This window comes from Lampris incognitus, chromosome 10, assembly GCF_029633865.1.
Source record: "Lampris incognitus isolate fLamInc1 chromosome 10, fLamInc1.hap2, whole genome shotgun sequence".
Taxonomy (NCBI): domain Eukaryota; kingdom Metazoa; phylum Chordata; class Actinopteri; order Lampriformes; family Lampridae; genus Lampris; species Lampris incognitus.
The window spans coordinates 3,638,586-3,765,986 of NC_079220.1; the positions used below are offsets into that span (position 1 = coordinate 3,638,586).

Here is a 127,401-nt window from a genome sequence, read left to right on the forward strand (position 1 = left end):
TGAACAGTGCAGAATAAAGTGGGGCATGTGCATTCAGGGCCAGTCCGTGTGTTTACATGTGTTTTAATGTCTATAATGTGGTGCGAGGAAAAACAAGGTTCACACATATGAATTGGTTTAGCATCCATTCCATATTGTTGTACACAATAAAGAAAATGTGTTTTTTTTTCTTCCTGGTTTCAGATCAAAAAGCCGTCATGCGTGCAGAGAAAGACAAGGCCAGGATGGTTGAAGCTTTCATGGAACTTGATGACAATGCAGATGGCTTGTGAGTACCAGTCGCATTTTCAAAGGGAGGCTTTAACAAGCCCTGAAGTGAAGGATGTCTACATTAGAAATGACTGGCTCGTTTTTTTTTTTTTTGGTGGGGTTTTTTCTGCTAGAGACATTCAGGACTTTTTTCAGAATGGAAATAAACAATTTGGGATCACTTAAAGGTAGAACAAGTAGGATTTGTTGGTCACGGTTTGTAAACACAACATTCAAAGTTGGCCCCTCCTCACCAGCTCAGCGACACCAGAAGAACGCACCCCCTGACCACGGTTGCCAGAACACATCCCAGTGTGCAGGGCAACTCCGTGTCACTCTTCATTACCATCCTCTCCTTCAGTGCTCGCCAGCGGCTGAAAGCCAACCCCAGATTCACTCTCGTTTTGGAACGCGCTTTGTCCGCTTGGTGTTTTGACTCACTATATTTGTGTCTTTTCGGTGCTGTGTCCGCCATGTGTGCTTACGATCTCGATCTGGCACCTGGTTGCTATGTTTTTATAGAGTCCCGCTGCCCAAAGGTTAATGCCCAGAAACGTCTCGTGCACAGCAAAATAGGAAAATACAGGCAGAGGAAAGGGTCTCTGCAGATACAGACACCACCACACGTCTAGTGGGTCATAAGTCAGGAATCAGGGACATTTATTTCTCATTTCTTTTCATGCGCTTGCATACATGAAATATCGTTTCCCCCAGCCACAGCAGTGCAACACAAAGACAAAAACACATCCAAACTACAAGAACACACACCCAAACTACAAAAAAACTGCAAAAGCACATATATCCAACATATCCGTCCATCCATCCATTATCCAAGCCGCTTATCCCAATTGGGGTCGTGGAGATGCTGGAGCCTATCCCAGCAGTCACTGGGCGGCAGGCGGGGAGATACCCTGGGCAGGCACCAGTCCATCACAGGCAAGGCTCAGCGTGTTCGGTTTTTACTGATTTTCACCGAAAAATACCCAGATTTTTAAACTGATTTTCACCCGGATTTTATGTTTCCACGGATCCAAAAGTTGTTCCTGTTCGTGTGATGTTATGTAACAGTGTCCTCTTGTGGCGAAATTCAGCATGCTTGATGGCTTTGAAAAATAAAAACTCAAAACGCTGAGCCTTGATCACAGGGCATCCAAAAATACAAAAATTGACCGTCCGAGAGAGAACGCCAGGATGACTGTTGGAACTGCCAGTCTGCATGGGCTAGCCGTTAGCTTAGCGTGCCCCTCTTCCACGTCCTATCGGACCACGCAGCTCCAAGCAGAGCCGTGGTCCCTGGGCCCACCAGACGATCCTGGCCGATCCAACGCCAGCTCTCCCAGCCAGACACCTTCGACACACCTACCCGCACGCCACACGACGACACCAAAAACACAGTCAAGCCTAGGTGAGGCCGCTTCCAGACCACACTCAGTGTTATCGGAACTGCCGGTCTGCATGGGCTAGCAGTTAGCTTAGCCTGCCCCACTTTCGCATCCTGTCAGACCGCCCTCGGTGCTTCCTCTTCGGGCGCAGCTCCAAGCAGGGCCGTGGTCCCTGGGACCACAGGACGCAGCAGACCAAGCTCTCCCAGCCAATCCAGCGCCAGCTCTCCCAGCCATCCAACGAAGTCACAAACTTGGACGCAGACGTGGACAAAGACACTGCATGGACAGTACTGGATGAGGCTGCCGCAAACATAAGTCCGTGCCGCCATGACCCACACTGGAAGTGATGAATGAGAGGGATTATTTTTGTCTGATCCTACTCGTTCTACCTTTTAATGTAACTTTCAGATTTCCGTGATAGAGGAACATATGTATTTATGCTAGTTTAACTCATTAGGTTTGTTTTGATGATGATGATGATGATGATGATGATTAGCAGGTTGACATGTAGTGAGTCCTGATGTGATCGTTTGTTGCTATGTTTCTCCTCCATGCCAGTGTCACAGTGCCAGAGCTTCTCTCCCACATTGAGCTGGACCAAGACTCAGATGGTTTTTTGACAGAAGTAGAAGTTCAGGTAACTGTGTTTTGACATGGCTGAGTCTCTTGGCTTTATTGAGGTATCCAACCTCGCTGTTCTGTGGCATAATTTTTAAATCATGAAATTAAGCACAAGTCCTCATGAATCAAATTCACAATTGAAGCATTGATTGTCCTATATGTTGTTAAGCACTTTGCTGAATCTTTTTGCTGGGATTCAACACAGTCCAACGTGGCAGTAGTTTAAGCTTTCAAAAACCATGATATATCTCCTTTTGGAAATCAGGAACTTCACAGTACTGACCGATGTATTAATGTTTCATCAAAAAAAGGGTCCAATCTGCGATGCCGGAAGTCGGCACGACCCGGTCCCCGCCTTTGCCTGCTGCCCGGCCTGCATTGCACCCTACCCCAATACTCATTCATCCCCATGTGTGGTGGGTCCACAGTGTGGAGGCTCCATGTTGTTTTTTCAGGCTGGGCCTGACCGGGCTCCATGGGCCAAGGCCCAGCCACGAGGCGCTTGCCGGCGAGCTCCCTACCCAAGTCTGGCTCCAGGAGGGGGCTGGAAGGCAAACCTCTCAATTTACCAGTCAATCTTCGGTCAAACCCTCACCTATGGTCATGAGCTTTGGGTAGTGACCAAAAGGGTGAGATCGTGGATACAAGCAGCTGAAATGAGTTTCCACCATAGGGTGTCTGGGCTCAGCCCCTAGAGATAGGGTGAGGAGCTTAGACATCCGTAGGGAGCTCAGAGTAGAGCCGCTGCGCCTTTGCGCCGAAAGGAGGCAGTTGAGGTGGTTTGGGCATCTGATTAGGATGCCTCCTGGGCACCTTCCTTAGGAAGTTTACCGGGCACGGGCAACTGGCAGGAGACCCTAGGGTAGACCCAGAACTCACTGGAGGGGACTACATGTCCAATCTGGCCTGGCAACGCCTTGGGACCCCCCAGGAGGAGCTGGAGGGCGTTGCTGGGGAGAGGGACGTCTGGAGTGCCCTACTTAGCTTGCTGCCAACCCGACCCCGGAGAAGCGGCTGAAGATGAATGAATGAAAAAAAGGTTGCAGACTAGGCTTTCCGTCAAGCTAAATTGGCTTTATTTTGCTCTTGCACAAATATGTTTTCCTTTTTACATCTTCTTATGGACATAATGCGCAAAAATATTGTGGCGAGCCGGTGTGGAAGAATGAGTCAAGCAGCAAAGATCTCTTTTTAATCGCAACTCCCGTGCCCCAAACACTGCACGACCCCGGGAGTGCTCTTTTATTTATAAAGTGGCCAGAACAGACAAAACTGTAACGATGTCTCCTCCCCCCATGATGTCACAACTGGTGATATCAGTCTTAGTCACGGTCCTAAGGTCAGTCAGTCAGTAAGAGCCCAGACACACCAAACCAACCAGCGGCGATGAAGGCCTACTGTTGCGTCGCCTGCCGTCTGGGCCAAAAAGTAGCGTTTGAACACACCGTCGACAGCCGACTAGCATGTACGTTCTGCACTGATTCACTAAGCTAAACAGTCAATCAGAGTGATCTCTCTCAACGACGGGCTCCGCCGATTCAACATGCTGAATCGGCCGAAAAGCTGCTGGCAGGGGTCCGACTGGTGCTGATGGTGCGGGACACACCGCAGAAACTAGAGTCACAGGTGCTCACCGATTGGCCGAGGGCCGATCGTTGGCCTGGTGTGTCAGGGCCCTAACAGTCCTCTACCCAGTCCAAGTCAAACCCCCAAACAACATATCCCAACATGAACACAACACCCGAAAACGCAGAAATATAACACAATCAACGCAAACATTAATAGTCCCATGAGTCCCTGCACTCCCCCAGTGCAGCTCCACCGACAATCAGAGCAACTGCCTTCCCCGGTCACTACAATGTATTTGAATGGGTTCAAACCAATGTGTGTTTTTAGAAGGAATAATCGAACATCATTTTTGGCCAATTTTGACAGCCTTCCTCTAAGTGAATATCTTGGTGTTCTCATGTTGGTTTATCCATTTGAAACTATGTTTTGGTTCTTCTCTGTTCTTTTTTGAGTGCTGTGCTCAATATGTACCACGTAATGGCTGTGAGATTTATTTAAACCTCACATCTTAAAGACTCTCTGAGTTGAACAAAGTAAGAAGTGGGTTTTGTTCTCTTTTGTGTTATCCAGGGATTGCTGGGAGGATCAGACAAAGTGGACACTGTGGGCTTTGAGACTGTTTGGAGCAACATCAAAGACAAATACATATCAGAAGTAAGACACACACACACACACACACACACACACACACACACACACACACACACACACACACACACACACACTATTGGCAGTCACTCGGGGTCAAGTTTGACTGTCCTACTTCTAGGTCCTTGTGGGTCTTCGGGTTGGCGTAGAAGTTGATCCTGGAGCCACATCTTTTGGGGCAATGTGGGCAAGGGTGTGAAGAAGTGGTTGAGGATGTGGTTTGGGCCTTTCTGGTAACTCGCTCCTTTCTGGGTCTGCACTTGTTTTCAGCAGCACAGTGGAGGTCATGGTTGTAGTGACCAGCACCCTCATGGACAGCCAGTCTCCAGGCCTCCCTGTTTTCTGCTGCTTGTTCCCAGGTGTTGAGGTTGATGCCAGACCTTTTGATGTGGCTCTTGATGTTATCTTTATATCACTTCTTTTGTCCTCCTGGGGCACGGCGTCCTGTCACGAGCTCAGAGTAAAGGACTTGTTTTGGAAGGTGAGAGTCAGACATGCGGAGTCCATCTCAGCTGATCTTGTGCGATGGTGGCAGTTATGGTCGGTGTGTTGGCCTCCTCGAGGATGCTGAAGTTGGTGCGCTTATCCTCCCAGCTGATCTTAAGAATCTTTCTGATGCATTGCTGTTGGTATGCCTCGAGTGCCTTCAGGTGCCTGCTATATGTGGTCCAGGTTTCTGACCCATACAGTAGGTTGAGCAGCACTACCGCTTTGTACACCAGGATTTATGTTCTGGCCTGAAGGTTGCAGTTTTCAAAAACCCCTTTACTCAATCTTGAGAAGGCCCGGCTGGCACAACTGAGACGATGGTGTATTTCAGTGTCACTGCTGGCTTTTGACGAGAGAAGGCTGCCAAGATATGGGAACCGTTCCACATTTTCAAGTCTGGTGTTGTCTACAGAGATGGATGGGGGCAAAGCAAGCGTATTTCTGTTGGGTGGGGGTTGGTAGAGGATATGGGTCTTTTTTATATTTATGGCCAGATGAAGCTGCTTGTATGCCTTTGCAAAGGCATCCAGTATGCTCTGTAGTTCCTCTTCTACGAGGGACACTAAGGCGTTGTCATCGGTGTACTGCAGCTCTATGATGGATGTGGTGGTGGTTCTACCTTTAGCCCTGAATCTGTTCAGAAGATTCCCATCAGTCCTGTACATGATTTTGATTCCCTCAGGCAGATTGGGACCTGTGACGTGGAGAATGGTGGCAATGAAGACAGAGAACAGGGTTGGGGAAATGACACAGCCTTGTTTAACTCCTGTGTGGACCTTGAAGGACTCTGTCTCGTCTCCATAACTGCCGAGTACTTGAGAGGACGTATTATCATGTAGTAGTCGTAGTATTCTGATATATTTGTCAGGGTAGACTATTTTTGACAGAACTAGCCAGAAGGCCTGGCAGTTTGTGGAATCAAAAGCTTTGTTTAAGTCTATGGGGGCATGTACAATGGTTGATTCTGTTCCTGGGCTTTTTCTTGGAGTTGGCGAGCACTAAAAATAATGTCCCTGGTGCCTTCTGTTAAAAGGTCCAGGTAGTGCTCTGGCTGGGACCGTGTATTGCTTTAGTTGCATCGAAGAAGCTTCTGGTATCCCCAGCATCTGCAAGGTGCTGGATCTCAAGGGCCTTCTTCATCCACCACTTCAATTCCCTGACCGGGCTTTGGACGGCTGACTTTGCTCTTGCATGGGCAGCTCTTTTATTTTGGCAGTTGATGTCATTCTTCCAGATAGTAAAGGCTTGCCTCGTGACGTTGACTAACCGTTGGTTTTCCAGGCCATTCTCATCAAACCAGTCTCGGTGGTTCATCTTCTGTCCAAGAGTGGTTTTACAGATGCCAGTGATTACAGTCCTGAGCATATCCCCGTGGCTTCCAATATTATCTGGATACTGCTTGGGCATCGATGTACTGAGCATGGCCTGGAACTGTTGATGAGAGGAGGTATTGGTAAGCCTTTCGAGGTTGAGCTTTAGGCAGCTCTGCTTTTTCTGCACCCTTCTTTTCCAGTGAAATTGGATGGGCAGGGTGAAGAGGATAAGGCAGTGGTCAGTCCAGCAGTCTTCTGCACTGATCATCACTCTGGTGGCTAGTACCTCGCGTCGGTCTCTTTGATGGACCATAATGTAGTCAATGAGGTGCAAAATGTTAGAACACACACGAACAGACACACACACACACACACACACACACACTGTTTAAGAGCCTCAACACCCAGACCTGTATCTTTGTGGGCATCAGGCCCCAGCAGACAGCCCGGCACTGGCAGAGACACCCCAGGAAGAGGTGAGGGAGCCTGTTCGTGACAATGACTCCGACCAGTACCTGGATGAGGATATCCCAGAAGAGGAGGAGGAGGAGGACGAGGAGGAAGATGAGGAGCCAGATGAGGAAGATGACAAGGTGAGCTGACTGAATGTCTTCCAGCCTGTGCTGTGACAAATCTGGTTGGTTCTGTTCTAGTGACCTCCTTTATCTATCTGGATGCTGATGTGTAGGTTCCTCCTAAATTGCGTACCCAAGAGAAGAAGGAGGATGAGGAGGTAGCCATGCCGCCATATGACGAGGAAACACAGAGCCTTATTGATGGTGTGTGTGTGTGTGTGTGTGTGTGTGTGTGTGTGTGTGAGAGAGATTATGGAAGGAAATAATGTGAATTGATGTAATTTAGTTTTATGGTTCTTTGTTGTTAATTAAGTGTTTCTGATTCAGCTGCTCAAAAAGCCAGGGATGAGTTCAACGAGGCTGAGAGAGCTCTCCGTGAAGTGGAAGATCAGATCAAGTAAGTCTCAAACATGAATATGGATGGGAACCTCTTCACCATTGACACAGCCAAAGCAGCTGTACCCACATAAATAACTGGTTGCTGCCATTACCCTCCTAATACCCTTATCACTGTTTTTAATGTGAGACCACTAAAGGAAGTGTTAATGAGGGATAGATTGTCTGCCAAACAAAGTTGATTTAATTTTGGATTTGCTTTTATCTACAGGAGCCTTGAGAAGGAGATTTCCTTTGATTTTGGGCCAGGTGCTGAGTTTGCCTACCTCTACAGCCAGTGTTATGAACTAACTACCAGCGAGTATGAGCACAGCCTACCTTTGAAAATTACATTTTCTGCTTTCCTCACCTGTATAAATTACCATTGATAAGAAGCTAATTCCCTTGCATCTTTAGGTACATCTACAGGCTCTGTCCGTTCAACCGAGTATCCCAGAAACCCAAGTATGGGGGATCGGAGACTAGCCTAGGGTAATGAATCAATTTAGTATCTGTCTGTGGTTAGTTTTTATTTTGCTTACTTTTTCTTAATTCACCGTCTGCCCTTCGCTTCCTCTTTCTCTAGAACCTGGGGTACATGGGCGGGTCCTGAGGGCAACGTGTACTCTATGATGAAGTATGAACATGGGACAGGCTGTTGGCAGGGCCCCAACAGATCCACAATAGTGAGTCTCAGATCCCGCAAACTCCCTTTCATACCAGCCATGTTTACACTCCTCATGTGATTTACGTATTTAAAGGTGCAACGTGTAATATGTCTGCTGTCCTAAACCATAATATGATTAGTAGATATCAGCAGTGGTTGTTGAGTGACAGTGATTGAAACAAAGTAAGCAACCCCTGCATGGTCTCGCGTGCGCACACACACACACACCTCCTTCAATTTCTGCATTCAATGACACATTAGACAGGCCAGGCCTGGTGGATGTGTGCATTCTTAGTGCCAGTCCCAAGCCCGGATAAATGGGGAGGGTTGCATCAGGAAGGGTATCCGGCATAAAACCTTTGCCAAATTAAATATGCGGATCATAAATCAAATCATTTTAGAAAAATTATTTTTTGGGCATACCCAAAAAACCTGTGGTAACCTGTCCCAATGACTATCGGCAGGTCGCACTCACCCCTGTCATTTCAAAATGCTTTGAACGACTGGTCCTTATCCACATCAAAGACACTGTCCCAGCTGATCTTGACCAACACCAGTTTGCCTGCAGGACAAACAGATCAACTGAGGACGCAATCTGTGTGGCTCTAAATACAGCCCCTCTCACGTGTAGAGACCCAACACCTATGTCAGGATGCTCTTTGTTGATTACAGCTCAGCGTTTAACACCATCATACCAAACAAGCTGGTTAACAAACTCCACAAACTAGGACTAACTCCCTCCATATGCAGTTGGACACCAGACTTCCCCATCAGCCTCCCCCAGACTGTAAGACTGGGCAAGCACTCATTCTCCACCTTCATCCTGAGCACCGGTGTTCCCCAGGGTTGTGTGCTGAGCCCCCTCTTTTATGCACTGTTCACACATGACAGCCACCCCATCCACAACTCAAACACTATTGTTAAGTTTCAAAACCCACATCCAAGGATGTAGGGTAGCACTCACCAATTTGAAAAGGACAGGGACAGTGCCTCATTTTCACCAGTTTATTTTGGCCGGCAAAACATGCTAACGTTTTGGCCCACGCAGCACCACAGTAAGAGTTTCTTTTTGGGAAGGCACATCCAACTCCTCCATTCCACTATTGTTAAGTTTGCGGATGATACAACAGTAATCGGGCTCATATCAGACAGTGATGAAGCAGCATACAGAGAGGAGGTTCAGAACCTGACAACGTGGTATGCTAACAACAACCTGGTCTTAAACACCAAAAAGACCAAGGAGATTATCGTGGACTTTAGGACCGCCAAGAAGACCATACACAGTCCTGTCCACATCAACACAGAGGCTGTGGAGAGAGTCCCCAGCGCCAGGTTCCTGGGAGTCACCATCACAGAGGACCTTTCCTGGGCTGACAACATCTTAGCAGTGGTAAGGCACAACAGCGCCTTTATTTTCTGAGGTGGCTAAGGAGAGCCAACCTCCCCCAAAACTGCTTGTCAACCTTTCTAGATATTCCATTGAGAGCATCCTAACAAACTGCATGACAGCCTGGTACAGCAGCTGCACCAAAGCTGACAAAAAAGTCATCCGGCGTGTTGTGGAAACGGCACAGGACATTGTTGGCATTGAACTGCCTTCACTAGAACATCTTCACAGCACTTGCTGTGTGAGGAGGGCTAAAAACATCTTAAAGGATATTACACACCCTGGATACCATCTGTCTCAGCTCCTCCCATCAGGTAGGTGCTTCAGATCAAGCCTCACACGCACAAAGAGACTGGAAAAAAAGCTTTCCAAAAGCTGTGGCACTAATGAGCGCAGACATCTCCCCAGTCCAACGAGACTGATGTGCTGCCACCATTAGGCACGTGCAGTATTTACTCACGTCACTGTAAGCCACTTCATATTTGTCCACCGCACCTTTACTGCATTTTTGCTGATGAAGTTTTTGCACCTCGTAAGTTGTATTTTCTTATTAACTGTATTGTATTTTATACCTTATACTGCTTATATTTTGCACTTATGTTGTTTAGACTCTACTTTTATTGCTGATATTTAAATTTCTTATCTCTTTTATGTATGCACCATTTTGGGTTTTGACACAAGTGCAATTTCATTGTGCTTGGCACAGTGACAATAGAGTTCTTGGTCTTTTTAAGCTTTTGAACTCATAATCCTTTTTATTTCTTTCACTTGCATCACCAACAACATGCAGCTGATGGTGTGGCAGGGTTGGTGGTAGAACAAAGCTGTGACATCTTGACGTTTTCCTCTTTCAGGTGAAGTTGACTTGTGGTAAGGAGACAGTCGTCACCTCCACCTCAGAGCCCAGTCGCTGTGAGTACCTGATGGAGTTCATCACCCCCGCTGTTTGCCAGGAGCCTCCAAACCTCAACTCCACTTTCCATGGGCACGAGGAGCTGTAGAGTCCTCTAGTTGTAAGATTGGTTTTATTTCTTTACCACTGTTTATACATACATGTTAACTGACCAGCCTGTTTTAACATTTTGTAGTTGAGGCTCACCTCGACTAACCCTGTCAGTTAGTCATTGTGTCATATTTGGATCTGCTCAGGCTTTAAATTTGTGCTGAAGAAATAGCTGCTTTTCAAGCATTATAATTTAGCATGAAGAGAAAATGTGTGTTTTGAATCTATTATTCAAACATTTCGTCATGATGTTTGTTAAGGATAATGAAAACTGCATATAAGCAAAGACTTGCTTAGTGAAGCCAAAACATAAAAGAGTCTGAGAAGAAAGTCACCATCCGTTCTGGTAGCTAATCTCCTAGTAGAAGAAAAACAGAACAGGACACAGCAAGAACAGAGCAGGAAGAGCAAGGTAATGGTAACTACATTTGACTTCATTGGGGTTGATAAGCCAGTTTTCTTGGAATTAAGTAAGATGAATCGTCCTTCCGAAGGACTAAGACCCAAAAAAGCTGTTGTTATTTATGCTTTTGTGCTCTTTTCCAGCTTTTCTTTTGATATTGGAAAGATTTACCTTGATTATAACTCCTTTCTTCATTTCATCAATGACTGATGGTGATATCGCATGTCATGAAACAACCGAGGTGTTGCTTCGATGTTAGGGGGTATAAAACGCTGGGAGAGAATCTGGGGGTCTGATCGGTGTTGAAAGCGGGTGTGGCTTTGGGTTTTGGGTTTCAGAACTCGGTTATGAAGCTCCATGGAAGTAGTACGAGCTCTTTTCAACCAGGGGTCTGTGATGGGAGTGGTTCACTTGACATGATATACCACCATCTGTTCTCTCAATACTGTCCCTAGCAACATCTAAGTTGGGTTTCTGATGCAGCACAGAAGACCACAATTGCATCATATCCTATGGAACATGCATTTTAATCACCTCGCTTTTGCTTGAGGTGACGACACCTCTCAGATGAATGTGTGTTCTCTTTCTTGTAGGTTGTTCATATGGGACCACAGCCAGCCAACTCAAATCTCTGCTACAACAAGCTTCAGCACTCGGACATCTGCCAGCAACCAGTCCTGGAGGAGAGGAAGTCCACAGTGTTGTTATCGTTGGCTCGCCACACATCCAACATCCGCTGCTTGCTGTTTTGTTTTGGGTTTTTTCCCCCTCCGATAGAATTGTGTCAGACATAGTTTCATTCCATTTTTTTCTAATAAAGTTCTTTTTAACATCCCAAACGATTGACTTGTTTTTGTGTTGCTGCCAGTGACACAGTGAACCCTACCTGGAACCAGCGTTCTTCTCTCTATCGAGCCCTGTTTCGTACAAATGGAAGACTGGTGAGGCAGTTTCTACTCTGATATCCAGTAACGGTGAATTTGCCTTGTAGTGTTCACCTGTGTGCTTGCTAAACAGCTTATGCAGTTGGTGTAACGCCCATACAGACAAGTGAATCAGAGGAAGTACGTATTTATTAGCACGAAATCCCCCAAAAAAACCCAACAAAAAACACCTCACTCAGATTTGTAACTTTTATTTTTTTTCTGGCATGTAAAGTACAAATAATTAAACAATTCCATGAAAAAGTCTTCAAGCGTCTTCAGCTGAAATCCCAGTAATAAATATCCTAGACTAGACTGAAAGGTTTATTTTTTTTCCCCTTTGTTAGATGTTGTCATTGTTCATTTGGTCGTGTTTGGAAGTGTGAGATTTCGTGTTTCCTCCGCTGACATGGGCGTCGGCGGGTTTGTTCTGATCATTTTTCACCTTTTGATTTGTTCTACCGTTTCCAGGAAAATGCAAGAAACATAGCACTAAGTTACTGTGTCCCCTCTCCTAAATAAATAGACACAAAGTACAGTCGGCTGAGGAACGGAAGGAGCACGCCGCCCCGTCCCACGCGAGTGGCTCCCGAGGAGGTGCTCGCTCCCGAGGAGGCGCTCGCCGCGGTCCTTCCGGCTGGCTTTCCCAACGCACGTGTGCACTGGCCGCCATCCTCCCCCTGGCGTCCGTGCACGCCGCTATGCAGATGACACCGGTGCGTCCGTGCGTATGCAGATGACGCCAGTGCGTCCGTGCGTATGCAGATGACGCCGGTGCGTCCGTGCACGCCGCTATGCAGATGACGCCAGTGCGTCCGTGCCTATGCAGATGACGCCAGTGCGTCCGTGCGTATGCAGATGACGCCGGTGCGTCCGTGCACGCCGCTATGCAGATGACGCCAGTGCGTCCGTGCACGCTGCTATGCAGATGACACCAGTGCGTCCGTGCGTATGCAGATGACACCGGTGCGTCCGTGCCTATGCAGATGACGCCAGTGCGTCCGTGCGTATGCAGATGACACCAGTGCGTCCGTGCATATGCAGATGACGTCAGTGCGTCCGTGCGTATGCAGATGACGCCGGTGCGTCCGTGCACGCCGCTATGCAGATGACGCCAGTGCGTCCGTGCCTATGCAGATGACGCCAGTGCGTCCGTGCACGCCGCTATGCAGATGACACCAGTGCGTCCGTGCCTATGCAGATGACGCCAGTGCGTCCGTGCCTTTGGGAAAACGCGAGCCGTGAGAGCGCATCTTAAAAAGTACCCGCGAGTCTCGGACGTCGCCGGTGTCCCTGGACTCAAACGGGCTCGTCCCGTGTGCTGAATCTGCTTTAGGGGTTCACGGTGTGGTTGAAAAAACAAGACTGTGATTAGATTAAATAATCAAAAGATATTCATTGAACAAGACAGACAGAACACAGGCAGTAAAGGCATAACATCTAGCACACAGCATGTATGTTTTTACATTTCAATTAGTTAAATATAGCAGTGCATTCTTTGACTATGGAGAACATTTCCAAATCGTACTTCTAAAGCTGTTTTTTTTTTAATCTATTTGTCCCCCTTTTAAAAAAAAACAAAAACAAAATGGTGTAACCACAATTTTGGCAAACTTAAAATCTTTTCAACTTGCAAATATAATGAAATAAACCATAAATATACACAAAACATACTTTATACGAGGCAATAATAATAATCATAATCATAATAAATAGTTTTTAAGTTAACAATAAGTTAAAACTACAAGCTTAAAGTCGCCCAAATAATACAAGTTTGTTGGCGCTATCTTGAAATTTTTTTTCTGTTTAAATTATTTTATGTTGCAACAAAAGCTACCACAGACTTTTACAAACACAATTGAACACAGTTTGATTGAAATTAAAAAATAAAATTAAAAATTAAAAAAAAAAATCTAACTAAGTCTAAAATCTGCATACACTGTAAAGAACTGCAACTAATCAAATAAAGGAAGAAAAAGAACAAAGTGTACCCAATCGAAGCAACCAAACAAAATCTTTGACCCATGTGTGTTTCTATGGCAACGTCAACAACACAAATACGCTAATCCAACATGTGAGTCTTGATATGTGAAAGAAACCAATAAGTTACAGGAGAAATGATATCTGAAACTGACATGGGCTAAACTGATGATGTATCGACAGTATTCCTTTCAAGGCGGTGTAGAATTGCTGCATGACGTCAGCCGGATGACGCGTGGGTGGTTGGTTGGCTGGCTGGCTGGCTGGCTGGCTGGCGTGAGCTCGCTCGCTCGCTCGCTTGCGGCGCGCGGCGGTGCGCCGGGCTCGGTGACGCGTCGTGGACGTCGACAGACCAGAGCTCGTTTTGTTCGGCGCTCGTTACGAATCTGTTGCTAATAACTTTTTGTTTTTGTTGTTGTTTGTTTGTTTGTTTCCTCAACCTTCGATCCTTTCGCAATTCCGCAAAACCATTTCAGTGTGACGTTTAATTTATTTTTTAAAAAATATATATCATTTGTTCTCAGTCAATATAAAAACAAAGCACATTGCACTTACTGTTCCATAGGAAAGTTTTGTTGTTTTTTTTGTTTTGTTTTTTTGTTGTTTTTTTGTATTTTAAAATGATTATTGTTGTTGCTCAAGTTCTGCTGTCTCCCGCCATGGCCCTCGGCTCTCTACTGTACGCTGGGTGTGACGTGAGGGCTCTTTCTATGGACTGTGGATGAAGGGGTCCGTCTGGGGGACTGTTGGTCTGGTTGCGGGGTTCGAATCCTACACTAAGCCGGACATGGCGGGCTCGACAGCTCCAGCTGCGCCTCAGCTTGGCCTTGTGTGAGTGGCTGCGCCGCCGCCGCCCCCGCCCGCTCGTTTCTGCTAGGCGGCCAGAACTAGTTAGTACTGGAAAGGGCTAGTTAGTACTGGACAGGACTAGTTAGTCCTGGAAAGGGCTAGTTAGTCCTGGAAAGGACTAGTTAGTACTGGGAAGGACTAGTTAGTCCTGTAAAGGGCTAGTTAGTACTGGGAAGGGCTAGTTAGTACTGGGCTTTGGTGGTCGGTGCTGGCCACCAGCGGTAATCGTTATGCTACGTTCAGACCAAAGGCGGCGAGAGAGTTGGCGCCGCTTTGTTCGCCAGAGTTTGGCCGCCAGCTCCGCCAGGTGTGTTCGAACAGACCGCGAATTCGCTGTGTTGACGTCACAACAAGCAGTCTAGTCACACCGACGCTGCTAGCAAGTTTGCTAGACCGCACACGACAAATACCGCACACCAGCAGTTCGTGTTTACTTGTGATCGTCACGGATGAGCGACAGAGATCAGTTGCGGCGGCTCTGCTTTGTATCAACTTGCGCCGCCCAAACCGGCGTCGGCGCTCTGTTTGGGTTCATAGCGTAAACCGGAGACGTGCCCAGCTTGGCGAATTTCACCGGCTCGTTCAGGAGTTGCGTTTGGACGGCGTCCGAAAAGAATTCTGGGTAGGGGGCGTGTCTTCTTTCCCAACACGAAGGCGGGTTCTAACCCTACTTGAAGGTGATTGGCTGTCGCCTGGCGAAATGTTCGCCCGAGTTGGACATTTTTGAACTCCCGCGAAGGCGCGTTCGTCGCTCGATTCGCCCAATTCGCGCCGCCCGTAAATTCGCCGCGAATTATTCCCGCCCATTGGCCTCCTCCCATTGGCTTTGCATGCATTCGCGCCGCCTTTGGTCTGAATGTAGCATTAGGATTATTAAGGAATGGCATGGTACGAGACAGACAGCGAGGAAGCCGGGGCCAGTGGCTGACGTGGTACCCTTTTAGAGGATGAGTGCGGTCTTGCTTCAGGGCAGCTGACACAAGTAGTCGGGGAAACACACTTTTTCAAGTGGATCTGACTTTTGCTTGGTGGGGAGGTGAGCCGGGTTTGTCCGCGGACGGGTTTGATATGGTTTTTGCTGCTCACCAGCTGACGCCAGTGGCTAGTTAAAACGTGTGCAGAGGGGATTGCTTGCTTCTGATTAGTTTGATTAACATCGGTCCACACGTGTGGCGTGGTCGTTTAAAGGATTCACAGAATGCAGACTGATACGCACAACTGAGATATTCTAAAGTAACAACAACAGAAGTTATAGAGGGTTCTGATTCAATAGATATAGATTTGTAGAGCATTACTTGGGGGGTGGGGGTAATGTGATTAGTCTTAATTTATCCTTCTCGGTACTGACTTGCAGTGCAATTCTTTGGCTAAAATCGAATCTTCCCAACCGTAATTAATAGCGGCTGTTCATTATGAGTCTGCGTCACCACACCAATCCGCCTCGTAACCTTCCGCTAGCTAGCGAGCCGCCGTCCGTCACGAGGCCGGGCAGCGGGCCCGTGTCTCCGCAGTTGGTCCGGGGATCTCGAGTCAGGGCGCGTCACTTCCGCCGCCGCGCGACCCCGAGCGAGACAAGCGTGAGTCCGCACGCCGACAGTCCGTCAGCCTATACACCGAACCGTCTGGCCAAGCGTGAGCTCGTCTCTCGTTTGGACATTTGTGTTTTTGTTTTTGTACATCAAATTCGTTTTTGTCAGGTCGGTTTCAGTCGTTCTCGGCATGGTTGGACAGTTTGTAAGCGGTACAACCTTCCTTTGCCCCCTTCCCCTTAAAATCCCCCACCCGTACATCGCACGCTTGTTCTCCTTCTCTCTGCAAAGATCAAGAGGGTTTAAAATAAAGCCATGCGATGTCCCAATTTTTTCCAAGCTTAAGAATCTGTAAAAATTCAGCACAAGGTCTTGTTCTTTTGTCTGTATAAAAATAGATTCATCTCTAATGTAATCCTTTCAAAGAGATCGTCGTCCTCTTTGGCTAACACAGCGTCACTTAGAAAAGCAAAAAAAAAACAAAAACGTCTTGAATATAGTCGACCTTATTTAATCTATCATCATGTGCAGAATGTCTCCATATTGAAAGACAACAGCTGTCCCCCCGTGGCGCATCTGAAGTCAGGTCTCGAACAGACAGGTTGTGGTTGGCCTTCATGTTGTCATCAAGGGGTCCGTAAATAATTTCCACGCAATTGGGTTGGGGATATTTTGAGAAATGCTATTTCTGGTGGTGGTGCCAAACGGATGTGAAGGCGGCAGAGTGAGACAGGTTGCTGAGTGTGTCTGTCGGTGGCGTGTCGGCTCGGTTTAGCGCGGTCATCGCTTGAGAGGGCTCGTCTCCAAATGTCCCGGGTAGTTTTTGATCAAAGCCGCTTTATTTTGTATTCTTACGAAGAACTTGTTCTCTGCATGGAGCCCATCCTGTTGCAGAGGAGCAGTGGGCGGCTGCAGCGCCCGGGGACCAACTCCAGTTCTTCTTTCCGTTGCCTTGCTCAGGGGCACAGGCAGGAGCATTAACCCTAACGTGCATGTCTTTCTGATGGTGGGAGGAAACCCATGCAGACACGGGGAGAACATGCAAGCTCCGCACGGAAAGGACCTGGGACGGCCTGGGGTTCGAACCCGGGACCGCCTTGCTGTGAGGCGACGGTGCTAACCACTGGGCCGCCGTGCCGCCCCAAGTGGACAGATTTCAAGTTGAAACTGAGGGGGGTTTGGCAAAGCTGGCAGAACTGATGCCAAGCCGTCTCCTCCGAGGGCCGGTTACAGTTGGAAAAGAGTCAGGTGTCCTCGCTCGCACCCCGGACTGGAGGTCAATCTCAGACGTCGAGCCGCATCGTTCTGCATCGTGAGCCCCCGTGTTCTAAAACCAGGGCTCCGTTTACCCCAGCGAGCCTCTACTTGCACAGCAATTCAAAGAAAGACGCCAGTGTTGTTGAGTTTTTGCTCATTGCCGCCATTTCTCGGAGGCTCCAGACTTGTGTGGGACGTTGTTCAGTTTCAGTCGTGTTGGCGCTGAATTGAATATTGTAACGTGCATGGATAAGAAGACACGCGGGCCGCTGGCTGGCGGGTTTGACCCTTTAGTCGAGCGGTTAGCGATGTCTCCTGCGGTGCGGGCGATACAGGTTCGCTTCCCGGCCGCGGCAGTTCCTGTGGTTGCGTTGTCCCCCGAATTCGCTACAATATTTCTCTGGCAGATGCCGGAGTCGTTCTAAATCCATAACCCATCACTTCCAAACCCCTGTTGCCAATTCCCTGCTTAGTTCCTCAGACGGCCGCGGCTCCCGGACGCGTGCCGCGGCGCGGGAAGCGGAGCGCAGCAGGAACTGGTCAGCCCGCGTCGGAACCGCGATCTAAGTTCTGGCGCTCGCGTCTTGTCCGTTTTAATCCGGTTCTTCCTGTCCTCCGCCATCACCGGCTATCGACGGCGTGGCCGTACAGGCTTCGCCGTGAACTGCACCAACAAAGCCACGCCATGCAAAACAGCCACGAGGAAATCGCAAAGGAAGGGGCGGGAAGCCCGGAAAGACGCGGGAAGCCCGGAAAGACGCGGGAAAAACCCCGGCGTCCTCCTCTGAAAGCGGGCCCCGTCGTGGCGCCAAGGGGCTCATCGCCCGCAGCCCCGCCAGGGCGGATGACGAGGGAGCGTCGCCGCGGGAACGCTCGAGGTCACAGGCGGTGAACCCGAGGAGGAAGTCGGTTCTGCGTGTTCGGTAGAAGAGCCGGTGGGACTTCCCCTCCCCTTTCAACAGGCCCCGGATACGAGCGCGTCCGTAGCTGCCGAACCGCGTCGAAGGTGCGTCGTTGCGCCGACTTGTTTTTCGGTGTTTAGCGAGGGGGAGAGGGGGGGGAGGAGGGGGCGGGTCGGACGGCCTGCAGGCTAATCGTCTCCGTGACCGGTATGCGCTAGCTAGCCTGACTCGTGTTGGGCCTCCGAGCTAACGGCGGGGGAACGGCGGCCCTTACACTGGCGCCACCTAGCGTAGAGTCAGGAAACAGTAGTCAAAGTTTCTAGAAAATGCTTACATACTCGGCTATTATAACCACCTTAAATATTGAATATATAGTTATATTTTAATATACGTATATAAGAGAACACTGTTTTTTAATTTTCTTTTTCTTTGATCTTAAAAAAATCGCTGATTCAAAATGCCCAAGTGTAAAAAAAGTGACTTCGTCCTCCCCGGCAGGCTGGCGGGGGAGGCGGCGGGGAAAGAGATTGGGTAAATTGCACATATTGGTTCGTTTAGGTTTTTTTGTTTTTTGTTTTTTTTTTTGTTTGTTTTTTGTTTTGTTTTTTTTTTTGTTGTTGATCGTTTTCGTTCGAGCAGTTGTCGTCATTATTTGCCTGAATTCAATCGAAGCGCTCGGCACAACATTCTCTGTCACATTCGTTTTGACTGTCTCCTTCGTAGATCACCTCTCCCCCCCCCCTCCCCCCCCCCCGACCAACCAGCTGGGTACCCCTGACTCATTCAATCCAGGCAAATACAGGGAAGGACAAGCATGTTGTGTAAAGAGAAAAAGAAAAAACTCTACTAGTGTGTTTGTTTGGAACTCTGACTTTGTTTATGCCCGTGTGTGTGTGTGTGTGTGTGTTCGTGTGTGTGTGTGTGTGTACTTGGGTCTGCATGTGATAGTATATTACGAATGCGTGTGAGAATGCATGTCAGAGAGAGACTCGGTCCAGGCCCATGTAGAGTGATGGCACAGGGGGCTGTAGTGCTCCCCCTGCAGGTAATCAGGAGTTGGCGCTAGCAGCCTCCCCGTCAGGCCTTGTGCTGCTTGCTGGTCTTGAAGGAGACCTGCAGCACGCGGTCGCCCAGGCGGTAGCCGTTGAGGCTGGCGATGGCCATCGCGGCCTCGTCGTAGTTGGTCATGGTGACAAAGCCGAAGCCCTTACATTTGTTGGTGGTGAAGTCGCGGATGACCTTGACGTTGGTGACCGCGCCGAAGGGCCCGAAGAGCTGCCACAGGACGCTCTCGTCCGCTTCGGGGGACAGGTTGTACACAAAGATGCACCAGCCGGCGCCGGTGGGCCCGGTGAGGTTGACCCCCGCCAGGCTGGTCATGCTGTCAATGGTGATGGGGGAGAATCTGGGGAGGAGAGAGGGAGAACTACCATGGGTGTCATTCTGAAGTTCTACGCGGCATGCAGCGCTCTATACTGTCTGCTATAGGCATGTTTTCTGTGAGAAATGATAAAGCTCTGTAGCCGGGCATGGAGCCGGGGGAGCCCATCTCCATCCCCTCTCTGCTGCACAGTAAGTAGATAAATATATGTGTGTGTGGGCACCACTGTGGCAACAAACTACTGCCTTTCATTCAACGTGACACTGACACACACACACACACACACACCCCCACGCACACTCTGCATATCTGAGTCATATTCTCTGCTGACCAGAGCCTCTGCAAGAATCAGACACAGAAATCACAATGTTCAACGCAAATCACAAATATTGAACAAAACACAGAAACCTAGAGAGGGATGAAAAGCAAATCAGAATACAAATCATACAAAAAGAACTGGAGAGCAAACAGAGGAGACGCAAACGGAATCTGGTATGTCCATGCTGGTGGAAAAAAAGGGGACATTAAAAGCAACTAAAACTAACAATGTTAGTTCATAAATAAATACATAGAAGTCTCTCCCATTAATCAAAAACAAAACAACGAAAAGGTTAAACAAAGCCATGCCGGAATACCCTGCTGTTACGAGGCTACGGGCCTACTCATCATCATTCAGATGCTCTTTTATGGCCTGGATGCTTATGCAACATGTTTGAAAGGGCACTGGGAAGCATGGATAAGGAACAACCAGGACCATTAGATCTCATTTCAACATGGAAGTCAGCAGGTGGTATTCAGGGCACTTTGTTTGAGGTTTTTTTTTGTTTGTAGCATGGATGCTTTTGAAAAGGACACCTTTTGGCATTTACCTCTTGACTCCGTAGCTGGCGTTTAGTAAATTGTCGAGTCTGCAACGCAAGAGGGAGAATGAAGGGGATGGAAAAGTTAGTTGTGAGATCTACAAGGAAAGGGGGCGGCTTTTTAGGTTAACATGCAGCTCCCTCAGCAGCTGGCCAGCAGGGGGCGCCCTTCACCTCGCCACAGCCCACAGCCACCAACTGCCCAGGAACCAAGTGATGGTGTAGAAAACCATAACAATGCTCTGAGTATGTGTCTGGTTTGGAATTTAGATTTACGGTGTAAATTCAGCTGTCTCAACTTGTGCGTACATCTATCTTAATCAAGGTGGTGCAAACATGCTAATCTGCCAATTGTGATGAAGCATTTGTGTAGTACAGTTGTTCAGACCCAGGAAGTAATTTTGAAAAAAACTTTTGACTTAAATCTCAGCCATCAAATTTGTCTTTTTAGCAGTCATGACACATTTGCAACTGGAAGCCTTTAAATCTCTTGTTTTCAACCTCAGTTTACAATTTGACGTGAACCAAGTCTGGCTATGCAAATGTGTGTGTAATTCCCCTGCCTGTGGAGGATGAGATGGAGCTAAAAGCATCAACATAATTGTTTTCAAACCAGGATTTGTGGTGCGCGAGTCTTTATTGTGCTTGGCAGAATCTGTTGTCTTACATTGGTTTTGTGCTGTTATTTGGATCTGGTCCCTTTCCAAATGGAGGGATGATGCTGCAGTTTAAAAAGAAAGTCAGAGAAAAAAGAGTGAGAGGGAAAGAGGATCAGCACCATGGAGGTCCCTCTACACCTCTGAGTAGCCCACCTCGTATAACAGTTCAGCCAACTCATCTAGCCGCGTTAACTCGGAAGTAAGAACAACTGGTAGCGGGGTTGACCAGTGGACACCAGACACACATCGAGTGAAGGGGATTTCAAACGGTTCTTTAACTGCTTGTATATTTATAGCAAAGGAAAAAGTACCAAAGCATCTGCTGCGATGTGTTATTTCTAGACAAATTTACTTGGCTCTGTGACAACAAAGAAAGCTAATCTAGACAACATCAAATGCCTTCAGATGATAGGCCTCTGCAGTGGATACTGACGGAAGTAAAAACATGTCGACACGCCCACCACCTTAACACCATCCTACAGACCACACCTGCCGTCTTTTGATCACACTTTGTGTTTTTTGAAGCAACAATGCTAGCATATACTAGCGTAGCCAGATAGCTGTGATCTTTGTTCAGAGTTTGATAAAACCTCATAAGTTAAATGTCTTGAGCATCTTAAGACCAAGCCGCTTAAATTTATACGTCGGTCGAGTAATTGGGCCCTCGGGTACGACAGAGCTAAACATGTAACTTGTTCAGAATCACTCAAATGGTGTTTTTCTTGGTCACGTGGACTGTACTTTGTTTTAGCTTTAGCTTGGATAGACTATGATAGACCATGACCACTGTTCTTGGCTAATGGAAATTCTGTAGTTATGTCAGGTGTGTTGCATGTCGTACTGTACATTTTGATTGTTTATCTGGCAAACGAATACGTGGTAAAAAGCTAGTAAACTGGTGTGCTGTTGACTTTGCAGTAGTTTGCAGATTGTTGTTTTCTGATGTATTCATGCGCAGTATGGCTGCAGTATTAGACTGCCTGCTACAACAGGGCCTTTAACAGTGGGGGTGGTGGGTGGAGCGGGTGGGGTGGCAGCAGAACTGATGTGTTGTTGAGTATGGTGGAGATTCAGTACCTGAAGCGCTGGGTCTGGTGGTGCAGGGGGCCCGTGTAGCGGCGGGCAGCAGTCTGGTACAGCTGGGTCAGTAAAGCCTGGCCCGTCTTCTGACTGGGGTTGTTGGCGAACTTGACAGTGATTGGCTCAGCAGCACCCAGAGGCTTCTGCCCGTTCAGGCCCTTGATGGCTTCCTCCGCCTCGTTTCGCTTGTCAAACCGGATGAAGCCCACTCCTCGCGATATGCCTGCTCCGGATCAGAAAACAGGCCAATGTTAGCACCTGGGGGTCAAGTGGCGTCGTCACTGGCTGACAGTGGCTGGTCTGTCTCGTGGGCATTGTCTGGGTTAGCCAGAATTCATCCAGAGAAACAGGCCTGCAGCGACAGCATATTAGTGAATTAAGGCTGTACCTGTAACTTGGTCCACTAGGATACGGGATGTGATGATGCGGCCGTACTGGGAGAATAGCTGTTCCATGTCCTTCTGGCTCATGGTTTTGGGGAGTCCACTCACGTAAAGGTTTGCATCACGAATAGAAGCTGAACTTGGCCGGGCATATGATACCTACAGCACACAAATGCATTGGAAATAAACCGACACAATAACTCAGGAAACAGAACACAGGTCGCAGAAAAGGGCTGCAGAGAAGTCGCTTGTTAAATAGTCTTTTCTTTGTGTCCCTCACCTCTTTTGAAAAAATCCTTTCTATTCCTTCAGCACTTCCAAAGCCTCACCATTTTGATTTCTCCAGGCTACCTGAAGCTGACTGTACTGCAGACTGTATCCCTTTGAACGCCCACTCTCATCCACAGACATATGAGAGATGGTGCCGCTGTGAACCACAAGGCCTTGTTAACTTTATTTTATACTGAAAACTGATTCTGCCTACGTGGATCTAGGTTCTCTCAGTGCACTTTGTTTTATTAATGCACCAGTATTTTCGGTGCTGCTGTGTTTGCATGCTGTCTGATTTATTGTGGGTTCTTGCATACTGTTAAGAAAACACTACATCTAGTATCCTTCAGGGACACAGTGTGACTCTGATTGATGGTTAGGGTCATGCATATTCATGTTTTTGTGCGTATGAGAGCCAGCGAGTGTGGCTATGATAGATAGCGAGAGTCGGCGTGTTGCGTTTCGGTGCGTCGTGTTTGTGTTTGGCGGTGGATAAGAGAATATGAGTGTTGTTTGAGATAGCCTGGTCTTCCCTCCCGCTCCGGCTCCTCTCCTTTGTCTCTGTCCTCCAGGGAAGAACGGCTCCACTGGCAACCGGCAAACAGTGTAAATTGATCGCGGAACATGCCGGATCTCTGGTGAGTCAAAATCACTCTCGCTAAGCTAACATCGCACACACACACAAGCTCAAGTACACTCCAGATTTGGTATGGGCTGTGTTAAACGCTAAATGCCCAATGTATGTAAACCACACACGTTTTGAAATTTAAATGCAGCTGAATGGTTCAGAATATATCGTCCGCCACAGAAGCTCCCCGAAGGATACCGTGATATGAATATGAACGACTGGTATATCGCTCTTTGAATGAAAACAGCGGCCATTTTCTCCACGAGAGATAAGCAGCACCGTGTGTGTGGTGTGCGCACAGAGGCTGTGCATGAGACAAAGGGTAGTGTGGTGCAGTGATTAGGGTGCGCTGGAGGAGTCAGGGGAGTTGCTGCGTTCGGGGAGCAGTGGCTGGCCTATAATTACCCCTCTCCCTGTCGCTCCCACAGTACAGATGGTGCCTGCAGTCCATATGGCCTCTAATCCTGTCATTGGCATTCTGCTCCCCTGGCTATCCCCTCCATTTTACTGCTACCCTTTTGCCTTTCATCACTCTCACACCTCTCTGGTGAGGCTTCCTGCAAAATCGGATCTTGACTTTGTCATGAAGTAATCCGTGGTGTTGCGATGGGTAAGCTTCGAGAGAACGTTTCAGAATGTCAGCGTTCATTTAACATATCGATTTAATGTAAATATTGTCTTTCATATGTTAGTTTATCAACTGGGGGACCAAATCCAGCATACTGGTCAATGGGTCTATTATTGGTCAGGACTCGGGTCCGACAGCTTCCTTATCCGTGGACAGCTGTTGCAGGATCAACTGGTCTACTCTTTCCAAGATCTGATTCCTTGACCCTGGGCTTTGTTTCGATCTTTGATCTACTTGGATCAGGTGGAGAAGGGAGGGCCATAATGTTTAATAATCCCCCCTCCCTTCCACTCATCTGATCTGGGGACAAAGGAACCCCTAATTAGCCCAGATTGGTGGCAGATGGGATAACCTGGACTGACCCTCACGCCTTGCAGTCAGGCTCCCTAATTACATTTCCATCACAATCACCTCTGCACGCTGCCCGCCCCTTTGCTTTCTGACCTCCACTCTCCTTTCCGTCCTTTCTCTCACTTCCCTTTGTTCCAGCTGCCACTCCCCCCCCCTCCGCCTCCTTCCCGCTTTGCAGCCCTCCTTCTGCCTCTTTCGACCCCCTGCTCCTTTTCAAACCTCCACTTCCTTCCCTCTCCTCTGCCTTCCCCACTGCACTGGGGCAGAGAAGGAGGCGGATGGTGGAAGAGCACTCCGCCTTCTTACCTTGATTGTTTTGGTCTGCAGTTTGAGACCATTGAGCGTGTTGATGGCCTTGTCTGCATCGTTGGGATCCACGTAGTTTACGAAGCCATAGCCCAAGCTCTGGCCTGAAACAGAAGACCCACACATTTAGTAGTATCCGTGGCTCTCAGAGCTGCAGAGAGAGGCAAATTATGAAAAACAGACGGCATGTGTTGCAGCCCTGGCCAGCACCTGTTATCTTGTCTCTGACTAGCTTGCAGGACTCAATCTCTCCAATGCTACCAAACAGACTTTTGAACTCTTCCTGGGTCATGTTCTGGGGCAGGTAGTTGACGATGAGGTTGGTCTTGCTGTCATCCGTGGCACCGTTGGTGCTGATGACTGGGCCGTTGGGCAGACTGGTTCCGCTCGGACCATTGGACACCTGGGTTTCCATGGTGCTGATTATCTGCTGAGGGAGAGGGTGGAGTTAAATCTGGCTCCATAAAGAGATACATGCAGATGAGTTTGTACCGTCCACCATTGTCATAAGGGCAGGTCTGGAGTCAGCAAGTAGGATTCGAAGTCTCATTTGCCGTGCATACAAACAACCCCCACTTCCCGTCCCTTCCTTTCCCTTCCCCCCGACCTTTCCTCCTCCCTCATTCCCTGCCTCTGGTCCTGCAGATGTCACAGTCCCTCTTCCCATCTCCTCCCCTCCCCCATCTCCTCTTCAGAGGTTGGACATCATTGCATCATGACACACGGGCCAAAGGATGATAGTGGTGGTGGTGGTGGCAGAGGCTGCTGGGTGTGTCTGTGTGTGTGTGTGTGTGGGGGGGGGGCTCTTGTTTGTGTTTCAGTTTGTTTGCATTTCAGTTTGGGAAAAAGTATGTGTGTGTGGGGGGGGGGGCTGAGGTTCCAAACAAAAGAGAAGCATTGGATATATGTTTTTTTTAATATATATATATATATATATATATATATATATATATATATATATATATATATATATATATAACTTCATTAAATGCTCAACGGTAGGGAAAGTGCATATATATATATATATACACAAACACACACACATATATATATGTATATATGTATATATATATATGTATATATATGTATATATAAATCTAGTGAGTCAAGTAAATCTTTATGAAACGGTACAATCAGGTGTCAATTGATTGATTGATTGACAGCTGATGATTGCTTATGGCATGAAACAGGCTTGTACTGTTGCATAAAGATTTTATTTGACTCACTGGATTATTTTGCTCCTTATTTGTTGAGCACTTTCCCTACTGTTGAGTATTATATATATACATATACATACATACATAAATACATACACACACACACACACACACACACACACATATACACACACACACACACACATACATACATATATATGTGTGTGTGTGTTTGTGTGTGTGTGTGTGTGTATATATGTATATATATATGTGTGTGTTTGTGTGTATGTATATATACACTCACCGGCCACTTTATTAGGCACACCTGTCCAACTGCTCGTTAACGCAAATGTCTAATCAGCCAATCACATGGCAGCAACTCAATGCATTTAGGCATGTAGACATGGTCAAGATGATCTGCTGCAGTTCAAACCGAGCATCAGAATGGGGAAGAAAGGTGATTTAAGTGACTTTGAACGTGGCATGGTTGTTGGTGCCAGGCGGGCTGGTCTGAGTATTTCAGAAACTGCTGATCTACTGGGATTTTCACGCACAACCATCTCTAGGGTTTACAGAGAATGGTCCGAAAAAGAGAAAATATCCAGTGAGCGGCAGTTCTGTGGGCGAAAATGCCTTGTTGATGCCAGAGGTCAGAGGAGAATGGCCAGACTGGTTCGAGCTGACAGAAAGGCAACAGTAACTCAAATAACCACTCATTACAACCGAGGTATGCAGAAGAGCATCTCTGAACGCACAACACGTCGAACCTTGAGGCAGATGGGCTACAGCAGCAGAAGACCACACCGGGTGCCACTCCTGTCAGCTAAGAACAGGAAACTGAAGCTACAATTCGCACAGGCTCACCAAAATTGGACAATAGAAGATTGGAAAAACGTTGCCTGGTCTGATGAGTCTCGATTTCTGCTGCGACAGTCGGATGGTAGGGTCAGAATTTGGCGTCAACAACATGAAAGCATGGATCCATCCTGCCTTGTATCAACGGTTCAGGCTGGTGGTGGTGGTGTAATGGTGTGGGGGATATTTTCTTGGCACACTTTGGGCCCCTTAGTACCAATTGAGCATCGTGTCAACGCCACAGCCTACCTGAGTATTGTTGCTGACCATGTCCATCCCTTTATGACCACAGTGTTCCCATCTTCTGATGGCTACTTCCAGCAGGATAACGCGCCATGTCATAAAGCTCGAATCATCTCAGACTGGTTTCTTGAACATGACAATGAGTTCACTGTACTCAAATGGCCTCCACAGTCACCAGATCTCAATCCAATAGAGCACCTTTGGGATGTGGTGGACCGGGAGATTCGCATCATGGATGTGCAGCCGACAAATCTGCAGCAACTGCGTGATGCTATCATGTCAATATGGACCAAACTCTCTGAGGAATGTTTCCAGTACCTTGTTGAATCTATGCCACGAAGGATTAAGGCAGTTCTGAAGGCAAAAGGGGGTCCAACCCGGTACTAGCAAGGTGTACCTAATAAAGTGGCCAGTGAGTGTCTATATGTATATGTGTGTGTGTGTGTGTGTGTGTGTGTGTGTGTGTGTGTGTGTGTGTGTGTGTGTGTGTGTGTGTGTATATGTATACATACATACATATATACATACATATATACACAGACACAGACACACACACACACAAACACACACACACACACACACACATATATATATATATAAATGGAGTTGATCTGGGTTAGTGCACGGTGACAGCGTGTTTGGTTCTCCTCTGTTGCGCCATGTTGCTTAATTTGATCCACGGGGGATTCTTAAGGAACATCTGCAGGTCAGAATCCAAACTTCCTGCTCCACTTTCCTTGTTTCAAAGCTCTCCAACACCACACCGTCCTCTGTCATGCTTCCTTTTTTTTTAATGCCACTCTGAATCTAAACTCAAAGTCTTTGCTTACATACATGTTTTTGTGAAATGTTGATGCATTTAGCGTACTTGTTTAAACTTACACATGATCTCTTTGACCGTCAGTTGTTTGAATATCCCCTTTAAGTAGAAAAACTCTTTTTGTGTGTTTAAATTCAAGTTACTTTTGAGGCTTGAACTTATAATGTTATCCTAAATATAACTGTTGACTCGATTTACAGTTTTCACTGACATAATTTGACCCTCAAAAATAGTAGCACCCAGTCCAATAAACAAACAAAACAAAATAATGATGGCAAAGAATTCCTACATACATCCTCTTTTCCGGCGTAAGGTGGACCGGTGCAGATAGACCTGCATGGTGTCAGAAGAGCCAGGGAGGGGCGTCCGGGTGGTGTGGCGGTCTATTCTGTTGCCTACCAACATGGGATCGCTGGTTCAAATCCCCATGTTATCGGGCATCCCTATAGACACAATTGGCCGTGTCTGTGGGTGGGAAGCCGGATGTGGGTATGTGTCCTGGTCGCTGCACTAGCACCTCCTCTGGTCGGTCGGGTCGCCTGTTCATGGGGGGGGGGGGGGACTGGGGAATAGTGTGATCCTCCCATGCGCTATTTCCCCCTGATGAAACCCCCCACTGTCAGGTGAAAAGAAGCGGCTAGCGACTCCACATGTATGGGAGGGGGCATGCGATAGTCTGCAGCCCTCCCCGGATTGGCAAAGGGGGTGGAGCAGTGACCAGGACGACTCGGAAGGTTGGGGTAATTGGCCAGATACAATTGGGAGAAAAAAGTAGAAAAACAAAAGAAGCGACAGCAAGGAAGAAGAGGCAGCAGCCATGTGAGCTTCTGTCACAGGGGACCAAGTAAGTCCCTCTTTTAAGTTGCCCACAGTTTTTTCTAAGTATGGTTAAACATAAAACGGGTCATTAAAGGAATAATTTAAGAAAATCTTCCAACATTGTTCACTTCCCAGGACTAGAGAAATGTATTTATTGAAAATCCGTTCAGCCTAAATTCAGGAAACCGAAAAGCGCTGCATGGGTGTTAACCAGACATATTTTGCGATGGCTTTACTCAGCAAACGCACTGCAAATAAAATCATCTCTCCGATTTTGTGTGGATTTGGAAGTCCCTTGTTGGCCCATTAAATAAGAGTGACTCATTTTGAAACATTTAATGTGCTTGTAGTCATACTGTATATTTTAGCGATCTGAAAAAGTCATTGCCCCTAAAAAAGAACTAAGATGCTTCTATAAATGTAGCGAATTCAAGGGGCAGCCAGGAATCCGCCTAAAGGGTCCGAGCCATTAGCCAACCAGCTAGCGAGTCTACATATCCATGGTCGTTACACTACCCCCCTCCTTTGGGAAGTGTGTCCCCGTGCTTCAGCATATCAGCTCATTCACGCCTCTGGGTGCATGTACTTCCGATAGCCTCACAGTCTCATCATCCCATTTCTGCCACCAATGTAGTGAATTCAGGGGGCAGCCGGGAATACGCCGCATCCCGGACGAGCCCCCAAAATGTTACCAGTCTCAAAAGGGAAGTGGTACCTGAGTAAACAAATGGAACATTCTACACATCTGCATGTGTTGGACTTCTATTTGTTTGCTCTGGTACCACTTCCCTTTTGAGGCCGGTATCATAAAAATGGCTGCATCGCATGCACAAGAGACTGTACCTACTGTAGTTAGGTGCAAATGTGAAATGTGAGTTTATAGGTCGAGGATTAGGCTCTCTAACTGGTGGGCCTTATGTATATCAATAGGACTAAATGAGTCACCACTAAAGCTCACAGGGTCTGACTAAGTAGTCCATATCATATATGGGACTTAATTAAAGCATTTTCTATGGCAGAATTGTTTCATAAGTACATCAGGGTGATGTCCTGACTTGAGGATGGCATGGGATTGATTTTGGCAGAGGCACCATTGATGGAAGCATTGCCTGACAAGCCTCACTAGCTTTCCAGGATTAGGTTCTCCATCCATGCAAAGCCGTGATTTTTTTCAGTGCAGAGTGAATAGTCAACTGTCCTCAAGTGGATTTAATTGTTTTCTAAAGTGGGAATCACCTGATGATCACAAACAGAGGGAAAATGGAAGGGACTGTGGAAAAATCCGGGTGAGGATGGGATTCTAGAGCAGTGTGGACACATGATCCCAGGGTTTGGGATTCTTCGCTGTGGCACCATATCTTTGCAGTAGACTATGTGCTCTTTTCTTTTTCCATTTTATTACCAAAACCCGCTAAAGCTTCATACTGTTTTGACCCCTTTTCTCCAAAATATCCATCATTCTCTGTCCTCCTCACCCTCCACATCCTCCACTTCTCTGCTCTTGGGTTTGTCTGTTCGGCCTTTATCGTCCTCTTCTCGCCAACCCGCTCTCTTGCTTTGAGCTGCAACTCCGTTCAGGTTGCCCAGGTAACCGTGTGGTTTCAAATGGCCGAATGGCTTTCCAAATGTAAGATGTGCTTATATATATGTGTGTGTGTGTGGGGGGGGGGATGGGTGTGGGTGGGTGTGCACACTCGATGGGGGGCGGCTTCTTTAGCCAGATGACATTTCCCCGATGTTCTTATCTTTTGTTGCAGAAGCAGCAATATCTCGAGGTGGACTTGACTCTGACACGGGGAGAAGATAGAGGATGTGGCTGAGCATGTGTGTGTTCTGCTGACCTAAAAATAAAACCTTTCAAACACACATCTAGACACAAAGGGGTCGCGGCATAGAGCAGTCATCCATCAACGCAATAATTACCCTGAAGAGATGGAATGCCTGCTGATATGTGAGTGGAGAAGGGTGCAGAGTTCTGTCGGCGTCTCTTGGCTGTAGCATCCCAATGAAAACATGTTGGGGAAGACTGTAGAGGAGAGGGTGAGCCATCCTCCTTATCCACTCTTACTACAGTCCAGTGTGTGGCAGCATGATGTGATTCCCGTGACAAAAAGAAACACGAGCCGTTCTTAGTGTGTCCCAAATATGACAAAAGCATTTTGGAGAAACGACTAAAAAGCGCTCCACTTCAGAGCTCCACTCACCAGCAGCCATGAAGCTCTGCATGGCACAGCACACATTCAGCCCGGACTCGCTGGAGCTCATGTAATTCATACACACTGGGAGAGCAGTCTGGCGACAGCAATGGCCAACACAGACCTTAACAAAAAGTGAGGCTTAGTACGGGGAGGAACGGCAGGGTTTTTGATGTTATTTAAGGAAAAGAAATATCACAAATGATGTGAACGCCATCTTTTGGGAATCACGTCGTAGCTATTATAGACAACCCTTTACCTCGTTACAGATAAATAATAAATAAATGTCTAAGTGTAACTGACTAATAACTGCTTTCTGTCTCTGTGTTGTATAGCTGAGGGAGACACCGCCACCCAAGTTGGAGATCTGTGGGGTTTATTTTTCTTCGAAGGAAAAAGAAAACAACACGGGCATCAGTCACGTATCTCATCCTCCTGCATCGCTCCATACAGCGCCGAGCAGACGTGCTCACTGGAAGCTGGGCTCAGAGGTGTCGCACCAGAACGCCGCCCCCAGGGAACAAAAGGTACGCGTTTAAAACCACTAGGTTGGAACCTATTTACAGGTAGGGGCTAATTTTTGGGAAAGTTCACAACAATTAAAAAACAGATTTCAGGGAAAATAAAGAAATAGAATAAAATCAGGGTTCCCACGCTTCCTGGAAAATAGCTGATCAATTTTCCAGTCATGGAAAACACATGGAAAATGGGAGAAAAACTAAAATATCATGGAAAATCTTGTGTTGTCCTGGAAAATTATTTCAACATTCTTCTATTTTCCTTTAGTTTAAGATTAACTACGAGGTGATCTATCGGCGCTCCCCAAAACGAATATTTCCTATATCTCGCACCTGCATTATTCTAGGATCAATTTGTCATAATTTCTAAGCATGTAAGAGATGATTTCATAGATAAGTTGTGTCTTTTACATCAGACTTCCACAGAGAGGAACGTATTAGTGTATGGCGCGATCCCTGTCTGTCATACCAGCCAGACCGTCACTGGAAATGTGCTGGAAAGTGATCTCTAGGAAAGAGTGGGAACCCTGAAAATAAGAAATTTGGCTCGGCTACATAAGCATGTGGCTTTTAACACGCTTATAAGAAGTTACAGCACACTCAAACACACACACACACACACACACACAAAGAAGATTAGAGCACAAAAATGGTCAATACAGATTCCTTGCAGACTCTGGTTGTACCCTGCTTCATTTTATTTTATTTTGTTCTATTGTTGGGGCGTTCAAGCTCTTTCTCAACATTTAATACACTACATTAGCATCTCCCCTACACTTATGCCCCTTTTCCACTGCATGGTACCGGCTCGACTCAACTCTACTCGCCTTTTTTGGTTTTCCATTGGGTAAAAGTTAGGGATAGTACCTGGTACCAGGTACTTTTTTTGGTACCACCTCCGTCGAGGTTCCAAGTGAGCTGAGCCCATACTAAAAGGTGACATGAAAATACCACATAAATAAAATAAGATATACATATAAATAAATGTATATTTATTTAAATATGAATAAAATCTTTAAAAAAAACTAGTCAGCACATCCACAGATGACCAGCGGGGCTTCGCCATGAGGGGATACTATCTGCCGCGGAAAACAACATCCCAACAAGTAAAGCGAGTACAGTCGAATAGACTTGAGTCGAGTCAAGCCAGTACCATGCAGTGGAAAAGGGGCATTGGTCCCAGACTGACATGCAGACAAGAACCATTCCCCCCACCATACACACACACACACACTTTCTGTCTCTCAAACTCACACACACACACCAAACACATCAGCCAGGCTCTCATGCATACATGAGTCCTGCCTCCTCTTGAGCACACACACACACACACACACACACACACACACACACACACCACCTACAACATACACTTTTCTTATCACAAAACACACAGGGCGTTTCACTCAATACACTCACATCTGCTGCTGCTCGTCCTCAATGCTGTGACTCCCATCTTGTGCAGTTCATTTTACCCATAATGCCGTAGCACGTGTGTGTGTGTGTGTGTGTGTGTGTGTGTGTGTGTGTGTGTGTGTGTGTGTGTGTGTGTGTGTGTGTGTGATGGGAGACAACATGTGTGATATGATGTCATACTGCACTGACAAAACAGATTTAACCACTTCCTCGTGTGATGGCACAGTGTGAAATATAAGAAAAGACAATTCGGAGGCACACAAAATAACTGTTCAGAGTCTATGACATTTGAAGGTAGGCGCATTTCAACATGTTACTAAATAAATCTAGGTGAAATGTAGCAGAATGTATTCAGATTGTTACGTTGGCTTTTTTTTTCAAACACTAATGCGTTAAATTTTAGTGGAATGCATGAAACAAAGGTGAATGCTGGGCTGCAGTGTGAATGAGCCTTCTAAATAACCCAGATTACAGGATTATCCTAAACAAAGGGCATTAGACTCTCTCCCTCTCTCTCTCTCCCTCTCCCTCTCTCCCTCTCTCTCTCTCTCTCTCTCCCTTTCTGCAGTTTAAAGGATGACGGTGGCAGCTGTAAAAAAACAAAGCATCAGGAGTCACTGCTCCCGTCCACCATGCGCCAGCGCTGCTCTTTTATTTCTAAAAGAATTCAGACCTCCGGATAAATAATCCTATCAACTGAGATGAGAGGAGAGGAGAGGAGAGGAGGTAAGACGAGAGGAGGTGAGGGAGGAGTGTGATGTGTCTGCAGGGCGCTGTCCAGTGTGCTGAACAGGGAGTGGCTTTCCAACCAACACCCCCCCCCCCCCCAGAGAAAGGCCCGTCAGTTTTTCCCAAAAGACCACCAACACGTCTTTTTTTTTAAAACACGTTTTAAAATCACATTTTGGATTTTAAAAAAAAAGAAAAAAAGGTAATGTTAAACGTTAACTGTAAGGACGGGTATTTGAATGCTGAATTTGCTCTGTCCTTGTTTATTTGGCCCCCGCACGTTGCCGGACGCACGTTTCTGCAGGCATTCATAAAGCGGAGCGGCGTTTTGCTGAATAAACGTATTGAGAGGAGCGAACAAAAGAGCCACCCGTTCCTCCTCTTCTCCGGCTCACACACTATGGCAGCACTATGAATATTAATGTCAACAGTAGCGCTTTGTGTGGTGGCCAGCGGCCGCAGGACGCTCCCAAACAATGACTGGTACAGTGGCCAGCCCTGCTTCCCCCCACAAGTCAAAAGAGCCTTGATGGGCCAAATTATAAAACACTAACACCAGAAATCACCCAGATCCTCATAATATTACACTCTGTTAGACAGAAACGATGCACTTTATTGGAGAAAAGTTGAGATGGTCTGTGACCTCTGAGGTAGACCTGCATCCTCACCTCTCTATCAGATTTGATTTCATGTCAACATTTACATGAAACGCTGTGATGGGCAACAGGAGGCCCACAAATCACTGCTTCCACAACAAGACGACAATGTGACTTCTCCCACTATTTATAGGAGTCTTGACTGGACCCCTGGAAAATGATACTGCCCTCCCCTTGATTATTACACTTCAGCTATGATGTTTATATCCTAAACGATCATCCTAAATTACGATGCTCTTATTTCATGCAATAGTCAATTTTGAACTAAATATCACACAAGGGTTGAAGCTGCTTTACAGTCCTGCTCTCTGCTGCCCTTGTCCTTGGATTGTGTAAGTGCCTCAGAAAGGTTATCTGACTCAACGGTTTTGTTTGCTTGGCACTGCGGTACAGACGTGCTCGTGGAGGACTGCGGACCATGTGGAAGCCAGTTAACGTCTATCTGGGCCTGCTGGGCCTCAGGCACTACTATCGCTAATACTATCACCAACACCACGATGGGTGAATTCGGTCATGTTCATCTACATTTAATATAAACTACTGGACTGATGCGAGATCTTTTTTCCTTTTGCAAATTTTTTTCCCTGTTGGCCGACCACCATTGCCCTGTCCTGTTCCCTTTGTATTCGTTAGCTGATTAATCAAATTAGCTTAACAGATTCTGATTCTGATTCTGAAATGTGTATTTAGCATTGATTTCAGAGGGGCCATACATACGTTTTTGCATTGCCTAAAAATCTCACTTGTGCACTTGCAAAATGGAAATAGGGATTCAACCTCTTACAAAGTGAGGAAATAAATAGATGTGTGAGGCTGAACGAGTTTCGTGGATATTCTGAGCCACATCAGAATTAAGGGGGTTTGGACTTGTAAAGGCAGCCGCACAAGGCTGAGGATGGATCTTAATAATTCCACATTGTCACATCATCTCATTTTCCTGCCATGCCCCGATCGCTGAATGCAGCCACGAGGTCTGCTCGTCTAAACTGTTCCACCTGCCGTGAAGCTACCGGAGAACCTCATCCGGACCTGAAGTCGGGAGGTCCAAACAGGAGCATGGTTTGTTCTGACGGAGGCTTCGAGGCCGACAGAGACACGCCCAATTCCCCCGCTATCTAATTTAGCACCGCTCACCTCCCTTCGTCCGACATCTTTCACATCCGTGCAACGACGATACCCGCGACAACAAACACAAGCCAACAAAAAAGTAAAGCTTTAAAATGGAGATGGACTACCTCCGTGCTAATCCGTCGTGGCCCGTGAAATTTCCAGCCCATTGACTTTGGTTGCATCGCAACGAGAAACCCTGAGGAATTTTGACTCGCTCATCTCAATCCAAACCAATGGATGCGTAATTTCTCCTCCTCCTTCCTCCCCCCACCTCCTCCCTCCCGGAGTGACTCGACCCTTTTTCTTTGCTCTCGGTAGGCCCAGGAGCCTCCGAGGCATCATGTTTTGTCTCCAGCATCCTTGCGCTGCACCAGGCACAGAAAGACAGAGCCCCCACCCCCCACCCCACCCCCCCCGCCCCACTCCCAACGCCTCTCATGCGGCCTCAACGCCCTTAATTCTGCCTTTCTGCAGAGCGCCGTCTAACCCTCGGTCCTGCCCGGCCTCTCGACACTGCGACATTTCCACGTCCGTACGGATACGGAGATGTGTGCCATGTCATCTAAAATGGCAGGAGGAAAGAAAGATTTTCTCCATCGCCGAGGGGGGAACACACGCTGTTGCGCAGCCGCATGGCGCATCTTTGAGAAAGGAGATCACTAATTGCCACTATCATCGTTAATCTCATCAAAATAACACACGACATCACGGTGGGTTAGACAAAAACGTATAATCCTTCATCCATTCAGTGCCGTCTGTGGCAAAGAGCAGCCTGGTTATCTGCCTCAGATGCGTGTGGTGCCATCCTGTAAATATGATCAGCTTCTATTAAAACAGTTTTACTGGAGTAGACGCCCATTAGAAAACAAAGGGGCTGAGATTTGGGGTTATGTATGAGGCACATGCTGCTCTAGGACCCCCCCCCCCGCCCTCGCCAACAGAAGAGAAATAGAGGCATACGTACAGTGACCATTCTTGACGTACAATGAAAGAGATCTAGGTCCTCCTTTTGCACTGATGCTGAAGCCGCAGATGGAGTCTGTACGAGCCCGGCCGCCTCTGTACGAGATGTCTTTTCTCTGCTCTGTCTGGAGTCGCCGTGTCCAAACGGAAAGGAAGAAAGAAAAAAAAAGGAAAAAAAAATACAGTCTCGGCCTTAAGGGGTCTCAGCCCGTCGAGATTGTATAGGTGGTCCTCCACAAGGTGAAAATGAGAAGAAAAGGGTGGGTTTTTTTCTTCAGGGCGGATGATGGAGGAGAGTGTTCTCTCCGCGCGGCGTGGGCGACGGCTCAGATAAAAAAAACCCGAAGCGGTGCTCCTCGGCAGGGTGTGTCCAGGGGAGGGTGTTCTGGTTCTGCTGCCGTTGTGTTTTTCCCTTTTTTCTATGTGTGTGTGTGTGTATGTATGTGTGTGTGTGAGTGAATCCCTGCTCCTCTCTCAGGCTCCTTCTGTGCCTCTGCTGCAATGTTCTTCTTTTATGCATCCTCCTGGCTGGCCGAGCGCGCCGCTGATTGGCTAATTGTGCAGGGAGGGTACTACACGGCAGCCATTGCGATGCGCTCCTCTGCCATTATCCCCTTCAGGAGAGATCAACCCCCCCCCCCCCACCATCACCACCACCACCACCCCCACCCTCACTCCCTCCCTCTCTCCCTCCTCCTTCTCCTCTTCTCCCTCCTCCATCTCTTTCCACTCCCCTCCTCCATCTCTGCTCTTCCTTTTCTTCCTGCCTCCCTCCCCCCCCCCACACACACACACACATGCAGAGCTGAGTGAATAGGGCTCCACCTGCACTCTCAGAACAGATGGGTGCAGCAGAAGACAGCAGCCTTCTCTCTCTCTCTCTCTCTCTCTCTCTCTCTCTCTCTCTCTCTCGCTCGCTCTCTCTCTCTCTCTCTCTCTCTCTCTCTCTCTCTCTCTCTCCCCTTCCCTACACACTTTCTACTTGTTTCACCTCGCCATGGCCATTTCCCTCCTTATCCCTCCTCTCCTCCTTTTTGAGAACCTCTGTCCAAGGTTTGAGTCTTTGTGTTGTAAAATCGAGTGTGTGTGTGTGTGTGTGTGTGTGTGTGTGTGTGTGTGTGTGTGTGTGTGTGTGTGTGGGAAAAGAAATGTGGACGGGAGACAACGTGGTAAATGTGTATGCTATAAACAAAGCAGGAAATCAGCAAAGCAGACTAATGAGCTGAATGAGTGGATGGACTTCCTCACCTTCCTATTGGTCGGACCACCTCGCGCGCCGGGCAGATGGCCGACCATAGGGTCAGGTGCACACACGGGAATATCAAATGAGTCGGAGTCACAATTAATTCATGTCTATTAAGCTTCCAGTGGAAGAAACACACCATTTCCCCTCCATCTCAGCTCCGGTGAGGGCAACATGAGCGATGTCTCAGTGTTTTTTCTGGGGAGGAGGCATGGCCGGCGGTGGGTTTCGTGGTACTTTATGATATCTAAGTCACCTCCTCCTCCTATAAGGAGTCGTCCTCCCCTGTTTTCCCACCTCCCAGCATCTCCCTCCCGTCTCTCGGGCTGCTTGGTTTGAGTGCTCGCTGAGACGGGCTGTTTGGTCTCATCTATAATGCATCCCCTGCCCCGGGACATCATGTGTGACAAATGACCTATTTCTGTGCAGACCCCCACAGGGCCCTGACCCGGGGGGGGCGTGCACGCAAGTGTGCCTAAATCAGTGCGTGTTTTGTTTATTTCTGTGTGTGTTTTTTGCACATGTGTGTGTGTGTGTGTGTGTGTGAGTGAGTCTATATCGGGGGGTTGCGTGAGGAAAACGAGATGGTGAAGAGCAGTTGTGCTTCGCACGGAAGGGAAGGCTTGTGTGTGGTGCGAATGTGAGAATGTGAGCTTCCACCTGACAAATCAATGGCATCCCCCTCTCTCTCTCCCCCCCATTAGCTCTCCCTGGATGACCTTCAGGAGTCCTCAGATATCGCCAGCGAGCAGGGAGGATGGCGGTGGCATCATCCGACGAGGTAGCGAGCGAGCCGCATTGTGTCCACGGTACAGAGGAATGCCGGTGTGTGTACACAAGAGGTTCTGTATGGCTCGATAACATTTCTCGGTGCCCTACCCCACCCATCCAACCTTCCTCCTCTCACTCTTCCTCCTCTTCCTCCTCCTTTTCAGTCATCCTTTTCCTGTATACGTCTCTTTCGGCTGTCTGTCATTGTCCTGCAGCTCTCTTGCAGTCAGCTTGTGAGTGGGGGTCCTGTCCGATACTTTACATAATTGCCTTACATAAGTAGCTAGCTGGGCTTCGGAGCTCGCATGATATTAGCCGAGATGAATATTGCATGAGGAAAGCACTCGTTAAGCGTTAATAAGAGGATAGAGATGGAGCCCCACTGTCAGTCTGCCTTAGCCCCGCCCCCGATGGTGATGGAGCCCCACTGTCAGTCTGCCTTAGCCCCGCCCCCGATAGAGATGGAACCCTACTGTCAGTCAGCCTTAGCCCCGCCCCCGATGGTGATGGAACCCTACTGTCAGTCTGCCTTAGCCCCGCCTCCTCTGCTCCATCAGGCGCTGACTTCACTCAGCCTGATGTGTTTGAGTCTGTTTGGAGACAGATGTGTGTATGTGTGTTGTTGCAGGTGTGTGTGTGTTTCTTGTTGCAGGTGTGTGTGTGTGTATGGGTGTCTGAAGGAGAGCGCCATTCAGTCATTAGGTGCTTGTGTTTTTTTCTGCTTTGATTGTCAAACAAAAGCGGCTCTTGTGACACAAAAGCGAGCGGGTCCATCAACTGACTGGAGCCCCACTTGCGGTTCACACTTAGTGTGAATAAATAGGCTTAATTGTGGCCCCTGATTAGAGCCGTGGTTGGTAGCTCGGCAGCTGAATCCTCCCTGTGGGTAAGAGGGCATCTGAAGCACCTACTGCACACGGCTGAATCAAAGGATCAAGCATTGCTGGTGCTTAAAAAGCCTTTTTGTTATTCTACTGATTATTTGCCCGTTGTTCGGGTTGGTTCACTCGCGGTGATTAGGAGGGATGCTGCAACAGCTATTCTGCTACTCCAGAAAGCCTGCAGCTTCCTTTTGTTTGGGCCTTCATGGGTTGGTTTCTCATGTTTCCACGGCGCATCATGGAATGCCACCCGCTGCTGGCTGGCTGCTTCCTCACTTCATGACAAACATGTGGTTCGTGACTTGTAAGTTCAGCACATGCTGAGGATGCTGGTGGTAAGGGCTGCTGACTGTCCACTTGTCATAAGAAACATTACCAGTAGAGTGAAAACGCAATGGCTGTCCAAAAAAAGGACTTTTGGTTATGTATTGCAAATTTAGTTTGTATGGAATAGGGATGACAGATGCCGAGTGGCTGTTGAGCTGAGACAAGGCTACACTGAGTATTTGTATCAGGGATTTTACCCACGACTAAAATCTGATAGCCAAAGCCATGAGAAACATGTCACGAATAAAAGCAAAATGACTTACTGTATTTTTTTAATTTTTACTTTTTACTTTTTTTATTTTTACTGTATATATATGTATGTAAAACGACTTACTGTATTTTTTATTTTTACTTTTTACTTTTTTGTATTTTTTGTATTTTTACTTTATGTATGTGTGTATGTATATACTATGTATCTATGTATGTAAAATGATTTACTGTATTTTTTATTTTTAAAGGTTTTTTTTTTTATTCTTATATTTTTTCTGTATGTATGTATATAAAATGACTTACTGTATTTTTTTTATTTTTACTTTTTTACATTTTTTTGTATTTTTATTGTATGTAAAATGACTTCCTGTATTTTTTTAATTTCACTTTTTAATTTTTGTATTTTTTTCTGTATGTACGTAAAATGACCTACTATAGTTTCTTGTTTTTACTTTTTTTATTGATTTTTCTTTTCTTTTTACATTTTTGCTGTATGTATGTATGTAAAATGAATTACTGTATTTTTTTTTATTTTTTTTACTGTATGTATATAAGATGACTTACAGTATTGTTTTTACTTTTATTAAATTTGTTATTGTTGTATGTTCACTGTATGTAAAATGGCTTACTGTATTTTCTTATTTTTACTTTTTTATTGATTTTTTTAATTTTCATATTTGTACTGTATCAGGAATCAGGAACAATTTATTTGTAATTTCATATTATCTACTATGTACACAAAGGAAACGAAATTCCATTTCCTCCAGCCCACAGCAGTGCAACACAAAAACACATATCCAAATACCTCCAAAAACAACACCACCAAAAACATACACAAACAGAGAGAACAAAACAAAAAGTATGTATGTATGTAAAATGACCTACTGTATTTTTTTACTTTTACTTTTTTACATTTTTATTTTGTATTTTTACTGTAGGTATGTATGTAAAATGATTTACTGTATTTTTGTATTTTTACCTGTTTTAACTTTTGTATTTTTACAGTATGTTATGTAAAAGGATTTACTGTATTTTTTTATTTTTACTTTAATACCTTTTTAATTTTTACAGTCGGTATGTATGTGAAATGATTTGCTGTATTTTTTATTTTTACTTTAATAACTTTAATTTTTAATTTTTACAGTAGGTATGTATGTAAAATGATTTGCTGTATTTTTTATTTTCACTTTAATAACTTTAATTTTTAATTTTTACAGTAGGTATGTATGTGAAATGATTTACTGTATTTTTTATTTTTGCCCATTGAACACAAAGTGATTGTCTAAATCTGCACTGTTCAGTAAAAGCAGTGGCTCAGATCAGTACTTGGTATTGGCCGATTTAAAAAACAAAACAAAAAACAAGGCACAAATATGAATACTGTATCACTCTACACATTAACATTGTGTAGCTTGATATATGATCAGATGCGTCCCTGTTATTTGTGAATAGTTGAACGACTAGCCGAGCAGATGAAGCTGAAGGGTAAGATGTGGACAGGGGTAGACCTCAGGTGTGACCACACAGCCCCCTACCCACCATCCCTACCAGCTCCACCCCAACATGCCACCCGGCATGAAGGACTCACAGTACTGATCTGAAGCCAGGGCCGGTGAAGGGGTTTTGTAAAAACGCTGTACTTTTTGGAATCAGGACTCAAATATTTACTTTCAACTCGGAGACCTGAAGAGATGAAACTGTTGCCCCATGTAACGAGATGAAACTGTTGCCCCGTGTAACCAGATGAAACTGTTGCCCCGTGTAACGAGATGAAACTGTTGCCCCATGTAACGAGATGAAACTGTTGCCCCGTGTAACCAGATGAAACTGTTGCCTTGTGTGAGCGCTTCACTGTCAGAGGCACCTATGACCTGTTTTAGGGTCCAGAGTCACCAGCTGATAAAGGAGATCAGGAGGAGTCTCCGTGGACTATGGTGTTTGTGGATGACATCGTAATCTGTAGTGAGAGTAGGGAGCAGGTGGAGGAGAGCCTGGAGAGGTGGAGGAGAGCCTGGAGAGGTGGAGGTATGCACTGGCGAGAAGAGGAATGACAGTCAGTCGGAGCAAGACGGAATACCTATGTGTGAATGAGAGGGAGGCCGGTGGAATGGTGAGGATGAGAGGAGTGGAGGTGACGAAGGTGGATGAGTTTAAACACTTGGGGTCAGCTGTCCACAGTGACGGGGTCGGGGGGCATGTAGTGGGTTAGATTTGGGGAGGCGGGGTTGTGAGGTTAGCCGGACAGGTTTCATATGACATTCGGGGCTTTTTTTTTTGTGTTGTATTTTGAAAACGGCATGTAATTTGGATAGTGGTTGCCATGGCTACCGGTTTATAGTATCTCCCTACGATCAAACGCTGTGTTGAGGCATTTCTGATGTCTAAGTGTGAGGACAGGAAGTGTGGGGGTTTGAAATGTGACGTGGGTCGGGACCTGATGGGCCCCCACATGCACCATGGTGACCCCGCCGTGTTGCAGAGGGCAGTGGAAGGGGCAGCGGTGCAGCCACAGAGCACATGGATGTGGTAGGATGTGTTACTGTGTGTTACATAGCAACACAACTTCACACACACACACACACACACACACACACACACACGCAGGTCTTTTGTAGAAAACCACATGTCCATCCTGTTCTGCACCACATCTCCTACACCCACCTGACTACACCTCACCACATCTCCTACACCCACCTGACTACACCTCACCACATCTCCTACACCCACCTGACTACACCTCACCACATCTCCTACACCTGACTACACCTCACCACATCTACACCTAACTACACCTCACCACATCTCCTACACCCACCTGACTACACCTCACCACATCTCCTACACCCACCTGACTACACCTCACCACATCTCCTACACCCACCTGACTATACCTCACCACATCTCCTACACCCACCTGACTACACCTCACCACATCTCCTACACCTGAATACACCTCACCACATCTCCTACACCCACCTGACTACACCTCACCACATCTCCTACACCTGAATACACCTCACCACATCTCCTACGCCCACCTCACTACACCTCACCACATCTACACCTAACTACACCTCACCACATCTCCTACACCTGACTACACCTCACCACATCTCCTACGCCCACCTCACTATCTGCAGCGCCTGTTGCCACTGCCCCGTGTGTGTGGGTGTGCGTGTGTGTGTGAGAGAGAGTGTGTGTGTGCGTGTGTGTGCGTGAGTGTGTGTTTGTGTGTGCGTGAGTGTGTGTGCGTGTGTGCGTGAGTATGTGTGTGTTTGTGAGTGAGTGTGTGCGTGAGTGTGCGTGTGTGTGCGTGAGTATGTGTGTGTTTGTGAGTGTGTGCCTGAGTGACTGTGCGTGAGTTTGCGTGAGTGTGGGTGTGTGTGTGTGCGCGTGAGTATGTGTGTGTTTGTAAGTGTGTGTGTGCGAGTGTGCGTGAGTGTGAGTGTGTGAGTGTGTGTGTGCGAGTGTGCGTGAGAGTGTGTGTGCGAGTGTGCGTGAGTGTGTGTGCGAGTGTGCGTGAGTGTGTGTGCGAGTGTGCATGCGCACGAGTATGTGTGTTTGTGAGTGTGTGTGTGAGTGTGTGTGTGAGTGTGTGTGTGAGTGTGTGTGCGAGTGTGCATGCGCACGAGTATGTGTGTTTGTGAGTGTGTGTGTGAGTGTGTGTGTGAGTGTGTGTGTGCGTGCGAGTGTGCGAGTGTGCGTGCGTGTGAGTGTGTGTGTGAATGTGCGTGCGTGCGAGAGTGTGCGTGCGTGTGTGTGAGTTGTGTGTGCGTGAGTGTGTGCCTGAGTGTGTGTGTGCGTGAGTGTGTGAGTGTGTGTGCGTCAGTGTGTGCCTGAGTGTGTGTGTGCGTGAGTGTGTGAGTGTGTGTGCGTCAGTGTGCGTGAGTGTGTGTGTGTGTGTGTGCGTGAGTGTGCGTGAGTGTGAGTGTATGTGTGAGTGAGTGACAGTATGACAGTGAGTGGGGGAGGGCAGCAGAACAGGCCTGGGGTCTGGTTGTTTAGGGGTCTCCTCGGTGGAGCCGGGCTCTTGGCAGCGACAGGGGGGCTTGTGGCAGAGACGGGGGGGCTCTTGGCAGCGACAGGGGGGCTCGTGGCAGAGACGGGGGGGCTCATGGCAGAGACGGGGGGCTCGTGGCAGAGACGGGGGGGCTCATGGCAGAGACGGGGGCAGTCATGGCTTTTAGGAGAGGATCCAAAATGAAATTAGCCTCGTTTCATAATGACATTTGTTGATCATGGCCACTGGCCTAATTCAACTCTGCATGTATTATTCTGCTTTTTTTTGGGCTCCCTCTTGGGATTTTTCCCTTCTCTCCATTTTTCCTTCTCTCTCTCTCTCTCTCTCTCTCTCTCTCTCTCTCTCTCTCTCTCTCTCTCTCTCTCTCTCTACCTCTGCCTCTCTCCAATCGTATCTCCATCTTTCTCTTCAACCCTCTCCTGTTTTCTCTATTCCTCTCTCCTCTGTTTTCTCTATTCCTCACTCTCTCTCCTCTGTTTTCTCTATTCCTCACTCTCTCTCTCTCCTATTTTCCCTATTCCTCACTCTCTCTCCTCTGTTTTCTCTATTCCTCACTCTCTCTCTCTCCTATTTTCTCTATTCCTCACTCTCTCTCTCTCCTGTTTTCTCTATTCCTCACTCTCTCTCTCCTATTTTCTCTATTCCTCACTCTCTCTCTCCTGTTTTCTCTATTCTTCTCTCTCTCTCCTGTTTTCTCTATTCCTCTCTCTCCTGTTTTCTCTATTCCTCACTCTCTCTCTCCTATTTTCTCTATTCTTCTCTCTCTCCTCTGTTTTCTCTATTCCTCACTCTCTCACTCCTGTTTTCTCTATTCTTCTCTCTCTCTCCTGTTTTCTCTATTCCTCTCTCTCCTCTGTTTTCTCTATTCCTCTCTCTCCTCTGTTTTCTCTACCCCCCCCCCCTCTCTCGCTCTCTGTTTTCTCTACCCCCCACCCCCACCCCCGTCTGTCTGGATGGCTTGTGTTTGGGCTAATATTAGAGTAGACAGGCTGGTGGGAGGAAGTCTCTGAAGTAGACACTTCTTGTCATCTTTTTACTTATTGATCATCTTCTGCTTTCCAAGCGTGTGTTTGCGTCTCGCTGTGTGCGGGTGCGTGCGGGTGTGTGCGGGTGCGTGTCGTCGGGTGTAGTTAAGTGTTCATGTGGTCTTGTGTTCATTAGTTTCCGGGTAGGATGAATCCCACATTAATTGTGAATGTGGACTCGCAGCATTTCCACGCGTCCCGCTGCGTCTGAGGCAGCATCCGGGGGGGGGGGTTGCTGCATGCCCAAAGCTCTTAAGACCGTCCCTCCTCCTTCTGTCTGACACTAACGCCCCATTCCACTACACGGTACCGACTCGGCTCGACTGGACTCGGCTCGGTTCCGTGTCGCTTTCCATTACCGTAATCCACGGCGTGGACTGTCGTCTCTCCCATTTCCCCCCCCAATTTTAAAACGTGCTTTTAAGATAACTCCGCTTCCGCAATTAAACACGCGAGAGCCCGTGCGCGCACTGATGACGCAGAGGCGCGTTTCTATGACCAGTCAGAGGTCTGCAGCGACTGATATGGTTTTTTCTTGGAACCTCGACAAAGGTGGTACCACAAGATGGGCAACGGTTTACCAAAATGCCGGTACTTCCCAGTAATGGAAAATGAAAAGAGGGCGAGCCGAGTCGAGCCAGTACCACAGGTAGTGGGAAAGGGGCCACAGCACAGGTCAGCTGGTCGTTGACGGGGTACGTCATCCAGTAAGTCGGCACTTAGCCCGGTTTATAATTTCTTCCTCCCTGCGCCGCTTCTCTACACTTGGCTTTAATGACCTCTGTAATCCCTCTGTACCCCTTTCAGGGTTGTGACTTGCCCCGTTGTTCTACTGAACCGTTCGCTCATGTTTTCTCAAAATGGCGGCGAACGTCTTATTTTTCCCGCCAAACTAAACGTCAACGGACACGAGCCCAGGGTTAAGGGTTTGCGAATTTCTAGCAGTAGCCCCTCCTATAGCCGTGACGTCACTTCCGATGTCCGGTCCAGCGATTTTTTACGGTGCCAGTTTTTGTTTTTTGTTTTGGCACCGGCACCAGTCTGTTTTCGGCGCAATAGCGCGGAACCGGCTCTAGATGAGGCACCAGGGCGGCGGAAGAGAGCCACGGAGGACGATGACGAACCTCAGGGGGCGAACTCGTCAGTCGCGGGGCAGCTCCGACTTCTAATAGATGGTAAGTTGTGTTGAACACGTGCCCTGCCTCAGCCCGGTATGCCCACGCTGCACGTTCATGTGGACTTGGTTCCGCCGCTGGAGAAGATACGACAAGTGGATCACCCAGATGGATAACACGGGGCGGTCCACACGCAATACGAGAACGCTTCCCAGAGACGCTCTGCTCCGAGCCATTCCACTCTCGTGTGGTCCCCCTCCATCTTCCTCCTCTCCGCTTTCCATCTCCGTTCACCCCCCGCCTCCCTCCATCTATCTCACACCCCCCTCCTCCTCCACCCATCTAGCTCATCCCCACCCCCCACCCCGTTTCAGTAATAGGAGACTTGAAATCAATAGCACATTAGCCTGGCCGGAAACTCCATCAGAATTAAATATGAATGACTGAGATTGGAGCTCTACCTGCCACTTGGGGTGGGTGGGGGTGGGGATGCACGACGACCCGGGGGGTGGGGGTGGGGGGTTCTTTCCGGTAAACAGTGGAGCCGTGTCGCGCCGCTCTGCCCTCGGCCCTCTGACGCCACCGGCTCGTTTTGTGCAGATCTGCGTGCGGCGTCACAGACTCTGACGGGTCGTCGCAGGCCGTCCGTCGTCTCGTGCCTCGGTGGCGCGCGCCGGCCGCTCAAGACGACGTGTGATTCGACAGAGCGAACGGGAAGGCCTACGTCACAAAGACGCGACAGCTCAGCGGGCGAGAAGAATCGCACGGCCGGCCACACCCGCCCTCCTCCCAACACGAGGCTGCCCCATTTGAATATGAAAGAGCTCGCGCTGGTTATTAGCAAATTGCATCTTGCTTTTTTTCCCCCCCGGATATTTTCCCAGAATACATTGCGTGCTCCAGATGTAACGAGGCTTTTGGGCGTCACTGTGCTGTTTATCCATGCACGGTTCTGCACTGAGCCCTCTTCCGGTTTCGCTAACTGCTTCATTATTATTTTTAACATATTTTATTTATTTGTTTTTTATCACGTACCTTTGTTTTTTACACTGTCAGAGTTTCAGTACAGGGGAGAGTCAGAACATAAAAAGTAATAATTATAATCTAAATATAATGCAATGCAAAAAAGAGAAAAATAAAGGGAATAAAATAAAATAAATAAACAAAGAAGGAAAGGTTGACACGAAAATAAACTTGTGGGGTTGATGATCATTAACTGCTTCATGAACTGCTCCACTGTGTGACGTGTAGCCATTCTGCTTGCAGTATCCCATCTTGTGGCCCTGAAGGAAAGTAGGGAAAGTGAGGCAGGACACCAACTTGGACAGTAAGACGTGGAGAGCACCGGGAGGCGGTGGAGGCTGGGGCACCAGTAAAACGTGGAGAGCACCGGGAGGCGGTGGAGGCTGGGGCACCAGTAAGACGTGGAGAGCACCGGGAGGCGGTGGAGGCTGGGGCACCAGTAAGCCGTGGAGAGCACCGGGAGGCGGTGGAGGCTGGCGCACCAGTAAGACGTGGAGAGCACCGGGAGGCGGTGGAGGCTGGAGCACTAGTAAGCCAATACACGTGGGTGATATGGAGGTAGATATATTCACCAGCTATATTTCATCCCGTCCCGGATGAAGCGGTTTGTGACAGATGGAGCGATATTGTTCCCCCCGTACAGCCCCACGAGCGCGGCACCTCCTGCTCCCCCTCCCCGACAGATGTAGGAGGAGGGCCACAATGCACTTCTCTTTCTTTCAATTGATTTGGGTGCTTGAACCCTCGGGGACTGCAGGGCGATGATGGGATGGGGGGTTGAGGGAGGTGTGGTCGGAGGTAATGTTGATGAAAGAGGGTTTAGTTACTTCCTGTAGCACAGAACATACAGCCATCGGGGGAGTGTAGAGTAATCCACTCATAAGCACGCTGCACGCATACATCTGCATACATCCATCACTAAGGCTTGTGTGCAGTGTGCTGAAGGGGGCTGACGTAGTTCTGCAGGTGTGGGTCGGTGAGTGGCAGCGGAGCATCCGTGCGTGTAACGGTGGCAAAGAGGGAAGTATGGCCGCTCCCGTCAGATCCCATCCTCTCCAGCCTTGTCAGTAGACTGAACCACCTCCACCACCCGCGAAGACATGCAAAACTTGTAGTAATCTCAAGGGTTCACGTGCAAGTATGGAAAATCATTTAAACTCCCAGGTGTGAAAAGGTGTGGAAATTACCAGAGAAAATAGTACGGAGAGAAATACTTTTTCCCAGTTTTGAGTTCAAATCAGGTTTTCTTTTTTTAAAAGCTGTTAGTGTCACCATAGAAGTGGCGATGGGTGGGTATGCGTGGCCTGGTGAGGTGGTCTTCCTTTACTCTGACATGCGTCCATATAGTCTAATGCTTTGATAGCACGTCAACATGATCCCTAACCAAGTTCCATAAACCTGGAAGTTGAATAACACGGAGAGCAAGGGCTGGAAAAGGTCTGGAATCTTAAAAGGACGCTTTGGATTTGTGCAGCGTGTCTGCAGTGGGACTCCTTGTGGTTTGCTCGTGCGTACCGTGCAAAAGAGGTGGAGATTTGTGGAGTAATTAAGCAGATCTGCAATGAATCGGCGTTGACGGCTCTCAGGCCCCGACCCTTTAGTCTGCAGGATGAACTACATCAGGAGGGCCCGGCGCTGGGCCTCGGGTCGGCCCGCGGGTGGAGGAGGTTAAAGCTGAGCCTCTCCTGGAAGACGCCAACGTGTGGATGGTCAGAGGGCCATCAGCAGGAGAGCGTCCGCCTGGAGGCCTTGTCCACGGCCCACGGCACCGCCATGAGATGGAGCCCAAGTGTGCTCGGGCGTCAGTGATCGTTGTTGTCGACGCAGCTCATCCCGCCGTCCTGGTCTGCCTGCAGCCGAGTCACAGAGAAACCGCGACTTCCCGTTGGTTTGTTACCTTCAAAACTTCGACTTCGTATTAAACCACCAACAAAACCCCCTCGAGCGCCTTTCCTTCTTAACATAGAACGACCGGGATTTCACCCCTCCCTAAAACGACCACAGGCAGTCAAAATGACCGCCACGCTTTTTAAACTCTATACTGTGTCAAGATAAATACCCAGGTGAGATATTAATGCATTACATATGTTAGTATGCCTGTTATGAAACTAACTGACACCAAAATGAACAGTTTAACAGCTATAAATCTATTTCTAAACAATCTAAACTTCAGAGACACATGGTGGAACCTGAATAGCAAAATTGAAAAGGTGAAAATATTACCTGAGAAACAAACCGGAAAACACATATTGCAAATCTAACAAACGTAACAAGGCCTATAACACGTGACATGTAAACAAAGAACTGCAAATAAATATTGAAACAGTCCCAAACAACGACCGGGAATGAAAGACTACCAGAACGACCATGGGCGGTCAAAATGACTGCCGCGCTTTTTAAACTCTATATTCTGTCAAGATAAATACCCAGTTGAGATATTAATGCATTACACATGTTAGTATGGCTGTTATTAAACTAACTGACACCAAATTAACATTTTAACAGCTTTAATACTATTTTTCAAACAATTTAAAATGGCCGCTGTCCAACGCCTGTAAACACTGCAGCGCCTCGGTGGTAGGCATGGTGCGTCTGTAACCAGACATGTGGACAATAATCAAACATCAAGTTTAGACTGTTTCTCTCCACTGGAGGGCGCTAGTGTGTTTCTAGGGCAGAGCAACGAACTTCACGAAGGAAGTGACGCGACCAACACGCGTCATAAATAGTCAGATGACGCGCACGATGACGTGCAAATTACGAGCGGTCATGCTCATGGTCGTTTTAGGTGGCTCTTATAACTTTTTTGTGTGCGATTGATCTAAAACTGATTTTAATGCAAATATATGCAATTTTAGGTGCATTCACAGAGCGGCAGGTCTGTATCTTCTTTCTTTTTTTTAAGATATTAAACTTTGAAAATCCAAAACCGTCATGGCCGCCCTCTAGAGCGAGTATCGCTTCTGGAATGTGACGACTGAAACAGGACACTAGGGGCGGGGCTAAACATGGGGTGGGCTGTGATTTGACTGGACGCTGCAACACATTTGATGATATTATTGGTTGGAATTTTGCTCACCCGCCTGCTAGCAGTCGATGATGCAGTCACACACACACACACACAAAAACTTGTCCGTTTTAGAGGAAGTAAAGCTGGTTATGTTTTGATGTAAAATAACTTTAATTGTTGGGATTTGTTTTTGGTGTAACTTGTTGAACAGCTGCATAATATGAATGGGGGGAAATGAGCTTACAAGGTTAAAAAAAAGTACATTTTCATTTCAGGTTGTCTTTAACGCCTGGTTTGTGCTTGTGCCGGACGTTTCATATGCCAAAGACACTGTGGGTTTATTTTTCCTCGAGCGTGTTCTTGATTTTTTTTCTTTCTTTTTTTTTGACCCGGTGTTTTCAAAGTCTTTCTCGCTGGCAGAGCAGAGGCCACAGAGCAGGCTGCAGTGAGAAAAGTGGCTAATGATTTTAATCGGACCCCCCGGCAGGGCAGGACAGAGGTGGGGTGTGGGGAGGTTGTGGGGGGAGGGCTTTGGGCACAGGCGCGTGGCGGACGAGCAGGTGGATGACGGGCAGCTGAGGAGTGGGCTTTTGAGGGAGGAGGACGGGGGAGGGAGAAAGGGAGGAGGAGGGCCTCCATTTTGGAGGACTCTTGGGGTCGAGAGAAACCCTGAAAAAAAAAAAAAAGAAACCCCATCTGGAAGTGAGGTGGGGGCTCTGGTGTGAAAGAGATCTAGTGGGTGGTGTCTGGCACTCTCTCTTTTGTTCTTCGGTTACACAGCAGTGATGGTCATGGTGTGTGTGTGTGTGTGTGTGTGCGCTTGTGTGTTGGGGGGTTACTCTTGCTGTGGGGGCAGGGCACTCAGACAATAGTGCTGATCTAGGAACTGAAAGCCTTCGATGAACAACGAGGCGAGGAAGAGAAGGCTTTACCGTAGCCGGCTATTTTTACAATGCGAGGTTGCAAGGACACTGCAATGTCATAGCAGACACCCACCCACTCAACCAGAACCCCTCAGAGTAAACCACACTGACGCTTATCACAAAGCTGTGATCTTCTTTTTATTTTTTCAGATGAGTCTGATAGGACTGCCTGGGATTTGTACATGCATGAAGGCTCTCGGAGAGGACAGCAGAGTAAATCAGAAACCACGGTTCTTGTCCACTGAAAAGCATTGTATTGAAATACTTCCACGTTAACCACGTCAGGCAGACTCAGTCTGTAAAACAAGATGAGGGGCATCCTCTTTGTCAGCTATAAGATGCTTTTTAGTGACTCATGTACATCTCTTTGCTGTACAGTCAGAGGCGGTAGTGTAGCAGCGGTGGAGCGATCCAGAAGAAGAGAGAGAGAAAGCAGCAGTGGCAGCTATCCAGAAGAAAAGAGAGCAGCAGCAGTGGAGCTATCCAGAAGAAGAGAGAGAGAGCAGCAGTGGCAGCTATCCAGAAGAAAAGAGAGAGAGAGCAGGATTGGAGCTATCCAGAAGACGAGAGAGAGAGCAGCAGTGGAGCCATCCAGAAGAAGAGAGAGAAAGAAAGAGAGCAGCAGTGGCGCTATACAGAAGAGGAGAGAGAGCAGCAGTGGCACTATCCAGAAGAAGAGAGAGCAACAGTGGAGCTGTACAGAAGAAGAGAGAGAGAGAGAGAGCAACCGTGGAGCTGTACAGAAGAAGAGAGAGAGAGAGAGAGCAGCAGTGGCACTATCCAGAAGAAGAGAGAGCAACAGTGGCGCTGTCCAGAAGAAGAGAGAGAGAGAGAGCAGCAGTGGCACTATCCAGAAGAAGAGAGAGAGAGAGAGAGAGAGAGAGAGAGAGAGAGAGAGAGCAGCAGTGGAGCTGTCCAGAAGAAGAGCGAGAGCTTCATCTATCTCCATATAAATTGTCTGTAGGCCAACGTGAGTTGCTCCATACATTAACATAAACACGCATCCCTTAGACGTCTGGCCTTCCTCGGCTACAGCCCCTGCCTTCGCCACATGGGTTAATCCCCCCCCCCCCCGTCTCTATTTCTCATCATTCCTTTGCGGTACTCGCCGCTGCTCAGCCATCTTTGCAGAAGCTGGCCGGCGTACCTGCACCCGTCCTGCAGGGAGCTGAGCCAAGGAGGTGGAGGGCTGGATGTGCTCCATATGGGCCTGTTTGGTTTCTGGATAGATGGAGGGCATGGGCGAGGGAGCGGTGGTGGTGGTTAGGGGGGCTGACATTATCATCAAGTGGCAGGTTTTTGTTTGTTAGGCATGGTGGGTGTAAGTGAAGGTTGCAGTACTCACGCATGGACTTGGTCTAGAGTCTGCATTTTGAAGGTTTTGTTCTTATCTTGGACTTCACAGTACAACACTTCACTTTACAGCTTTTGTTTTTAAAATGAATACCGGAATTCCCCAGATGAGATCAATAAAGCGCATCTAATTTCTTTTATTATTATTATTATTATTATTATAATTAATTCACGTCACTAAAACGATAGAAAATTGGATCTGAAACATTTTTTCCTCAGTGAAAGACAAGAAAAAAGCCTAAATAAACATCACAGTGTAATGACATTGTGACATTTACTATGCTGCTAGACTAGTACAGTTACAGTCATGGTGTTTAATTGGACTTGTACTGTTCTGGTGTCAAGTCTTTACAGAAGTTTTGGCCACATTGGTCTTGATATATCTTAAAGTCTGAGACTTTACTCAGACTCGCCGGTCTGAATTGGTCTGGACCTGGTCTCGCCCTGGGTGGTCTTGACTAGAAAGGCTAGTGTAAATCCCTCCCTCCTAATATTCAGAAAACAAGGTACAGAGTGGCACGAACCCAGAACCCTCACAGCAAAAAGGTCCTGGGTTCGAGCCCCGGGGTAGTCCAACCTTGGGGGTCGTCCCGGGTCGTCCTCTGTGTGGAGTTTGCATGTTCTCCCCGTGTCTGCGTGGGTTTCCTCCGGGGCTCCGGTTTCCTCCCACAGTCCAAAGACATGTAGGTCAGGTGACTCGGCCGTACTACATTGCTCCTAGGTATGAATGTGTGTGTGTGTGTGGGGGGGGCCTGTGATGGCCCGATGGCCTGTCCAGGGGGTCTCCCCGCCTGCCGCCCAATGACTGCTGGGATAGGCTCCAGCATCCCCGCGACCCTGAGAGCAGGGTAAGCGGTTCGGATAATGGATGGATGGATGGTACAGAGTGGTCCAGATAATTATACAGTTAATCACGAGTTCCTGTTTTTTTCTTACGTTTGAGAATAGAACCTGCAGCTGTTTGGCCTCCTGACTGCCGTCACTGCAGTGCTGATGGGGTTGTTCTTACGTAACAGGCCGATAAGCAGCGCTGCAGCTACACCGCCTCCCCTTGCCGAGGTCAAATGTGAAAGAAGGCTGCCTTTTGATTCAGTACCGAGGAGTAAAAACAAGGCTCGCTTTCCTTAACACCCGTGGTGAACAGCGGCGCCTGCTGGCTCATTACGGCACAACACGCACGTTTCACCTGCTGCAGTGTGTCGGGTCGCACCGTCAAGGCAGACCGCTGGGTGTCGCTGTTGTGCGTTTTGAAGTTAGCCATAAGGGACAACTGCATGGCGAGGAGCGTAAGTGCCGGAGTTTGCCTTATATGCAGCATATTAAATTGGCCTAGTAGCTTAAAAGTCTTAATAGTTTTTTTTTTCGTTTTTAAGATGAAAAGCAATGGTGCCCTATTGTTTAAATTCAGTAATAACGTGCAGGAAATGTGGTTTGGTTCCTGACCGTTTTCTCTTCTGAATATGAATTTTCCAAAAGCAATAACTAGTTGTATGATATGGAGCATGTTATTCCCACTCTTACCTTTACTAAAATATAGCATCACATCAAACATATCTATTTCAATACTCAGTCTAAAGTCTCCTCTTTAGAAAGTTGGCTACATCAATCCAGAACATTCTTGTGTGTACTATTCTTCCCGTGTAAAAGTGTCATCTTTTTTGTTTATTTTGTCTCCTTTTTATCTTTGTTTTCTATTGTCTATGTCTCGGTTTGTACAGTTGTGTACGAAAATGTGTTCAGTAAAGAATGGAGGAGGGGGGAGAGTGTAAGAACAAAGGAATAATCCTCCGGTTGAACTTAAAAAGAACAAAATAAATGATTTAATTTGATGTGCAGAGGTGAGTAGAGCTGACCTCCCAAGAGCCCTTACAACACATGGTATACTTGAAGTTTATTTTATTAAGTAAACTTCCAAGTAAAGTTCAAGTATATGTGCTGGTAGTATACTTGTAAGTATACTTAAGTATAATTTTGTTCAGTATTTAAGTACTTAAAAAGTAAACCGAAAGTACACTCACAGATTTTTGGATTGAAACAAGAGTACTTAGTACACAATGAGTGTGTCCGCGAGGGGAATAACGAGAGCGCGCGCTGTTTTCTCTTCCTCCATTTTCGGCTAAAAGCGAAAGTGCGTTTGTGGAAACGCGCCTCTCTTTTCTGGGAAGTCGGGTCCGTTGGCCCGAACCGGTCTGGTGGGAAGTGGACGTGAACGGGCAGCTCCGCGGTTCAGCTCCCAGCCGCTAGGAGGAACAAGCGGAGGAGGGGGAGGGGGAGGAAGAAGCGCGGTGATTGCTCTTGCTCCCGGCAGGACGGAACAGCCAGTGCGCAGCAGGAGCAGCAGGAGGAGCAGGAGGAGGAGGACTCGCTATAATAGTTGAGATCGGATTTGGGAAGACTTCTCTACATGGGGACGAGACATGACGTCCACGGCCAGTGAGAGGAGGGCGTTCGCGCACAAGATAAACCGGTGAGAGGCGCCTTCCCTTTCCACCTTTTCCTTCTTCTTCTTCTCCCTCTTCTCCTTCTTCTTCTTCGTTTGTTTGTTTTGTTTGTTGTTTTCCTTTACGCGGTCGCCCCGGTTGCGGCTCCCCGCCGGACAGACGGCGTCTCAACGCCGGCTGGATTTGAGGGACTGGGCGGCTGGAAAGCCTTCCTTCCCGATAAACACGACACCCAACCGAACAATACTACTGCTACACCCAACCGAGTAATACTACTACACCCAACCGAGTAATACTGCTACACCCAACCGAGTAATACTGCTACACCCAACCGAGTAATACTACTACTTCCATACCCGACCGAGTAATACTGCTGCTACCATACCCAACCGAACAACAATACTACTACTACGATACCCAACCGAATATTAGTACTACGACAGCCAGCCGAGTAGTACTACTACTTCGGGGGGAGAAAACAAGCTTATTCAAACCCACTTCACACGACGCGTCGACGTCCCGAGTGTTGTGAAATCCCCACCAGACGGTTGTCGAAGGGCGGTCAGCTGTCAGTGATAACTTAACTCGGGGTTTAAAGGAGGGTAATTGATCCGTGGCAATACCTTAAATATGATGTGGACTGAATCAAGTGCACATGACGACCTGTTCGTACACGCCATGTGAACTTGGTGCATCATGGCAGGCACTAATTGCCCCCCCCCCCCCCCCCGCAGAACCAGTTTGTGCTCCAGCGTCCATAACAGAAAGACTTAATCAGCACGTTAGCATGCTGCGGGTCATCTTGTAGGCTGTTGTTGATGAACGGAAGTCCAGACCAGACTGTTAGCATGCTGCAGGTCATCTTGTAGGCTGTAGCTGATGAACGGAAGTCCAGATCAGACTGTTAGCATGCTGCAGGTCATCTTGTAGGCTGTTGCTGATGAAAGGAAGTCCAGACCAGACTGTTGGCATGCTGCAGGTCATCTTGCAGGCTGTTGCTGATGAACGGAAGTCCAGACCAGACTGTTAGCATGCTGCAGGTCATCTTGTAGGCTGTTGCTGATGAAAGGAAGTCCAGACCAGACTGTTGGCATGCTGCAGGTCATCTTGCAGGCTGTTGCTGATGAACGGAAGTCCAGATCAGACTGTTAGCATGCTGCAGGTCATCTTGTAGGCTGTTGTTGATGAACGGAAGTCCAGACCAGACTGTTAGCATGCTGCAGGTCATCTTGTAGGCTGTTGCTGATGAACGGAAGTCCAGACCAGACTGTTAGCATGCTGCAGGTCATCTTGTAGGCTGTAGCTGATGAACGGAAGTCCAGACCAGACTGTTAGCATGCTGCAGGTCATCTTGTAGGCTGTTGCTGATGAACGGAAGTCCAGACCAGACTGTTGGCATGCTGCAGGTCATCTTGTAGGCTGTTGCTGATGAACGGAAGTCCAGACCAGACTGTTAGCATGCTGCAGGTCATCTTGCAGGCTGTTGCTGATGAAAGGAAGTCCAGACCAGACTGTTGGCATGCTGCAGGTCATCTTGCAGGCTGTTTCTGATGAAAGCAAGTCCAGACCAGACTGTTAGCATGCTGCAGGTCATCTTGTAGGCTGTTGCTGATGGATGGACGTTCAGATCAGACTACAGGAGACGTCGCATCTTTAAGCAGCATATTCCTGTTTGTGGTTCAGCTCACATCCATGACATGGTTCAAGTCAGTTTTATTTGTATAGCCCAATATCACAAATTAAAAATTTGCCTCAGTGGGCTTTACAGCAACACAACATCCTGTCCGTACACCCTCGCATGGGATAAGGAACTAATCTCAAAAAAAAAAAAAACCTTTAACAGGGAGAAAAAATAGGAAGAAACCTCAGGGGGAGCAACAGAGGAGGGGTCTCTCTCCCAAGATGGACAACGTGCAGTGGATGTTGTGTTTACACAATTTACACAATACGACATTGAAAGAGGATAACAGAATTATAATGGAATTATAAAATATATGAAGAATATGATGAGGAGGATGCACACACGTTTCTCTAATAGAGACAACCTGTCTCCCAGACAGCATCCGGATGTGGACCACTTCAGGCAAGGATGCAGCACTGATGGTGTTCTTCTGGCCCTGACAAAATGGATGTGAGCCTGAAGTGGCCCACATGTATAACAGCAAATATGCCAAATCAAATGTGGCCTTTTTTGTCAAAGATGCGGTGCTCTGGGCAACATGTAATCTGGATGTGACCCTGAAGTGGCCCGTGTGGTAAATGGTGAATATGGCCCAAATATCACAAAACAAATATGGCCACCTTTGGCAAGTATGTGGCACTCGTGGCATTGCTATGGCTTGGTTCTGGCCCAGATCTGGCAAACAGAGGCGGACCGCCCAAGTGCCATCATTCCACGTGGTATGTGGGCTGGATGAAGTGTCGGGTGTGGGACGGGTCCGGGCCACAGCAATTTTGCTGTCTGGGCTGTGACTACGGAACAGTCGCCACAAACCTTGCAGGCATCTGTTTGTTGTGTCTTGTTTGGTATAGAGAGTCAGGACATATCATATGAAATTCACCAATAACTGATAATTTCCGTGGTAATTTCTGCCCATACGGTATCAATGTTTTTCATTTCACTGCAACACCACCGTGTACGCTAGTTTCCAGCAGTGTAGTTGAATTCATCATGTAGTAATTGTGACGCAGACGTGTATAAAACACTGCTTTATTGCTACCTGCCCTGATTTATTACAAAACTCTACAGTTTCCAGGTGTCTGCATGCAAAACAGTTTGCTGTAAATGTCGAAAGGGCCGATGTGTCTTTCAGTCAACACCTGTCCAGTCGTCAGCACATAATTCATGTGTCGTCATGTTGGTGCAACACCAGGCATAACAGTGATATCTGTCCCAATACCAGTCACACATTTTTAATCAAATGTCAGCTGATAGTGATGAGCTGACTGCTATATCATGCACCTCTAATAGAAAGACTCTGGAAATGAACTCTGGTAAGTCTACTGCTTCATGTCAGAAGTTGTCTTGTGTCCAGGCTTGGTATTCCGTCTCTTGAAGAATGAGCTGAGCTTCTCAGCATTAAAGCCTGGGAGAAAATGTCCAAATATCCAGGATAAGAGATTGGTGTCTCCGTCATGTGAGTGAACAGGTTTCTGTCCCAGTGACGAGCTGAAGGAAGCTGCAGAAGACTGGATATGTCTGGACAGCATGTGGCTTTGTAAACAAGAGGCTGTTTTTAGTTCCAGGGCAGCACGGTGGTCTACCTCTACCACCATTGCTTTTTCAGTGCAGCGAGGTGTCTTGTGTACTGTAAACCCGCTGGCCCTCATCATCATTACAGATAACCAGATTTTAAAGTGAGATGGCCTAACTGACTACACAGTCTACCACCACCTTCCCCCGGTCCTCCTGGTCTCCTCCTCAGTGGAACTCGGTTCATTGTTCAGTCCCGGATGCAGGAAAGGGTGTGTTGGGGGGGGGGTCTGGCTAAATGCCCTTGGAGTTGAGAGCTTTCCTTTTTCCTGTTTCGAGGTGTGTATAGAGAAGTGCAAATGATTGTTTCTGCAAACTGTTGTGTGACATGAAGTTTGTGTCTTGGGGTTTGAACGTGGATGTGAGAAATGTCACTCATTTAGCTGTTTCTCATTATCAGACATGGTTTATGTCAAGAAGTTAGCCGGGCTGTCTTTGGCCGTTCCTTCGTCTCTTGGCCATGCTAGACCATAAGGACTATGACTTGAGAGAGTCTGAAGACCAACAGCTGTGTGTGTGTGTGTGTGTGTGTGTGTGTGTGTGTGTGTGTGTGTGTGTGTGTGTGTGTGTGTGTGTGCGCACACAACAGCCATTTTGAGCTTCCAGAGCAGCAGCTGCTTGCTGTCTGTGTGAGGGGATTGCGGATTGTTTTTGCTTTGTCCCTGCCTAAGCCTCCTGTCCACCGTGGGTCCATAAAAGCCGGGGACAGAGTCCTGGCGCTCTGCCTACTCACGACCCTCTGAGAGATCTGCAGGATGCACATTCATTAGCAGCTGTCAGGCCTCGGCTGTGTTACTGCTGCCGGCTGCAGAGGGACTTCAATAGAAGGATCAGCCTGAGGATAAGAAGGCCGTATAAGATATAATCTGCTGAGTGTCCAGGCATGTCTTCTGGAGGTTAAGCCAACAATGGACTGACTTGTCATCATGTGGTTCTTAAAAGCAAAGTTATAATAGCCCCAAACAGTGTGAGTGAATGAAGGCACACAGGCATTGAAGCCATAGACAAATATACATACACATGTATACATGGAGATGGCACGGTGGTGCAGTGGTTAGCGCAGTTGCCTCACAGCAAGAAGGTCCTAGGTTCGAACCCTGGGGTTGTCCAACCTTTAGGGTTGTCCCAGATTGTCCTCTGTGTGGAGTTTGCATGTTCTCCCTGTGTCTGCATGGGTTTCCTCCCACAGTCCAAAGACATGTAGGTCAGGTGAATCGGCCATACTAAATTGTCCCTGTGTGTGTGTGTGTGTGTGTGTGTGTATGTGTGTGTGTGTGTGTGTGTGTGTGTGTTTGTGTGTGTGTGGGCCCTGTGATGGACTGGCGGCCTATCCAGGGTGTCTCCCCACCTGCCGCCCAATGACTGCTGGGATGGGCTCCAGCATCCCACGACCCTGATCAGGATAAGTGGCTATGATAATGGATGGATGGATGTATACATGGACATCTATACTTAGGCATCTATACATATGCATGTATACATAGACATATGTACATAGAAATATATAAATAGACATGTTTACGTAGACATGTATACATATATAGTTATAAATATATACATAGACATATATACATATATAGTTAGAAATATATACATAGACATGTATACGTAGACATGTATACATAGACATATTTACTTAAAATATCTACATAGACATGTATACATATACGTATTTACTTAGAAATATATATATAGACATGTATAGCCTACATATCTACTTAGAAATATATACATAGACATGTATACGTAGACAGAAATATCTACATAGACATGTATAGCATACATATCTACTTAGAAATATATACATAGACATGCATACATAGACATGCATACATAGACATATATACGTAGACATGTATACATAGACACATTTACTTGGAAATATATACATAGACATGTATAAATATGCGTATTTACTTAGAAATATATACATAGACATGTATACATATAGTACATATTTACTTAGACATGTATACGTAGACATAGAAATATATACATAGACGCTGCATTGGTCACTGGATCGTACGTCAGCGTTGCCGCCCGACTGGACAGAGGCAGACCGGTCTGTAAACAAATACAAGTACACGGGGCAGCTGCCGTTTTTCTGGATAAAAGCACAATAACGTTTACATTTCTCAACCGATGTCAATCAGTCATTTTTATATTCAAGGGTTTATGATCCATGTGTACAAAAAGTATTGTGTTCAGTCACGTAGAATCTGGATAGTCAGGCTGTCATCACCGAGTGTGTCTCAACGTCCGGAATACAGGAACTGAATCACTGACATGGAGGAACAGTATTCATTGTCACAAGTATTGTAAAAACACATGTTCGTCAAGTCTGGATTTGGCTCATTTTCCTTGGGTGGTACTTGTGGAGGCGTCCCCATGTTAGATAATATAATTAAGTGTTGAGGAATTGTGCAGAAAGTTTATTGTGGACATGGTTATTTCTGCCCACGTCTCCGTCATTTTGTCTGTTCTGATGCTCCAGGTCAGAACACGGCTCATTCACTGTGAAATACTGGGGAAAAAAACCGAAATAGTGCATCTTTAAGTACTAGTAACTGACCATCACTGAGAAAAATGGAACAAATCAGCCAGTACAAATGAACTATTGAGACGCTGCATGGAGGTCAGTCTGCTTTCTGTGTGTTATAGCAGTGAAAGTACACAGATCTACTGCAGACAGACAAAAATAAAATAAGATAAAATGAGATACACCTTTATTGATCCCCAGAGGGGAAATTACAGCAGTAGAACATATTTACATGATATGGTAAAAAATAGTAAAAATATAATACAGGATGGAATCTAAATGTAGTATAGTATAAAGTAATATGTAGTAGTAGTAGTACAACAATATAAAGTAAATTACAGCAGTATATCATATTATTGTTGTTGCTGTTGTTTTTATTATTCATTTATACTACACCTTATTGTATTTATGAGTACTATATTATAGTAGTAATATAATAATATTAGATTAATAATAGTAATAGTATATGTAGTGTAATAGTTGTATAATATAGTAAATAATAGACTCTACTATATATATGTGTGTGTGTGTCTATATATAGATATATATAGTAAATGATAAAATAAAAATAGTAAAATAAAATAGTGGGTAGGGAATAGTACAATAATATATGTAGTACCATAATGTAATGGTATACATAGGTAGTATGATAATATAATAGTATAACATAATAATAATTATCGCATTATATATAACACATATAATAAATACAAATATAATAATGTGTATATTGTGCAGTTATGTTCCAAATATTACAAGAGTCAGTCGGCAACATGATATTGATTCAGAGTGGACACCCGGTGAAGACATGTTAACCAAGTGAAGGGATTTCCTGTTCCTGTCACAGAATTCTAAAATTCACCTTTTGCATACTACAGGTGACGTGCTGGAGAAGATGGTGTCTACAGTACTTCCCTCTGGGGATTTAGTGTGGCCCAGATGGTTTTGTTTTTGTTTTCATTATCTTTTTGTTCTTGGATCCAGACTTACGGAGCAGCATCCCTCAGCTGTTCCCTTACTTGCACGGCAGCATTCCCGGTGTCTGCTGCTTTAGCTTTCTGCTACCTTTACTTAACACAACATGCCCGCATGGCCATGACACCGTTATGTCACTGTCCATCTGTTTGTGACGTGAGTCTCCTGTTCACTTCCTCTTTATGATCTGACACACACTTACACTACATACACATGATTTGATATACACTCTTGGCTAAGATATAATTACTATGTAGCAAACGTACTACAATCACTACTGCTTCATACAGTACTACTACTACTCTATTAAGCAGTTTGGTAACATTTGAATCTGCTAATTGCTGACCATCTTGTAAGTCACTTAGGTAAAAGCGTGTGCTAGAAGAGTAAATGTAAAATGTAGTCACAGATTCCTGCACACACACTGACCTCCCCGCCTCATCCATCACCCGGACTGTTGTTACTGTTGTTGCTAGGATATGTTTAAACATCCTGTCTTTTTTTTCTTTCTTTGATGGTGATGATGATATAATGTATTATTATTGTAAATATGATCTAACTCACAGTAACTCTCCCATCTCCTTGTTACTCAGGACTGTGGCGTCGGAGGTCAGGAAGCAAGTCTCTAGAGAGTATGGTTCTCCTCAGCTGTCCAAGAAACGAGGAGGAGCCCATCTCCCCGTAAGTCTGTCTGGATCCACTGGCCTGTGGCCGCCTGGGCGGAGAGCAGGGGTCACAAATTGAATTGAATGTGTAGTGAAACAGGTGATTGGTATAAGTTTTGACAGACCGTGGTCAGTATGAGTTCGGCTGGTGAGCAGTTCAGCTGTAGTTGACTCTAAATGTACCACGGGTCAAATTCCAACCAATATCTGTAATGGCAGCATCGATTAGTTGGAGGAGGGTTAAGTCAGGTTCTGCGTACTAGTAAAGTGTAGATGTAGTGTCAAATATCTTTTACCGGTCACTGAGATGATGGGGGGGGATGGTGTAATGTGTTCAGCACTGTTTTCAGATTGCTTTTCAGTTTCCAATACAAACCAGTTTAAAAGTTGTAGGTTAGTGATGCTTAACATGTGCTCTGTAGTGGTTAACCCTTGTGGGACATTGTTTGTAGAGACAGATAATGCAGGCTAAACTGAGAATTAGGAGGCTACATGGCATAAATCTTGTTGAATTAATTGTTCAGGATACCAGGAGTATGTTAGAGGAATAGTGAACTAGATATTCTTGAGAAAAAAACAAGCCAGCAAAGCAAACCTCTGGAGCAAATGTGTAACGGGGTAGGTTGCACCAGGTCATGGAAATAGTGTAACGTCACAGAGGTCGAGCCAAGATGTGGTCAGTATGTGGATATAGTGTGGATCTGAGACCAGATGTGGCGTGGGATTATGGTTCTGGTAAAATGGTGATACGTATAACTTTAAAATGTTGTTATTCCCTGGTCTTAAAGGCTTCATTACAGTAAAGTAAGACCATTTTCTGAACAAAACGGACACACTCCTCACCTTGTCTGCACCTTGAGATCTTGTCCATGAATATCACAAACAGAATCGGAGACAAGGGACAACCTTGGCGGAGTCCGACACCCACCGAAAACGTGTTTGACTTTGTGCCGAGAATGCGGACACAGCTCTCACTTTTGTTATACAAGGACCGGATGGCTTGTAGCAACTGCCCCGATACCCCATACTCCCGCAGCACCCCCCACCGAGTGCCCCGGGGTACACGGTCGTACGCCTTCTCCAAGTCATGTAGACTGGCTGGTCAAACTCCCATGCCCCCCTCAGCACTTCCGCAAGGGTGAAGAGATTGTCGGTTGTTCCACGGCCAGGATGGAATCCACATTGTTCCTCCTGGATTTGATGTTCGACAATCAGTCGGAGCCTCCTTTCCAGCACCCTAGAGTAGACTTTAACTCTAAGGCCACTAAGACATTTAAGACACTAAGGCCATATGGTCAAATTTAAATAATTCAGTTAAAATGTAATTATAACAGAATAGGGTCACATGTCTGACGCTACAAACACCCCTACTGCGCTCCTTATTCTAGCCATGAATTTCTGTTGAACGCAGTGTTAAGCTCCGTTATTGGTGTGTCAACAATATTCTCTCCATGTGTTACTGGTCAAAAGTCTTTTTATTGTACAATGGAAGTAATCTGTAAATAAATACAGCAGTATTTGATTTTGTCAATATAGCCAAGCCTTTGAGTCTCATCCCCTTCCTTTGTATCCTAAATCTCCTGTCTCTCCTCTGGGGTATCTAATCAAAACCTGAGCTGCCAAAAGACAAAAAGTAGGTCATGTTTGACTCGATTTATCACTTCATCTATGACTATGCCTTTTATTTTTTATTTTTATATTTTTTGTAAAACATTGGTGGGTACGCAGATGGGAAGTGCCCTGAGGGGAGACGAGTTCGTCAGTGAAAATGTGCGATAAGCACAACAATGGCACATAATCTCTCCCTTACATCTGGCCACCTCGCTCTGCCGCCCCACCTAAATCGTTTTTATCCTTTAATTCAACAAGATGATGTGTTGACTGGCAGGTGCCCCTGTCGGAGGTGGTTGAGCCTGTGGACTTTGAGGAGTACGTGAGCAGCCACGCCCCGGGGGCGGAGCCCGGCCCTCTGCGGCAGCTGACGGAGTTCCCGCAGGATGACCTGGTGCTCTTCCAGCAGGAGAGGGAGTGCAACACACTGGATCCTCCGCTGCCTGAGGAGGAGTACGTCTGTCAGGCCTCACACACACACCCACACACACCTCAGCTTCCACATCTGTAACAACTGGGTGGACATCAATATTAAAGGGCCCACTTTCCTCAATTATTGATTGTTCTCAATGAATAGTTAATGTGTTTTTCTGTGCAGCACACTAGACCCCAGAGTGAGGGATGCCCTGGCGGTCTACACGGACCACTGGCTCATCATTCAGAGGAAGTAAGTGACAGGTTGTAGGGCTGCAGTTTCAGAACATGTGCCATGCTGATCTCCCCCCCGGTCAGCGCCGCAGGAATGGCCGTGACTCGTTGTGTCTGTGTGCATCTAGGTACCAGCGCTACAGCACCACACACACCCCCCACAGCTCGGAGCGGCAGCGGGAAAGGCAACGGGGGCTGCTCAAACAGACCTTTGAACTGGACGAGGCCGCCACCGCCGAGCGCCAAGATGACCAGGTAACCCGCCAACAACGGAAATCTTCAGACAGCTAATGGCCACTTGAATGAGTTTCGTCCTTGTTTATGTTTCGTCTTTTAAGTTCTCAAGAAAAGTGGTTCCCAATCAGGTCCTCGGGTACCAACAGTACAGTCAGCATAGTTAATTACTTTCCCCTCAGGAAGCAGGAATAATTTATTGTCATTTCTGTCATGTACTTGTGTACACAAAAGAGACAACATTTCGTTTCTCCCAGCCCACAGCAGTGCAACACAAAAGACCAAACCACATATCCAAAAGAAAACGACACCACCAAAAACATACAAAACCAGAGAGAACAAAGCGAACAAAAAAAAATCAACAACACAGTCCAAAAACACGCCAGCCAGGATGACTGTCGGAACTGCTGGTCTGCACAGGCCAGCAGTCGACCTACCCTGCCCCACTTCCGCATCCTGACAGCCCGCCCTTGGTGTTTCCTCCTCGGGCGCAGCTCCAGGCAGGGCCGTGGTCCTTGGGCCTACAGGAGGCAGCAGACCAGGCTCCCTCAGCAGATCCAACACCAGCTCTCCCAGCCAGACACCTTTGACACACCTCCCCCGCACTCCACACGACAACACAAACGCAGATGCAGACAAAAACACTGCACAGTTGATGCTAGGCGAGGCCGCCGCCAGACCGCCTCGGTGTTATCAGAACTGCTGGTCTGTTTCGGCTAGCAGTTAGCTTAGCCTGCCCCACTTCCGCATCCTGTCAGACCGCCCTTGGTGTTTCCTCTTTGGGCGCGGCTCCAGGCAGGGCTGTGGTTCCCCGGCCCACAGGAGGTAGCAGACCAAGCTCTCCCAGCCGATCCAGTGCCAGCTCTCCCAGCCGTCAAACAAAATCAACGATCACAGGCATAATTCTTCACACGATGACACAAACCAGACGCAGACGTAGACAAAGACACTGCATAGTTGGCACTGGGTGAGGCCGCCGCAAACGCGAGCTCGCGCTGCCGTCCTCCCACACCTGCTGTACCATATCTAAAACCTCCCCGATGAAGTGGCTGCAATAGCTGACGCAGCAGGTGAATGTAGTTCACCACCTGTCGGAATGGAAGACTAGCAGTATTGGGGGTCCCTGAGGACCTGTTTAAAATCCACTGACCTAGAAGATGATATTGTTGTAGGTGCAACTGGAAAAATAAATAAATAAACAAACAAACAAACAAACATTGGCCTGCCAAAATTACAAACAACCGAAAATCAATAGTAGTGCAACGGGTCCTGCTGCCTTAATAACATGACCCTATCAGAGATGACCCACAGGAAGCTGGTGACGTGTAAAGAACAAAAAAAAACAGCAACAACAAATAAAAAGAACAACAAAAAAAACACACGCACACAAAAGCCAGCTTTTTATATAGTTTTAGGCGAGCTGGTCAGTCTCAGAAGTCAGACACGATTCTCGTCTACACCAGATGAAGACAGAAGCAAACAGAAAAGCAACGGCCTTCGGGCGTCTGGGTAGCATGGCGGTCTATTCTGTTGCCTACCAGCACGGGGATCACCGGTTCGAATCCTCGTGTTGCCTCCGGCTTGGTCGGGCGTCCCTACAGACACAATTGGCCGTATCTGCAGGTGGGAAGCTGGATGTGGGTGTGTGTCCTGGTCGCTGCACTAGCGCCTCCTCTGGTCGGTCGGGGCACCTGTTTAGGGGGGAGGGGGAACTGGGGGGAATAGCGTGATCCTCCCACGCGCTACGTCCCCCTGGCGAAACTCCTCACTGTCAGGTGAAAAGAAGCGGCTGGTGACTCCACATGTATGGGACGAGGCATGTGGTAGTCTGCAGCCCTCCCCGGATCAGCAGAGGGGGTGGAGCAGAGACCGGGACGGCTTGGAGGAGTGGGGGTAATTAGCCAAGTACAATTGGGGAGAAAAAACAGGGGGGGCAAGCAACGGCCGTGTGGTGAAAGCGGTATCGGGTATGTGAAGTGCACTCTGGTCACTGAGCCGATCAGATGCAGACGAGACACTCGGATATGACAGGCAACTCGATTTGAGGCTGCAGGTAATTTGATCTGCAGCATATCTGCCCCGTCATCTTCTAAAAACCCTGTGAGTCACTGCTGCACTTAAAGGGTTGTAGCGTAGCCCCAGAGAAACAGGAAAATGACCTCAGCTTGCTGGCTCAGCTTGACTGTGTGTGTGTGTGTGTGTGTGTGTGTGTGTGTGTGTGTGTGTGTGTGTGTGTGTGTGTGTGTGTGTGTGTGTGTGTGTGTGTGTGCGTGTTTGTTAGGATGACACTAAGAGGAGGTCCGTCTCCCTTGAAGACACCCCCCGGGGCAGCTGGGCCTCCAGCATCTTCGACCTGAAGAACTCCTCCCCGGACGCCCTCCTGCCGTCCGTGCTGGAGCGCACGGCCGCGGAGGACATGGACCGCCGCAACACCGAGGCCCGCCAGCAGGGGCGCCATCCAGACCTGCTGGGCCTCTACTCTCCCCCCGATGAGGTTTGTGTCGGTGAAGCGTGGGGCTGTTGCTGTGTGTTGTACTAAAACAGGATGTATTGTTCTGATACCACCAGGGCACTGTGGGAAAGGTTGGGATCCGTAGTGAGTACTTGGTGTTTATTTAGACCGGATCGGGATTATTAAAGGTTCCCATATAGTGAATGATGGTTCTGAATGAGACCAAACCCAGTCCACTTTTGGTACTGTTTACTTTTCTCTCCTCTACCTACTACTTATACAAGCACTTTGGATTGCCTCTCTCTCCCTTGCCGACATTCTTTGCCTTGTGTGCACACCATTGTTGCCATGTTGCCATGACGCCTCTGTGTGTGTGTGTGTGTGTGTGTGTGTTCAGGATGAAGCGGTGGAGAGGTGCTCCGTCCCCGAGGTGCCCAGAGAACACTGTGGACAGAGAATCATGGTCAAGTGTCTCTCCCTCAAGTGAGTCTCATCTGAAAACGACTGACATATAACTGGGCGTCCGGGTGACGTAGCGGTCTATTCCGTTGCCCACCAACACGGGGACCGCCGGTTCGAATCCCCGTGTTACCCCTGGCTTGGTCAGGCGTCCCTACAGACACAATTGGCCGTGTCTGTGGGTGGGAAGCCGTATGTGGGTGTGTCCTGGTCGCTGCACCAGCGCCTCCTCTGGTCAGTCGGGGCGACTGTTCGGTGGGGAACTGGGGGGAATAGCGTATCCTCCCACGCGCTACCTCCCCCTGGTGGAACTCCTCACTGTCAGGTGAAAAGAAGCGGCTGGCGACTCCACGTGTATGGGAGGAGGCATGTGGTAGTCTGTAGCCCTCCCCGGATCAGCAGAGGGGGGTGGAGCAGTGACCAGGACTGCTCGGAAGAGTGGAGTAATTGGTCGGCTACAACTGGGGAGAAAAGGGGGGAAAAATGCAGATTAAAAAAAAGAACCTGACTAACATCCTCTGTAGGTTCATGACAGCATGACTCATTCATATTCCCCCTCATCTGCCCCCTACCCAGTCCACCGCTTCTAAACATGCCGTCCTTGTTTGAAAGCTGCTTTTCATCCATTTTCCAGATTCGAAATAGAAATTGAGCCGATATTTGGGACCCTCGCTCTATATGACGTCAAGGAAAAGATAAAGGTACTTTATCTGTTTTTACAGAGCATATTGTAATGTGATGTTACTTTCCCTGTTGTGAGAGTCCCCTCTGCCAAACTGCCTTAAGTAATGCTGAGCTCATCCTCGGCTAATTGAATTCTCCTGGCCTCGGAAGGCCCTGAGTGGACTTGTGGTTTTAAATCATCGAGTCAAAGTGAATTAAATACCCCATGACGCCTCCCTCCCCTCTCTCCCTATCAATCAGATTTCCGAGAACTTCCACTTTGACCTGAACTCGGATCAGATGAAAGGGCTGCTGAAGCCCCACACGCCCCACACGGCCATCTCGACCCTGGCCCGCTCCGCCATCTTCTCCATCACGTACCCCTCCGCCGACATCTTCCTGGTCATCAAGGTACGAATTGCGGTGGAGCGTCTGAATGGACAGTCCTCACCTTTCCTATTTGCTATTGATCGCGACAGCAGTACGGCTGAGAGGGAGAGAGAGAGTATGGAAAACACAAGAGAAAGAGAGAGTTCCTGCTGGGACTCGGTCCTTGGTCAGAGGTCAAGGTAAACTCGGTTGAACCTGAAGGGGAATTTATCTCACAGTCGGGTGATTCAAGCAGCTCTAGGGCTAAATAGTACAGCACACAGTACGGCACAACACCAACCATGTGTGATGCAGAAGACCAGTAAAGCACGGGGGGGGGGGCTCCGGTTCGAACGGGGATCTCCGGTTCGAATCCCGGTGTTGCCTCCAGCTTGATCGGGCGTCCCTACAGACACAATTGGCTGTATCTGTGGGTGGGAAGCCGAATTTGGGTATGTGTCCTGGTCGCTGCACTAGCGCCTCCTCTGGTCAGTCGGGACACCTGTTCGGGGGGGAGGGGGAACTGGGGGGAATAGTGTGATCCTCCCATGTGCTACGTCCCCCTGGTGAAACTCCTCACCGTCAGGTGAAAAGAAGCGGCTGGTGACTCCACACGTATGGGAGGAGGCATGTGGTAGTCTGCAGCCCTCCCCGGATCAGCAGAGGGGGTGGAGCAGCGAGCGGGACAGCTAGGAAAAGCGGGGTAATTGGCCAAGTACAACTGTAGAGAAGGAGGGAAAATAAAACATTAAAAAAAAAAAAAAAAACACCGGAGGGGATGTCTGTGATTCCAGAGGCGTTGGGAATAACCGCCACACCAACGCTATCTGCAAACACATATCTGTGTCTTTAAGAATATCGATCGTTTATATGTTGATGACGGGCATGGGCGCAAGTCCATGAATACTGGGATGGCATCCAGCGCTTCACCTGCGCCCCCGCCCATAGGGTTAGTGAAGCTTTTCATTGGGAGTGATGAAGAAGAACAGGATTAGGAACCAGTATATTAGAGGGACAGCTCAGGTTGGACGGTTTGGAGACAAAGCAAGAGAGACAAGATTGAGATGGTCTGGACATGTGTGGAGGAGAGATGCTGGGTATATTGGGAGAAGGATGCTGAATATGGAGCTGCCAGGGAAGAGGAGAAGAGGAAGGCCAAAGAGGAGGTTTATGGATGTGGTGAGGGAGGACATGCAGGTGGTTGGTGTGACAGAGGAAGATGCAGAGGACAGGAAGAGATGGAAACGGAAGATCTGCTGTGGCGCCCCCTAACGGGACCAGCCGGAAGTAGTAGTAGTAGTAGTAGTAGTAGTATGCGGACTGACAAGACCAGACCAGATCGGTTGAGGCCCGTATTAACAATGGCCAGCATTGGTGCTGTGCACTCGCAGGGTCCTGATGGAAACTGTAAAATGGCTGTGGCGACCCCTGAGAACCAGGGAACAGGCTGAAAGAAGAAGAAGATTCACATGTTGATGAAATGTAAACATCATTGCTTGTTCAGCTGTCTGAGGGAGGAAACCGGCTCTTTTCTGTTGGTTTCTGTGTTTCAAATGATGTGTGTGTGTGTGTGTGTGTGTGTGTGTGCATGCGTGCGTGCGTGCGTGTGTGTTCCAGCTTGAGAAGGTCCTTCAGCAGGGAGACATCGGGGAATGCTGTGAACCCTACATGGTCATGAAGGAATCGGATTCCTCTAAGGTAGTCAGTCCATCCCACTGTCTTGTTTGTAGTGTTAACCAGAAGCAGGTTAATACTGTGTTACTGCCTGTGCGTTACTTCATAACTGCAATATTTACAGTTGTCTTATTTTTTGTGGACAGTGCCGTTGTCCGGTACAGTCGATAAGACTGGTCTGTCTGTGATTCAGAGCGTTTGAGATAGTCTGATGGGGTTTCTTCTCGTCTCCTCGCAGCACAAGGAGAAGCTGGAGAAGCTCCGGTCGCAGGCAGAACAGTCGTGTGGCCGTCTGGGCCGGTTCCGCATGCCTTTTGCCTGGACGGCCATTCACCTCCTCAACATCGTCAGCAGCGTAGGAGGCCTGGACCGCTCCGATCCGGACTCCGACTCTGGTACTGCTCTCCCTCTCACGCACACAAACCCGCAAAAATGGCACTGAACACATTCGCACATCTTGTATGGCCAGTAAGTGTGCCCACGCCTCAGCGATAACCTCCCGGCATCTCTTCCCGCAGAGCGGAAGGGCCATGGAACGTGGAATGAGAGGAAGAAGAAAGGCTTCGAGCGCATGAGCGTGGGAGAGGAGATGTGCAACTTTGCCACCTTCCGTCCAGCCACCCTCACAGTCACCAACTTCTTCAAACAGGTTCTGACAGAATCGGGGCTCATGACCCGAGTGGTAGTCGACATCAAAGCACAGCTCAAAATAATCTTCACCTTTATGGGCTTTCAGGCATCTGTTACGCATAACTCGGCGGTCTGTGGTTGCCTTTAAACAGGCTCTGAATGGATGAATTTCAAAATGAAGAGACTGGAGATTACAGATTAACATATTAACTTCCTAACTGCTCAAACTGGGTCATATAATCTTATACTTTGTTTTGTATTTGTTAGTTAAACTGCACGCTACAAATTATATGAGCTCATTCACTGTCAGTCTCTATACGCTGTAGGGTTTTTTGGGTTTTTTAAGTTTATATAACATTGTCAATATCCCGATGCTTCTCTTCTCATCATCAGCCACTTCTCCGGGGTCGGGTCGCGGTGACAACAAGCTAAATAGGGCACTCCAGACGTCCCTCTCCCCAGCAACGCCCTCCAGCTCCTCCTCCGGGATCCCAAGGGGTTCGAAGGCCAGATTGGACATGTAGTCCCTCTAGCGAGTTCTGGGTCTACCCCAGGGTCTCCTCCCAGTTGGCCACGCCCGATAAACCTCCAAAGGAAGGTGCCTAGAAGGCATCCTAATCACATGCCCAAACCACCTCAACTGGCTCCTTTCAACGCGAAGGAGCAGCAGCTCTTCTCCGAGCTCCCTCCGGATGTCTGAGCTCCTCACCCTATCTCTAAGGCTGAGCCCAGACACCCTACGGAGGAAACTCATTTCAGCCCCTTGTATCCGCAATCTCACCCTTTCGGTTACTGCCCAAAGCTCATGACCATAGGTGAGGGTTGGAACGAAGACTGACTGGTAAATTGAGAGCTTTGCCTTCCGGCTCAGCTCTCTCTTCACCACAACGGTCCGGTACAACGTCCACATTACTGCTGATGCTGCACCAATCCACCTGTCAATCTCCTGCTCCATCCTACCCTCACTCGTGAATAAGACCCCGAGATACTTAAACTCCTTCACTTGAAGCAACAAATCATCCCCAACCTGGAGGGAGCAATCCACCATTTTCCAGTAGAGAACCATGGCCTCAGACTTGGAGGTGCTGACTCTCATCCCAGTGGCCATTTCACACTCAGCTGTAAACCGCCCCAGTGTGTGCTGGAGGTAATGTTCTGATGAAGCCAACAAAACCACATCATCTTTGAAGAGCAGGGATGCAATTCTGAGGTTCCGAAAACGGACACACACCTCACCTGCACCTTGAGATCCTGTCCATGAATATCACAAACAGAATTGGAGACAAGGGACAACCTTGGCGGAGTCCGACATCCACCGAAAATGTGTTTGACTTTTTGCTGAGAATGCGGAAACAGCTCTCACTTTGGTTATACAAGGACCGGATGGCTGCTAGCAAATCTACTAATGTGATCTAAATCTACTGTGTATACTCCGAAAACTCATCGAGATCGTCTTCAGAAATGTCTCTCAAGAATCTGTAGTTTTAGTCCCATATTATCTATCCAGGCTATCTCAAGATAATTTTTTTTTCAGTAATTTCCAAATGTTAGTTGTGATTGTTTTGGAAATTGGATTTTTGTTCTGATTGTGCTGTGATTCCCTTTCCTTTCTTTCTGTCTGTACCAAGGAGGGAGACAGACTGAGTGATGAGGACCTTTACAAGTTTTTGGCAGACATGCGCAGACCGTCCTCTGTTCTGCGCCGACTGAGGCCTGTCACAGGTTATCTCACACTCACACACTCATATATACACATTGAATATACTCAGTGAATGGTATATGTATTATGAGGGATCTGTATTTACTTGGACATGGGTGTGTTTGTTGTTTTGTTGTGGCTTTCAGCCCAGCTGAAGATCGACATCTCTCCAGCCCCAGACTTGCCTCACTACTGTCTGTCCCCTGAGCTGCTGCATGTGAAGCCCTACCCTGACCTGCGTGTTCGACCCACCAAGGAGGTGCTGGAGTTTCCCACTCGCTACGTCTACACACCCCACACAACCTACCGGTGAGCGCTCACAATTCTGCCATGCACACACACACTCACACACAAGATGAACTCGAGTCGGTCTGGTGTTACTTTGCTGTAAAACACAGATGTGCTGCAAAAAAAATTCACGAAAGCAAAAAAGGAAAATTTTGTGACACAGTTGGATGAAGAAAATCAGCACTTTTTTTTTTTTGGTTAGGGTTTGGTTTTTTTTGAGGGGGGGGATTTTTTTTCTCCCTCCCCCAGTTGTAATTGGCCAATTACCCCACTCTTCCGAGCCATCCCGGTCACAGCTCCACCCGCTCTGCTGATCCGGGGAGGGCTGCCACATGCCTCCTCCAATACATGTGGAGTCACCAGCTGCTTCTTTTCACTTGACAGGAGTTTCACCAGGAGGACGTAGTGCATGGGAGGATCAGGCTATTCCCCCCAAGTTCCCCCTCCCCCCAAACAGGCGCCCCGACCGACCAGAGCGTTAGTGCAGCAACCAGGACACATACCCACATCCGGCTTCCCACCCGCACACATGGCCAATTGTGTCTGTAGGGACGCTTGACCAAGCCGGAGGTAACATGGGAATTCGAACTGGCGATCCCTGTGTTGGTAGACAACGGAATAGACTGCCATGCCATCCGGACACCCTAAGAAAAATATTTTTGTTTCCATTCAGTGAATCAGTGAAGACCTTCTTGATGGTTTAAGGATTTGTAATGATTTTTAAAATATTAAAAGATTAAGGCAGTAATAAAATCATAAGTTTTGTACATTAGTAGATAAGATATAAAACATACCAGGGCCGCTGAAGTCAGGAAGTGTAAATAAGTTTTGGGTTTAGAGGTCCAAAATGCAACAGGGACATTGACTAGCTCTAGCACGGCTCCGCTCTTGGAAAGGAGCGAGGACATGGTTAAACCATTTGGAAGTTCATATGAAGATTTATAGTCGTATTCAAAAATGAAGTCCGGCTAGCTCATTCGGTAGAGCATGAGACTCTTAATCTCAGGGTCGTGGGTTTGAGCCCCATGCTGGGCGCAAGATATTTATGGGCGGCACGGTGGCACAGTGGTTAGTGCGGTTGCCTCAGCACGAAGGTCCTGGGTTTGAGTCCCGGGGTAGTCCAACCTTGGGGGTCGTCCCAGGTTGTCCTCTGTGTGGAGTTTGCATGTTCTCCCCGTGTCTGTGTGGGTTTCCTCCGGGTGCTCCGGTGTCCTCCCACAGTCCAAAGACATGTAGGTCAGGTGAATCAGCCGTACTAAATTGTCCCTAGATGTGTGTGTTGGCCCTGTGATGGCCTGCCCAGGGTGTCTCCCTGCCTGCTGCCCAATGACTGCTGGGATAGGCTCCAGCATCCCCATGACCCTGAGAGCAAGATAAGTGGTTTGGATAATGGATGGATGAATTTAAAGATGGTAACTTTCAAAGCAGTGTCCTGCCATTCTCTGCAGCTTGGAGAGTTGCTGGTCGTGAGCCTCAAAGCTCTGTTTTTGGTTATGGGTTAAGTACTACAAGTCTTTCAGAATGTTGGAAATCTCGTCTGCTTCATCCTGAAAAATAGTGGCCGTAGTAACAAGAGTAAGAATAATGTGAATGTTTTCTATGTGTTGCTAAATTGGTGATATGTGTGTTGGTTGTTAACTGACGTTTCTGAGGGGATTACTGAACATTGAGTCAAAATTAGCTGTTTCCTGAACTTAGCCACATCCAAGCATTGGCATCAGCTATGGCATGCTGTTGTCGCCGGTCCCAGGAGGGATTTGGCAGGTTTGACAGTGGGGCGACAGACCCACATTTTAAAGGGGATTTTGAAGTGAGGGCCGTTTTCTACTGGCTCCCGTACGTGAAGGTATGAAGAGTTGTCGGCGTCCTCTCACCTATAGCTGTTTGATCCCGGTTAGGAGCGAGTTATCGCGATAAGCCTCCAACTTCCTCACTTCAATTAGCAGTTCTGTCTCTCCCTGCTCCATGCAGGGCCAGTATGTCCTCAGTGGTCTGGGTCTGAGCCTATAGCCCGGCCATCTGGACCTGTCAAAGGAGCATCTGCCCGTTTTATCCTCACTGCTCGCAGTGCAGCTGGCAGCTGCCCACCTCACACTGTGACATCCACTGGCTTTCCAATGTCATCCTGACACTGTTCCCCTCAAAAACGAGCTCAATTCACTTACCAGACAAATGTGTTCCTATGAAGTACAGAAAACTGAGCAAGACTGAAGAAGGTCTATACCAACCAAAATATCACTATGAATACAGAAAAAATAAACTGTCAAAAGTAGTTTGTGTTTTATATTGACATTTAAGAACTTTATTTGCCAAGTACATTTTTACATTTTTACCAGTCAGTCTTCGTTCCAACTCTCAACTACAGTCATGAGCTTTGGGTAGTGACCAAAAGGGTGAGATCGTGGATACAAGCAGCTGAAATTAGTTTCCTCCGTAGGGTGTCAGGGTTCAGCCTTAGAGATAGGGTGAGGTTCTCGGACATCCGGAGGGAGCTTGGAGTAGAGCCACTGCTCCTTCGCATCAAAAGGAGCCAGCTGAGGTAGTTCGGGCATCTGATCAGGATGCCTCCTGGGGGCCTTCATTTGGATGTTTTCCAGGGACGTCCAACTGGGAGGAGACCCCGGGGTAGACCCAGAACTTGCTGGAGGGACTACATGTCCAATCTGGCCTGGGAACATCTTGGGATCCCCCAGGAGGAGCTGGAGGGTGTTGCTGGGGAGAGAGAAGTCTGGAGTGCCCTACTTAGCTTGCTGCCACCGCGATCCGACCCCGGAGAAGCGGCTGATGATGAATGAATGAATTAATTAATTAATTTTTACATATACCTGGAATTTGCCCTTTGTTTTAAATCCATCCTAAATATTAGGAGCTGTAATTTCTCTGCACCCAGCTCCAGATGTAGAGCCAGTTGCATGGTCAACCGCAAAGGCAGGAGCATTAACCTAACACGCAGGTTTTTGGTGTGGGGAGAAACCCACATAACCACGGGGAGAACATGCAAACGTCACACAGAAAGGCCTCGGCGGTCCCTGTTGAAACTGCAAGGCGACAGTGCTAGCTGCCGAGGCACCGTGCCATTAAATGTGGCATCTGTGCTGTTGTTTTGCTTTGTGATTTTGGCACACCATAAAAAATGTAAAAAAAACCTGCTTTATTATGTCTCCCCAGCTGGCTTGTGTTCCTCCAAGAGAGCCCAGAGAGACAGAAGCTTATCTGACGGGGTTTCAGATACTTGGCATACCGCCTCTTATCTTTCCTGCTATTGCATGTTGTTCTGTCAGATCTGAAGTTTGATAGGGACTCTATGTGGCTGCGTCTCCAGACCAACTAAACCACCTCACGGCTCTGATGATAAGACAGGAACCTTAGTAAACACATAGAGAGAGAGAGATTGTCTCACCTGCAGCCGACCAATTAACCCTTTGATTTGTTTCGCCATCTGGACAGCTTGTTCAGTCGCCACCCTAACCTGCAAGAGGGCATCCTCGTGGTTCATCAGAGAGCAGCCGATTTGAGTGACCTTGCATTCCGTGTTCTCCTGGACGTCGTTGAGCGGTTCGCTGAGTTGTATCACGCCAAATATCGGCACGTTGACTTTCTCCCACGTGGCGGCCTCGTCCATCATCTCGCTGGGTCTCCTCGTTGGCGCCGCCTGGATTCCTTTCAAACGCATGGCCAAACAAAGCAGGCACACAGCCCCCCCCCCCCCCCCCATCATGACAGTCTCAGCTGGTCCGAGAAAACAAGTCACAGCTTTCGCTAGATAAGCCTAGTTATGAAAGCCAAGAATCCTTCCTTATCCACACAGTCATTCAACTCACAAGAATGTTTTTCTGAATCCAAACCGAATTAGAACTCCTCTGTGGTGTCACGACCACAGCGTTGCTGGATATCTGTTGATCACAGGCCTGCAGCCATTTGCAGTATGACACACCCCAAAAGTATTTCTGGATGATGGTTAGTGTGCCTTATATTGGATGAATAGGTGTGTGTGTGTCTGTGTGTGTGTGTGTGTGTAATACTGCAGTAAAATATTAATTTAGCTGTGGTCCAGTGAGGCCCTGTGATGGACTGGCAGCCTGTCCAGAGTGTCTCCCTGCCTGCCACCCAGTTACTGCTGGGATAGGCTCCAGCATCCCCGCAACCCTGAGAGCAGGATAAGCAGTTTGGATAATGGATAGATAGATGGTCCAATGAGAGGCCTTTCCTGAGACTTTCTAAGTCTGCATGATCTTCATGATAGGCTAAACCCCTCATTAGGGAACAAACATGTGACCTACATAACAGGTCTGACACTCTTCCTCCTCTCTGTTGCATCTGTTAGTATCACCTCCTCTTCAGGGCATGTGTGATTTTGAAGAACATGTGACTGTGCCTAGCAGTCACTGGGCAGCAGGCGAGGAGACACCCTGGACAGGCCAGGCCGCCAGGGCATCACAGGGCCGAGACACACACACACATTCACACCTAGGAACAATTTAGTATGGCCGATTCACCTGACCTACATGTCTTTGGATTGTGGGAGGAAACCATAGCACCCGCAGGAAAAACAACGCAGACATGGGGAGAACATGCGAACTCCACACATAGGACGACCCGGGACGACCCCCAAGGTTGGACTACCCTGGGGCTTGAACCCAGGACCTTCTTGCTGTGAGGCGACCATGCTAACCACTGTGCCACCGTGCCGATTTAAGTGTGAAATGGATGAAATCAGCTGTTGCCAAGTATGAACCACAGTTACCTCCTGTGTTTGACTTGGTGAGGATTTAAGACCTCTCCCACCATGCAGATGCCCAACGCCAGGTTAGACTCTCCCTCGTGCGCTGTTGCGTGCATGCACAGTGTCAACATCGCTTTTCTTCCCTCAGTCTGGGGTTATTGCGTATTGTGACATTGAGGCCATGTGGCTTTTTGTTTGAATAAATCTACTACTCACTTTAAAAGGTACAGCCAGGGGCGTCTGGGAAGCGTAGCGGTCTGTTCCGTTGCCTACCAACACGGGGATCGGCGGTTCGAAACCCCGTGTTACCCCCAGCTTGATCGAGCGTCCCTACAGACACAATTGGCCGTGTCCGCGGGTGGGAAGTGGGATGTGGGTATGTGTCCTGGTCACCGAACTAGCAGCGCCTCTACTGGTCAGTCGGGGCGCCTGTTCAGGGGGGAGGGGAACTGGGGGAATAGCTTGATCCTCCCATGCGCTACGTCCCCCTGGTGAAACTCCTCACTGCCAGGTGAAAAGAAGCGGCTGGCGACTCCACATGTATGGGAGGAGGCATGTGGTGGTCTGCAGCCCTCCCCAGATCGGCAGAGGGGGTGGAGCAGCGACCAAGATGGCCCGGAAGAGTGTGGTAATTGGCCAAGTACAAATGGGGAGAAAAGGGGGGGAAATCCCCCCCCCCAAAAAAAGGAAAAGGTACAGCCATCGGTTGGATGTTTCTCTCTGTTCTAGAAACCTTTTTGATTGATGAAACCGTTAATATTAGATTCCTCCCTCGCTCTCTCTGTCTCTGTCTCTTTCTGTCTGTCTCTCTCTCAGGAACCTACTGTATGTATACCCTCAGAGTCTGAACTTCAGCAGCCGTCAGGGCTCTGTGAGGAACATCGCCGTGAAGGTTCAGTTCATGGCAGGAGAGGACGCCAGTCAGGCCATGCCGGTGAGTGGCTCCACCAATCACAAACCAGGATGCTGCTCTGCTCCTGTCTACAGAGTTTGTCTGAAAATGGCAACCCTCTCACAAAGGGGCACCTTGCGGCTGTGAATTGCAATGTCCTCTCACTGGAGTTAGCTTCAAAGCTGCGTCTTTCATCAGCAGTCGAGAGGGGAGTAAAGGGAGCCCTCCCGGAGACAGAAGTGTTATGAAAGCTACAATAAATCTGTCTGGAGGTTGAAAATGAACAGCTTCAGCTTGCTGTGCTTTTAACTTTTCATTGGGTCAGTGTCTAGTAGCATTCGCCAGCTTAGGTTTTCAGGTCAAGCTGCTGCAAGAAAAGCGTCGATGTTCCATTTGAGCTCTAATTTTTTGTTTTTATTTCATATATTGTTGCTATACGCCAAGCTACTACCGTCTTTGCAGGAAATGGTTGAAGGACTATAAGATTCTGATTTGGAAAAAAAAATAAACAAGATTAATAAGGTCCCGGGTTCGGGCCCCGGGGTAGTCCCACCTTGGGGGTTGTCCCGGGTCGTCCTCTGTGTGAAGTTTGCATGTTCTCCCCGTGTCTGCTTGGATTTCTTCTGGCGGCTCTGGTTTCCTCCCACAGTCCAAAGACATGTAGGTCAGGTGACTCAGCTGTATCAAGTTGTCCCTAGGTGTGAATGTGTGTGTGATGGACTGGTGCCCTGTCCAGGGTGTCTCCCTGCCTTCCGCCCCATGACTGCTGGGATAGGCTACAGCATCCCCATGACCCTGATGGGGATAAGCAGCTTGGATAATGGATGGATGGATGGATTTTTGTTGTAAAGTTTCACCTTTTCAAAATGTTGTAGATTGTCCACTCAAGGGTATGCTTCTGAGAGTAGGTGTGAAGCAGTCGGTCCCTGAACATTCCTGGCCAGTAGGAATTATTTCCTAACCATGCAAGTGATTCAATAAAATAAGGCCTTACAAATGTCTGATTAAACTTCCTAAAAGACTTCCATCCATCCATTATCCAAACCGCTTATCCTGCTCTCAGGGTCATGGGGATTCTGGAGGCTATCCCAGCAGTTGTTGGGCAGCAGGCGGGGAGACACCCTGGACAGGCTGCCAGGCCGTCACAAGGCCCTAAAAGACTTTTAGTGGAAAAAAAGAAATGCAGGGCATCCAGGTAGCATGGCGTTCTATTCCGTTGCCTCCCATGCACTACGTCCCCCTGGTGAAACTCCTCACTGTCAGGTGAAAAGAAGCAGCTGGTGACTCCACATGTATGGGAGGAGGCATGTGGTAGTCTGCAGCCCTCCCCAGATCAGCAGAGGGGGTGGAGCAGCGACCGGGACGGCTTGGAAGAGTGGGGTAATTGGCCGGATACAATTGGGGAGAAAAGGGGAGAATTTCTTTTAAAAAAAAAAAAAAGATACGTCTGAACCGTTCCAGTGGGTTCAAAACCGTAGGTAACTGTCAGCATTCAGAAACAATGCAGTTGAAAGTGATGCCCCCTACTGGCCAAAGAAAGACTCTAATCAATGTAAACGCTACCATTCTGACAGGTCATCTTCGGGAAGTCCAGCTGTGCTGAATTCATGAAGGAAGCGTACACACCCATTATCTACCACAACAAGTAACACCTGCACCCCTTCTAGAACATCCACTAAGATTTCTAAATCTTTCCAATCACATTTTTGAATCAAGTCAAACCTCAAACCTCAAAAGTCTCATCTTTCCCCGACTGCTGCGTGTCTCGCTCCCCTTCCGCAGGTCACCAGAGTTTTATGAGGAGATGAAGATGAAGATTCCCGCCAATCTGACGGACAATCACCACCTGCTGTTCACCTTCTACCACATCAGCTGCCAGCCCAAACAGAACACCCCCCTGGAAACCCCGGTGGGCTACACGGTCAGTAGGTCTACGCTCGGCGAACCCTCTCCCTCTACTGACCCTGCCTTCTGAAGAACGCTTTCCTAGCTCTTTGTGGGGCCTGACGGAGGTTTGACGTCGTATGTGTCTTGTTTTTTCTGCCCCTCAGTGGATCCCCCTGATGCAGCACGGCCGACTACGCACTGGGTCTTTCAGTTTGCCCGTCTCTGTGGAGAAACCCCCGGCCAGCTACTCCGTACTCACCCCCGATGTGAGTGTGTGCTTATGTGTGTAACATGGACTGGTATTTTAATAGAGATGGCAGATGACAGAGATACACAGATATGCTCACATGTGCACTGAACATGTGTTTAATGCACTCTACTGGAAAATGGTGGATTGCTCCCTCCGGGTTGGGGATGAGCTGCTGCCTCAAGTGAAGGAGTTCAAGTATCTCAGGGTCTTGTTCACGAGTGAGGGTAGGATGGAGCGGGAGATTGACAGGTGGATTGGTGCAGCATCAGCAGTAATGTGGACGTTGTACAGGACCGTTGTGGTAAAGAGGGAGCTGAGCCAGAAGGCAAAGCTCTCAATTTACCAGTCAATCTTTGTTCCAACCCTCACCTGTGGTCATGAGCTTTGGGTAGTGACCGAAAGGGTGAGGTCGCTGATACAAGCGGCTGAAATGAGTTTTCTCCGTAGGGTGTCTGGGCTCAGCCTTAGAGATAGGGTGAGGAGCTCGGACATCCGGGGGGGGGGGGGGTTAAGATTAGAGCTGCTGCTCCTTCGCGTCAAGAGGAGCCAGTTGAGGTGGTTCGGGCATCTGATCAAGATGCCTCCTGGGCCCCTTCCTTTGGCAGTTTTCCAGGCACGTCCAACTGGGAGGAGACCCCGGGGTAGACCCAGAACTCGCTGGAGGGACTACATGTCCAATCTGGTCTGGGAAAACCTTGGGATCCCCCAGGAGGGCGTTGCTGGGGGAGGGACGTCTGGAGTGCCCTACTTAGCTTGCTGCCACCGTGACCCGATCCCAGAGAACGGCTGAAGATGAATGAATGAATGAATGAATGCACAGTGCGTATGTGTGTGTGTGTGTGTGTCAGGTAAATATCTCAGGATTTTTCATGAACCTCTTATTCCCAGTCTACTGTTAACAGTGGTTGAGTGTTGAGAATGGCAGTATGTCTGTAAGAGTTGTGTGTGTGTAATATAAATATATATGCTGTGTGAGATTGTGTGGATATGTGCATTCCTGCCTACGCCTGCTGTTGACAGTGTACTGGAGTGCTGACTGTGCTGCATGTCTTGTTGCGGCAGGTTCAGCTGCCAGGCATGAAGTGGGTGGATAATCACAAAGGGGTGTTTAACGTGGAGGTGACGGCAGCCTCCTCAGTTCACACTCAGGTATAAACACACACACACACACTGTCTCCCTCTCAGCTTTTCTCTGCACCTGTTTCTATCAAATCTAAAGCATTCCTCCTCTCATCTTCTCAGTGGTGATAACGTTTGGATTGTTAATCCATTTGTGTTCAGCTTGACTTGTTGTGTTACATTGTCCATCACTCATTTCTGACTATACCTACAACGCAGAGCCCCAAACATGAACCCATGTTATTTAGTGCACATTTCTTCTTGTTATTGCAGTGCTCTGCGTCAGTGGTTCTCACTGTGGGGTCCGGGCGACCAGTAGCCAAGGGGTCCGTGAAATAATTTGCTATAAATTATAACATTGCGCTGTATCATTAAAGTGGCAATAGACAACTTTTTTGCTTTAATCAGAATCAGAAACACTTTGTCGTTTCATTTCATTCACTTGTGCACATGAAATGAAATGAAACATGGTTTCCCCCAGCCCACAGCAGTGACACACAAAGACATATATCTAAACTAAACAACAACAGCAACAACAAAAATCACTGTCCAGGAGAACGAACGCCAGCTAGGATGACTGTCGGAACTGCCGGTCTGCACAGGCTAGCAGTAAGCTCAGCCTGCCCTGCTTCCGCGTCCTGTCGGACCGCCCTCAATGTTTCCTCTTTGTGTGCAGCTCCGGTCAGGGTCGTGGTCCTTGGGCCCACAGGATGCAGCAGACCAGGCTCCCTCAGCCGATCCAACACCAGCTCTCCCAGCCAGACACCTTCGACACACCTCCCCGCGCTCCACACAATGACAATAAAAACAGTCAAGGCTAGGCGAGGCCGCCGCCACACCGCCCTCGGTGTTATCAGTTAGCTTAGCCTGCCCCGCTTCCGCGTCCTTTCAGACTGCCCTCGGTGTTTCCTCCTCAGGTGTAGCTCCAGGCAGGGCCGTGGTCCCTGGGCCCACAGCGCAGCAGACCAGGCTCTCGCAGCCGATCAAGCATCAGCTCTCCTAGCCAACAAACGAAGACAAAAACTTAGGTGCAAACATGGACAAAGACACTGCATGGACGGTACTGGGTGAGCCCACTGCAAACGTGAATTCGCACCGCCATCTTCCCACCCTATCATTATGAAGTAAATGTTCATTGCACAGTGTAATAGCTATAGAATAATAACACCATCGGCGTTTAGACTGGTTCTCTATAAGCCTTCTGTCTGCCTCCGGGTATGATCTCCCGGGAAAACGAAGGCTTAATTTACGGCATGAAGGAAGTGCATCAACCATTGCGCAACCAAAATAGGAGCGAATGCGCACGGTTGAGTCAGACCAGGAGTAACGGAGAGCAGCAGTGTTGGTCGAGCGAGCTAAAGAGTGAATGAAGAGAGGGAGCGGCGATAGCGAGAACAAACATTTTTCGAAGGTGTTGAATCCACACAACCATGAGTGGTTCTTCATCATACCTGTGCATAACTGCACAACAAATTTTTGGCTCACAGGTTCAGTAGTTTGCTAGGTTAGCCACGGACAGACAAACACACACACACACACACAAGCAAGCGATCAAAAGCCCTAGATAGCATCTGGATGTGGGCCACTTCAGGCAACAATGCGGCACTGATGGCCTTCTTCTGGCCCTGACAAAATGGATGTGAGCCTGAAGTGGCCCACATGTATTATAGCAAATATGGCCCAAACATCACAAAAAAAATATGGGCCAGCTTTGGCAAATATGTGGCACATTCGGCATTGCTTTGGCTTGGTTCTGGCCTGGATCTGGCAAACAGGAGCGGACCGCATAAGTGCCAATATTCCACGCGGTATGTGGGCCGGATGAAAGTGTCAGGTGTGGGACGGCTCCGGGGCACAGCAGTTTTGCTATCTGGGGCATACTCCCCTCCAGGATACCACCTGGCGGAGATAAAATCGTGACAATTCAGTTTACCTCTTCAGTGAACATGCTGCTTCTTCTCTCTTATTTCCAAAGCGGTGATAATCATTTCTTCACACATAACAGCTACACTCTGAGGAAAACAGAAAGCGATCCAGTTGTCTCTGCAACAGCGATACAAACACTAATACCACTTGGAAGTGCTGGGGGGGGGTTGAAAAGTTGTCTGTTTCCACTTTTAAAAGTGCATCTCTACAAATGGGGACCGTTTGCGCCAATAAAACAAGCAAATTGTGTCCATTATCCCCACCCAGTGGTAGTAAGTAGTATTACCATGATTCCACACGTTACCATGGAACCGTGATACCATGTGTTTCTGTTTATCACTATGAAACAAGTCTGAAGTATTTAAGTTGAAAAGTTTTAGAATACAAATAGTTCCCAACACGGGGCTCGCCAGTTCAAATCTGCATGTTGCCTCCGGCTTGGTCAGGCGTCCCTACAGACACAATTGGCCGTGTCTGCAGGTGGGAAGCTGGATGTGGGTATGTGTCCTGGTCACTGCACTAGCGCCTGTTCGGGGGGAGGGGGAACTGCGTGATCCTCCCACGCACTACATCCCCCTGGTGAAACTCCTCACTGTCGGGAAAAGAAGCAGCTGGTGACTCCACATGTATCGGAGGAAGCATGTGGTAGTCTGCAGCCCTCTCCGGACCGGCAGAGAGGGTGGAGCAGAGGCTGGCATGGCTCGAAAGAATGGGGTAATTGGCCAAGTACAATTGGGGAGAAAAAGGGGGAAACTTCCCAATTAAAAAAGAATACAAATACTTCCAATGGCATCTACAAACCGCTTATCCTGCTCTCAGGGTCGCGGGGATGCTGGAGCCTATCCCGGCAGTCATTGGGCAGCAGGCGGGGAGACACCCTGGACAGGCTGCCAAGCTGTCACAAGGCCCTAAAAGACTTTTAGAGTACAAATAGCAGTAAGCATATGCTTAATCGGTGTTTTATTGAATTTTGAGGAGGTCCTTGGAAATTTTCCCCCCTGTAAGGGGTCCCTGGCCCCAGAAAGTTTGAGAACCCCTGCTCTACATTATATGAGTTATACTTGGACACAGTTAATGTAAAATATGTCATCTGTAAAGTTTTTTTTACTGGTTTTATCCATACATGTAGTCATAGTTACATTATATCTGGGGTAGAATAATATCTACTGCTCTATGATGAAATATGAAGTGTGTAGTATTCCAGTTTATGATAAACAGGAGATATATTAGCATTTGAGCAGTGGTGACTGTTTGTGTCTGTGGACTGATTTTTTTTTTTTTGTTCTCCACCTTTTTGCAGTACAGGCACCTTATTATTAATTTTTGTGGATTCATCTGATGAATTGCTTTTAAGCTACAAGACTGACTCGTGTCTGACTCACTCGCTGATTGTCTGTGTGGTTTTCCTCATAGGATCCCCACCTGGACAAGTTCTTCACTCTGGTCTACGTTCTGGAGGAGTACTCCTTCCCCTTCCGGCTGAAGGACGTTATCATCACCGAGGCCAACATGGAGGGCGAGCTGAAGGCCAGCATGGCTGCCCTGAGGGGGGCTCTCCTGGATACCTGTGTCAGGTTTCTGCACCAGCTGCTGGGCAAACTCATCCTGCTCATTGTCTACCCACCCGTCATCGCCGGCCAGATAGGTGAGCAGGTTCCTCCCCAGGACTTTGGCCAGATTCGGACTCAAAGCAGGTTTTATTGAGAGTCACAGAGTTCCTTAAAGTTGAAAACTCATTTAGGTTAAAGACAAAATCAAACATCCAGAGACAGACTAGAGGGTTTCCAACACCTGCGGGTGCTGCAGTTTCCTCCCACAGTCCAAAGACATGCAGGTCAGCTGAATCGGCCACACTGAATTGTCCCTAGGTGTGAATGTGTGTGTGTATGTGTCAGTGTGGGCCCTTTGATGGCCTGGCGGCCTGTCCAGGGTGTCTCCCCACCTGCCGCCCAATGACTGCTGGGATAGACTCCAGCATCCCCACGACCCTGAGAGCAGGATAAGCGGTTTGGCTAACGGATGGATGGATGCACAACCTTTGGGGGGCTTTCACGCCTACCTTATTTGGTCTGGACTTTCGGACTCTTCAGGTTGATCTGAAACAAAATTACAAGTGTGAAACCTCCCCCAGACCATGGTCAGGACCAAACAGCCGAACCATGTTCCGAAGAAAAGAGGTGGTCTCGGTCCAGATCAAACTGAACCATGGTTCAGATCATTGCTACTGTGAAAACATTTTTTTGGATTGTTCGGACTTTTGGACCAATTACAGGATGTGCCAGCAGGCTATCATCAGAACTGGAAAAAGGAAAAATGAGCCGGTCCAATGACATAGTAAAAAGTCAACTGGAAAAAACTCATGAAAATGCTGACACTTTCCAGGTATTTTTGGAGAGGATGAGAGAGAGAGAGAATATGAGAGGACGGGAGAGTAATGCCACCTGACTATTATTATAGTAGCAACGAAATTAATCTGTCCATTCATTTTCCCCCATTAATTCAAACGGTGATAAAAGGCTACACGCCGACATCAGATGCACGCCCATCTACTAACCAATCAATGTCAAGTACAGGGTCTAGAGCCCACGCAGGTGATGACGACAGGATTTAGGTATGTCGTGTAAAGTTCTTTAGTGCGCTTACATAATTGCAATGTGAGACCAAACTAACCGGATGAATTGTATATCCATCCATCCATTATCCAAAACGCTTATCCTGCTCTCAGGGTCGTGGGGATGCTGGAGCCTATCGCAGCAGTCATTGGGCGGCAGGTGGGGAGACACCCTGGACAGACCGCCAGGCCAGCACAGGGCCGATACACACACACATTCACACCTAGGGACAATTTAGTTCGGCCGATTCACCTGACCTACATGTCTTTGGGCTGTGGGAGGAAACCGGAGCACCCGGAGGAAACCCACGCAGACATGGGGAGAACATGCAAACTACACACAGAGGACGACCCGGGACGACCCCCAAGGTTGGACTACCCCGGGGCTCGAACCCAGGACCTTCTTGTTGTGAGGCGACTGCACTAACCACTGCGCCACCGTGCCCAAAACATTATATAGTAACTCTAATTGTTCTGTTTAACTCAGAAATGGTACTTCTCCAAGGTTTGACCTCAAGAGAGGTCTTAAACAAGGTTGTCCAATCTCGCCTTATTTGTTTCTATTAGCTACTCAAATCCTTGCTGATCACGTCACTATGAATAATTTAAAAGGAATCTCTGCTGCAGGATCGTAATTAGCTAGCTAGCAGATTACACTACTGTTTTTCTGAAAGACAGCAATCAAATATGCTCTTGACCTAATTCGGTCCTCCTCCAAAGCTTCAGTTAACTCCTACTTGTCAAAGATTGTTCAGTGGTATCTATTTGTGACATTCCAGTCAAAAACATTGTGACATATTTAGGCATTATTATTGTAGAAGATCAAATAGCAAGATGTCCACTGAACTTTGACCTCATAATTGATAAAACTAAAAAACGTCTCAATCAGTGGCTCCAAAGGGACCTGAGCTTGAAGGGTAGAGTTTTGCTATCAAAGGCAGAAAGAACATCTAGACTAACATATATGAACACTGTGATGGACTGCCAGCCTGTCCAGGGTGTCTCTCCGCCTGCCGCCCAATGATTGCTGGGATAGGCTCCAGCATTCCCATGACCCAGAGAACAGGATAAGCGATTTGGATAATGGACGGATGGACATATATGAACATATATGAAATGTATACAATGTAACGAAAACATGAACCTTGGTTCGGACTTTCAGGTGTGAAAAAGCCCGTAGTCGCAAATAATCTGGCATTTTTATTTCTACAGTGTTCTGATAGCAATCCACTAGAATCTGCATATTTTCTTTTTGGGGGGAGGGGGGGACTGAAATTCACTTTCACAACTGCTCTCACCCACAATCTTTCTCCGCAGTGAACCTGGGCCGGGCAGCCTTCGAGGCCATGGCTCTGTTAGTCAACCAGATCCACAAGAACCTGGAGGGGAACCAGGACCAGCATGGCCACAACAACTTGCTGGCCTCTTACATCCACTACTGCTTCCACCTGCCCACCGCCGAGCCCACCATACCCCCCGCAAGTGAGTCAGCAACCTGGAGTGCACAGGCTGCAGCTGTGCTGCCATTGAACTGATTTTTACCCAACGTTTGAAGTTAGCGGTGAGAAAAAGGGAACAGAAAAAAAGTTTTGAGACTGCCTTGTGGATGGATAAAGAGATGAAGTGGGAAGGGGTGATAGAAATAGATTTTACCCTATAACGTCCTCCAGTGTTCCTTCAAATTTCTTCGAAATGTTTTCTTTGAATTAATCCTGCGCATGGAGAGATTGTTTAAATGCTACATACCATTTGACAGGAACACCGCATTCAGAGATATTCAACTCTTTAAAAAGTGCCAGTAAAATTCTCTTGAGATTCAGCTGCAAACATGTCTGACCATGAGAGGGAAAAGGCTTTCACTGCTCCTCAGTAAGCATTGAGATCATTAAGTTTCCCGTCTTAATGTCTCCCACGTAAAGAGTCTGTTACTTCTCTCTCTCCTGCGGAGCAGCCACCTCCATGCCCTACGAGATGCCCATCCAGTACGCCACCTTATCCCGGGCCACGGCCCGGCCCAGCAGCCTCCACCTGTCCCGCTCAAAGAGCATCAGCAACTCCAACCCAGACCTGGCGACCACCCCTGCATCCCCTGACGAGGAGGTGCAGAGGATCATAGGAAGCAAGGTGAGCTCGATGTCTCTTGGGAGATTTGTTTTCTTCTGTCTTAGGAGTGGATTTGTTCTCCGCTCCGGTCCTAAGACCTCCTGTTGCTGCCAGTATTCTGGTCTGCCTGTTAATTAATGACATTCACCTGTTGTGTCAGGTCCGAACACCACTGGATTAGATGGCTGGACCAGACAAAAACCATATCCAGCTGTGAGGGGGCGTCCGGGTAGTGTAGTGGTCTATTCCATTGCCTACCAACATGGGGATCGCCAGTTTGAATCCCCATATTACCTCTGGCTTGGCCGGGCGTCCCTACAGACACAATTAGCCGTGTCTGCGGGTGGGAAGCTGGGTGTAGGTGTATGTCCTGGTCGCTGCACTAGCATCTCCTCTGGTCGGTCAGGGTGCCTGTTTGAGGGGGAGGGGGAACTGGGGGGAACAGCGTGATCCTCCCACGCTCTACGTCCCCCTGGTGAAACTTCTCTACTGTCAGGTGAAAAGAAGCGGCTGGCGACTCCACATGTATCGGAGGAGGCATGTGGTAGTCTGCAGTCCTCCCCGGACTGGCAGAGGGGGTGGAGCAACAACCGGGACAGCTCGGAAGAGTGGGGTAATTGGCCGGGTACAATTGGGGAGAAAAGGGGGGGAAAATCCAAAAACAGAAAAAACAAAAATACAAATCCAGCTGTGCTCTGGGTCTGGAGGACCGAAGCCTAGAACCACTGTTTTAGAGCAGCTATAGAGTTTATTATTTTAAGCCGTGATCTTCAACTCTGTGTGTATATATTCACTTGTAGTGAACAACAGCAAGCAGCATCAAGTCGTATGTATGTTTAACTTTGCTCTCCTCGTAGTCATGTACCCTGTTTTTTTGTTTAGCCAGTATAAAGAAAGTGTCGTCTTGGTTTTGTTCCACTGATCTCCTCATCTTCTGCCCCCCCTACTGTTTGCAGCTAGTCTAGCAAGCTGAGCTTTTTCTTCCGTTTGGCTGGACTGGATGAATACCCGGGGCTGCAGGGAACTTGTGCCATCGGTTAATTAAACTGCTGATGTCACTTACGCAAATTATACAACTACCCTCTGCCCCTGTTCCATGTTCCCCTGTGTTTCCTCTCCTTTACACCCCCCCCTTCTTGTAACCTTCCCTTTCCATAATATCCCTCCCTCCTATCCCGTCCTCCTTGCTTTCTCTTGCTGCCCTGTGTGTGTGTGTGACATCAGGGGATAGACCGTTCTCACTCCTGGGTAAACTCTGCTTATGCTCCGGGGGGCTCCAGAGCTGTGCTGCGCCGGAACCCGAACTCCAGCTGTGAGCTCAAGCAGGTGCCAAACTCCCTTTACTTGCCCCCTCCCCCCCGTCCTCACCTTCACCTCCACCCACACCACCATTTCCTCAGTCATCCCTCACTCCACTCCACTCTCTGTGATTTTCTCGTGTGTGCATGTGTGTCCATGTCAGCTTCTGTCTGTCCACCCAGCAGTCCTCACTGCCCAGCTGGTTCGTCCGTCCTCACCCCGCTGTATTTCACCCCTCCAGTCGGGTCTGATGAGGGAGGCGTACTGAACCACATCACTCCTTTCAGTCACAACACTCATTTTCTTCATCTGCTGTTAACATATTGAATGAGTTCACTTTGACTGACCTACGCTGTTTGAATCTGGATGGTCGTAGTCCATCCAGACTGTTTGTAGGGGAGTCTGCCGGACATCCGTCCATCCATCACTGCTCATCCTGTCTCTCACCCCTCTGTGTCTTCATCTCTCTTGTTTGTGTTCACCTCGCCCTCACCACCGCTCTCCCGTCAGGCGAGCGAGCGTAGCTCCAATCGCATGTCTGCCTTTCTGGAAAGCACCTCGCTGTGTTCAGTTCCCACAAGGCAGATTGCCAAGAAGGTAAAAATCGGCATTTACCACGATAACAAACTAACACACCTTCACCTCACTGTCATCAACATTCATGAACAACTCTGTCCATGTTTAAGTTGTTAAAGTCTGCTCGCCGATAACCGGCTTCTCAGGATGTACCGCTCAAGTGTCCTCCCTAAAGCTGACAGGACCCAACATATGCCAGACACGCTTAACTGCATCAGTTAGATTGATATTGTTCTATTAGAGATGACAGGAAACTCATGTTGTATTGTGTAAACAGATTAAGTTTATGAATGGCTTATGAATTCCAACATGACTGGTGCACAGCAGAACTTATATGTGTTAAAGCAACAAAATCCTAATGGCATCGGTGGTCTGCTTCCTGAGGTCCACCACAAGTTGCCTGCACTAAATTATGAAGCTGATTATGTTCTTGTCTGTGTGCCGACGTCCTGTGTGGTGGCTGTTCAGCTGCTCCATGAGGAGCTGGCGCTGCAGTGGGTGGTCAGCACCAGCGCTGTGAGGGAGGCGGCTCTGCAGCAAGCCTGGTTCTTCTTCCAGCTCATCGTGAGTACACCCCGCTCCGCTTGCATCTCAAACCATCATCGTGTTGTCTTATAACGAGAAGGAAATTAAATTAGTTGAAGGAAATGTCCCCCACCCTTTTCCTCCCCCAATTGTATCTGGCCAATTACCCCACTATTCCGAGCCGTCCTGGTTGCTGCTCCACCCCCTCTGCTGATCCGGGGAGGGCTGCAGGCTACCGCGTGTCTCCTTTGATACATGTGGCGTCACCAGCCGCTTCTTTTCACCTGACAGTGAGGAGTTTCACCAGGGGGACGTAGCGCATGGGAGGATCACACTATTCCCCCCAGTCCCACCCCCCCAAAACAGGTACCCTGACTGACCAGAGGAGGTGCTAGTGCAGCAACTCGGACAAATACCCACATCGGGCTTTCCACCCGCAGACACGGCCAGTTGGGGCATCCAGGTAGCGTTGCGGTCTATTTTGTTGCCTACCAACACGGGGATCACTGGATCGAATCCACGTGTTATCTCCGGCTTGGTGGGGTGTCCCTAAAGACACAATTGGCCGTGTCTATGGGTGGGAAGCCGGATGTGGGTATGTGTCCTGGTCGCTGCACTAGCGCCTCCTCTGGTTGGTCGGGACGCCTGTTCGGGGGGGGGGGGACTGGGGGGAATAGCGTGATCCTCCCACGCGCTACATCCCCCTGGTGAAACTCCTCACTGTCAGATGAAAAGAAGCAACTGGCGACTCCACATGTATCGGAGGAGGCATGTGGTAGTCTGCAGCCCTCCCCAGATCAGCAGAGGGGGTGGAGCAGAGACCGGGATGGCTTGGAAGAGTGGGGTAATTGGCCAAGCACAGTCGGAGAGAAAAAAGGGGGAAAATCCACAAAAAAATAAAAGAAACTGAATGTGAAGAGCGATCCAGCAAGTGGGATACAAAACATAAGGCAGTGAACATAGTTACACCAGAACCATGTGTAGTAAAGTTATTCCGAAAATATCTGTGAATTAAAGACGTATGTCCCGGCTGAGTACACACAGCAGTAAAACTAGCCGGCGTCTAGCATGGAAGAATATTTTACGAAGCCTCTCCCCCCCCCCGCCCCTTTCCTTTGTCCTCTCTTCCAGACAAAGAGCATGGCCCACCACTTATTCCTGTCCTCCCGAATGGACGTGCCGAGACGTCAGCGGTTCCCAGATCGCTTCGTGGACGATGTTGCGGCACTCGTGTGTGCCATTAGCGCAGATATCGCCAGCCGATACCACAAGGTATGGAGAACTGAAAGCCCCACCGCAAGCGTCTAGAATCCGACTTGCCAGGAAGTCCATTTGGTTAAGATGAGAACCCGGTCGGTGTTGAAAGTGGTTGCTAGTTCTGTCAGCAAGAAAACTTTCTGGGGTTTAACTGTGAAGTGTCGTCCGTTGCCAGCATCCGCTGCCATGCTGATGTTGCTCTGTGCTTTGCATCTTGCTGCTGTATTGGTGGCATCGTGAGTCTCAGGTGTTTTCCACACAGAGTTCCCAGTAAATTCCTGGGACAACCTTTCAGGCCCCAGCCAGTGGCGCCCCCAAGGGGTGGCCAGGCCACCCTGATACTATCCCTGCCCCCCCCCCCCCCCCCCAGCCACGAGTCGCATATGCAGAATATGCTTCTGATTATGCAGAATATGCGTCTATCTGATATTTTACATTAGGTGCTGTTCATTTAAATCAATAATGTATATTTTTCTTAAAGAGCAGGGTAACCAAATTGACAGATTTGCTTCAAAATACTTTATAAATGTGGGAGATGTATTGCTGTTGACATGTTAAAATGTGTTGAACCATGTATAGAACTGATTTGAGGAGTTAGACTGTTTTTGGGTATTTTTCCCGTTTCCTTTCTTGATTTTTTTTTGGCCGGCTTCCCTGGTGACGTCGCCGTCTTCCTTTCGGTGCCACGCCCCCAGAGTCTGAAACCAGTGGACGCTGCAGATTTTTACACGTTTTTGAAGCTTTGTTTTATATACTTTGCAACATTTTTAATCATACAGAATTGGCTGGGTGGTTACTGATATGTTTTCCTGGGGTATGGGTATCCCAAAACACAGATTTGAACTCAGTTACCCGCCACTTTAACTTTCATATTGACAGTTTTCAACTAGCCTATACAGTATACTACAACAGCATCATAGAATTCCCCAAATTCAGTCATGGCTTTTGGTTTTGGTGTGCCACCCCAAGATTTTCAGTGGCCCCATTTGGCCACCCCTATGAGAAATTTCTGGGGGCGCCACTGGGCCCCACTAGTGATTTTCATTATTCGCACATGCAGCGACATTCGGGGACATTTCCGTCTTCAGCCTTCTCACACATGCCATGGCAGTGCCGGAATAGATGGGGCAAGGGCGCCCGGGTAGCGTAGCGGTTTATTCTGTTGCCTACCAACACAGGATCGCCGGGTCGAATCCCCGTGTTACCTCAGGCTTGGTTGGGCGTCCCTACAGACACAATTGGCCGTGTCTGCGGGTGGGAAGTCGGATGTGGGTATGTGTCTTGGTCGCTGCACTAGCGCCTCCTCTGGTCGGTCGGGGCGCCGGGGTGGAGCAGTGAACAGGATGGCTCAAAAAAAGAGTGGGGTAATTGGCCAGATACAAATTGGGGAGGAAAAAAAAAAAGAATAGACAGGGCAAGGGACAGTCAAGCAGATAAAACCAGATAATACACAATGCAGTCAAGAAATAGAAATGTGATGACCAGAGAACCTATGCCCATAGAGGTGGTCATAAAACCTTTGTTAGCGCCCATTTCAGAGCCAGAAACTCCTGCTTGTGTGCAGGGTATGAGTTTCAGCTGGGCTCAGGCCTCTGCCAGCATATGTCAACACCGTCCTGAATTTGAGCCAGCACAGCTCCAAGGCCATCTCCAGATGCATCTGTCTGCAACAGGAGGGGTGACTTGTAGTCCAGATAGCCCAGCACTGGAGCTGATGTGAGCCCCACTCTCAGGGACTGAAATGCCCCCTCACATTCTTCAGTCCACAGAAACGGTGGCCGGGAAGCAGAAAGTGCCCTCCTCATGAGGGAGGAGGTGCATTACCTTGCAACACAAAACGGAACTGGCTCTACAGTAGCCACGCAGGGACAAAATACTCAGAAATTGGAAACACTCTAGAAGGAAGAAATACGTGCCGACAATGCAAGATCACCCTCTGCTGGCCGTCAAGTGTAACTCACTTCCTTTTTTTTAATTTTTATTTTTTTCTTATTTTTCCCTTTTTTCTCCCAATTTAGTGGCCAATCGATCCCTATTTTAATTCAAACACCCACCCTTGTACTGCATGCGTTCGCCAACTGCATCTCTCCGGCCGGCAGTCTCGAAGGAGACCGCCTCCCCACTTTCGTGACAAGGCGACTCCAAGCCGAACCACTGTTTTTTCCGACACACACAGAGACGCAGTCACGTGACGAACACAGTCCGACTCCGCCCCCCTCCCGAAGACAGCGTTGCCAGTGATTGCTGCTTCATCGAGTCCGGCCATAGTCGGATCTGACGAGACCGGGGCGCGAACCCCGGTCCCCAGTGGGCAACTGCATCGACACAAAGCTGATGCTTAGACTGCTACACCACCGCGGACTGTAACTCACTTCCTTACAGAAACGTAGATACAAGATCATGAATAAAAGCCTCAAGAAAAAATAAACCAATAAAAGCATAAAAAGAAAAATTCTACAAGCCACTTTATAAAGATGAGTTTGTAAAAGAGACGGCAGTAATGCAACACTTATGGATATCAAGTTAATCCTCTGCACGGACCGAGAGGAGCTTCCTTGTTTCTGAACCTGTCCAGTTTCCAGGAATCAGGAACGCTTCGTTTGTCATTTCATTTCCTGTACAGAAGTACAGGAAATGAAATGACATCTCGTTTCCCCCAGCCCACAGCAGTACAACACAAAGACAAAAACACATATCCAAAAACTACAAGAACACACATATCCAAACTAAAAAAAAAAAAAAATCACTGTCCAAGGGAACAACCGCCAGCCAGGATGACAGTCAGAACTGCCGGTCTGCATGGGCTAGCAGTTAGCTTAGCCTGCCCCGCTTCCGCGTCCTGTCAGACCGCCCAAGGTCCTTGGGCCCACCGGACGCAGCAGACCAGGCTCCCCAGCCGATCCAACGCCAGCTCTCCCAGCCAGACACCTTCGACACACCTCCTCCTACTCCACACGATGACACCAAAAACACCAGTCAACGCCAGGTGAGGCCGCCACCAGACGTCCCTCGGTGTTATCGGAACTGCCGGTCTGCATGGGCTAGCAATTAGCTTAGCCTGCTCGCTTCCACGTCCTCTCACATCGCCCTCGGTGTTTCCTCCTTGGTTGCAGCTCCAGGCAGGGCCGTGGTCCCGCAGGATGCAGCAGACCAAGCTCTCCCAGCTCATCCAGCACCAGATGTCCCAGCCATCAAACCAAGACAAAACTTAGACGGGGACAAGGACACTGCACCGACAGTACTGGGTAAGGCCGCTGTGAACGTGAATTCACGCCGCCATCTTCCCACAACGGAAGTGGGAACATTTTCCAGCCATTCTTGGAAAAAAAGAACTTGTATTTCAGTTATCAAATCACCCAGGGGGCAAGACAACCGTCAGAGATTCAAATACATCATCAGTGGAGTCTTGTGATTGGTTCGCTTACTCCACATGAAAGCGTCTTTCGTCACATGGATGTAACCCTTTACATGATCCCTTCGCAACATAGCGTTACCGGCATTTTCCATGAAACATGGTGTGAGGTGGGAAATTGACGCTGCAGATTTCCCTGAATATCGATCCCCTATGCAGGCAGCGTCCCTGAACATCTCAGGTGACGACTGCATGTGTGAATGCAGTGAGCGGACTACGTGGCAAATAATAATGAACCCCTTCATACCCGTTTGCCATCAAACCCCATCATAGCTTACAGCCCGACCAAGCCGTAGGTAACACGGGGATTCAAACCGGTGATCCCCGTGTTGGTAGGCAACGGAATAGACCGCTACGCCACCCGGACGCCCCCAGATCTTTTTATTTTAAGGTCACTAGATGTAGCTTTTAAAACCTGGAACAGACTGCAGAGTTTGTACTTATTATTACTTTATGTCACATCCCCTGTCTTAATTCTCTGTCTCTCTCTGTGTGTGTGTTTGTGTGTGTCTCTCTCTCTATCTGTCTCTCTGTCTCTCTGTCTCTCTCTCTCCTCCTGCTGTGTCTCTGTCTCAGGATGTGGAACTTGTGGAGAGATTAAACAGCAGCCTGGCCTTCTTCCTGAATGACCTGCTGTCTCTCATGGACCGGGGCTTTGTCTTCAACCTCATCCGCTCCTACTACAAACAGGTGCGCACAAGTCAACAAAAACACACTCACACAGACACACAGACACACACACCCCCCTCTTCCTCCATCCTTCCTCTCAGCTACCAGAAACCGTCTGTCTGTGTGCCGTCCGTCAGATCGCCAACAAGCTGCACACGGCCCAGAACCCCTGCTCTCTGAACGCCCTGAGGATGGACTTCACCCGTATAGTCTGCAGCCACGAGCACTACGTCACCCTCAACCTGCCCTGCTGCACGCTCAGCCCGCCCGCCTCCCCCTCTCCCTCCACCTCCTCCACCACCTCACAGGTAAGAGGGGAGGTGGGGAGGGGGGCTGTTCCTCGGGGTTGTTACGGCCATAAATTAAAGTGCCTGTGCCTTCACATCCGGAGCCAGAAAGTCCCATAAAATGATCATCTCTCACTCCTCATGTTGAGTTTCTTCTTCCAGTCTTCCAACTTTGAGCCTGCTGAGATAGTTTAATATTTAACCATGAGCAGACGGGCAGCACGGGGGCACAGCAGTTAGCACGGGCGCCTCACAGCAAGAAGGTTCTGGGTTCGAGCCCCGGGGTAGTCCAACCTTGGCGGGGGGGGGGTCCTCTGTGTGGGTTTCCCCCGGGGGCTCTGGTTTCCTCCCACAGTCCAAAGACATGTAGGTCAGGTGAATCGGCCGTACTACATTGTCCCTAAGTATGAATGTGTGTGTGTGTGTACATGTTTAACTATCCTAATGTGGACCAAATGTCCTCATTAGGATAGAAAAACCAGAAACCACCTACCTTGTGTGGACATTTTAGAGGTCCTCACAAGTAAAAGGGTCTATTTTTGGGTTAGGACTTGGTTTTAGGGTTAAGGTTAGAATAAGGGTTAGGTTAAGGTTAGGGTAAGGGTTAGGGTTAGGCATGTAAATTGCGTGGTTAGGGTTAAGGGCTAGGAAATGAATGTAGTCAATGAGGGGTCCTCGTAAGGATAGTGAAACGAGTGTGTGTGTGTGTGTGTGACGGCGTCGGCCCTGTGATGGCCTGGCGGCCTGTCCAGGGTGTCTCCCTGCCTGCCGCCCGCCCAGTGACTGCTGGGATAGGCTCCAGCATCCCCGCGACCCTGACAGCAGGAGAAGCGGTCTGGATAATGGATGGATGGATGGATGGATGGATAAACAAACATATTTGACCGTTTGCAGTTGTTGTTCCTCTCTCTGAGTGAAGGTGTAATCTGACTACTCAAAATGTCGCTCGCAATCTTAACTTTCCACGTCCTCCGACTTCTTCCTTCCTTTCTACCCGTTGCCCTGTCCGTCCACAGGGTTCAGCCTTCTCCAGCATGGTGCAGGACCAAGGTGTGGCCAGCATGTTTGAGCTCTCCGTCCCTTTCCGTCAACAGCACTTCCTGTCTGGCCTGCTGCTGTCTGAGCTCTCTCTCATCCTGGAGCCCGATGGAGAAGGGTGGGTTGTTCATTACATCCACACATGCACACACTTCATAAAGAGTTTCTTCCCTGAATAACAGATCGGTGATTTATTCACTAAATTATTCCTGACATCACTTAAGTGTGTACTGACAGGGCACCGGGTAGTGTAGCAGTCTATTCTTTCTCCAACCAACATGGGGATCGGCGGTTCGAATCCCCATGTTGCCTCCAGCTTGGTCGGGCGCCCCTACAGACGCAATTGGCCGTGTCTGCAGGTGGGAAGCTGGATGTGGATGTGTGTCCTTGTTCGCTGCACTAGTGCTTCCTCTGGTCAGTCAGAGCGCCTGTTCGGGGGGGGAGGGGGAATAGTGTGATCCTCCCACACACTACAGTCCCCTGGCGAAACTCCTCACTGTCAGGTGAAAAGAAGCGGCTGGTGACTCCATGTGTATGGGAGGAGGCATGTGGTAGTCTGCAGCGCCCCTCGGATCAGCAGAGGGGGGGGAGCAGAGACCGGGACGGCTCGGAAGAGTGGGGTAATTGGCCGGGTACAATTGGGGAGAAAAATGGGGGAAAATCCAAAAAATACCCCCCAAAAACAGTGAAATATCTCAATACCACTGATTATAAGATGTGTTGTTTATAGATTGGTGTTGTGTTATGAATTTCCATTGAATTCCCATAATGCACCTGTCTTTTTCCATGGCACAGGGTCTTCTTCCTACATAAGAAAGCAATAAGCGCGGTCCACTCATTGCTATGCAGCCACGACGCGGACCCTCGCTACACTGACCCGCAGGTCAGATCCCACATCGCCCAGCTGTACCTGCCACTCATCCCCGTCGTCATGGAGACCCTGCCCCAGCTCCACGACTTCAGTGGTCAGAAAAACACGTCATGCGAACTTAACATGACCTCATTAATTCATTTTACCTTCCAGTTCGGGCCGTTTCCTCTAGTTGTGCATGGAACTGGACTTTGTGTTTGTTTTAGATACCTCGCCTGCTAGGACCCGCCATGCCTCCGCCCACGCTGACGACGGTGACCCAGACAACGGTAGCGCCATTAGTCAGTCTGTTGCCATGGCAATCGCTGGTTCCCCGCTACCACATGCCAAAACCAACCCCTTCGCCCTTCCTCCAGCGGTGAGTTATAACAGCAAGACCGCCAGGTCAGAGGTCAGCCTGCATCCTCCGTGTGGGAGGGTGCTATTTGAGGGTTTTCAGATCATTATGCTGGCCTTTATGTAACGCTACACATACACACACACACACACACACACACTGAGGAAGACAATTACACCTTCTGCCTTTAGATGGCTCTGTTTTCTCTGCAACTGTCTAACCAGCCATTTTGTGGTAAGCAAGCAAGTTTAGCATTGTGTGTGTGTGTGTGTGTGTGTGTGTGTTCTCTCTCCAGGCGGGCCGGCAGTGCAGCTCGCTGTCTGCAGAGTGCAGCAGGACCCTGCTGGTGTGTTTCCTGTGGGTGCTGAAGAATGCGGACGCGGCTCTTCTGGAGCGCTGGGTGTCCGATCTGTCTGTGCTGCAGATCAACCGCCTCCTGGACCTCCTGCATCTCTGCGTCTCCTGCTTTGAATACAAGGTACAACATGCAGGCCTCCTCACTGCTACTATGATGACCACTACACCCGCCTGTAGGAGTTTTATTGGTCACCAAATATGTGGAATTTGACTTGGTTGGATGCGCTCAGTTTTTAGAAAAGAGTATCTAGGAGTGGGCGGCACGGTGCCGCAGTGGTTAGCACAGTCGCCTCACAGCAAGAAGGTCCTGGGTTTGAACCCCGGGGTTGTCCAACCTTGGGGGTCATCCCGGGTCATCCTCCGGGTGCTCCGGTTTCCTCCCACACTCCAAAGACATGAAGGTCAGGTGAATTGGCCGTACTAAATTGCTCCTAGGTGTGTGTAGGCCCAGTGATGGACTGGTGGCCTGTCCAGGGTGTCTCCCTGCCTGCCACCCAGTGACTACTGGGAGAGGCTCCAGCATCCCCGCGACCCCAATTGGGATAAGCGGCTTGGATAATACCTAGGAGTCTAGTTGTGTAAGGATGTAAATGCACTACACAATAAGGAAATTTAACGGAGAGTTTAAAGTCAAAAAGGTAAGGCTGTGAATTTGAATGATAGAACATCTGCACAATAGGATAGTCGTAGAGTAGATCTACATTCTACACATCTGCCTGCTTCTCTCTCGAAGCACAGTAACTTCCTGAAGAGCTATTCTTCACCGCATCTTAGGATTTCAAGTCTTATGAATTTAGGACAAACTTTTGAGTGTTTGAAACCTGATTTCAGTTTTTTTTACTCTGATGACTCTGACATATTGCTGGCTTTGCTCCTCGCTGTTGTGTGTGATGGTGGATGTTTTAGGGAAAGAAAGTTCTGGAGAGGATCAACAGCCTGACCTTTAAAAAGTCCCAGGACATGAAGGCCCGTCTGGAGGAGGCCATACTGGGAACCACCGGAGCCCGCCAGGAAATGGTCCGCCGCTCCAGAGGTAAGGAGACAAGAGACAGACAGGTCACTAAAACCACACCTGTGGAGCGCTGACAGAAATCTGATCATACTCATCCAGCATGGGTCAGCAGGACCTAGAACATCACTGGTCTTGTGGTCCTGGATGTCACTGAAAAGGAGACACTGTGCTCGTTCTGCTCTGCCCAAAATAGGGAGCTCAGGAATCAGCAACACTTTATTTGTTTGAAACGAAATGCCGTTTCCCCCAGCAGTGCAACAAAAAGACAAACACACATCCAAAAACTACAAGAACACACATATCCAACTAAACACGAAAAAAATCATTGTCCAAGGGAACGAACACCAGCCAGGATGACTGCTTAGCCTGCCCCACTTCCCGTCCTGTCAGACCACCCTCGGTGTTTCCTCCTCGGGCACAGCTCCAGGCAGGGGCCGTGGTCCCATCGGATGAAGCGGACCAAAATCTCCCAGCCGATCCAGTGCCAGCTCTCCCAGCCAGACACCTTCGACACACAACCCCACCAAAAACACCACAGTCAACCCCAGATGAGGCCGCCGCCGGACTGCCCTCGGTGTTATCGGAACTGCCGGTCTGCATGGTCTAGCAGTTAGCTTAGCCTGCTCCGCTTCCGCGTCCTGTCAGACTGCCCTCGGTGTTTCCTCCTCGGGCGCAGCTTCGGGCAAGGCCGTGGTCCCCGGGCCCACAGGACGCAGCAGACCAGGCTCTCCCAGCCATCAAATGAAGACCAACTTAGACGTGGACAAAGACACTGCATGGACGGTACTTAGTGAGGCCGCCGCAAACATGAATTCACGCCGCCATTGATAATAATGTCTCAGACACTGTTGACTTTCAGCCAAAAAGATCTTCAACCAACTTCCACAGGCATTCAGAGAAGTCCTGTTCATCCATTCATCATCCCCACTGTATCCTGGACGTATTTACACCATCAGATTTCTGTCCGATCCCTCTCGTCCAATTTTAATGCCTGGAGTGGCATTAGCTTATGTTGTTAACTGTATCTGTCCGCAGTGGTTCGACATGATGACGTAGTATCATCTGTTTTCCTTTCCAGAGAGAAGTCCTTACGGCAGCCAGGAGAACGTGAGATGGAGGAAGAACGTGACTCACTGGAGGCAGAACACAGACCGAGTGGATAAGTAAGTCTTTTAAATTCACTTACCTCATCCGAGGTCAAATGAAAATACCTTTTTTCCTGTGGCCTCTACCATACGTGTGCTTTGTTGTCTTGCGATGGGATTAGTTTTCAGGACAGTATCTGACAGGAAGTTGTTGTCACAGGACCATTGTACTATCAAACACCAACTCTCACGGGGATGTCCGGGTAGTGTGGCGGTCTATTCCGTTGCCTACCAACATGGGATCTCTGGTTCGGATCCCCATGTTACCTCCGGCTTGGTCGGGCGTCCCTACAGACACAATTGGCCGTGTCTGCGGGTGGGAACCCGAATGTGGGTCTGTGTTGTGAGCGCTGCACTAGCGCCTCCTCTGGTCAGTCGGGACACCTGTTCAGGGGGAGGGGGAACTGGGGGGAATAGCGTGATCCTCCCACGCGCTACGTCCCCCTGGCGAAACTCCTCACTGTCAGGTGAAAAGAAGCGGCTGGTGACTCCACATGTGTGGGAGGAGACGTGGTAGTCTGCAGCCTTCCCCGGATCGGCAGAGGGGGTGGAGCAGCGACTGGTGCGGCTCAGAGGAGTGGAGTAATTGGCTAAATGCAATTAGAGAGAAAAACGAGGGAAAAAAAAAAACACCAGCATAACCACCAAGGAACAGGCCTTTCCTTTTGGACCGGACCGGTCTTACCTGATGTACAGCACCAAGTCTCTCCTAGTACAGCAGATGAAGGCCTAATACTATAGACACTGTGTGATAAAGCTGATATTGCCCTACCTGTTCTTGGTAAAAGCCCCCACACACCGTACGGCTGTAGCCATCTTGCATGTTTAGCGTATGTCACACTTGATAAATCTGTCACATGGTACCGGTATGTTCTCCCCGTGTCTGTGTGGGTTTCCTCCGGGGGCTCCGGTTTCCTCCCACAGTCCAAAGACATGTGGGTCAGGTGACTCACCCGTACTAAATTGTCCCTAGGTGTGTGTGTGTGTGTGGGCCCTGTGATGGCCTGGCGGCCTGGCCATCCAGGGTGTCTCCCCGCCTGCCGCCCAGTGACTGCTGGGATAGGCTCCAGCATCCCCGCGACCCTGAGAGCAGGAGAAGCGGTGTGGATGTACAGGTTGAACTGAGACTACTGCCACATTTTACAAATGGTGATTAACAACCTACACAGCCGCCGTTAAAAAAAAAACAAAAGAAGAAAGCAGCCTGGTCTTGCTGATATTCACAATGGTCTCACAGAAAACAACATGCAGATGCTTTAAAGGCGGCCATTTTTGTCTCAACCCAACAGTCTGAGCACCAGTGTTTTAGACGAGCGCATGATTGATACCCAGATAGCGACACACCCCACAGAGGACTGGGATCCTTTTGTTAAAGATAAGCCACTGTGGGGCGCCCCAGTGGCTTATCTGGAAAAGCACATACCCCGAAAGGCTGAGTCCTTACCTTAGCTGCCTGGGTTCGAATCCAGCGCTAGCCCTTTGCTGCATATCATCCCCTCTCCCTCCCCCGCCTTTCCTGTCTCTCTCCCGTCACTATCAAGTAAAGCTGAACATGCCAAAACAAAGCTAGGCCTCCGTATATTACATTACAGCCACTATGAATGCTGTCATTTTCTACCATACTCCTATTGGTCTATAACCAGGTTGGTATCATAAATATAGTTCAGAAGGGCATCCGGGTGGCGTGGCAGTCTATTCCGTTGCCTACCAACACGGGGATCGCCTGTTCGAACCCCCATGTTACCTCCAGCATGGTCGGGTGTCCCTACAGACACAATTGGCCGTGTCTGCGGTGGGAAGCCGGATGCGGGTATTTTCCTGGTCACTTCACTAAAGCCTCCTTTGATCAGTCAGAGCGCCTGTTCGGGGGGGAGGGGGAACTGGGGGGGATGGCACGATGCTCCCATGCGCTGCGTCCCCCTGGTGAAACTCCTCACTGTCAGGTGAAAAGAAGTGGCTGGCGACTCCACATGTATCGGAGGAGACGTGGTAGTCTGCAGCCCTCCCCGGGTCAGCAGAGGGGATGGAGCAGCGACTGGGATGGCTCGGAAAATAGGGTAATTGGCCAAGTACAATTGGGGGAGAAAAGGGGAGGAAACCCCCCCCCCCAAAAAAATAGTTCAGAGCAACACCAGACAACTGACGAGTGCTCATGACAAACGATTTTGCCCACACGACTTGAGAAACCTGTCTGAGAAGGCTTTACGACATCTGATATATCTCAAGTGTTTGGAGGACTCAAGCAAAACCCCTTTCCAGAAGGGCACTGGTGTGATCCATTTGACATATGTCTCTTACCAGAGAACGCCGTCTCTTACACAGGACCAAGGCTGAGGTGGAGCAGGAGTCTGTGGTGGATGGAAACCTTTCTACCGAGGCTTCTCTGGTCGTGCTGGATACACTGGAGATCGTAGTTAAGGTAAAACTTGGAAAAAGTCCAGATGCTAACCCCAAGAATGGCCGCTGTCTTACACGCCATCTTACGTAGCGTTTCCTCGCCATTGTTTTTTAGTCTCTCTCTCTCTTTGTGCGCTTCCTGTTTCTAGACGGTGGTAGCATCGGAGCTGAAAGAGAGCGTTCTGGGCGGGGTGCTGAGAGTTCTCCTCCACAGCATGGCAGGCAACCAGAGTGCCCTCTTCCTGCAGCATTGCTTCACCACACAGAGGGCCCTGGTCTTCAAGGTGGGTGTGTTTAAATAGGAACCTAATGAGAAGCTAATTAACACTGCTTCCCCCAACAACTCAACACAATAATCCTTGTCTTAAGTGTTTTAACACACATTAAAACACTCGAGTTTCTCTTTCAGCAGCACGGTGACGCAGGTGTTCGCGCGGTCGCCTCACAGCAAAAAGGTCCTGAGTTCGAACCCCGGGGTAGTCCAACCTTGGGGGTTGTCCTCTGTGTGGAGTTTGCTAGTTTCCTCCCACAGTCCAAAGACATGTAGGTCAGGTGATCGGCCGTACTAAATTGTCCCTAGGTGTGTGTGGGCCCTGTGATGGCCTGGTGGCCTGCCGCCCAGTGACTGCTGCGATAGGCTCCAGCATCCCGTGACCTGAATTCGGATAAGCGGCTTGGATAATAGATTGATGGAAATTTTCATGTAGTCTATTTGGATCAGAGTGTTTCCCACAGCACCTACACCAGGGGTGGCTAACATGTGCCATGGAGAGCCATGTGTATGTAGGTTGTCATTCCAACCCGACTCCACACCAGGTGATTTCACTGATTAGCAACCCTTCAACCAAAGAGGAAGAACGTATCAGTGAAATCCCCTGGTATGGAGTCGGGTTGGAATGACAACCTACATACACATGGCTCTCCATGGCACATGGTGAGCCACCGCTGGCCAATACGTATGTTGTCCAGAAGATTCTGGACAACAGGATGTCATTTCCACCACTGGAATTACAGTTTAGCCAAGAGCACAAGGATGTGTTTTTTGAACACTGTCTTTAGAGCACAGCAGAGATTAAAGACCCAAGCTAAACTCATCATCATCAAGCTAAACTACGCTGTAGTTTTTTTTGTCTGCTGACGTCTAACTACGCCATCTGGCGGGTGGAGTAAAACTCTGTTTCTCTGGCTGGCAGTGAAACAATCGGGAACAGTTAGAGATGAGGTTGGAAGTTGGCAAAATTTCTCTTTCAGGTAAAATCAGGTGTGTGAAATCAAATAAAGGTGTGGGTGTGTGTGTGTAGTTTCCAGAGATGCTGTTCGAGGAGGACACGGAGCTGTGTGCGGACCTGTGCCTGCGTCTTCTGCGTCACTGCAGCAGCAGCGTCGGCTCGGTCCGAAGCCACGCCTCCGCTTCCCTCTACCTGCTCATGAGACAGAACTTCGAAATCGGCAACGTAAGTCCGTCCAGTCCGGATGTAGTCCGCCCATCAGCGCTACAGAGTGTTCGGAGAGCACTAAGCGGTCAATGTAGTGAACGAATTCAGAACAGTGTAAAGCTGAGGCGGGATTATCTTGGAGACGGGTCAGTTCCAAGGAAAGGGCAAAACTCCACAGTAGTAAATAAAGTCCCTCGGTAAGTCTTACCTGGGTTAAAGTGAGCATTGAAGCTACCATCTCCTGCTCTGTTGGAGCTCTGTGTTGGAAACAGACTTATGAAGCAGATGCTGAGCACTGACTGGTAGATTGCTGTCAGTTCTTATTTTGCAAAAAGTAAATTTGTTCAAGTTCTCGTAAAATCAAAGACAGTTCGATAGCCACTGACCACATGAATGCAGAATATATATATATACTATATACAGTGCTGTAAAAAGGCATTTGCCCCCTTCTTAATTCCTCTATTTTTGCATATTTGTCACAATTGTTTCAGAGCTTCATACAAAATGTAATGTCAGATGAAGACGACCCAAGTAAACACAACATCCAGTTCTGTTTTTTGGATTTTCCCCTTTTTCTCCCCCAATTGTACTTGGCCAGTTACCCCTCTCTTCCGAGCTGTCCTGGTTGCTGCTCCAACCCCTCTGCCGAATCGGGGAGGGCTGCAGACTGCCCCCCACCTCCTCCGATACCTTTGGAGTCACCAGCCCTTTCTTTTCACTGGACAGTGAGGAGTTTCACCAGGGGGGCATGGGAGGATCACGCTACCCCCCCACCCCCGAACAGATGCCCCGACCGACTAGAGGAGGTGCTAGTGCATCGACCAGGACACATACCCACATCCAGCTTCCAATCCGCAGGTGCAGACACGGCCAGTTGTGTCTGTAGGGACACCTGACCAAGCCGGAGGTAACATGGGGAATCGAACTGGCGACCCCCATGTTGGTAGGCAACAGAATAGACTGCTACGCTACCCGAATGCCCGATAAAATCCAGTTTTTAAATCATTTTATTTATTTAAGGAAAAGTTATCCAAGGTCCAAGGTGTACCCAGTTACCGTGCGTCACCACAAGGAGGCACTACATAGGCTAGGTGACTCATATAGAACCTTCCCATCAGTGGGAAGTAGGCTACCAAGGTCAACAAGCAGCACACTATGCCGCCACCAAAAGAAATTCCAGAAGAGATGAGAAAAAAAGTTGAGATATACATCAGTCTGGAAAGGGTTAAAAAGCCATTTCCACAGCTCTGAGTCCAGCGAACCACAGCGAGAGCCATCGTCTCCAAACAGAGAAAACTTGGAGCAGTGATGAATCTTCCCAGGAGGGGCCAGCCTACCGAAATTCCTCCAAGGGCGCAGCAACAACTCTTCCAGGAAGTCACAAAAAAAACCTGCACATCAGCTAAAAAACTGCAGGCCTCTATAAGTCTCAGCTGAGTTTATTGTTTATGATTTGACAGTAAGAAAGAGACTGGGCAAAAATGGAATTCATGGGAGCGTTGCAAAGGGCAAACCACTGTTAACTAAGAGAAACATTAGCGTTCGTCTCACGTTTGCAAAAAAAAAGCACACTGGAGGACCCCCCCCCCCCCAAGCCTTTTGGGATAACGTTCTGTGGACAGACGAATCAAAAGTGGAACTTTTTTGGAAAAAATTGATCCCGTTGTGCAAACACAGCATTTCGCAACAGAACATCATACCAACAGTCAAACGTGGGGGTAGTGGGATTGCGTAGGAATGCTTTGCTGCCTCAGGGCCTGGAGGGACTACCATCATTAAAGGAACCATGAATTCTGCCCTCTACCAGAAAATTCTGAGGGAGACTGTCTGGTCATCATTCTGTGAGCTCCTTGTCTTATATCATATTTTGTATGAATATCTGAAACCATTCAGTGTGACAAATAGAGGAAATCAAGAAGGGGGCAAATACTTTCTCAAGGCACTGTACGTCACCTGACTTAGAATAGATTTTTCCGACATACTGGTGTGAGTCCTGTTTTCCAAGTGTTTGTCTTGTCCTTTGTCCAGAACTTTGCCCGTGTGAAGATGCAGGTGACCATGTCTCTGTCCTGCTTGGTGGGAACTTCTCAGAACTTCAACGAGGAGCACCTCCGTCGCTCCCTCAAGACCATCCTGACGTATGCCGAGGAGGACCTGGAGCTTAGAGACACGCCTTTCCCAGAGCAGGTAAACAACATCCCTTGATTCATTTCTTTTTTTTGGATTTTCCCTTCTTTTTCTCCGCAATTGTGCCCGTCCAATTACCCCGCTCTTCCGAGCCGTCCCGGTCTCTGCTGTACCCCCTCTGCCAATCCAGAGAGGGTTGCAGACTACCACATGCCTCCTCCGATACATGTGGACTCGCCAGCCGCTTCTTTTTACCTGACAGTGAGGAGTTTCACCAGGGGGACGTAGCGCGTGGAAGGATCACACTACTCCCCCAGTTCCCCCTCCCCCCTGAACAGTCGCCCCGACTGACCACAGGAGGCGCTAGTGCAGCGACTAGGACACATACCCACATCCGGCTTCCCACCCGCAGGTAACATGGGGATTCGAACTGGCGATCCCCGTGGTGGGAGGTTACGATACATTGGTTCATTTTTAATGTACCTACATCTCAGCAAAGCAGGTCAGACCAATATTTAGAGTCGATCTCAGTGATGTTCATGACATTGTGTCTGGACTCCCTCTTGATAATGGTCAATTCAAAAAGATAAGGTTTTTCCCAAAAGTGTCTGGTCCCAGCTTTGTGGACAAATCCAAGATTTGCTGTTGGCAAATTCCGCTGCACAGCACCAGTGTGAATCTCATGGGAACAGTTTTGCTCTCGAGGTGGCCTAGATCTGGCATGAGAATAATGAACAAAGCCTCTGTTGATGTAGAGCTGATATGACGTCTGAGGGGTTTGTTTAATTTGCTTTGTTGTGCTCTTGTCTTCTCAGGTCCAGGATCTGGTGTTCAACCTGCACATGATTCTAACTGACACAGTCAAGATGAAGGAGCACCAGCAGGACGCCGAGATGCTCATCGACCTGATGTACAGGTAGTCACGTGCACGTCAGCCTGGCCGGCTTTACAAAAATAGGACATAACTCAAGTTGTGTGCCGTTTGCATGCTCCAGTCGTTTCCTCCCAGTGCAAATGCATGCGTGTTAGCTGAATCAAATAATCATAGAATCGGAATCAGAAACACTTGATTTGTCGTTTCCCCCAGCCCACAGCGGTGCAGCACAAAGACAAACACACATCCAAGAACTACAAGAACACACATATCCAAACTAATACATACGTATATCTAAACTAAACAACAACAACAACAGAAAAAAATCACTGTCCTGGGGCCTCATGTATCAACTGTTAGTATGGGCATATTTGTTCTTACACATCCACGGAATTTTTTAGCCCTCAAGATTGTCTGACAGTCAGTAGCAAAGCATGATGGTTATTTGTGATTCCTTCCTCCTAACATCTATTCTCTACCTCTTGCAATGAGCAATCACCAAGGCCTGCAAAGACATCAGTGTTACTCAGTGTCTAAATTCAAGGGTTACCCATGTTCTAACTGGTCTCTGAGACAAACTTCAGGGCTAAAAAATCCCATAGGTGTGTATGAACAAATTTGCCCATAGTAACGACTGATACATGAGGCCCCAGGAGAGCAAACGCAAGCTAGGATGACTGTCGGCAGTCTGCGTGGGCTAGCAGTTAGCTTAGCCTGCCCCACTTCTGCGTTCTGTCAGACCGTCCTTGGGCCCATAAGATGCAGCAGACCAGGCTCCCTCAGCTGATCCAACGCCAGATCTCCCAGCCAGACACCTGTGACACACCTCCCCGCACTCCACACGGCGACACTAAAAACACAGTCAAGGTTAGGCGAAGCCGCTGCCAGACCGCCCTCAGTGTTATCGGAGCTGGTCTGTATGGGCTAGCAGTTAGCTTAGCCTGCCCCGCTTCCATGTCCTGTCAGACCACCCTTGGTGTTACCTCTTCGGGCACAGCTCCAGGCAGGGCCGTGGTCCCTGGGCTCAAAGGATGCAGCAGACCAAGCTCCCCAGCCATCAAACGAAGACAAATTTAGACATACACGTGGACGGTACTGGGTGAGGCCGCCGCAAACGTGAATTCGCGCCGCCATCTTCCCGTACCAGAAGCATGGCTGTGAATGGTTTGTGATTTGATTTCAGTGCAGTTATTTTTCTAAATAAGGCAATAGTCTGGTGAAGGTAAACACCTTCACCTTTAGACAACATGAGTTTTTTTTTTTTTTTAAACCTTTTATCTTCCAGTTTAGATGCATTGGAGCCCTGTCAGTAAAAAGATCAGTAATGTCGAATACTTCTGCAACATTCCTTCAAGCTGCCCTCAAGTTTTCATCCAGTATTAAAAATGAAAAACGGCATTGTTCTTGCAGTGTCGGTCAAAATATTTAGCATAACAACATTTTTTAGGTCTCCCCAAAAAGTCCTTATTCACGTCTCTCATGCTTCTCTTGTAAACAATAATGTCACAAACACCAGATGTAATTAAGGAATTAAGAAGGTTATTGAAATATCTGGTGGCACAGTGGTTAGCGCAGTCGCCTCACAGCAAGAAGGCTCTGGGTTCGAGCTCCGGGGTAGTCCTCTGTGTGGAGTTTACATGTTCTCCCCATGTCTGCATGGGTTTCCTCCGGGTCCTCCGGTTTCCTCCCACAGTCCAGAGACATGTAGGTCAGTTGAATAGGCCATACTAAATTGTCCCTAGCTATGAATGTGTGTGATGGCCTGGCAGCCTGTCCTGGGTGTCTCCACGCCTGCCGCCTAATGACTGCTGGGATAGGTTCCAGCATCTCTGCGACCCTCAGAGCAGGATAAGTGGTTCGGATAATGGAATCGTAGCCTCTGTTTGTGTAATCCCAGTGATGGACTGGACCTTTTCCAGCATGTCCTTTCTTCTACCTCGGTGTCTGCTTGGTCCATCTCCAGCGACGCTCAGTGGGATTAAATGTGTTTTGGGAAAGAATAAACAAACATTCTCTCGTTTTTTGCTCTCTTTCAGGATTGCCAAGGGCTACCAGAACTCGCCGGACCTGCGCCTGACGTGGCTCCAGAACATGGCCGGTAAACACTCGGAGCGAGGGAACCACGCTGAGGCAGCTCACTGCCTGGTCCACAGCGCCGCCCTGGTGGCGGAGTACCTCAACATGCTGGAGGACTGCCGCTACCTGCCTATCGGCTGTGTCACCTTCCAGGTCAGTGGGCTGGCATCGGTTCATCGATTGGCTAAATCATTTCACTTTTGGTTGACATAACTGGGGTGGATGTGTTGTATAGCAAAACCCTGGATTCAAACCCCTGTGGCAACATGCACCTCCCTCATAGTGCCTTTTGAGTAAGACACGTCAGCTCCAGAATCCACAGCTGATCCTCACCTCAGATGCCTATGAATAGGGAGCAATGCAAAAAGAGAATATCCTCGAATCCCTTTGTTGCCTCCGGCTTGGTCGGGTGTCCCTACAGACACAATTGGCCGTGTCTGCGGGTGGGAAGCCGGATGTGAGTATGTGTCTTTGTCACTGCACTAGCGCGTCCTCTGGTTGGTCAGGGTGCCTGTTTGGGGGGAATAGCGTGATCCTCCCACACGCTACGCCCCCCTCCCCCAGTGAAACTCCTCACTGCCAGGTGAAAGAAGCGGCTGGCGACTCCACATGTATCGCAGGAGACATGCGGTAGTCTGCAGCCCTCCCCGGATCGGCAGAGGGGGTGGAGCAGCAACCGCGACAGCTCAGAAGAGCAAGGTGGTTTGCCTGATACAACTGGGGAGAAAAACGGGGGGGGGGGGGATAATCCCTATCAGTAAAGTTTCAGTAAAGCTGCTGCTCATGATGATGTGGGTATTTTTGACTGCAGAATATTTCCTCCAACGTGCTGGAGGAGTCAGCCGTGTCCGATGACGTCCTGTCCCCAGAGGAGGAGGGCATCTGTGCAGGGAAATACTTCAGCGAGTCCGGCCTGGTTGGTCTGCTGGAGCAAGCAGCTGCTTCTTTTAACATGGTACGGCTTTGTGTTCTCAGTCTGTGTGTTAAAGCTACAATCTTGACATGCATACAGATGTCCTTTTTAAAAATTTCTGTCACCAGTACAGTTCGCTGTTCCTTTGAATGGTTGGTGTCTGATAAGATCTTGCCAGCTAGAATAGTCGGGTGCATAGCGTTTTCCATCTCTATCATGGCAGCCGAATGAGGAAGATAAGGCAGGTAGTCTTGAGTTTGAAGAAGTGACGTTGTTGTGTCTAACCAGCAGATATGAAACGAAATGGCGTTTCCCCCAGCAGCACAACACAAAGACAAAAACACATCCAAAAATTACAAGAACACACATACCCAAACTAACACATTTATCCAAACTAAACAAAAAAAAATCACTGTCCAAGGGAACAAACGCCAGCCAGGATGACTGTCGGAACCACCGGTCTGCATGAGTTAGCAGTTAGCTTAGCCCGCCCCTCTTCCTGTCAGACCACCCTCGGCATTTCCTACTCGGGCGCAGCTCCAGGCAGCGGCCGTGGTCCCCGGGCCCACCGGATGAAGCAGACCAAGCTCTCCCAGCTATCAAATCAAGACAAAACTTAGACATTGCTTGGACGGTACTGAGTGAGGCCGCTGCAAACGCGAATTCACGCAGCCGTCTTCCCCCATATGACAGAACAAGCTGGTAGCAGACCTTTACCAACAGATAGTACAACATCAGTAATTAAAACTCAGGTTCAGCCAGGTTGTATGCTCTTCTCTGACACAACAGCACTGCTGACTCTCATTCATTCTGAATGGATTGCTGGGATCAAATACAATTAAAAAGAAAAGGTAAATGGATTGCATTTATGTAGCACTTTTCTAGCTACAACATCCACTCAGAGTGCTTTACAATCAACGAATGCCTCACTCACATACACACACTCCAAACCAAACGTGGTGAATGCAAGGTGCCAGCTTGCTCATCGGGAGCAGTTACGGGCTCGAGGACACCTTGACATTTTTTTTGCATGGTGGAGCCGAGGATCAAAACAGCAACCTCAATAGAATCACTAGTCAGACTTTCTCAAAAGGGGGGCCACGGCCCACTAGGGGTCTTAGAGAGCAACCGGGGGGGTCAGGAGATGATGGGAAAATATTGAAATGCAAAAACATGTAATTCCCCTAGAAATATGGACTTTTCTGGGTGTCCGGATAGTGTGGCGGTCTATTCGGTTGCCTACCAACACGGGGATCGCCGGTTCGAATCCCCGTGTTACCTCTGGCTTGGTCTGGCGTCTCTACAGACACAATTGGCCGTGTCTGCGGGTGGGAAGCCAGATGTGGGTATGTGTCCTGGCTGCTGCACTAGCACCTCCTCTGGTCAATTGGGGCGCCTGTTCGGGGGGGGGGGGACTGGTGGAAATAGCGTGATCCTCCCACGTGCTACGTCCCCCTGGCGAAACTCCTCACTGTCAAGTGAAAAGAAGTGGCTGGTGACTCCACATGTATCGGAGGAGGCATGTGGTAGTCTGCAGCCCTCCTCGGATTGGCAGAGGGGGTGGAGCAGCGACCGGGACGGCTCAGAAGAGTGAGGTAATTGGGCAAGTACAATTGGGAGAAAAGGGGGGCAGGATGGAAACGGCAATCTTCAGGATTGTAGGTTTAGCAGAAGAAGAAGTTAAGACAATGCAGCAGTGGTACTCGTCCAAACTATGTTTTTCATTTACCCATCTCGGTTCGTCTCCCCCAGGCTGCCATGTACGAGGCTATAAATGAAGTGTACAAGATTCTGCTGCCCATCCATGAGGCCAACAGAGACTTCAAAAAGCTGGCCACCGTCCACGGCAAGCTGCAAGATGCCTTCAACAAAGTCTACAACCAGGTGCGCTCCCGATTTCATTCCGGCAACCAGAGAAACTGGACTCGGCTATTTTGTGTCGATGATGAGCAAAAGTCAGTTGGTTTTTTCATCTCACGTGTGTCTGTTCTCTTTTGTTCTTCTTGTTTTCAGAGCTCAGGATGGGAGGTGAGAGATTAACTTGTTTGATCCGACTGATTATGCTTCTGTGATGTTTAAACTACTGTATTTTAATTTACAATAACAAAATTGTTTTCTCTCTCTCTCGGTTTGTTCATTTCCTGTCCTGTGGGAATGATGTTTTATCGGTGAGTGAATTGCTTTAAAACTCATCTCCACACTTATCCAGAGAACATGTCTTTCCTTCACACTTTGACATATTGGAGTAAAATGAACGATGCCAGGATGTCGTTCTCCTGTGTCACTCCGTAGCTCCACTTAACTGTGCATGTAAAGGCACTGTTACCGCTCCATTAGGCCATGTACCAAACAAACGACAAAGTTAGCAAGCGGGTCCATGTGGAGCGGTGAAAACATGGACAACTTTACAGCTTTACTTTAGGATATTCAACTCCTTTAGCTGCCACAACATAACGTTCGCCTCCTCGTTTGTCCAGAAATGCGTGGTTCTCGCTCATGGCTGTATTACAATAGAGGATGCCGGATGTAAAAATGGCGCCTATTCATTCCTATGAGAATTGCTCGCCTGGCACATACGGCGAAAAAGTTTCTGGCTTCCGGGTACATGGGGCCCACTGAATATGCGCAGTAGAGTTACTCCCATCATGCCTCTGGGCTGTGACAACAAGCGATGCTAGCGGACTTCATGGATGCATAATAAGACTAAGAAGGGACTTACTTGGGACTTGAAACCACAAACTCAAAATATCTTGACGTGTGAAAGAGAAGCTCGGCTTTGTGTCATTTATTCACCTGAACAGCGTTTGTTTAACCTAGCAAAGATCCTCGTTCCCGAGACACATGACCGCGCGTAGAGTGCTCGTACCCAGGGCTTTTTTGGGGCTTTTGAAAGTTAAAAAAAAAAGAAGATTAAAACCTTATGGATTAAAAATATACAATACAAAGAGTAAATTGACCATGACTGTAGCTGCAGGTGTCCAGTCAACAGTTTTACAGGCGTTTCTTTTACAATGGTGGTCTATGGGGAAAATGCTTTTTGGGCCGCGGAGGATTTTTCGCTGCACTAGAAAAAAATGGGCTACAAAGCTGAGTGGCGGCGCCATATGTTGATACTAAGCTGTTCAACTTCCGGGTGAAAGACCGCCGCGGGAACTATGGATCATGCGCAGAACGCCTAGGCCAGTCCGGGGCCAGTTGAAGCGTGTACATGCCGGAGTAAATCCATCCCCAACCGCGTCATCTAGGGGTATTAGTCCCACTTCCAGAAATTAGATTTTGTACGACTAACGCGTTCACATGTATTTTAAAAGTACAGTAAGTCGGACTAACACAATAAAGCCACTTTTTCTAACATCATGTAAACGAGCTGACTGGTTTCAGCTGGTACCGAATCTTGTATTATGCCCGTTAAACAAAAGAGCAAAGCGTCCCAATCTGTTTTCCCAAGCGTCTGTCATTCATCTCTGTGAGGTTAGGAAGTTGTAGAAGGTACCCGCCCAGCATGAAATTTCCAGTAATAAGGGGATATTTTGGGCACAGGACTCACAGCAGTACAATAAAATAAAGATCATTATGTTGTAAAATCTCAAATATGATTTCCCTCAATTAGTGTCGGGTTCGTTTCTGACAGAGGAACTCCAGCCTTCACATTTCAGTTGCATCACAAACTGGACTGTCTCGAGGCAGTAAAACAACACATGCTCCTTCGTAAAAAGATTATTATTCCTCCTGGAAAGCCAGCTAAGCCTTTAAAAGCCATCTGTTTTTTCTGTTTTCTGCCCCCCACCCTGCAATCCACTCGACCTTTCAACTCCGGTCTAGTGATCAGAGAATGTTTGGTACCTACTTCCGGGTGGGCTTCTACGGCTGTCGCTTCGGGGATCTGGATGAGCAGGAGTTCGTCTACAAGGAGCCGTCGATCACCAAGCTCGCGGAGATCTCCCACAGACTGGAGGCACGTGGCGGCCGTGATGTCATTCATTAAGCGTCCAGCAACGCGTTACTGAAAACTGACGACTTGTTTCTCTTCGTTTTTCACACAGGAGTTTTATTCAAAGCGGTTTGGGGATGACGTGGTTGAAATCATCAAAGACTCCAACCCGGTGGACAAGAGCAAGCTCGACCCCAACAAGGTCATAGAGATTCATCAGACATCAGACATGTGCATCAGGGGCGTCCGGGTGGCGTGACGGTCTATTCCGTTGCCTACCAACACGGGGCTCGCCGGTTCGAATCCCCGTGTTACCTCCAGCTTGGTCGGGCGTCCCTACAGACACAATTAGCCGTGTCTGCGGGTGGGAAGCCGGATGTGGGTATGTGTCCTGGCTGCTGCACTAACGCCTCCTCTGGTCAGTCGGGGCGCTTGTTCAGGGGGGAGGGGGAACTGGGGGGGAATAGCGTGATCCTCGCATGCGCTACGTCCCCCTGGTGAAACTCCTCACTGTCAGGTGAAAAGAAGCGGCTGGCGACTCCACATGTATGGGAGGAGGCATGTGGTAGTCTGCAGCCCTCCCCGGATCGCCAGAGGGGGTGGAGCAGCAACCGGGACGGCTCAGAAGAGTGGGGTAATTGGCCAAGTACAATTGGGGAGAAAAAGGGGCAAACCCCCCCACCTAAAAAAGATGTGCGTCAGTCGCCGTCACCATATTTACGTGTCTCTATGGTTTTTTCAGGCCTACCTGCAGATCACCTACGTCGAGCCCTTTTTCGACACCTACGAGCTGAAAGAGAGAATCACCTACTTTGACAAGAACTACAACCTGCGCACCTTCATGTACTGCACGCCCTTCACGCTGGACGGCCGAGCCCACGGCGACCTGCACGAGCAGTACAAACGCAAGACCATCCTCACCACCTCTCACGCCTTCCCTTACATCAAGACCCGCATCAACGTCATCCACAAAGAGGAGGTAGGTGTCTGTGTTTCCTTAAAATTGCATAGCGGGACTTTGTCATGGTAAGTTAATAACAGTTAAACGGTGTTAGCGTTAAGAGTAGATTTCCCAAAGTAGCTAATGGAGCGAATTCAGGGGGCAGCCGGGACGCGAACCCAGGTCTCCCGCACCACGGGCGACTGTGTCAACCAGTCAGCTAAAGGGTCTGACCCGATAGCCAAGGGCTAGCGAGTCTACTCCTCCGTGGTTGTTACACCGCCCCCCTCCTTCGGGAAGCACCTCCCCGCGCTTCAGCATAGCAGCTCCCTCACGCCTCTGGGCGCACACTCTTCCGATGGCCTCACGGTCTCACCATCCCACTTCTGACACCAATGTAGGGAATTCAGGGGGCAGCTGGGAACTGACACAGCCGGGACACGAACCTGGGTGGCCTGCACCACGGACGACTGCGTTAACCAGTCGGCTAAAGAGTCCAACCCGTTAGCCAACCGGCGAGCGAGTCTACTCATTCATGTTCGTTACACTACCCCCTCCTTCAGGATGGGGGGGGGGTAATGTAATAAACTGTATAACGTAAGACTTCTTTGCGCTCCCTATCTAATTGGGTCGATACAGTGGTGCCAAAGTGTAGGAGTGCACAGGAAATTACATGTTTTATGTAACATAAAGAACCGTTGTGAACAAATGCTCAGGCACAACTCGACAGCCGCTGGAAAAGCAAAGTCCAACTCTGCTGCTTCATCTACCATGACAAAAAAAAAAAATCTGAAGGAAGAATTAGAGGATGACTGGTGGCATGCCACAACAAGAGTTTTTCTGGGGTCAACATTTGATGGTTAATTAAAAGTTAAGTTGCAGAAGTAAAAGAAATCTGGAGCTGACTGACTCTTCCAGAGAGGTGGTGTGTACCAATCCTGCTCACTTCACGTCTACGTTAGCACACATGACATTAGGTATAATGTAGCGTAGCGAACAGGAAGCAGGTCCATCTACTGCCTATTCCTGAAGCTCAGAAACTCGCCCGATAGTGCTTTAACGCTCGGGCCTCATTAGTACTTGGCATCCTGTGTCTCTTCTATCCAGATTGAACCCAGACACAGCTCGTAGACAACAGTTTACTGACAAAACCTCCTCCTGATTACCCGTCTGGGGTAAACGGCTACACTGATGCATGTTTCCTAAGAGAAAATATTAAGATTATACCGAGTCACCCCGCCGCAGTGATGTGTCTCAAATCCAGGTTTTGTTCAAGTAATCTGATTACAATTAATCCCGAGTCCATCTGAGGCACATTTAAACCTGGATATTTATATGAATTTTAGCATCAGATTGTCATCTGATCACCCAAGATGCATCGTCTTTTTTTATATTTTCCCCCCTTTTCTCCCAATTGTATCCGGCCAATTACCCCACTCTTCCGAGCTGTCCCGATCTCTCCTTCACCCCCTCTGCCGATCCGGGGAGGGCTGCAGACTACCACATGCCTCCTCCGATACATGTGGAGTCGCCATTCCCCCAGTTCCCCCTCCCCCCCGAACAGGCCCCCCGACCGACCAGAGGAGGCGTTAGTGAAGCGACCAGGATACATACCCACATCCGGCTTCCCACCTGCAGACACGGCCAATTGTGTCTGTAGGGACGCCTGACCAAGCTGGAGGTAGTACGGGGATTCGAACCGGCGATCCCCGTGTTGGTAGGCAATGGAATAGACCGCCATGCTACCCGGACGCCCCCAAGATGCATTTTAACACCAACTACTCATGTGGCACATAGATACAACCCTTTGTCCAAGTGTACACCTGACATTTGTGTTGACTGTCCAGATCATTTTAGTCCCCATGGAGGTGGCCATTGAAGACATGCAGAAGAAGACTCAGGAGCTGGGTTACGCCACCCACCAAGACCCTGCAGACTCCAAGATGCTGCAGATGGTGCTGCAGGGGTGTGTGGGCACGACTGTAAACCAGGTACCCTCGTCCTATACTAACGGCTGGTGTGTTTTTTTGACGCCATCTAGGCACTGAGATATATATACAGTGTGTGTGTGTGGAGGGAGTTGTCAGACCGCTAACGGTTTGTGTTTCTCTCAGGGGCCCCTGGAGGTGGCACAGGTCTTCCTCTCTGACATTCCTGATGACCCGAAGCTGTTCCGCCACCACAACAAACTGCGCCTGTGCTTTAAAGACTTCACTAAGAGGTGATAAACGACACGGGCCGAACTGTGCCAGACAACACAAACAACCACGCAGGCCGGTAACAAAACCCCCAACAAATCCTGACTTCCCCGCGTCTGCTCCGCTCTCGTCACACAGGTGTGAAGACGCCCTGAGGAAAAACAAAGCCCTGATCGGGCCGGATCAGAAGGAGTACCACCGCGAGCTGGAGAGGAACTACAACAAGCTGAAAGAAGCCCTGGGTCCCCTCATCAACCGCAAGATCCCCCAGCTGTACAGACCGCTGCCGGCTCACGCTATGCAAACACAAAGGTAACCCGAGACAGCAGGCGCACACACACTGACAGAACCTACACACACAGACGCACAAAATGAGGTCATTCTGCTCCACGTAACACGGCTAGCCAACGCTGAAGCACAACGGTCGCACAATACAGCGCTACCGGCAGCAACCAGACCCCCGTACAAAGTACAATGAAGATCAGAAGCTGCCACACGCTGCAGGATCACACGGCCGTCTGAGACGAGGGAATAGAAAAGTCGTGGTGCGGAAAGGCCGAGTCAAAACGAGAAGTCAGCAACCCGTTTGTTAGTTGGAGTCACATATTAACAGCATTTTTACATGATCATCTTTACTTAGATACTTTTGTAAAGTGATCCATCTTTTTACAGAGTAATTATAGAACACAAAAACGGAGCATGGGGTGTTTTCCCCTTTCAGATAAAAGGAAGAACGTTACCTGCCTGACTGCATTGTGCCAACTGTACAGTTTGGTGGAGGAGGGATAATGGTATGGGGTTGTTTTTCAGGGCTTGGGCTCGGCCCCTTAGTTCCAGTGAAGGGAAGTCTTAATGCTTCAGCTTACCAAGACATTTTGGACAATTCTAGGCTTCCAACCTTGTGGGAACAGTTTGGGCAGGGCCCTTTTCTGTTGCAGCATGACTGTGCCCCATTGCACAAAGCAAGGTCCATTAAGACATGGTTGGGTGAGTTTGGTGTGGAAGAACTTGACTGGCCCACACAGAGTCCTGGCCTCAATCCCATCAAACACCTTTGGGATGGACTAGAACAGAGATCAGTGCCTGACCTCACAAATGCTCTTCTGGATGAATGGGCAAAAATTCCTACAGACACACTCCAAAATCTTGTGGAAAGCCTTCCCAGAAGAGTGGGAGCTGTTATAGCTGCAAGGGGGAGGGGCAACTCCATATGAATGCCTATGGATTTAGAATGGGATGTCATAAAAGCTCCTGTAGGTGTAATGGCCAGGTGTCCCAATACGTTTGTCCATATAGTGAATCTACTAAGACTCTTCCAGCCAAACACTCTCCATGAGGTAGAGCATGTTGTCCTCCACTGAGATTTGCAATATTTTTTCCAAACTTCCTGTGGAATGGAACTGTTAGCTTCTCCCTTTCCCATTTTTGTTTAATGTAGGTGGTACTTGCTGTCTTAATCTCCTGAAGTCTGCCGCATAGCCTAGAGATTATTTTAAGCCCTGAATCCATCCTATAGGCACCAACAGAAACCTTCAGTAAATTATTTTCAAATGCCTTTTGACTCTCTAACATAAAGCTGTTACTCGTTGTACTTGCCCTTGTTTGAAGTGAGAGTGTATTTCTGTGTCCAGCTGGCGTAGCGGTCTATTCCATTGCCTACCAACAGGGGGATCGCCTGTCTGGGGGGGGGGACTGGGGGGGGGGGTAGTGTGATACTTCTCACTGTCAGGTGAAAAGAAGCGGCTGGCGACTCCACATGTATGGGAGGAGGCATGTGGTAGTCTGCAGCCCTCCCCAGATCGGCAGAGGGGGTGGAGCAGCGACAGGAAGAGTGGGGTAATTGGCCGGGTACAATTGGGGAGCAAAAAGGGGGAACAGTTCTGACACTACGCTGACCTTTTGTGGGGCTCAGCTGATGTCATGGGAAGACGCAGTAACTAAACACTGTGTTGCTGACAGGGTTGATCCCCCATTTAGAGGTTCAGTTGAATGTCGTTCTTCTTTCACTCCCTTTTAAAGAAGTCAGACAAATGAAAACGTAAATCACCGACTACATCCACTGCCCTGCTGCTGTGTTGTACACACTGCATTCTTCAGCACGGCAGAAGTACAAAAGGCCACATAAAAACCACGTCTTCGTTCTGACTTTTCTTCCCGCAGGAACTCCTTCAGCAGGTCCAGCCTCCGCCGAGTGGACTGCTGAACCTCGGAGGACCGGAACACCATGGAGAATTAGTCCAAACTGGAAATTAAACTCATTTAATCCCTATCACACACACACACCCTCTCCCCATCCACACCACATCTGCCCCCCCCCCCCAACTCATTACCTCCTGCACCATCTCACCCTGTAATCCCCCCACTGCTTCCCTCGCTCCTACCGGAAAGAAAAGAGCCCTGTGCCGTTGATGCTTCCTGCTTTATCTGCAGTGTAAACAGTCATTTGCAGAAACAGGGTTCTGGTCTCTGGAGCTTTCTAAACCAAACTCTGCAGCGATGACCCGGCGAAGGCACCACACACGTCGTGGTCCGCTCCCCGACGTCCGACACGACCCGGGCCAGATTGCCTGCCTCCGCCGGGCCGCACGGGGGCCGTTTGGGTCCTGCCGAACATTTGTTTTTATCTGTTTCGTGTTGTTTTTCTCTGCTCGTCTGCTGCTGGGTTTCTGATGTTTGCTCTTAAAGGCCGTAGTCGCACAATCGATGTGAGTCTGTCCGACCCATTACGCAGCTTTAGTCCTTCGTCCGCACATTATTTTTTAACATTTTTGCTTTTTAGATTTTTTTCTACGGGACCAGCGGTAGTTACTGCCAAAGTCACAAAAATATCCCAGGGAGCTTTTCTGGTAGCGGCACACCAAATAACTGACATTCCTGCTCACATTCGTCCGCCCGTCTCCCATTAGAAGAATTCATTACAGCATTTCCAGATAAGAGATCAGGCCAGTTAGGAGGAGAAAAGCAGAAGGGAGGGGGCGTTATATAAATGTGTCTCTTTCTTTTTTTGGCTCCCCCCCCCCCTCCCTTTTCTCCCAGCTGTACTTGGCCAAACACGCCACTTTTTTTGAGCCGTCCCGTTCGCTGCTTCACCCCGGGCCAATCTGGGGAGGGCTGCAGACTACCACATGTCTCCTCCCATACATGTGGAGTCGCCAGTTGCTTCTTTTCACCTGACAGTGAGGAGTTTCACCAGGGGGACGTAGCGTGTGGGAGGTCACGCTATTCCCCCCCAGAAACAGGTGCCACCACCAACCAGGACACATTCCGGCTTCCCGCCCGCAGACACGGCCAATTGTGTTTGTAGGGACGCCCGGCCAAGCCGGAGGTAACACGGGGATTCAAACCTGCGATCCCCATGTTAGAAGGCAATGGAATAGACCGCCACGCCACCCGGACGCACATATCAATGTATTTCTGCGTCCGGGTGCCGTGTCGGTCTATTGTGATGCCTACCAACCAACACAGGGATCGCCGGTTCGAATCCCTGTGTTGCCTCTGGCTTGGTTGGGCGTCCCTACAGACACAATTGGCCGTGTCTGCGGGTGGGAAGCCGGATGTGGGTATGTGTCCTGGTCGCTGCACTAGCGCCTCCTCTGGTCCGTCAAGGTGCCTGTTCGGGGGGGGGGGGGGGGACAGTGTGATCCTCCCACGCGCTACGTCCCCCTGGTGAAACTCCTCACTGTCAGGGGAAAAGAAGCGGCTGGTGACTCCACGAGGAGGCGTGTGGTAGTCTGCAGCCCTCCCTGGATCAGCAGAGGGGGTGGAGGAGAGATCGGGACGGCTTGGAAGAGTAAGGGGGGGGGATTTCCCCCCCCCCCAATTTTATTTCTAACACTGTGAAACCATCAACAGATGCACTGACCCACACCCACCCACACATCACAGATTTCCCACCCGACAGTCTCCATCCCGTCACTCAGACACCTCCATACGAACTGTCCGGGTGGATGTCGGCCCGTTTCACTTGAAAAATGACCCGGCGTGAATGTCTTTGACCCGTGTGGAAAGCTCTCCACCTGTTCCGCCTGCGTCCACGCCGGGACAGTGGGAGATGTAGTATAGCAGTGTAGCCCGAGTCTAACTACTGTATTGGAACTACTGTATCTGATTATATTGCACTACTGTAAACCGACTGCAGCACCTACCACTGTAAGTACTTCTACATCATCTCTGCTTTTCTACTTTTACAAAGTTGGACTAAACGTTTTTTTTTTTTTACCAGGACAAAACAACTTTTTATATTTATTCTTGTAACCTTTTATAATGCCTTCTATTAAAACTCTCTCCCTCCTCCGGTCAGTCTTTTGTTTGTTCATTCGCTGCTGACAAACAGACTAATGCCCCATTTCCACTGCATGGGAGTTGGACCAGCCAGTCTACATGTGTTTTGTGGACTTGGACAAGGCTTACGACCGTGTACCCCGGGACGCTCTGTGGGGGGTACCGGGGCAGTTGCTACAAGCCATCCGGTCCTTGTATAGCCAAAGTGAGAGCTGTGTCGACATTCTCGGCACCAAGTCAAACACATTTTCGGTGGGTGTCGGATTCCACCAAGGTTGTCCCTGATTGTGTTCTGATCTCAGCCATAAACTGTAACACGTATCGGACTGCTCTGGAAAAACAATTACTATGCAGAAAATAGAGCGGCTCAGGTAATTAAAGAGGCTCAGGTCTGGTCATGTGTAGGTTATTTACAACCTGACCGTTTTCCTCCCAAAGCAGTTGGCTCGTCTTTTTATGCTTTGTATACTCAAGTCAAGCCATTGCCACTACGGTGACTAATGTTACCCTTATTTAAGCCATGCTTCGTAATAAGCAGATATAGGGATTAACAGATGAGTATCGGACACTCAGCACACTTAACGTTATCAGAAGCTCAAGATAACATGGGAGTTTTGTATCTAGTGTCTTATTTTTCCTAAACCTCTTCCTATTCGCACTTCCCAGTGTTACACACACTTGCCAACACAATGGGACCATGTGCAGACCGTTCAATAAGAATTACTAAAGAAAATGTGGTGCAAGTAAATCTGTCAACAAATACAAGAACACAAATGTGGACGGAGATGGAGGAAGAACCCCAGGGTACACACAGTTCATATGGGTGCCCTACAGCCACATACAAAATACACCATCACGCACTATATGCACTACCGGATCTACACCAACAAGACGGCCGATCTTCAACAACCACCACTGTGCACTGTAGCAGCATCACCATCACATCTTCCTTTATGTCACTCAGCAACCAGACTACACACACACACACACACACACACCACACGGCACAAAAACAACTACAAGTACACTCAAAGTGCAGATCTCAAACCCAGTATGTGTTGGTTTACGGTAAGCATCGAATCAACAGTCAAATGTCCCCCCATCACCAATTACAATGTCACAGTCTGACGAGGCTGACCCGTCGGGTTCCACATCCTCCCTCCCTGGTGAACCTGATGTGGTGCCCACAGAGTTAAGGTGGTCGGTGAAATGTGCTACATCCTGAGATTTAATTTTAACCCAGGTGTCGTCCACAAATCTGAACCGCTGGCTAGGTGGTGTCCCTGGATAGGACATCAGAGCCTCTTTTCCACTTCCTCCATACACAAGTTGGCCACCACAGGTCAAGTCAAGCCAGTTTTATTTCTGTAGCCCGATATCACAAATTAGCCTCAGGGGGCTTTACAGCAACACAACATCCTGTCCTTAGACCCTCTCATCGGATAAGGAACAACTCCCTAAAAAAAAACCTTTAAAAGAGAAAAAAATAGGAAGACATCTCAGGGAGAGAACAGGTGAGACTGGGGAAGCCATAGCACACCCGTGCCTCTGCCTATAGCACCGCCCCCCCCTGTATGTGGACTAAAGGCACAGCTTCGGGAGCAGACACACTTGATCAGTGTTAAGGGTGGTCCTAATGCTAAGGGTGGGGTCGTCCTGTAACTCCATATGCACTACCTCCACTGCTTCATCAGCAGGAGCATGTGAGGAGACTTAACATCATAAGAGACCATTGTTTCATCCTCCTCCTCCACAATGCTGTTCTGAGTGTGGTGCTCGTTACTGCCTAGAAACTTCGAGATGTTCTAGGTCACGGACTTAATCATACTCACAATAGGCCACAGTGGCACATCCTGTTCATGTATCTTAGGTAACCCATACAGACTAGGTGTAGCGCCCCCTGGCTACAATCTGCAGTACAACACTCTGTCCACATCATTGTCCTGTTCTAACGGCCTCAGACAATCTATCACCTTGTTCTCGTAACCGCTGCCTGGATCTGGTTTCAGGGCTCATAAGGATTCATGTCGCTAAGTAGCGTCATAACTTTCTCACAGCAGTGCAGCTGCCTTTTACGACATATTCACGCATTTTAACAGCCAATTCCCAATAACGTTAACAAAATAATAAAAATAAATAAAAACTAAAACACATCAGTGCAAAGCGTAACGTTTGCGGAGAGGTAAAGCGTCGCTGTGATTGGTATTTACGACAGTGACGTACTGCCGTCACGTGCAGTCACGCATTACTGAGGCAGAACCCGGAAATCAGCTAGTCAGACGGTAGCTCCCAGCGCGTGACTTTTTTCCCGTACCCGTTTTCCGGGAACTCTGCCGCTGATTGGCTAGTACTCGTTGCCTCGGTTGGTTAGATTGGTTAGGGTTAGCCAATCAGAGATAGCGTAGGGGCGGGTCTTCCCGGAAAACGGGTGCGAAAATAAAATCAGGCGTTCCCAGCGGGCCTGTACGCGCCGAACCTGCGCTGCTCCTGTAAAGTTCCGCGTTAGTTTAGCAGCTTGTCTGCCTAGTTGTGTTACACACGACACCGTCACACTGGCGGCGGGGACGAGAGGACGAGCCGTGACCCACTCTGCACACAAGTACACACACCGAGAGGGAAACCACACCCAACACAACCGCAGCGCTACGCTCACCAACGGACCAGGGCTAACACGAGAGGCTAGCAAGAGGGGCTAGCAAGAGAGGCTAGCAAGAGAGGCTAGCAAGAGGGGCTAGCAAGAGAGGCTAGCAAGAGGGGCTAGCAAGAGAGGCTAGCAAGAGAGGCTAGCAAGAGGGGCCGGATCCAAAATGGCCCTCCTAACACCCTACTAACACCGTCCTAACGCCCTACTAACACCGTCCTTACACCGTCCTAACGCCCTACTAACACCGTCCCAACGCCCTACTAACCCCGTCCCAACACCATCCTAACCCCGTCCTTACACCGTCCTTACACCGTCCTAACGACCTACTAACACCGTCCCAACACCATCCCAACACCGTCCTAGCACCGTCCTAACACCGTCCTAACACCCTACTAAAACCGTCCCAACACCATCCTAACACCCTCCAACACCCTCCTAACACCGTCCTAACACCCTCCTAACACTGTCCCAACACCGTCCTAACACCGTCCTAACGCCCTGCTAACTCCGTCCTAACGCCCTACTAACCCCGTCCTAACACCCTACTAACCCCGTCCTAACACCCTACTAACCCCGTCCTAACACCCTCCAACACCGTCCCAACGCCCTCCTAACGCCCTATTAACCCCGTGCCAACACCGTCCTAACACCCTCCTAACGCCGTCCCAACACCGTCCCAACACCCTCCTAACACCCTCCTAACACTGTCCCAACACTGTCCCAACACCGTCCTAACGCCCTGCTAACGCCCTGCTAACTCCGTCCTAACGCCCTACTAACCCCGTCCCAACACCATCCTAACACCGTCCTTACAACGTCCTTACACCGTCCTAACGACCTACTAACACCGTCCCAACACCCTCCCAACACCGTCCTAACGCCCTACTAACACCGTCCTTACACCGTCCTAACGCCCTACTAACTCCGTCCTAACGCCCTACTAACCCCGTCCCAACACCATCCTAACACCGTCCTTACAACGTCCTTACACCGTCCTAACGACCTACTAACACCGTCCCAACACCATCCCAACACCGTCCCAACACCGTCCTAGCACCGTCCTAACACCGTCCTTACACCGTCCTAACGCCCTACTAACACCGTCCCAACACCATCCTAACACCGTCCTAACACCCTCCTAACACTGTCCCAACACCGTCCTAACACCGTCCTAACGCCCTGCTAACTCCGTCCTAACGCCCTACTAACCCCGTCCCAACACCGTCCTAACACCCTCCTAACGCCCTATTAACCCCGTGCCAACACCGTCCTAACACCCTCCTAACGCCGTCCTAACACCCTCCTAACGCCGTCCTAACACCCTCCTAACGCCGTCCTAACACCCTCCTAACGCCGTCCCAACACCGTCCCAACACCCTCCTAACGCCGTCCCAACACCGTCCCAACGCCGTCCCAACACCGTCCCAACACCCTCCTAACACCGTCCCAACACCCTCCTAACGCCGTCCCAACACCCTCCTAACACCGTCCCAACACCCTCCTAACACCGTCCCAACACCCTCCTAACGCCGTCCCAACACCCTCCTAACCCCGTCCCAACACCCTCCTAACGCCGTCCCAACACCCTCCCAACACCGTCCCAACGCCGTCCTAACACCGTCACTTTGCCAGCTTTCCACACAGAGACGGACCCAAGCCCAGCAGGACCACGCAGCACCAGACGGGTGCAGAGGTCTGAAATTATACTACTGCCATGAACGTCACAGGCAGGGCCGCTGCTAGCCATCTGGCTGCCCGAGCCGTAATTGCTTTGTGGTGGCGCACAAACTACCAGCCCCCCCCCCCCCACAAACCCCCCCGGGGGGGGAAATCCATCACACATTTGTATAAATATTTGTATTGGTATGAAAATATGGCACAGAAATATTTTAAAGCGCGATCTTATTCAGTAAATACAAACAAAGAGATATATTGTAGCGATTTCGGGGATGGGGGGGGGGGGCAGCTGGGCGGACCGGCACAGCCGGGACGCGAACTAAGATTTCCCGCAGCACGGCCGGCAACGTTAACCAGTCGACTAAAGGCTCGGACCCGTAACGCGGCTACTTATCCATGCACATTACAATATGTAATTATCAATGTCGCAACTGTGGTTAAAACGAAATAAATACAAATAAGAAAAAGGGAACTGTTCAGGTATTCACACAAAGCAGAAGTTACACAACTTCACAAACGCTGCAAAACAAACAAAACGTTATAAAAACTTTTTTTTAACGGTCACAGCAACGACTCCCCAATCCTCCCTGAATACGACCCATGGCCACCGTAACTCCCGTTTCTCTACCTGGCTTATTGAGCAAGCATCCAGATGTAAGCCCAGATGTGTTTAACCGTCGCGGTTTTCATGGCGAATGCCTTTCATTCTAACGCAATAAATCACCCGCAAGAAACCAGCTCAGCCATGGGAAATGTTTTTGTTTTGGTTCATAAATGTATTTCTGATTTCTCCCAATTTAGTGGCCAATCGATCCCTATTTTAGTTCAAACACCCACCCTCGTACTGCCTGCGTTCGCCAGCTGCGTCTCTCCAGCCGGCAGTCTGGAAGGAGTCGCCTCGCCACTTCCGGGACAAGGCGACTCCAGGCCTCCCCACTTCCGGGACAAGGCGACTCCA

The 127,401-nt window shown here is 48.6% G+C and overlaps 3 protein-coding genes and 1 non-coding gene across 13 annotated transcripts in view; 3 read left to right on the plus strand and 1 right to left on the minus strand.

Annotated features, from left to right (window-relative positions):
* Positions 1-11,517, plus strand: part of prkcsh (protein kinase C substrate 80K-H) — a 24,337-nt gene extending 12,820 nt beyond the window's left edge. For both annotated transcript variants that reach the window (XM_056288055.1, XM_056288056.1), the window contains exons 8-18: positions 184-268; positions 2,193-2,271; positions 4,395-4,478; positions 6,706-6,867; positions 6,963-7,053; positions 7,177-7,246; positions 7,457-7,546; positions 7,642-7,716; positions 7,811-7,910; positions 10,133-10,291; positions 11,278-11,517. In XM_056288055.1, coding sequence (XP_056144030.1) covers positions 184-268; positions 2,193-2,271; positions 4,395-4,478; positions 6,706-6,867; positions 6,963-7,053; positions 7,177-7,246; positions 7,457-7,546; positions 7,642-7,716; positions 7,811-7,910; positions 10,133-10,279 — 983 coding nt within the window. In that variant the 3' untranslated portion in view covers positions 10,280-10,291; positions 11,278-11,517. The remainder of the gene's footprint in view (positions 1-183; positions 269-2,192; positions 2,272-4,394; positions 4,479-6,705; positions 6,868-6,962; positions 7,054-7,176; positions 7,247-7,456; positions 7,547-7,641; positions 7,717-7,810; positions 7,911-10,132; positions 10,292-11,277) is intronic.
* A 7,684-nt stretch (positions 11,518-19,201) lies between these two features.
* elavl3 (ELAV like neuron-specific RNA binding protein 3) lies at positions 19,202-51,979 on the minus strand. Its single transcript, XM_056287588.1, has 9 exons — positions 51,848-51,979; positions 47,510-47,597; positions 46,982-47,293; positions 24,881-25,105; positions 24,671-24,774; positions 22,493-22,646; positions 22,102-22,327; positions 20,375-20,413; positions 19,202-19,529 (listed from the first exon to the last, which is right to left on the minus strand). Exons 1-9 carry the CDS (start codon positions 51,977-51,979, stop codon positions 19,202-19,204), a joined length of 1,608 nt encoding a protein of 535 aa, XP_056143563.1.
* Positions 51,980-54,383: 2,404 nt separating this feature from the next.
* On the plus strand, positions 54,384-120,945 carry LOC130119651 (dedicator of cytokinesis protein 7-like). 9 transcript variants are annotated; one of them, XM_056288227.1, is made up of 50 exons: positions 54,384-54,520; positions 61,855-61,942; positions 63,815-63,990; positions 64,136-64,204; positions 64,314-64,440; positions 66,701-66,913; positions 67,269-67,354; positions 67,965-68,031; positions 68,255-68,404; positions 69,980-70,060; positions 70,275-70,431; positions 70,555-70,685; positions 72,295-72,388; positions 72,512-72,674; positions 78,193-78,310; positions 79,843-79,913; positions 80,051-80,189; positions 80,320-80,421; positions 81,468-81,554; positions 84,864-85,095; positions 87,379-87,543; positions 88,013-88,185; positions 89,389-89,490; positions 89,974-90,060; positions 90,508-90,603; positions 91,696-91,836; positions 95,810-95,923; positions 96,040-96,210; positions 97,206-97,345; positions 98,023-98,192; positions 98,305-98,456; positions 98,731-98,913; positions 99,699-99,825; positions 100,883-100,967; positions 103,251-103,368; positions 103,496-103,630; positions 104,648-104,800; positions 106,811-106,969; positions 107,725-107,825; positions 109,820-110,012; positions 110,671-110,814; positions 112,525-112,656; positions 112,786-112,800; positions 114,602-114,727; positions 114,816-114,905; positions 115,446-115,682; positions 117,491-117,634; positions 117,758-117,864; positions 117,980-118,153; positions 120,002-120,945. In XM_056288227.1, the coding sequence occupies exons 1-50, from the start codon at positions 54,471-54,473 to the stop codon at positions 120,042-120,044; spliced, it is 6,378 nt and encodes a 2,125-aa protein (XP_056144202.1). In that variant the 5' UTR covers positions 54,384-54,470; the 3' UTR covers positions 120,045-120,945. The 9 variants fall into 9 exon arrangements, with proteins under 9 accessions (XP_056144202.1, XP_056144193.1, XP_056144195.1 ...); XM_056288218.1 differs by lacking the exon at positions 89,974-90,060; XM_056288220.1 differs by lacking the exon at positions 89,974-90,060 and having other exon boundaries at positions 103,272-103,368.
* On the plus strand, positions 73,616-73,688 carry trnak-cuu (transfer RNA lysine (anticodon CUU)). Its single transcript has one exon. It is a non-coding gene; the product is annotated as a tRNA-Lys (tRNA).
* Positions 120,946-127,401: the final 6,456 nt, after the last annotated feature.

Bases quoted from the DNA above. Each gene is read 5' to 3' on its own strand.
- elavl3 (XM_056287588.1), bottom strand. From the start codon at position 51,979: ATGTCAGCCCCCCTAACCACCACCACCGCTCCCTCGCCCATGCCCTCC. The intron at 22,328-22,492 runs GTACAGCCTTAA...GATCCGGAGCAG, and splicing joins CCTAGTGGACCAAGTTACAG to GCATATCGCGAGGAGTGGGC. The intron at 19,530-20,374 runs GTAAATGCCAAA...TCTCCTCCCCAG, and splicing joins GCCAGCTACGGAGTCAAGAG to ATTCTCCCCCATCACCATTG.
- LOC130119651 (XM_056288227.1), top strand. From the start codon at position 54,471: ATGACGTCCACGGCCAGTGAGAGGAGGGCGTTCGCGCACAAGATAAAC. The intron at 103,369-103,495 runs GTAAAACTTGGA...TCCTGTTTCTAG, and splicing joins CACTGGAGATCGTAGTTAAG to ACGGTGGTAGCATCGGAGCT. The intron at 103,631-104,647 runs GTGGGTGTGTTT...GTGTGTGTGTAG, and splicing joins AGAGGGCCCTGGTCTTCAAG to TTTCCAGAGATGCTGTTCGA.